Source organism: Oncorhynchus keta, chromosome 13 (assembly GCF_023373465.1).
Source record: "Oncorhynchus keta strain PuntledgeMale-10-30-2019 chromosome 13, Oket_V2, whole genome shotgun sequence".
NCBI classification, from domain to species: Eukaryota; Metazoa; Chordata; class Actinopteri; order Salmoniformes; family Salmonidae; genus Oncorhynchus; species Oncorhynchus keta.
This window is the reverse complement of record NC_068433.1, coordinates 33,933,395-34,077,573: the sequence shown is the minus strand read 5'-3', so window position 1 is coordinate 34,077,573 and position 144,179 is coordinate 33,933,395. Positions and strand designations below refer to the sequence as shown.

Genomic DNA, 144,179 nt, shown 5'->3' with positions numbered 1-144,179 from the left:
CACCTCCTCCTCCATGCTTCATGATGGGAACCACAAATGGCAGATCCATTCACCTACTCTGCGTCTCACAAAGACACGGCAGTTGGAACCAAAAATCTCAAATTTGCACTCATCAGACCAAAGGACAGAAATCCACTGGTCTAATATCCATTGCTTGTATTTCTTGAGCCAAGCCTTATCTTTTTTGTGTCCTTTAGTAGTGGTTTCTTTGCAGCAATTCGACCATTAATGCCTGATTCACGTGATCTCCTCTGAACAGTTGATGTTGACATGTTTCTGTTACTTGAACTCTGAAGCATTTATTTGGGCTGCAATCTGAGATGTAGTTAACTCTGGGTCTTCCTTTCCTGTGGCGGTCCTCATGAGAGCTAATTTCATCATAGCGCTTGATTTTTGCAGCTGCACTTGAATAAACTTTCAAAGTTCTTCAAATGTTCTGTATTGACTGGCCTTCATGTCTTAATGTAATGATGGGCGGTCGTTTCTCTTAGCTTTTTTTAGCTGTTCATGCCATATTATGCACTTGGTTAACTAAATCGGGCTCCACTACCACTACCTTGTCACAACACAACTGATTGTCTCAAACGCATTAAGAAGAAAATAAATTCCAACATATTAACTTTTAACAAGGCACACATGTTAATTGAAATGCATTCCAGGTGACTACCTCATGAAGCTGGTCAAGAGAATGCAAAGCTGTCAAGGCAAAGGGTGGCTACTTTGAAGATTTTCAAATATATTTTGATTTGTTGTACACTTTAGGTTACTACATGATTTCTTAGTTTTGATGTCTTCACTATTATTCTACAATTGTAGAAAATAGAACAAAGTTAAGAAAAACCCTGAAATGAGTAGGTGTGTCAAAACTTTTGACTCGTACTGTACATACATGCGTACAGAGACAAACACACACTGGAACATTATACGTACACAAAGGATCCCCATTATCTATTGCACATGCAGCCACTACCTGGGGTCCACATAAAACTGGAACACTATACACATACGTAAATGACAGTGGGGCTCAGGGCTAAATCCTCAGTTGAGAGTGAGAGAGACACACGCTTCTGATGGCAGCATATTTCATAGCTGTCATCCGACAAAATGACACACTGCTCAACTCTGCCATAGTAGACCGATGTAGCATCCAGTTACAACTTACAGGTGGACAACAATATATGGACACTTTTCATCCGAATAATTCACAACGAACATGGCCTTTCACAATGGATTTACAATTCTTCCAATGATCATGGCTATTCCATGCCACTAGTATGAAGTGAAGTAACTGGCTAGCTAACTGGCTAGCTAATCAAACGTGTGACTTTCAGATCACAGTCATCAGAAAAATAACACAACATCAAGGATACACTTAAGAGTCTAAGCCTGAAGCTTACTGCTATTAGCCCATACAAATGCATTGAATAACAGATTCATACATGGAAAAACAAGGACATCCCAGCCGGCCAAACGCTCCCATAACCCGGATTACGCTGGGCCAATTATGTGCTACCCTATGAGACTCCCAATCACATCCAGATATGATATTCAAACCAGGAACTGAGATGCAGTACCTTAGACCACTGCACCACTCAGCAGCCATGACCAATATGACCAATATATATTGTCCTGCTAATAGGCCATCCTAGAAATGTTTGCAGAATTCACAGCCTGCTAAAATTGTGAAAAACAGGGTTAATAACAACAATAATAATACTTTTAATAATACCCTTCCACAAATTAAAGGTTCCAATTGATAATGTTTTTTTTTTAAATCAATTAGTATATTTGAGTTTAACCACAATATTTGTTGTATTATTTGTTCTGTCTTTTCTGGTGGATTAAACTGAAATTGCAATCAATCACGGCCGGTTGTGATACAGCCAACCTAACTAAGAAATATATTGACGATAAATTCTCTCCCTGCCCTCCTTCTAGGCAAGTGGCTGTGAGTGTTTGAAAGAGTATATTCCAGTAAGCAACCATTTGTTTACCTTCATTAGCCTACTTTGTTCCAATATTTCTGTCATTCAGTGATATTTATTCCCATAGTAATTCTTTATGGATCCAGAACTAAATTAACGTCTGCATTTTGAAATAATATTTGTATCATTATTTTATTAACGAAAGCATAAAGATGCTGATGAAGAAATACAGTACTGTACAGTATATGCTTTATCTGACATTTTGATGTTGCAAGAGGTCGCCCACACACACTTTAAATATTTGGATAATAAAGCATTTAAAATATTTTGAAGATAGAAGCCGCCTGCATTTGTTCATTAGGCTACTGTGCAGTCTTGACAAGTAAACACAGCCTAGTTCCTCACATAAGTACCTAATTCCTTACATAACGGAGAGCAGGCCATGCCCAGACTTTCTCAGTGACCTCAAGTACTCATTAATTCTGTCTTTAATGCTTTTTCGGGTTGCATCAGTCATGGACAGAAACTTCTGAGACACAGTTTTAACAATGAGCACCCGGAGGTTCACTGCTAAGCCACATTTGCCTCGGGAACCATCCCAGTTGGTGTTCTGTGTCCACTAGAAGGTATCTCTCTTCTGTTACACATCCTTGGAATAGCAGAACAGCATAACGGTCTGGACGGCCCTTGCTGTGCCTGGTGAGCAGTTGGTCAAATTCTGTTGTCAGAAGAGGAATGTAAATATCAGGGTGAACCGACGCCCCGACGAACCCGCTGGTAGATTTCCAGAGCTTACAGGTGTGCCTGGCATGGATTGTGACTCCGTCTCATTCCTCGCCCTCCTCAACGCGTCATTCTCCACCTGACTCTCCGCCAATGCCGCCTGACTCTCTGCCAATGACAGTGACTCTCCGCCAATACCGCCTGGCTCTGGACCAATGCATCAGCTGTCGCCCGTATCTCTGCCCTCAGATAACGTTTCTCTTTCTGCTGGTCTGCCTTCAATGACTCGATCTCGGTCCTCAAAGTTTGAATCTGATCCATGTGCACCTTCATCAGATGAGCAGAATGGTACCACCCTGAGCCCCCATCGATTACAGTGGCTTATGATAAGAATGGTAGATCAAGTAAGAATTAAAGGTGACTCCAAAACACCAATGCTGCGTACACATTATAAGAATCTAGCAAACGAACTGCTTTCTTGGCAACCATTAGCTTTTTTGGTGCAGCCCGTTGTCCAGCCCCATGTCCACTGATCTCCATAATGGTTGTCAACATGGTTGTATGCTCTCAAAACACATTCACGTTTTAAGTCCACAATTATTTACATATTTTTTTATTTAACCTTTATTTAATTAGCGATTTTATTACACAGTATGCCTACACATTGATAGGCTATATCATTTTTTTAAAAGAAAATGCACTGAAACCAAAATACCTTTAGTTTTGGTGATCCTCTCAGCTCCAGCACATTTCAAGTCCTATTGAAAATCCTAACCCTGGAACAGGTAGCACCATAGAAAGAAGCTGGCTTGATGAAAACTATTTCCATTTCGTCTGTCGCAATGCCATCGAATACATTGCAAGTTGGGGGATGTTCACACCCATGGTAGTCGGGCTATAAAGAGTGGCTATAAAGAGTCTATTGTCCTGCTGATAGGGCTGCTGATAGGCCTGCTACAGTACACTTGTGAAAAACAAGTGCTTGAAAACCTGTTTTCAAAATGCCTCCAGCTGTCCATCACTACTGTAAATAAAAACACAGCATCTTGTTGACATCCTGTTTACATTCTTTATTTTAACCACAATGTCACAAATAATTTGTATCTACTTTCCAATTACTTTTAGAGTTTGGGATTTACAAATGTACGCTTTTCATGTCATTTTTCGTTAAATCCAGTTTGGATTTTAGTATAACTTTTCACTGACGTTTTTAGTGAGAGGTCTAATGCTCTAATATTTAATAATTTCTGCCCTCCGAATTCATATCTAAGGGGCATTTTTTGCACCATTATTAGTTTGAACATGCAGACAGGCACTAAGAACAGTGGGAATGTTTCCCTAGTCAGCTTCATTAGTAATGCAATGACCCTTAAAGTGTTCCTCTGTGCAACCCGGTGGGGTGGGGGTCCAACCCCCCTCCCTCTTCCTCCTCCTCCCATCCTCATGGGCGAGGTCCATCTTCTGTGCGCTGCTCTGCTGCCCGTCCCTTGCCTCCTGCCCTCATGCCTTGAACCTTGTGTGCCTACTGCTATCTCAGTTGAGAAAACTGGAGAAATGCAAGGCAATCCTATTGTGCTCCACCCGGGAGCCATAACCAATATGACCAATATATATTGTCCTACTGGAAATGGTTGTTAGCAGAATTCACAGCCTGCTACGCTTGTGAAAAACAGGTTTAATCATAAATCTGTGAGAATATCTAAGGGGATTTTCAATAATTATTAATTAATTATTAATAATAATGACAATGGCTTTGTTTTAAAAATAAAACATTTTTGGAGATGATTTAGTTTTCAAATGTGAGAGAAAAAGGCCATTCCTGAACATGGAGTGAGACATTGTTACTAATTTGTAAATAAAGCCAGTTTGTTATTTAGAATTATTTATTTCTGTTTTTAGAGGGAGATAAATCAAAAGCCTACCATCACCTCATGGGTCTCTCAGTCATGGCCTACACAGGTATTGAACCAGCATCTGTACTGTAGCAATGCAGTTTGCACTGCGATGCAGTTTCTTAGACCACTGCGCCACTCAGACGCTGTACAGCATGATTGGTCAGGAGTAGGCAGTACTACAGTAAAATCAAAATAATCCTAACAATTCCACACCCTAATTGTAGTCTAAGTTTCTCTTAGAATAAAAACCTTAGTGTAACAACAGTTTTAGTAAGTAATACTGACAAGTAGTGACAAAACAAATTCCAAGTGGCACTGCAGGACAGAGGAATAGCAATTCTTACATTTTTGTTCTAAATTCAATCACCTTCATCCTCATCATTCAGTTCATTGAAATTCAATTTTGAAGTCGTACACAATTATCAGTTTCTATTTGGTTTATGTTGCCCATTCATTGTCAGTTAGAGACACAGTAGCACCTTGGGACCCAAAAGCATAATCAGTGCTCTAACTCCCCCTTGCACTGGTCTGGAGCAATGGAGCAATGACGCAGGGTACCGTACTAAACCACAAATTACCTCTAAATCCTGCAGCATAATCTCAAATTTCAGTTGAGCAACCACTTTACCTATTTGTCTAAACTACCTCCAACACGTAGCAGATATTCATTTTTTCATTTTATTAAGTTTATTACGGCTCATAAAAAAAATAGGTAGTACTTTGAGTTGAAACTCCCTTGTTGGGTTACATGTAGTGGCTTTATATAGTGTTTTCCATATATTGATAAAAACATTTAAACATTTCAACGTTTTCCCCTTGATAAAGTAATTAAATCATTTCGTCAATAGAATTAATCGGCTAAGTCATTTTTTGTAACAATCATTTTTAAACAATGAAATGCCTTACTTGAAGGTACCTATAAAAATGTGCTTAGGATATAATGAATTCCTCCTGGATTTCTTTAAAAAATGAGCCTTTGAATAGTTGAGCCTCTACAAAGCCCTCTCTCTTCACATTCCCTAAATCCTTGGGACATACAGTGGGGCAAAAAAGTATTTAGTCAGCCACCAATTGTGCAAGTTCTCCCACTTAAAAAGATGAGAGAGGCCTGTAATTTTTTATCATAGGTACACTTCAATTATGACAGACAAAATGAGAAAAAAAATCCAGAAAATCACATTGTAGGATTTTTAATTAATTTATTTCCAAATTATAGTGGAAAATAAGTATTTGGTCAATAACAAAAGTTTATCTCAATACTTTGTTATATACCCTTTGTTGGCAATGACAGAGGTCAAACGTTTTCTGTAAGTCTTCACAAGATTTTCACACACTGTTGCTGGTATTTTGGCCCATTCCTCCATGCAGATCTCCTCTGGAACAGTGATGTTTTGGGGCTGTTGCTGGGCAACACAGACTTTCAACTACCTCCAAAGATTTTCTATGGGGTTGAGATCTGGAGACTGGCTAGGCCACTCCAGGAACTTGAAATGCTTCTCACGAAGCCACTCCTTAGTTGCCCGGGCGGTGTGTTTGGGATCATTGTCATGCTGAAAGACCCAGCACGTTTCATCTTCAATGCCTTTGCTGATGGAAGGAGGTTTTCACTCAAAATCTCACGATACATAGCCCAATTCATTCTTTCCTTTACACGGATAAGTCGTCCTGGTCCCTTTGCAGAAAAACAGCCCCAAAGCATGATGTTTCCACCCCCATGCTTCACAGTAGTTATGGTGATCTTCGGATGCAACTCAGCATTCTTTGTCCTCCAAACACGACGATTTGAGTTTTTTCCAAAAAGTTATATTTTTGTTTCATCTGACCATATGACATTCTCCCAATCTTCTTCTGGATCATCCAAATGCTCTCTAGTAAACTTCAGACGGGCCTGGATATGTACTGGCTTAATCTCTAGCGTCGCGCAATCCCGTATCCGGGAGCTTAATCATAGCCTCAAGCTCATTACCATAACGCAATGTTTCCTATTCATGAAAATCGCAAATGAAATGAAATAAATATATTGAAACACAAGCTTAGCCTTTTGTTAACAACACAGTCATCTCAGATGTTCAAAATATGCTTTAACCAAAGCTACACAAGCATTTGTGTAAGAGTATTGATAGCCTAGCATAGCATTAAGCCTAGCATTCAGCAGGCAACATTTTCACAAAAACAAGAAAAGCATTCAAATAAAATAATTTACCTTTGAAGAACTTCGGATGTTTTCAATGACGAGACTCTCAGTTAGATAGCAAATGTTCATTTTTTCAAAAAATATTATTTGTGTAAGAGAAATAGCTCTGTTTTGTTCATCACGTTTGGCTAAGAAAAAGACCGGAAAATGCAGTCACTTACAACGCCAAACTTTTTTCCAAATTAGCTCCATAATATCGACAGAAACATGGCAAACGTTGTTTAGAATCAATCCTCAAGGTGTTTTTCACATATCTATTTGATAATCTATCAGTGGTGGCAGCTGGCTTCTCATCAGAAGAAAACAGAAAAATACTGCAGCTGGAGATTACACAATAATTGTGACGGAGGACACCAAGCGGCCACCTGGTAAATGTAGTCTCTTATGGTCAATCTTCCAATGATATGCCTACAAATACGTCACAATGCTGCAGACACCTTGGGGAAAACGTGGTAAAGGTAAGCTGACTCCTAGCTCCTCCACAGCCATATAAGGAGTCATTGCCATGAGGCGGTTTAAAAAAATGCGGCACTTCCTGATTGTATTTTTATCTGGGTTTTACCTATATCGAAGAAGTTAAGCAGGGGGACACGTCTGGCACTGCAGGATTTGAGTCCCTAGCGGCGTAGTGTGTTACTGATGGTAGGCTTTGTTACTTTGGTCCCAGCTCTCTGCAGGTCATTCACTAGGTCCCCCCGTGTGGTTCTGGGATTTTTGCTCACTGTTCTTGTGATCATTTTGACCCCACGTGGTGAGATCTTGCGTGGAGCACCAAATCGAGGGAGATTATCAGTTGTCTTGTATGTCTTCCATTTCCTAATAATTGCTCCCACAGTTGATTTCTTCAAACCAAGCTGCTTACCTATTGCAGATTCAGTCTTCCCAGCCTGGTGCAGGTCTACAATTTTGTTTCTGGTGTCCTTTGACAGCTCTTTGGTCTTGGCCATAGTGGAGTTTGAAGTGTGACTGTTTGAGGTTGTGGACAGGTGTCTTTTATACTGATAACAAGTTCAAACACGTGCCATTAATACAGGTAACGAGTGGAAGACAGAGGAGCCTCTTAAAGAAGTTGTTGCAGGTCTGTGAGAGCCAGAAATCTTGCTTGTTTGTAGGTGACCAAATACTGATTTTCCACCATAATTTGCAAATAAATTAATTAAAAATCCTACAATGTGATGTTCTGGATTGTCTTTCCTCATTTTGTCTGTCATAGTTGAAGTGTACCTATGATGAAAATTACCGGCCACTCTTATCTTTTTAAGTGGGAGAACTTGCACAATTGGTGGCTGACAAAATACTTTTTTGCCCCACTGTAGTAGCAGCAAGAAAGGCTGAGTTGTGGAATATAGGTGAGTGTCTAGAAATATCATTACTCAGATTATTTTGGCTTTGAACCTCCCTCCATGTCTTTAATGTAAGAGTAACAATTGGGTTTTGTTTAGTCCTGTCCAGAGAAATAGGCTTTGATATAAAGAGAAGACAATGTAATGGCATATCACAATATTGACTCTCAATTTCAAGCCATCACAATTCCTTTGGTTGTTGAATCTATGATGCAATGTGATTACGTTGCGCTGCCCAGTAATATGATTTAAAACCCGCCAGCTGTATGTTATTCATGTCATTGTTCAGCCATGACTCGGTGAAACACAAGATATTACAGTTTTTAATGTCCCCTTTGTAGGATATACGTGATCGTAGTCTATTTTATTATCGATTAATTGTACATTGGCTAATAGGACTGATGGTAAAGGTAGATTACCCTCACTGTGATGGATCCTAACAAGGCACCCGGATCTTCGTCCACGATCCTCCTATGACTGACGGGGATGAGATCCTTCTTGAGTGTCTGACGTAAATCCTTCCAATCCGACTTATGGGGTGTGTAATCGCTGTAGTGATATCAAGAAGCTCTTTTCGGTCATAGGACAGACATAAAATATATGTACAAAATAACGTAAAAATAGCGCATAAAAACCATACACAATAGCACAATTGGTTACGGGATTGTTAGCGCACATTAGCAACAACCGTCCCGGTTTAGGGACACCCATCCCGTAAAGGTTCAATTTCGTGCACCAGGTGTTGTTTACAAATATACATAGACCGCCACCCCTTGTCTACAAGAGGCCGCTGTTCTATCCTGCAGAAAAAGCACCTGCAATCCCATTAACGGGATGATATGACAACAGCCAGTGAAAGTGCAAGGCGCCAAATTCAAAACAACAGAAATATCATAATTAAAATTCCTCAAACATACAATTATCTTATACCATTTTAAAAGTAGCCTTGTTGTTAATCCCACCACAGTGTCCGATTTCAAATATGCTTTTCAGCGAAAGCACCACAAACGACTATGTTAGGTCACCACCAAACCACAATAAAACACAGCCATTTTTCCAGCCAAAGACAGGAGTCACAAAAAGCAGAAATAGAGATAAAATAGAGATAAAATGAATCACTAAACATTCTGTTAAAAATCGTGCAACATTTCAGCGTCCTGCTACTCATGCCAGGAATATAGTATATGCATATGCTTAGTATGTGTGGATAGAAAACACTCTGACGTTTCTAAAACTGGTTAAATCACAGCTGTGACTATAACAGAGCGTGTGTTTCATTGAAAAGCGCAAGAAAAACTGATCACCGAAAACTGGGAAAAATATCCATGCGCCACTTGCATGTATTGTCTATGGGGAAGCAAATTACATGGGGCTGAGATTGCAAGTCAGCTTCCACACGATGTCGCCAGTCTTGTCAATTGCCTGGGCTTTGTTTCTTGGTCAAACGAGTAAGAGAGAGCCCATTCCTTCCGGTCTCCGACAGGATGTTTTGGAGGAGAAATTTCCGAACATGATTTGAAGACTGTGGAGCTATTCAATACACATCGCCCCGTGATCAATTTGATAGATTATTAACGTTTACTAATACTTAAAGTTGGATTACAAAAGTATTTCGAAGTGTTTTGTGAAAGTTTATCGTCGACTTTTTTAATTTAAAAAAATGACGTTGCGTTTTAAAACAATGTTTTTTCCTGGATCACACACTTTTCATAGATCGATATTTAGGGTATATATGGACCGATTTAATCGGAAAAAAAGACCCAATAGTGATGTTTATGGGACATCTAGGAGTGCCAACAAAGAAGCTCGTCAAAGGTAATGAATGTTTTATATTTTATTTCTGCGTTTTGTGTTGCGCCGGTTATGCTAATTATTTTCTTTACGTCCCATTCAGGTATTTCGGGGTGTTGCATGCTATCAGATAATAGCTTCTCATGCTTTTGCCGAAAAGCATTTTAAAAATCTGACTTGTTGGCTGGATTCACAACGAGTGGAGCTTTAATTCAGCACCCTGCATGTGTGTTTTAATGAACGTTTGAGTTTTAACGAGTGCTATTAGCATTTAGCATAGCGCATTTGCATTTCCAGATGGCTAGATGGAGCGCCTGCGTCTCGGGTGGGCTTAAGAGGTTAATGCAACCGCTGTATCAGATTTTTTTAAAACTTCACAGAAAAAGCAAACCATGCAATAATCTGAGACGGCGCTCAGAACAATAGTCAAATTAGCCGCTATTTTGGAGTCAAAATAAACCTCAAATTACATGATAAATATTCCCTTACCTTTGATGATCTTCATCAGAATGCACTCCCAGGAATCCCAGGTCCACAATAAATGCTTGATTTGTTCGATAATGTCTGCTATTTATGTCCAATCAGCTACTTTTGTAGCACGTACATTCTTCCTTACCACGCTGCTTGGTCCGTTTATTGTGGGAAGTTCTGTCATGGCCGTTAAAAGGAGAGGACCAAGGTGAAGCGTTGTGAGCGTACCTTTCCTTTTTATTAGAAAAGATGCCGCCAACAAAACAATAAACACTACAAAACAAACCGTGAAGCTACAGGCTATGTGCCAAACACAAAACACAGGTGGGAAAAAGGGCAGCCTAAGTATGGTTCTCAATCAGAGACAACGATAGACAGCTGGTCCTGATTGAGAACCCTACCCGGACAAAAAATATAAATACAATTAATAGAGTATAGAATAGCCACCCCAACTCACACCCTGACCAAACCAAAATCGAGACATAAACAGGACCACTAAGGTCAGGGCGTGACAATCTGTCTGTGGTGGTAAATAAACAGCCACGAAAAGTATAGCTGAGAACTCTCTAGGCAAGCAGTGTGGCCTGCAATTTATCATAATATACTCTACTTCAGGTGAGCAAAATCTAGACTTCCTTAGATTTCGTGCACCAGCTGATGTTTACAAATATGCACAGACCCCCCCCCCCCCTCGTCTTACCGGAGTGTGCTGTTCTATCCTGCCGGTGCAGCGTGTTTCCCGCTAGCTGAATATCCATGTCGTCATTCAGCCACGATTCCGTGAAACATAGGATATTAGAGTTTTTTATGTCCCGTTGGCAGGATATCCGTGATTGTACCTTGTCTAGTTTATTGTGCATTGATTGCACGTTGGCAAGTAATATTGACGGTAACGGCAGCTTTTCCAGTTGCCTTCTGCGAGTCCGGACGAGGCATCCGGCTCTTCTTCTCTGCGTCGCTTCCTTTTGCGAATAATTGGGATGTCTGCCCTGTGGGTTGTTTGGAGAATATCGTGTGAGTCCTGCTTGCTGCTGTTGTTGTTGTTGAAAAAAATCTTTGTCTAATCCGAGGTGAGTGATCGCTGTCCTGATATCTAGAAGATATTTTTTGCCATAAGATACGGTTGCAGAAACATTATGTACAAAATTATTTACAAATATCGCAAAAAAAACACATAATAGCACAATTGGTTAGGAGACAGCGGCCATCTCCTCCGGCGCCATTTTCCAAGAAAACTTTGTCCCTTTGTCTTGTTTGATTGCCTTGTGGAGGGAAAAACTATACTGTTCATATTCAGCCATATTCCCAGTCATCTTTCCATGGTTAAATGCAGTGGTTAGCTCTTTCAGTTTTGCACGAATGCTGCCATCTATCCACGGTTTCTGGTTAGGGTAGGCTTTAATAGTCACAGTGGGTACAACATCTCCAATGCACTTCCTTATAAACTCACTCACAGAGTCAGCGTATAAACTGATGTTATTCCCTGAGGCTGTCCAGAACATTTCACAGTCCACGAGATCGTCCATCAGACACCGGACATTGGCAAGTAATATACTTGAAAGTGGTGGGTGGTGTGCATGCCTTCGAAGTCTGACCAGGAGGTCGCTCCATCTACCTCGTCTGTGGCGATGTTGTTTTGGGTCGGCCTCTGGGATTAGATCCAATGTCCTGGGTGGTGGTCCGAACAAAGGATGCGCTTTGGGAAATTCCTGGTCGTAATGTTGGTAAGTGGACGTCACTCTTATATCCAATAGTTCTTCCCGGCTGTATGTAATAATAACACTTAAGATTTTCTGAGGTAACAATGTAAGAAATAATACATAAGAAAACAAAAAATTGCATAGTTTCCTTAGGATTCGAAGCAGGCAACCATCTCTGTCGGCGCTATCTTGTTTCCTTACACACTACATAGAGTAGTGCGTACGACCGAGTACATCACTGCGGCCAAGCTTCCCACAATCCAGGACCTCTGTGCCAGGCGGTGTCAGAGGAAGGCCCTAATAATTGTCAAAGATCCCAGTGACCCTAGTCATAGACTGTTCTCGCTGCTACCACACAGCAAGCAGTACTGGAGCGCCAAGTCTAGGTCCAAAAGGCTTCTTTACAGCTTCTACCCACAAGCCATAAGACTCCTGAACAGCTAATCAAAGGGCTACCCAGACACCTCTTTTACGTTGCTGCCACTCTGTTTATTATCTACAGTATGCATGGTCATTTTAAATCTACCTACATGTACATATTACCTCAATTACATTGACTAACCGGTGCCCCCGCACATTGACTCTGTACTGGTACCCCCTGTATATAGCCTCTGTGTTGTTATTTTACTGCTGCTGTTTAATTATCTGTTACTTTTAATGATCATGAGAACGGTGAGGAATCAGCCCAGAACTACACGGGAGGATCTTGTCAATGATCTCAAGGCAGCTGGGATCATAGTCACCAAGAAAACAATTGGTAACACACTACGCCGTGAAGGACTGAAATCCTGGTCCCCCTGCTCAAGAAAGCACATATACATGCCCGTTAGCCAATGAACATCTGAATGATTCAGAGGACAACTGGGTGAAAGTGTTGTGGTCAGATGAGACCAAAATGGAGCTCTTTGGCATCAACTCAACTCGCTGTGTTTGGAGGAGGAAGAATGCTGCCTAGGACCCCAAGAACACCATCCCCACCGTCAAACATGGAGGTGGAAACATTATGCTTTGGGGGTGGTTTTCTGCTAGGGGACAGGACAACTTCACCACATCAAAGGGACGATGGACGGGACTATGTACCTTCAAATCTTGGGTGAGAACCTCCTTCCCTCAGCCAGGGCATTGAAAATGGGTAGTGGATGGGTATTCCAGCATGACAATGACGCAAAACACACGGCCAAGGCAACAAAGGAGTGGCTCAACAAGAAGCACATTAAGGTCCTGGAGTGGCCTAGCCAGTCTTCAGACCGTAATCCCATAGAAAATCTGTGGAGGGAGCTGAAGGTTCGAGTGGCCAAACGTCAGCCTCGAAACCTTTATGACTTGGAGAAGATCTACATGCGATTAGCATGAGGTTGTAAGTAACAAGAACATTTCCCAAGACATAGACATATCTGATATTGGAAAGCTTAAATTCTTGTCCAATGTCCAATTTACAGTAGCTATTACAGTGAAATTAATACCATGCTATTGTTTGAAGTTATGAATTAAATTAGACATAAAACGTTTCACATACACTGCTGCCTTCTAGTAGCCAAAATCGAAATTGCACCTGGTCTGGAATAATACATTCTGGCCTTTATCTTGCATTCAAAGATGATGGTACAAAAACAATTCAAAAGAACGGTTGCTTTTTAATTTATCTTCTACCAGATCTACTGCGTTATATTCTCCTACATTTCTTTAACATTTCCACAAATTTTAAAGTTTTTCCTTTCAAATGGTACCAAGAATAAGCATATCCTTGCTTCAGGGCCTGAGCTACAGGGAGTTAGATTTGGGTATGACATTTTAGGCCAAAATTGGAAAAAGGGTGCGGGTTCTTAAGAGTCGAGCCTCACCACTGCCTTGTCTAGTAAAATAAAGGTAAAATAAAAAATATATTTAAAAAAAAAACAGCAGAGCACATTTACGTGACTGAATAAGGTAAGTCTGAATACCAAATTCTGAGAAGTGCTTAGGAAAAGCATGCATAGGAAAGGCATACGTCTGAATAGGCCCATTAGTGAATAAGATAAAGAGCTCTCTACACAGCTAAGCGGATAAGTATTTGTGAGCTTCAGGCTGTGAACAAAAAGTATGACTGTGTCTATCACTTGGGCTCCTGAGTGGCGCTGCAGTCTAAGGGACTGCTTCTCAGTGCAAGAGGCATCACTACAGTCCCTGGTTTGAACCCAGGCTGTATCACACCTGGCTGTGATTGGGAGTCCCTTAGGGTGGCGCAAAATTGGCACGGGGTAGGCCGTCACAGTAAATAAGAATTTGTTCTTAACTGACTTGCCAAGTTAAATAAAGGTTGAAAAAAATGTATATTATATTTTTTTTATTTGTATCTTATCTAAAACAAATCAAGTGTATTGGTCGCATACACAGCTCCTAACAATGCAGTGAAATGTCAAACAAGTACACAAATAATAAACAATAAAATAATCAAGAAATCAAGAAATGCCGGGAAATAACTAATCTAATGATGAATTTACACAAGAAACAGTGCGTTCAGAAAGTATTCATAATTCAAAATGGATAATAAAAAAATTCACCCATCTACACACAATACCCCATAATGACAAAGTGAATCCATGTTTATTTTATTTTTGGATAATTTATTACAAATGAAATACAGAAATCTAATATACATAAGGATTCACACACCTGAGTCAAAACATGTTAGAATCACCTTTGGCAGTGATTACAGAGTCTTTCTGAATAAGTCTCTAATAGCTTGGACTTGGATTGTAAAATATTTGCTTGTTATTCAATGGTGTCTTGGTAAGCAGCTCCAGTGTACATTTGGCCTTGTGTTTTAGGTTAATGTCCTGCTGAAAGTGAATTTGTCTCCTAGTGTCTATTGGAAAGCAGGTTATTGTGTGTAGGCCAGTGACACAAAATCTCAATTTAATCCATTTTAAATTCAGGCTATAACGCAAAAAGTCAATTGATGGGAATACTTTCTGAAGGCGCTGTATACTAAGATATGTATGTACAGTAGTTCAGTATATACACTACATGAAAAAAGTATGTGGACACCTGCTCGTCGAACATCTCATTCCAAAATCATGGGCATTAATATGGAGTTGGTCCCCCCTTTGCTGCTATAACAGTTTCTACTCTTCTGGGAAGGCTTTACCTTTTACTGCGGAGACTTGCTTCCATTCAGCCTCGAGCATTAGTGAGGATCGGGCACTGACGTTGGGCGGTTAGGCCTGGCTCGCAGTCGGCGTTCCAATTCATTGATGGGGTTAAGATCAGGGCTATGCGCAGGCCAGTCAAGTTATTCCACACCGATCTCAACAAACCAAGTCTGTTGTCATGCTGAAATAGGGAACTGCCTTCCCCAAACTGTTCCCACAAAGTTGGAAGAATAGAATTGTCTAGAATGTCATTGTATGCTGTAGTGTTGACTTCCGTTCCCTGGAATTATGGGGACTAGCCCAAACCATGAAAAACAGCCCCAGATCAATATTCCTCCTCCACCACACTTTACAGTTGGCACTATGCATTCAGGCAGGTAGTGTTCTCCTAGCGACTGACAAACCCAGATTCATCCGTTGGTCTGCCAGATGGTGAAACGTGATTCATCTCTCCTGAAAATGTGTTTCCACTCAGTCCAATGGAGGTGAGCTTTACACCACTCATGCTTACACTTGGCATGGTGATCTTACGTTTCTGTGCGGCTGCTCGGTCATGGAAACCCATTTCATGAAGCTCCTGGGGAACAGTTATTGTGCCGAGGTTGCTTCCAGAGGCATTTTAGAACTCTGTAGTGAGTTCTGAAACTGAGGACAGACGATCTGTGAGCTCTGTTCTGTGAGCTTGTGCATCCTACCACTTCGTGGCTGAGCCGTTGTTTCTCCTAAACATTTCCACTTCACAATAACAGCACTTACAGTTGACCGGGGCAGCTCTAGCAGTGCAGAAATTTGACAAACTACCTTGTTGGAAAGGTGCCATCCTATGATGGTGCCATGTTGAAAGTCACTGAGCTCTTCAGTAAAGCCATTCTACTGCTAATGTTTGTCTATGGGGATTGCATGGCTGTGTGCTTGATTTTGTTCACCTGTAAGCAACTGATGTGGCTGAAATAGCCAAATCGACTAATTTGAAGGGGTGTCCACATACTATTGTGTATATATAGTGTATTAGAGTGAGCTATGTCAAGAATCCAGTATTTAAATAAACATTCAGTGTGTATAAACAGTGTAACTAAAATGCAATGTAAAGTAATATAAGTATTAGATATGGTATAGTCTTGATGCTAATGACGCTAACTGGAGAGTGAGCGAGAAAAAGAGAGAGTGAGATAAGGAGAGCAAGGATGGATAGCAAAGAGTCAAAAATAGAGACAGAGCATGAGGGAGAGAGTGAGGGAGGAAGGGAACAAGTGTGGGCGCTGTGCCAACTGTACCTCATCGTGCAGCACTTAGCTGATATTAAATTCTACAGTGCCATGATATCATCTGAGGGTAGCTACCTTCTCACTGATTACATCATCCTCTCAGGGAGGGAGGGAGTGATGTCATCTTCAAGGTTTTCTAAGGACAGGCCAGTGGAATTGAAGGGAATATATTGACTAGATTATATAGAATGTTCAATAGATTCAAGAACGTTCATTAGATTCTAGAATGTTTATTTAATTCTAGAACATTCATTAGATTCTGAAACTTTATAATTTTGCACAGGCAAACTGGGAATTGGAGTTCAGGGTGCATGGTTTGTGTACAGGATGTTAAACTTCTGTGTATTTTAAGGATGTTTTTGTGAAACATTGAAATAAAACACAACCGATTGAGGTCCTTTTCTCAGAACTTGCCATGTTTTATATTAAGGTACATGTACATTTCAAGCTGTCTTTGTGCTCACAGTAAATACAGAATACACAATGCCTCTCATCCCTTCTGACCTAAATACACAAGCACAATGTCCTTTATGCAATCCAAGCTTCGTTTCTGTCACCTAATTTAGGCTTATCTCGCCCCTCTGGGATGCAATGATATGAAATACCACTTTTACTTACAAAACATACCCAGGAACTCACTCAGAAGAGTACAAAAACGAAAAAATAAATAAATATAACATTTGATAAATAAAAGATAGCATATTTATAAAATAAAGTTTTGATAATCCACATCTTTATACATCAGTAGTAATAATAAAATGTTTTTTTTGTCGTACAAAGGAGTAATGTTTATAGTAATAATAGTAGAAGTTAGCGACAGTTACTAGGACATTCTGCACTGCACAAGGTTGCCGTGACGATCAGATGATGTTGCCATGGAGATAGAGAGCTGCATTGCCGGGGGTCGTTGTGGTGACAGTCTATGGGATCATAGACGAATGATTGGGTTTCTCGGTCACCATAACCAAACAATTTCAATGATCGATAAATTGATTGAATAACTGATTTGATTGATTAATTACATCATTTAGAATGAACACCCCTCCCCCCTTTCACTTATCAATAGTTCCTTGGGTGTTGGTCACGTTAAAATCTACCTGTTGTTAGGCAATGCCCGTCGCTGTCGACACACCCCCTCCCCCAAATAACCGTAGCTCCGCTGTAACCTTGACGGCGAAGCCTCAACAAAAACCCTAGTCTTCGGACAGGATGTGCCACTTGGCAATCTGCCGGCGAGGGTGGTCGCAGATCTCCCTCCAGTGCTCCCCGGGGGTGCCGGCAGAAGCCGTACCCAGGATCAGGCGCCCCAAGATGGGATTGGGGGAATGGGAGGAGTCCCCCCGCCTGGTTGGTTGAGACTCAGAGTCCATGAGCAGGAGCTCTACGCTGGTCTCCTTCAGCCCCTCCTGAGAGGCCATGTCGAACACAAACAGCTCGTTGAACACAGGGTTGGGGGAACACTTTTTCACATGGGTCTTCTTTTTACTGACACGCTTCTTCCCATTGAAGAGGTTGACTTTCACATATGGGTCTGGAGGGAAGGAAGGAAGGAGGCATGTAGGAAGGGATGAGATGAAGGAGAGAGAGAGACAGAAAGAATAGAATTCATAGCACAGCTCTGAAAATGGCACAATGGATCAATACGGTGGTATACATGTACATGCGTGTGTGTGGCATTGACTGGCTCAGTTTGTTGGTAGTACTATCCGGACTATCCAAAGAAAGTGTGACCAAACACTGTGGTATGGCTAAGACTCTGTTTTAAAATATATATATATTTTTTATTAATAATGTTACTGTCCCCACTACAAAAACCAGTCAAGTACCAGTCAAAAGTTTGGACACATCTACTTATTGATCTACTTACTTAATTTTTTTACTATTTTCTACATTGTATAATAATAGTGAAGACATCAAAACTAGGAAAAAAAATAAAAAAATAAAATAAAAAAAAGCTTTGAACAACTTTGGCATTCTCTCAACCAGCTTCATGAGGTATTCACCTGAAATGCTTTTCAATTAACAGGTGTGCATTGTTAAAAGTTCATTTGTGGAATTTCTTGCCATCTTAATGTGTTTGAGAAAATCTGTTGTGTTGTGACAAGGTAGGGGTGGTATACAGAAGATAGCCCTATTTGGTAAAAGACCCAAGTCCATATTATGTCAAGAACAGCTCAAATAAGCAAAGAGAAATGAAGGTCTGTCAATCTGGAAAATTTCAAGAACTTTTAAAGCTTCTTTAAGTGCACTCTCAAAAACCATGGCTCTCATGAGAACCGCCACAGGAAAGGAAGATCCAGAGTTACCTCTGCTGCAAAGAATAAGTTGATTAGAGTTAACTACACCTCAGATTGCAGCCCAAATAAATGCTTCATAGAGTTCAAGTAACAGACACATCTCAACATCAACTTTTCAGAGGAGACTGCGTAAATCAGGCCTTCATGGTCGGATTGCTGCAAAGAAACCACTACTAAAGGACACAAATAAGAAGAAGAGTCTTGCTTGGACTAAGAAATACGAGCAATGGACAAAACATCAGTGGAAAATCTGTCCTTTGTTCTGATAAATCCAAATTTGAGATTTTTGGTTCCAACCGCCGTGTCTTTGTGTGATGCAGAGTCGGTGAACGGATGATCTCCGCATGTGTGGTTCCCACCATGAAGCTTGGAGGAGGAGGTGTGATGGTGTGGGGGTGCTTTGCTTGTGACACTGTCTGTGATTTATTTAGAATTCAAGGCACACATAATCAGTATGGCTACCACAACATTTTGCAGCGATATGCCATCCCATCTGGTTTGCACTTAGTGGGACGATCACTTGTTTTTCAAAAGGACAATGACCCAAAACACACCTCCAGACTGTGTAAAGGATATTTGACCAAGGAGGGTGATGAAGTGCTGCATCAGATGACTTGGCCTCCACAATCACCCGATCTCAACCCAATTGAAATGGTTTGGGATGAGTTGGACCGAAGAGTGAAGGAAAAGTAGCAAACAAGTCTTCAGCATATGTGGGAACTCCTTCAAGACTATTGGAAAAGCATTCCTCATGAAGCTGGTTGAGAGAATGCCAAGAGTGTGCAAAGCTGTCATCAAGGCAAAGTGTGGCTACTTTGAAGAATCTCAAATATAAAATATATTTTGATTTGTTTAACACTTTTTTGGCTTACAACAGGATTCCATATATGTTATTTCATAGTTTTGATGTCTTCACAATTGTTCTACAATGTAGAAAATAGTAAAAATAAAGAAATATCCTTGAATGAGTAGGTGTGCCCAAACTTTTAACTGGTACTGTATATACTGTAATACATGTATGATTTTGTCCTTGAAACATTTAATTAAAATACTGTTGATTCCATATTTCATAGAAATCAGACTTTGCTTTAGATTTTTTTTATCCAACATAATATTGTAAATAATAAAACAAATGAAAATGGCATGGACAAAAATTATGGGACTCTTAACTTAATATTTTCTTGCACAACCATTAGAGGCAATCACTGCAATCAAAAGTTTTCTGTAGTTCTCAATGAGACTTTTAGAGTTTCAGCTCTTTCCATAGATGTTCGATAGGATTCAGATCAGGACTCATAGAAGGCCACTTCAGAATAGTCCTATGTTTTGTTGATATCCATTCTTGGGTACTTTTAGCTGTGTGTTTTGGATCATTCTCCTGTTGGAGGACCCATGACCTGCGCCTGAGACCGAGCTTTCTGACACTGGGCAGTACGCTTCGCTCCAGAATGCCTTGATAGTCTTGAGATTTCATTGTGCCCAGCACAAATTCAATGCACCCTGTGCAAGGCGCAGCAAAATATACCCAAAACAGAACCGAGCCTCCTCCATGTTTCACTGTAGGTATGGTGTTCTTTTCTTTGAAAGCTTCATTTTTTCATCTGTGACCATAGAGCTGATGTGACTTGCCAAAAAGCTCCAGTTTTGGCTCATCTGTCCAAAGGACATTCTCCCAGAAGGATTGTGGCTTGTCAATATGCATTTTAGCAAATTCCAGTCTGGCTTTTTAAAATGTTTTTCTTTCAAAAGTGGAGTCCTCCTGGGTCTTCTTCCATGGAGCCCACTTTCACTCAGAAAAAGTGACGGATGTTGCAATCAGGAACTGACGTACCTTGGAGTTCAGCTTGTATCTATTTGGCAGTTATCCTTGGTTCTTTTTCTACCATTCCCTAAATCCTTCTTTTCAATCTGGGGTCGATTTTCCTCTTGCGGCCGTGCCCAGAGAGGTTGGGACCTAAACTTCTTAATACTATTTGGAACTGTTGTCACAGGAACATCAGGCTGCTTGGATATGGTCTTGTAGCCTTTACCTTTCCCATGCTTGTCTATTATTTTCTTTCTGATCTCCTCAGACAAATCTCTCCTTTGCTTTCTCTGGTCCATGTTCAGTGTGGCGCACACAATGATACCAAACAGCACAACGACTGCTTTTCTCCATTTAAATAGGCTGAATGACTGATTACAAGATTATAGACATGTGTGATACTGACTAAAGAAACAAATTAGTTTGAAATATCACTATAATCCAATTATTTATTATCTTTTCTAATGGGTACCAACAAATGTGTTGCGCCATTTAAGAATATCTTTGTAGAATAAGCAATAATTAATCTCTTTTCACAGCTTATTTGTTTTATTCTATGACATACCAAAGGCATGCAAGTATACATTTTTTAAATTTTACCTTTATTTAACCAGGCAAGTCAGTTAAGAACATATTCTTATTTATACATGGTAAAATAGCTTTTAATTTCAGCACTTTTCAGGAGGAATTAAGCATTATTTCAATGAGGACGTTTTTAAACATGATTTGTGTGTGCGCGTGCGTGTGTGTGCATGCTTGTGTACATACTTACATTTGCGTGTGTGTGTTTGTGTGGGGGAGGGGGGGTCTGTATGTACCTGAGGGCCTGTGGTTGTCGGTCTTCAGCAGGTGGCGAGCCTTCAGCACCACGACTGTTAGAGTACTGGTGGTAGACTGGTAACACAGAGACAACAGCAGCTCCCCTCGACCTGCACTCCTCTATAAACAGAGATGGAGAGAGGGAGGGGGAGAGAGAGAGGTGGAAGGAGGACAGATGGAGAGAGAAATTCCCCACCATAATATCAAAACTTCGAGACCCGAGCAAGGTACTGACAAGTGACGAGGAAGATTGCGTTTTCACTGACATTATGATGATGAACTGTGATATTTACACCAAGTTATAAAGTAGAGATATATGCAGTCAGTTCCAAAATTATTGGCACCCAATCACCCAAGATAAGTTAAAAAAACTATAATATATGGCAAAAAAGGGAAAATGATATTATTTTATACCAATACAATTTCTCAGAGAAATTAATTAATACAAGTAATACATTTTTCTAAAAAAGATAAGGGGTCAAAATTATTTGCACCCCTGTTTTCAATATGTTACCTAATGGCACTGAGCCTTGTTCAAAAATGTTTTATGAGAAGAAAACATTGGGAGGTATCTTAGACCACTCCTCTTTAGCAAATCTTTCCAGATCATTGATATCCTTCATCTGTGCTTCAATTCAAACCACAGATTTTCAAATTGGTTCAAGTCCGGAGACTGAGATGGCCATTTGCAAAATGTTGATTCATTTTTAAATATTTTTTTCAAAAGATACGTTGAACAAAATAGTCAAAACATAGTTTAAAATGCAGGTGAGGTGGTACAATACTTTTTGGCCATTTTCTGGTGTTTTGTTGTGAAAAACTGATCAGGTCATTTTAAAAAGGAATAAATATTTTGCAATGGCCATCTCAGTCTCCGGACTTTTTATTTATTTTATTCCAACTTTATTTAAACAGGTAGGCCAGTTGAGAACAAGTTCTCATTTACAACTGCGACCTGGCCAAGATAAAGCAAAGCAGTGCTACAAAAACAACAACACAGAGTTACACATAAACAAACGTACAGTCAATAACACATAGAAAAATCTATGTACAGTGTGTGCAAATGGAGAAGATTTGGAAGGTAAAGGCATTAAATAGGCCAAGAGGTGAAAAAATTCAATTTAGCATTAACACTGGAGTGATAGATGTGCAGATGATGATGTGCAAGTACAGGTACCGGGGTGCAAAAGAGAAAGAAGATAAATGACAATATGGGGATGAGTTGGATGTGCTATTTACAGATTGACTGTGTACAGGTACAGTTATCGGTAAGCTGCTCTGACAGCTGATGCTTAAAGTTAGAGAGGGAGACATAAGTCTCCAGCTTCAGTGATTTTGCAATTCGTTCCAGTCATTGGCAGCAGAGAACTGGAAGGAAACGCGGCCAAAGGAAGTGTTGGCTTTGGGGATGACCAGTGAATATACCTGCTGGAGCGTGGACTACGGGTGGGTGTTGCTATGGTGACCAGTGAGCTGAGGTAAGGCGGTGATTTACCAAGCAAAGACTTATAGATGACCTGGAGCCAGTGGGTTTGGCGACGAATATGTAGCGAGGGCCAGCCAACGAGAGGATACATGTTGCAGTGGTGGGTAGTATATGGGGCGTTGGTGACAAAATGGATGGCACTGTGATAGACTACATCCAGTTTGCTGAGTAGGGTGTTGGAGGCTATTTTATAAATGACATCGCCTAAGTCAAGGATCGATAGAATAGTCAGTTTTACGAGGGTGCGTTCGGCAGCATGAAGCGTGAAGGAGGCTTTGTTGCAAAATAGGTAGCCAATTTTAGATAGAATTTTGGATTGGAGTTGCTTAATGTGAGTCTGGAAGAAGAGTTTAACCAGACACCTAGGTATTTTTAGTTGTCCACATATTCTAAGTCAGAACCGTCCAGAGTAGTGATGCTCGTCGGATGGGCGGGCGTGGGCAGCAATCGGTTGAAGAGCATGCATTTAATTTTACTAGCATTTAAAAGCAGTTGGAGGCCACAGAAGGAGTGTTGTATGTCATTGAAGCTGGTTTGGAGGTTTGTTAAAACTTCTTATGGCCAGCTGGGATGCTACCAACATCCCGTGAAATTGCAGAGTGCCAATTTCAGAATACAGAAATACTCATAATAAACATTCATAAAATATACAAGTGTTATACATCGGTTTAAGGATGAATTTATTTGTTAATCCAGCCGCTGTGTCAGATTTTAAAAAGGCCACCACCATCACGAATTTGACATCCTCAAAAATACTGCAGAAATTTAAAATTGACTGGCTGGGAAGATATAGTGGTTCTTCTCCATCGCTCAATGGTGACATGAGAGAAGTGGAACTTTTTGAAAAACGTACAAATGACCAGGGGCACCCCCTATTGGATGGGCACGGGTGGGGGGTGCTGCAAACTGTTTGATGTAAACACCTTATTTTCACTGTTAAGGGTTAATGCCACACGGTCAAGGTTAGGCTTGCACAAATTGGGAGGACCTCAGGAACATTCCTAAAGTTGAATTGTACTTCTAACCCTAACGGTTCCCCCGCTGTCCCCCAAAAGCACCTGAAATTTAGGGCCATGCCTCATTTTGGGCCTACTTTTTTCTCACAGTCGTTATGCTTAGACTGAGCGAGCTATGGTCAAGCGGTGCATCTCGTTGAACTCGGCACGGCATTGAGATTATGGTAATGCCATTGCAAGCTCTGTGTGTCTTTAAGCCCCGCACTGTGTCACGCCATCATTTATTTTTTTATGATTATTTTTTCACCTTTATTTAACCAGATAGGCAAGTTGAGAAGTTCTCATTTACAATTGTGACCTGGCCAAGATTTATGTGTGTGTGTATGTGTGTGAGAGTTTTTTCTTTGACATCTGTTGGGAAAAATGACTGATTTACAGTTCATCATGAAGATGAATTAGTGGGCTGAACACGCTAATAACAAGTGGCTATTTGGACATAAATGATGGACTTTATGGAACAAATCAGTCATTTATTGTCAAACTGGGATTCCTGGGAGTGCCTTCGGATGATCATCAAAGGTAAGTGAATATTTATGGTGTTATTTCTAACTTCTGTTGACTCCAAAATGGTGGATATTTCTCTGGCTGTTTTGGGCTCTGAGCGCCGTTCTCAGATTATGCTTTTTCCGTAAAGTGTTAAAAAAATCTGACACAGCTGTTGCATTACGGAGAAGTCTATCTTTAATTCTGTGAATAACACTTGTATCTTTTATCAATGTTTAGTATGAGTATTTCAGCAAAATCACCGGATGTTTTGGAATCAAAACACTACTGCACATAAGGCGCCAATGTCAACTGAGAGTTTTGGATATAAATATGCACATTATCGAACAAAACATAGATGTATTGTGTAACATGATGTCCTTTGAGTGTCATCTGATGAAGATCATCAAAGGTTAGTGATTCATTGTATCTATATTTCTGCCTTTTGTAACTCCTATCTTTGGCTGGAAAAATGTCAGTGTTTTTTTTTTGACTTGGCTATGACCAAACATAATCATATGTTGTGCTTTCGCTGTAAAGCATTTTTTAAATCAGACACGATGGGTAGATTAAAACCTCTTAGGGATAGTGAGACGCTAGCGTCTCATAGGCCAATAGCCTCGGGAAATGCATAGCGCCAAATTCAAATAAAACGTGATAAAACTCAAATGTTCATTAAATCACACATGCAGGGTACTCATTTAAAGCTACACTCGTTGTGAATCCAGCCAATCAGATTTAAAAAATGCTTTTCGGCAAAAGCATGAGAAGCTATAATCTGATAGCATGCACCCCCCTGAACCACCTGAACGAGTTGTAAACAAAAGAATTAGCATAGCCGGCACTACACAAAACGTTGAAATAAAATATAAAACATGCATTACCTTTGACGAGCTTCTTTGTTGGCACTCCAATATGTCCCATAAACATCACAATTGGTCCTTTTTTTAATTAATTCCGTCCATGTATACCCAAAATGTCAATTTATAAAGCAGGTTTGATCCGGAAAAAAACAGCTTTCCAAAACACAACGTCACTACAAAACATTTCAAAAGTTGCCTATAAACTTTGCCAAAATATTTCAAACTACTTTTGTAATACAACTTTAGGTATTTTTAAACGTTAATAATCGATCAAATTGTAGACGGGGCAATCTGTATTCGATAGAGAAAGTAAACAAAACATGCACCATTTTCCCTCTTGCGTAACCATCATTTTCATTTTCAATTCATTTCACCAATGATTAACTTCAACCTAATTCCAAAGACTGGTGACATCCTGTGGAAGTCGTAGGAACTGTAAAATGGGCGCTATCTAATTTCCCTTGGCAAAGACAGGTAACTGTCTGAGGAACATTTTTTTGTAATTCTGAAAAGTTTTTCCTTGGGGTTTTGCCTGCTACATAAGTTCTGTTATAGTCACAGACATGATTGAACCAGTTTTAGAAACTTCAGAGTGTTTTCTATCCACACCTACTAATCATATGCATATATTATATTCCTGGCATGAGTAGCAGAAAGTTAAAATTGTGCACGCTATTTATCAAAAAGTGGAAATGCCCCCTATCTCTAAGAAGTTAACAAAATGTTTATCTTTCTTTTGCTGTATTGGACTTGTTAATGTGTGTAAGTTACATATTTCCCAAAAATATTTTGGAATTTCATGCACTGCCTTTTCAGTGGAATGTTGTCGAGGGGTTCCGCTAGCGGAACGCCTGCGCTAGAAACGTTAAACATCTTGCAAATGTACAAAAGTCAGTCAGCAAGTCAGCGTCCGTCAGTCAATTAGATACCATTCTGACACCAAACCCACTTTTTTCAACTCTTTTAGAAGCCAACTATCACATATTTCAGAGCAGGCCCATAATTTACAGCGCCTTTTGTTTAAACCATAATAAAAATGTAAAAAACGTAGTTACGTTCCAGCTGCGGGTCCAGTTCTGATATTTTGTGTAGGCCTATGTGAGGTGACCTCAAACCAAGAGTTTCGGCTCGGTAGGTCATTTGGTGAACGCACCCTTGTGGGGCCCCAGTGTTGAGGATCAGCGGAGTGTAGATGTTATTTCCTACCCTCACCACCTGGGGGCGGCCTACCGCCAATATCCAGCAACTTCGCACAGCCATTGAAGAGGAGTCGGACAACATTCCAACAGCCTGGTCAACTCTATGCTCTAAGGAAATGTGTCGCACTGCATGAGGCAAACGGTATCTGTTATCAACAGACATTTATTTCAATTCCTTTTCAACCCTTATTTGACCCTTAACTCATTAAAATCTGTGAAATTGCTGCATGTTGCATTCATATTTGTGTCTAACTATCTACAGTGGGGCAAAAAAAGTATTTAGTCAGCCACCAATTGTGCAAGTTCTCCCACTTAAAAAGATGAGAGAGGCCTGTAATTTTCATCACAGGTACACTTCAACTATGACAGACAAAATGAGAAAAGAACATCACATTGTAGGATTTTTAATACATTTATTTGCAAATTATGGTGGAAAATAAATATTTGGTCAATAACAAAAGTTTATCTCAATACTTTGTTATATACCCTTTGTTGTGAAATGTTTTCTGTAAGTCTTCCTTCGTTGCCCGGGGGGTGTGTTTGGGATCATTGTCATGCTGAAAGACCCAGCCACGTTTCATCTTCAATGCCCTTGCTGTTGGAATGAGGTTTTCACTCAAAATCTCACAATACATGGCCCCATTCATTATTTCCTTTACACGGATCAGTCGTCCTGATCCCTTTACAGAAAAACAGCCCCAAAGCATGATGTTTCCACCCCCATGCCTCACAGTAGGTATGGTGTTCTTTGAATACAACTCAGCATTCTTTGTCCTCCAAACACGACGAGTTGAGTTTTTACCAAAATGTTATATTTTGGTTTCATCTGACCATATGACATTCTCCCAATCTTTTTCTGGATCATCCAAATGCTCTCTAGCAAACTTTAGACGGGCCTGGACATGTACTGGTTTAAGCAGGGGGACACGTCTGGCACTGCAGGATTTGAGTCCCTGGCGGCGTAATGTGTTACTGATGGTAGGCTTTGTTACTTTGGTCCCAGCTCTCTGCAGGTCATTCACTAGGTCCCCCCGTGTGGTTCTGGGATTTTTGCTCACCGTTCTTGTGATAATTTTGACCCCACGGGGTGAGATCTTGCGCGGAGCCCCAGATTGAGGGAGATTATCAGTGGTCTTGTATGTCTTCCATTTCCTAATAATTGCTCCCACAGTTGATTTCTTCAAACCAAGCTGCTTACCTATTGCAGATTCAGTCTTTCAGCCTGGTACAGGTCTACAATTTTTTTTCTGGTGTCCTTTGACTGCTATTTGGTTTTGGCCATAGTGGAGTTTGGCGTGTGACAGTTTGAGGTTGTGGACAGGTGTCTTTTATACTGATAACAAGTTCAAACAGGTGCCATTAATACAGGTAACGAGTGGAGGACAGCGGAGCCTCTCAAATAAGAAGTTACAGGTCTGTGAGAGCCAGAAATCTTGCTTGTTTGTAGGTGAACAAATATTTATTTTCCCCATAATTTGCAAATAAATTCATAAAAAATCCTACAATGTGATTTTCTGGATTTTTTTTCTCAATTTGTCTTTCATAGTTGAAGTGTACCTATGATGAAAATTACAGGCTTCTCACATCTTTTTAAGTGGGAGAACATGCACAATTGGTGGCTGAGTAAATACTTTTTTGCCCCACTGTATATATCTATGTTTATTGTTTAAAACCTGTTACGGCTAGACATGTGTCATATTTCAAAAAGGCTTTACGGTGAAAGCACACCATGTGATTATCTGAGGACAGCGCTCCGCATACAAACCAATGAAAAACATTTTTCAACCAGGCAGGTGCGATACAAAAGTCAGAAATAGAGATATGATAAATTCCTTACCCTTGAAGATCATCTTCTTTTGGCACTCCAAAAGGTCCCAGTTACATCACAAATGGTCCTTTTGTTCGATAAAGTCCTTCTTTATATCCATAAAAACTCAGTTTAGCTGGTGCACTTCAGTCAATAATCCACCGGTTTCCCTCCATCAAAATGCATACAAAATGAATCCCAAATGTTACTTATAAACTTTTCCAAACAAGTGAAACATTTATAATCAAACCTCAGGTACCCTAATACATGAATAAACAATACAATTTAAGATGGAGAATCGTTATTGTCTTTACCGGAGATAAATAACAAACAACGCGCTTCTATCCACGAGTATGGAAACACTAGAGCCACCTAGAAAAACTACAATTTCTAACAAATTTTCCCAAAACCAGCCTGAAACTCTTTCTAAAGACTGTTGACATCTAGTGGAAGCCCTAGCAACTGCAATCCGAGAGGATTTTGCCTTATAATAAAAGTGACAGCCATTGAAAACAGTGGTAGGCCGAATTATTATTTTTTGGATGGTTTGTCCTTGGGGTTTCGCCTGCTAAATCAGTTCTGTTATACTCACAGACATTATGTTATTAGTTTTCGAAACGTAAGAGTGTTTTCTTTACAAATCTACTAATAATATGCATATCCTAGCTTCTGGACCTGAGTAACAGGTAGTTTACTTTGGGCCCACTTTTCATCCGGACGTCAAAATACTGCCTCCTAGCCCAAAGAGGTTATTAAAGAAGTTATGAATGAGATTGGTGTGTTTTTGCAGTCTCTAGTACTGGTATGGGGTTGTCCAATGACAGACGTATTTGTTTAAAATGTATCACTTTATTGTTACATTTCAGAGAGACAGATACGTATTTATTTTTACTAAATGCTATACAGTGACTTCGGAAAGTATTCAGAATCTTTGAGTTTTTCCAAATGTTGTTACATTACAGCCTTATTAAAAAAATGATTAAATTGTTTTTTTTTACCCTCATCAATCTAGGCACAATACCCTATATAATGACAAAGCAAAAACAGTTTTTTTGAAAATTTTGCAAACATATCTAAAAAAAGAAAAAAGGAAAGAAATATCACATTGACATGAGTATTCAGACCCTTTACTCAGCACTTTGTTGAAGCACCTTTTGCAGCGATTAAGGCATTGTGTCTTCTTGGGTAATAAGCTACAAGCTTGGCACACCTGTATTTGGAGAGTTCCTCCCATTCTTCCCTGCAGATCCTCTCAAGATTTGTCAGGTTGGATTGGGAGCGTTGCTGCACAGCTATTTTCAGGTCTCTCCAGAGATGTTTGATCGGGTTCAAGTCCGGGCTCTGGCTGGGCTACTCAAGGACATTTAGAGACTTGTCCCGAAGCCACTCCTGCGTTGTCTTGTCTGTGTGCTTAGGGTCATTGTCCTGTTGGAAGGTGAACCTTTGCCCCAGTCTGAGGTCCTGAGCGCTCTGGAGCATGTTTTCATCAAGGATCTCTCTGTACTTTGCCCTGTTCATCTTTGCCGCGATCCTGACTAGTCTCCCAGTAACCTGCCGCTGAAAAACATCCCCACAGCATGATGCTGCCACCACCATGCTTCACCGATGCCAGGTTTTCTCCAGACATGACGCATGGCATTCAGTCCAAAGAGTTCCATCTTGGTTTCATCAGACCAGAGAATCGTGTTTCTCATGGTCTGAGAGTCTTTAGGTGCCTTTCGGCAAACTCCAAGCAGGCTGTCATGTGCCTTTTACTGAGGAGTGGCTTCCCTCTACCATAAAGGTTTGATTGGTGGAGTGCTGCAGGGATTGTTGTCTTTCTGGAAGATTCTCCCATCTCCACAGAGGAACTCTAGAGCTCTGTCAGAGTGACTATTGGGTTCTTGGTCACCTCCCTGATCAAAGCCCTTCTCCACCGATTGCTCAGTTTGGCTGGGCGGCCAGCTCTAGGAAGAGTCTTGGTGGTTCCAAACTTCTCCATTTAACAATGGTGGAGTCCACAGTGTTCTTGGGGACCTTCAATGCAGCAGACATTTTTTGGTACCCTTAGGGACCTTATATAGACAGGTATGTACCTTTCCAAATCATGTTCAATCAATTGAATATCCTTGAAGAGGTGGGGTTTCAGGTGTCTCCGGAAGGTGGTGATTGACTCCGCTGTCCTGGCGTCGTGAGGGAGTTTGTTCCACCATTGGGGGCCAGAGCAGCGAACAGTTTTGACTGGGCTGAGCGGGAACTGTACTTCCTCAGTGGTAGGGAGGCGAGCAGGCCAGAGGTGGATGAACGCAGTGCCCTTGTTTGGGTGTAGGGCCTGATCAGAGCCTGGAGGTACTGAGGTGCCGTTCCCCTCACAGCTCCGTAGGCGAGCACCATGGTCTTGTAGCGGATGCGAGCTTCAACTGGAAGCCAGTGGAGAGAGCGGAGGAGCGGGGTGACGTGAGAGAACTTGGGAAGGTTGAACACCAGACGGGCTGCGGCGTTCTGGATGAGTTGTAGGGGTTTAATGGCACAGGCAGGGAGCCCAGCCAACAGCGAGTTGCAGTAATCAAGACGGGAGATGACAAGTGCCTGGATTAGGACCTGCGCCGCTTCCTGTGTGAGGCAGGGTCGTACTCTGCGGATGTTGTAGAGCATGAACCTACAGGAACGGGACACCGCCTTGATGTTAGTTGAGAACGCCAGGGTGTTGTCCAGGATCACGCCAAGGTTCTTAGCGCTCTGGGAGGAGGACACAATGGAGTTGTCAACCGTGATGGCGAGATCATGGAACGGGCAGTCCTTCCCCGGGAGGAAGAGGAGCTCCGTCTTGCTGAGGTTCAGCTTGAGGTGGTGATCCGTCATCCACACTGATATGTCTGCCAGACATGCAGAGATGCGATTCGCCACCTGGTCATCAGAAGGGGGAAAGGAGAAGATTAATTGTGTGTCGTCTGCATAGCAATGATAGGAGAGACCATGTGAGGTTATGACAGAGCCAAGTGACTTGGTGTATAGCGAGAATAAGAGAGGGCCTAGAACAGAGCCCTGGGGGACACCAGTGGTGAGAGCGCGTGGTGAGGAGACAGATTCTCGCCACGCCACCTGGTAGGAGCGACCTGTCAGGTAGGACGCAATCCAAGCGTGGGCCGCGCCGGAGATGCCCAACTCGGAGAGGGTGGAGAGGAGGATCTGATGGTTCACAGTATCGAAGGCAGCCGATAGGTCTAGAAGGATGAGAGCAGAGGAGAGAGAGTTAGCTTTAGCAGTGCGGAGCGCTCCGTGATACAGAGAAGAGCAGTCTCAGTTGAATGACTAGTCTTGAAACCTGACTGATTTGGATCAAGAAGGTCATTCTGAGAGAGATAGCGGTAGAGCTGGCCAAGGACGGCACGCTCAAGAGTTTTGGAGAGAAAAGAGAGAAGGGATACTGGTCTGTAGTTGTTGACATCGGAGGGATCGAGTGTAGGTTTTTTCAGAAGGGGTGCAACTCTCGCTCTCTTGAAGACGGGAGGGACGTAGCCAGCGGTCAGGGATGAGTTGATGAGCGAGGTGAGGTAAGGGAGAAGGTCTCCGGAAATGGTCTGGAGAAGAGAGGAGGGGATAGGGTCAAGCGGGCAGGTTGTTGGGCGGCCGGCCGTCACAAGACGCGAGATTTCATCTGGAGAGAGAGGGGAGAAAGAGGTCAGAGCATAGGGTAGGGCAGTGTGAGCAGAACCAGCGGTGTCGTTTGACTTAGCAAACGAGGATCGGATGTCATCGACCTTCTTTTCAAAATGGTTGACGAAGTCATCTGCAGAGAGGGAGGAGGGAGGGGGGGGAGGATTCAGGAGGGAGGAGAAGGTGGCAAAGAGCTTCCTAGGGTTAGAGGCAGATGCTTGGAATTTAGAATGGTAGAAAGTGGCTTTAGCAGCAGAGACAGAGGAGGAAAATGTAGAGAGGAGGGAGTGAAAGGATGCCAGGTCCGCAGGGAGGCGAGTTTTCCTCCATTTCCGCCGGCTGCCCGGAGCCCTGTTCTGTGAGCTCGCAATGAGTCGTCGAGCCACGGAGCGGGAGGGGAGGACCGAGCCGGCCTGGAGGATAGGGGACATAGGGAGTCAAAGGATGCAGTAAGGGAGGAGAGGAGGGTTGAGGAGGCAGAATCAGGAGATAGGTTGGAGAAAGTTTGAGCAGAGGGAAGAGAAGATAGGATGGAAGAGGAGAGAGTAGCGGGGGAGAGAGAGCGAAGGTTGGGACGGCGCGATACCATCCGAGTAGGGGCAGTGTGGGAAGTGTTGGATGAGAGCGAGAGGGAAAAGGATACAAGGTAGTGGTCGGAGACTTGGAGGGGAGTTGCAATGAGGTTAGTGGAAGAACAGCATCTAGTAAAGATGAGGTCAAGCGTATTGCCTGCCTTGTGAGTAGGGGGAAGGTGAGAGGGTGAGGTCAAAAGAGGAGAGGAGTGGAAAGAAGGAGGCAGAGAGGAATGAGTCAAAGGTAGACGTGGGGAGGTTAAAGTCGCCCAGAACTGTGAGAGGTGAGCCGTCCTCAGGAAAGGAGCTTATCAAGGCATCAAGCTCATTGATGAACTCTCCGAGGGAACCTGGAGGGCGATAAATGATAAGGATGTTAAGCTTGAAAGGGCTGGTAACTGTGACAGCATGGAATTCAAAGGAGGCAATAGACAGATGGGTAAGGGGAGAAAGAGAGAAAGACCACTTGGGAGAGATGAGGATCCCGGGTGCCACCACCCCTGCCTTGTTGGCCGCAGATTGGCAGTTCCAGAGGCTACCGGAGACCTGGAACTCCACGTGGGTCGTACGCGCTGGGACCACCAGGTTAGGGTGGTCGCGCCACGCGGTGTGGAGCGTTTGTATGGTCTGTGCAGAGAGGAGAGAACAGGGATAGACAGACACATAGTTGACAGGCTACAGAAAAGGCTACGCTAATGCAAGGAAATTGAATGACAAGCGGACTACACGTCTCGAATGTTCAGAAAGTTAGGCTTACGTAGCAAGAATCTTATTGACTAAAATGATTAAAATGATACAGTACTGCTAAAGTAGGCTAGCTGGCAGTAGCTGCGTTGTTGACACTACACTAATCAAGTCGTTCCGTTGAGTGTAATAACTACACACACTAAACTACACAATTATCTACCCCATTATGGGGTATTGTGTGTAGATTGCTGAGAAAAAGTACACAGTACCAATCAAATGTTTGGACACACCTACTCATTCAAGGTTTTTTTTTAATTGTCATTATTTTCTACATTGTTGAATAATAGTGAAGACATCAAAACAATGAAATAACACATATGGAATCATGTCGTAACGAAAAAAGTGTCAAAGAAATCTAAATATATTTTAGATTCTTCAAAGTATCCACCTTTTGCCTTGATGACAGCTTTGCACACTCTTGGCATTCTCTCAACCAGCTTCATGATGAATGTTTTTCGAACAGTCTTGAAAGAGTTCACACATATGCTGAGCACTTGTTGGCTGCTTTTCCTTCCCTCTGCGGTCCAACATATCCCAAACCATCTCAATTGGGTTGAGGTACTGTAGGGTGATTGTGGAGACCCGGTCATTTGATGCAGCACTCCATCACTCTCCTTGGTCAAATATCCCGTACACAGACTGGGGGTGTGTTTTGGGTTATTGTCCTGTTGAAAAACAAATGATAGTCCCATTCAGCACAAACCAGATGGGATGGCTTATCGCTGCAGGATGCTGTGGTAGCCATGCTGATTAAGTGTACCTTGAATTCTAAATAAATTACAGACAGTGTCATGCTTCATGGTGGGAACCACAAATGGCAGATTATCCATTCACCTACTCTGCGACTCACAAAGACACAGCGGTTGGAACCAAAATGTCAAATTTGGACATATCAGACCAAAGGACAGATTTCCACTGGTCTAATTGCCTTTGATTGGTGCAAGCAAGTCTCTTCTTATTATTGTTGTCCTTTAGTAGTGGTTTCTTTGCAGCAATTCGACCATGAAGGTCTGATTCACGCAGTCTACTCTGAACAGTTGATGTTGAGATGTGTCTGTTACTTGAGGTGCAATTTGAGGTGCAGTTAATTGCCAATTTCAGAGGCTGTTAACTCACCTCTGCAGCAGAGGTGACTCTGGGTCTTCGTTTCCTGTGGCGGTCCTCATCAGAGCCAGTTTGCCAGTATCAATCATAGCGCTTGATGATTTTTGCGACTGCACTTGAAGAAACTTTCAAAGATCTTACAATTTTCCAGATTCACTGACCTTCATGTCGTGAAGTAATGATGGGCTGTCGTTTCTCTTTGCTTATTTGAGCTGTTCTTGCCATAATATGGACTTGGTCTTTATCAAATAGGGCTATCTTCTGTATACCACTCCACCTTGTCACAACACAACTGATTGGCTCAAGCGCAATTAAGAAGGAAAGAAATTCCACTATTTAACTTTTAACAAGGCAAACCTGTTAATTAAAATGAAATAAAATGTTATTTGTCACATGCGCCAAATACAAGTTTTAGACATTACAGTGAATGCTTGAGTGTATAGATAAAAATAGATAAGTAAAAATAGAAAATAAAAGTAACAAATAATTAAACCGCAGCAGTACATGTAGGTAGAGTTAAAGTGACTATGCATAGATTATAAACAGAGCGTAGCAGCAGTGTAAAAAAGGGGTCTGGGTAGCCCTTTGATTAGCTGTTCAGGAGTGTTTTGGCTTGGGGGTGGAAGCTGTTAAGAAGCCTTTGGACCTCGATTTGCCCCTCCGGTACCTCTTGCCATGCGGTAGCAGAGAGAACACTCTATGACTCGGGTGGCTGGAGTCTTTGACAATTATTTGGGCCTTCTTGGCTCCAGTGATGTACTGTGTACACTACCCTGTGTAGTGCCTTGTGGTCGGAGGCCGAATAATTGCCATACCAGGCATTGATGCAACCAGTCAGGATGCTCTCGATGGTGCAGCTGTAGAAGCTTTAAAGGTTCTGAGGACCCATGCCAAATCTTTTCAGTCTCCTGAGGGGGAATAGGCTTTGTCGTGCCCTCTTCACAACTGTCTTAGTGTGTATGGACCATGGTAGTTTGTTGGTAATGTGGACACCAAGGAACTTGAATCTCTCAACCTGTTCCACTACAGCCCCGTCGATGAGAACAGGGGCGTGCTCGGTCCTCATTTTCCTGTAGTCCACAATCATCTCTTTTGTCTTGATCACGTTCAAGAAGAGGTTGTTGTCCTTGCACCACATGACCAGGTCTCTGACCTCCTCCCTATAGGCTGTCTCATCGTTGCCGTTGTTGGTAAGACAGCATTCTAGGTGACTACCTCATGAAGCTGGTTGAGTGAATGCCAAGAGATTGCAAATCTGTCATCAAGGCGAAGTGTGGCTACTTTGAAGAATCTCATATGTTTTGATTTGTTTAACACTTTTTTGGTTACTACATGATTCCATATGTGCTATTTCATAGCAATGTGGAAAAAATAAAATAAAATAAAGAAAAACCCTGGAATGAGTAGGTGTGTCCAAACTTGACTGGTACTGTATATTTTAATCAATTTTAGAATAAGCCTGTAAAGTAACAAAATGTAGAAAAAGTAAAGGGGTCTGAATACTTTCCGAAGTCACTGTAAAGCCTCACTTTCAGAGAAATTAGTAATACTAGGTTACACACAGTCAAATGTAACAAATAACTATACTTTTTATGTATTTTATTTTTTGGAAATTATACATTTGTGGCATCAATATGTTTGTTTTAAATATGTTTTAAATAAATCAATACAGTAACATGAGATTTGTAAGTAAAACATTTACATTTGGCATTTTAATTATTTAGCAGGTGCTCTTATCCAGAGCGGTGTCACGATGTTCGTAATAATAATGGTCGGACCAGTTCCACATATTTTAATGAAAGTGAAACTTTAAGCAAATACAAAACAAAATAAAGAATAAACGAACCGTGACGACAATGCAGTGCTAACCAGCAACTAAACATAAACAATATTCTATAACCCACAGGTGGAAAAAAATGCAACTTAAGTATGATCCCCAATTAGAGACAACGATTACCAGCTGCCTCTAATTGGGAATCATACACAAACACCAACATAGAAAAATAAACCTAGAACCCCACATGGAAATAATAAACTAGACTAAACCCCCCTAGTTACGCCCTGACCTACTCTACCATAGAAATTACAGGCTTTCTATGGTCAGGATGTGACAGTACTCCTCACCAAAAACAAAAAGGGAGGGTTAGGGGGGTGTCTAGTGTCGGTGGCGGCTCTGGTGCGGGGCGAAGTACCCACTCATCCTGCGGATCCAGCCATGGACCCAGGCTGAACACTTTGTCTGGACTGGGCATCGGCGCAGGGGAAGGCTCCAGCCATGGAGCGGGACTGGACGCTGTGCCTGGACTGGGCCCCAATGCCGAAGAAGACTCCAGCCTTGGAGCTGGACTGGACGCCGTGCTTAGATTGGGCATCGGCACAGGAGAAGGGCTCGGCCATGGAGCTGGAGGTTTTGAACCGTTGACCGTCACAGGAGGTTCCGGACCTTGGACCGGCGCAGGAGGTTTTTGATCTTGGACCGTCGCAGGAGTTTCCGAACCGTGGACCGTCGCAGGAGATTCCGGACCGTGGACTGTCGCAGGAGTTTCCGGACCGTGGACCGTCGCATTAGGTTCCGGACCGTGAAACGTCTCAGGAGGCTCCGGACCGTGAAACGTCTCAGGAGGCTCCGGACTGGGAACTGTTGCCGTAAGCTCTGGACTGGGGCTTGTCGCAGGCAGCCTGGTGCGTGGGGCTGGCACTGGTGGTACCGGGCTGGTGACACACACTACAGGGCGAGTGCAGGGAGGAGGCACAGGACGTACTGGACTGTGGAGGTGCACTGGAGGCCTGATGCGCGGGACTGGTACAGTTGGCATCGGGCTGATGACATGCATCTCAGAGCGAGTGCAGGGAGGAGGCACAGGAGGTACTGGACTGTGGAGGCGCACTGGAGGTCTAGAATGTAGAACTGACACAACTTGTCCTGGCTGGATGCTCACTTTATCCCGGCAAGTACGGGGCGCTGGCACAGGACGCACTGGGCTGTGAAGGCGCACTGGAAACACTGTGCGTAGAACCGGCGCAGGATATCATGGTCCGAGGAGGCGTACTGGAGACCAGGAGCGCTGAGCCGGCACAACCCGTCCTGGCTGGATGCTCACTTTCGCCCGGCAAGTGCGGGAGCTGGCACCGAGCGCACCGGGCTGTGAATGCGCACTGAAGACACATAACATGGTGCCTGAACGGTCACAAACTCCTTGAAGCAAGTGCGTGGAGTTGGCTCTGGTCTGAAACCTGGTTCTGCCAACCACACCTCTTGTGCTTGCGTCATGGTTGCGAACCCCGGAGTCGTCGTTGATCCTCCTTCGCTGCCTCGGCCTGCTTCCACGGCAGGCTCTTCTCTCCTGCCACTATGTCGTCCCAAGTCCAGGATGTTCTCTCCCTTATCTCGTCCAAAGACCAGGATGCCATTACCTAACGGGCACGCGGCTTGGTCCGTTGTTGATGGGATATTCTGTCACGATGTTCGTAATAATAGTGGTCGGACCAAGGTATGTTGAGTTCCACATATTTTAATGAAAGTGAAACTTGAAGCAAATACAAAACAAAATAAAGAATAAACGAACCGTGACGACAATGCAGTGCTAACCAGCAACTAAACATAAACAATATCCCATAACCCACAGGTGGAAAAAATGCAACTTAAGTATGATCCCCAATTAGAGACAATGATTACCAGCTGCCTCTAATTGGGAATCATACACAAACACCAACATAGAAAAATAAACCTAGAACACCACATAGAAATGATAAACTAGACTAAACACCCCTAGTCACACCCTGACCTACTCTACCATAGAAAATGCAGGCTATGGTCTATGGTCAGGACGTGACAAGCGGCTTACTGTGAGTGCATTCATCTTTAGATATAAATGTGAGAAAATCACATATCACAGTCAACTCTACAGGATACAAACATTCATTACAGCTAAACAATGTTAAATAGCATTTAGCAACAAAAAAAACATTTTCATACACATCTAAAATCTATTATAAAAAAAATCTGAGAACAGTAATATTTTACACAATCATGAAGGTACCCATAAACAAACAATTATGATGAAAAAAACACAAATGTGAAAAATTGGTGGACATAGCATTTTGGACATAAACTCTTCATGCATTTATAAACATTAGAAAATAGGGAGAACATAAAACCAAGAAACAACAATACAACCAAGCCCTTTTCCCAGTCCCTTTACTAAGCAGCAGAGCAGCAGCAGAGAGAGAAGTCAGGTTTACCAGCAGCGTAGAAGAGTCTAGAAGCTTGGCACACAACACTACACAAGACATATGCCTCACTCTCTCGCTCCCTCGCCAATGTACACAGTACACAGTACAATACAATTCAATAGATCCTACAACTCTCTACCTTCACCGTAGTACTACTCCTCACCTTTTATATGGAAAAGACAGCAACAGCCCAGCCCAGCACTGCATTGAGGATAGAATATCAGTATCAATTCTAGAATAATCTATTCTAGAATGATCTAGAGATTCTAAAGACACAATGGTACCTGCAATCTTATAACATTCATAAACTGTGTCTGCGTCCAAAATGGCACCCTATTCCCTATATAGTACACCACTTTTGACAAGAGCCATATAGGTCCTCTCAAAAGTAGTACACTATAGGGAATTAGGGTGCCATTTGGGACTCCCACTGTGTTATTCCATTAGTACCCTGCAACATTTAACTGCAGGAGGATATATTATCATATTACATATTACTGTAGATATAAACTCTCACTACAAAGAGGATTTAATTCATATTATGCTAAGGGTTATTATGCCAAGCAGAATTTCAATTAGACACTGATAGTGCACCGTCATTGTAATCATGATTCCCTCAGAGCTAGAATGGAGAGCGGTTGTTTTACTGTACTCTATAGTAGCAAAGGTGTAAAAGATGAGAATGATGAATATGATGATGGGGATGATGATGACTTACTATGATAATTACTATAATGATGATGACTATTATAATAATGATAATGATGAACCAAGTAACTATCTCTTACCCTGACATTCTTCTTGATGATCTCGCGGCTCATCAGGACACGCCCCTCCGTCAGGTCGATCCCGGCCAATGGGATGAGCATCTCGCCAATAACCTCATCACGGGAGAACCTATCGAAGCTGAGCACCATGAAGTGGAGCGACAGCTCCTGCACGCGGACCATTGGGATCCCATAGAAGCTGAAGGTCTCGTCGAACACTGGGTCCAGAGTCTTCCTCAGGACACGGGTCTTGACCCGGTGCTTCTTCTCAGGCAGCAGGGTCAGCTTGATGTAGGGGTCAGAAGTCAGGGACTGATCGTCGGTCGGAGTCAGCCCGTGGGCCTCCTTAATGTGAACCACGAAGGCCTTCTTCTCTGAGTTGTACTCCAGGGAGAAGTGGAGGGTCCCAAGGCCGACATTGGGGCCTCCGTCCTGGGGTTTGTTGTGGTCCGCATCCCCTTGGGTGTGGGTGGTGGCCTGGCTGGAGAGACTGCCACTGGTGGGGGTGACCAGGGCCAGGTCTCTAACCCCAGTTTGGGTGAACCCTGGGTGGGGCATGGGGAGGTCCAAGTCTGGGGAGCTGCGGACCTTGGTGTGGATCTGGACGTTGGGGTGTGGGGGTTTGGTGGTGTTGGTGAAGTTGTCGTTCAGGTCTTGTTGTTTTTCCAGGTCGAGGTGGAGGGCCGTTCTGCCCTCTGCTGGGCTGGAGGCCGCTTGTTGTTGTTGTTTACCATTGGTGCTGTTGACATTACAGTTTCCGTTGATGTCGATCTTGCTGTCTAACTTCTTGTCGCTGAGGCTCTCTGGGTAAATGTCGATGCCTTTGAGCATGTGCATGAACTTGTAGGGTGTTGTCCCTTGGGACTTGGTGTTCTTACGTTGGCAGCAGATCCAGGCGAAGATGGAGACGCAGGACACTAGGCCAAACACACTCACCACGGCAACACTCACCGGCACCTCTGCTATGGAGAAGGGGGGACAGAGAGAGTAGGGGAGAAGGAGGAGGGAGTGAGAGAAAGATAAATTAATAATTTTGTCATGTTTTTGTAACTGTCCCTCCCTCCTGTTGATCTATTGTCTGTCTGTTGAGTTTGTGTCTCTCTGTGTGTGTGTGAATGTGCGGAAGCTTCCTTTGTCTTACTAGGTCTGTAGATTAATGTAATGACAAGCTGCGTCAGAATCCCACTGCTTAATACTAATTACTAATAGACTGAATGACTGACTGGCTGACTGACTGATGCACTGTCTGAGTCAGAGACAGCATAACAACACAATCTCGGGTCGTGTCACAAATGGCACCTTATTCCATACGGACACTGGTCAAAAGTATTGCACTATATAGGGAATAGGGTGCCAGAGACATCACACTGTCATATAATAACAGTACAATCTGTGACTCCTCCAATACATGACTGACTAATCAAGGCCCATATAGAGTCATGACATGTACTGAATATGAATAGAGAAAATGCCTTTTTGACATAAACATTTAGATGTCATGGCGATTTGAAGACAACGTGATTCACTTGCTTGTTGATTTATCTAACTGATTAATGATGAATTAACTATCACTAATCTCAAATAGTAATCTAATCAGATGAGTGACAGGGGTGCTTGGTTAGTTAGCAACACAAATGGATATTCTTAGCTTAGTGTCAGAGCACAAACTGGGTAGGCAACCCCAGTGCATTAGGACATGACAGGATATTTTCAATATGATCTACTAAATAAATAAAGGATAAAAACATTTAATAAATAGTGAATAGGGTACCATTTGTGACACAACTGAATACCAACCAAAATAACAGACACAGGGGCTTCCCGAGTTCTCCCACCAACTATTGGCTGCTCCCACTCAAATAAGACCTTTTTCCCATCCCAGCTACTTACCAAACTGCATTTCTTTCGTCACCATTGGAGCCATGGTCCCGCTCGCTCGCGTGCTCTATCCAAGGTTCTGAAAACGCTCCCTCTTCGGCTTATTTCAGCGCTCGTGCTCTATAAACCTACCGTTAACCAACAACCCTGCTCACCAATAGCCAACCTCTCTCGGTAGCTTATATCTAGGTATATCTCCTTGACAGCAAATAGCGATTGTTTTTTATGATGTGACTCCTTCAATCATTTAATCTGTTTGTTTCCGTTTCATAAATCAAACCCAGCTCTTCCTTTCAGAGAGGCGAAGGTTGGTATTCTCCGTTCTCTTCCAAGTGCGAGACTCACCCTGCTTGTGTTGTTACTCTCTGCACTATGATATTCTCTGAGGAGGCACCACCCTCTCTCTATCTCTCTCTCTCTCTCTCCTCTCTCCTCCCTCCCTCCTTCCTTCCCTCCCTCCCTCCCTCCCACCCTCGCCTCCACCAACCATGCTGAGTTCACTGCCACTGACAGAATTGTGATAGCTTCAGAAATCACTGCCTCAATGAAAGCACAACAAGCAACAAGCTCATCAATATCCCTGACTGGTTTGCTGACTGAAGGTCTGAACGGTTAGCTGAATGCCTAGCCATGAAAGGAGTTTCCCAGACCCCAGAGGTGTGTGTGTGGTGTGCAGGGCGTTATGGGCGGGTCTTATGGGGCCTGGCCTGCCCTACCTTACCTCTTTGCCTGTTCGAAGAAAATATTGAAAGATTGTTAATTTGTTTGACCGAGACCGCACCTCTGTCTCAGTATGTGTAGACCATGTTTCTAATGGTGTATGGACCAAAAGATTATGGCTTGTCATACTATTTTTGTGCAGACAGCATCAGATACATGGGCTACATATAGTTGGCAGTAAATTGATTCGCCAAAAAGTATATAATTACTCCTGTCTAAATCAAATCATTCAAAATACTTCAACCGGTAGCATGATATAGCCACAGAGGATCATTAGCTTACTTAAAATATCTGTAGATTGGATAAAATCACAAGTATGTTTGGAAAGCCCGCAATTTGGGTAGTGTGCATGGCAATAGGTCTAGCGGATTGAGTTTCGGCTGTCAGTAAAAAGCTTCTAAAATACACAACATTACCAAAAGTACGTGGACACCTGCTCGTTGAACATCTAATTTCAAAATGATAGCCATTAATATTGAGTAGGTCTCCCCTTTGATGCCATAACAGTCTCCACTCTTCTGGGAAGGATTATGTATGCACACATGACTGTAAGTCGCTTTGGATAAAAGCGTCAGCTAAATGGCATATATTATTATTATTATTATTTCCACTAGATGTTGTAACATTGCTGCAGGGACTTGCTTCCATTCAGCCATAAGAGCAATACTGATGTTGGGCAATTAGGCCTGTCTCGCAGTCGGTGTTCCAATTAAACTTTTGGTGCCAGAGAGAATGGCATAAGAAAGTAGTCAAGACGACTAGCTTGATTAAGCCTCCGCCATGTATATCTCACTAGGTCAGTGTATTTAAGTCTCCATATATCCACTAATTCCAATATATCCATGACATTCATGATTTCCTTAAGTGCCTGAGGGTGATAGTTTGTAGTGTGATTTCCTTTCCGGTCCATAGAGGTATTTAAGACCATATTAAAATCTCCCACCATAATAATAGAGTCTAGTGTTGCTTGTTGATTTGATAAATTCTTATATATATTTTCAAATAAGCTTGGATCATCATTATTCGGACCGTATAGGTTAATAAGCCATATCTGTTTATTGTCCAATAACATATTTAAAATAATCCATCTACCTTGATGATCTGTTTGGACAATTTGCACATTTGGATAAAAATGATTGTTAATTAAAACCATCACCCCTTTTGAATTTCTTTGCCCATGGGAGAAATATATTTCGCCCCACCCCAGTTCTTTTTCCACAAAACGTAATCTGAAATTGTTGAATGGTTTCCCGTAAACAATAGATATTATATTCCTTCTCTTTTAGACAGGTAAATACTGATCGTCTTTTCTTATTATCTGCTAGTGTCACGTTCTGACCTTAGTTATTTTGTTATGTCTTTGTTTTAGTATGGTCAGGGCGTGAGTTGGGGTGGTTCTATGTTCCTTTTTCTATGTTATGGTTATGTGTTTGGCCTGGTATGCTTCTCAATCAGAGGCAGGTGTCGTTCGTTGTCTCTGATTTGAGAATCATACTTAGATAGCCTTTTCCCACCTGTGTTTTGTGGGTGATTATTTTTCCGCGTCAGTGTTTGTTCCACACGGGACTGTTTCGTTCGTTTAGTTTATTCACGTTGTTATTTTGTATTTCAGTGTTCAGGCAAATAAACATCATGAACACCTACCACGCTGCGCATTGGTCCGATATTTCCCACTCCTCCTCAGACAAGGAGGACGACGATCGTTACAGAATCACCCACCATCCAAGGACCAGGCAGCGTGGTATCGGGCAGCAGCGAGTTCTGGACTCCTGGACATGGGAGGAGATTTTGGACGGAGAGGGACCCTGGGCAGAGGCTGGGGAATATCGCCTCCCCAGGGAAGAGCTGGAGGCAGCCAAAGCAGAGCGACGGCATTTTGAGGAGTTGGCACGGCAGCGCAACAGGGACAAGAGCCAGCCCCAAAAATGTATTGGCGCGGGCACACGGGGAGTGTGGCTAAGTCAGGTAGGAGACCTGAGCCAACTCACGTGCTTACCGTGGAGAGAGGTGGACTGGGCAGGCACCGTGGTAGGCCGTGAGGCACACGGTGTCCCCAGTGCGCAGGCATAGCCGGGTGCAGTACATTGCAGCACCTCGTATCGGCCGGGCTGGAGTGGGCATTGAGCTAGGTGCAATGAAGCCGGCTCAGCGCATCTGGTCTCCAGTGCGTCTCCTCGGCCCGGGGTATATGGCACCAGCCCTATGCACGGTTTACCGGTTCGCCAGCACAGCCCAGTGCAGTCTGTTCCACTCCGCCGCACTGCCCGGGCTAAAGGGAGTATCCAGCCAGGAAAGGTTGTGCAGGCTCGGTGCTCGACCTCCAGTGCGCCTCCACGGTCCGGTCCATCAGGTGCCTCCTCGACGCACCAGGCCTCCTGTGGCAGCCCCACGCAACAGGCTGTCTCTCCGTCTCCTTCCTCCAGGTGCTCCCTCCTGTCCAGCGCTGCCAGAGTCTCCCTCCTGTCCAGCGCTGCCAGAGTCTCCCTCCTGTCCAGCGCTGCCAGAGTCTCCCTCCTGTCCAGCGCTGCCAGAGATGCCCGCCTGTCCTGAGCTGCCAGAGTCGCCCGCCTGTCCTGAGCTGAGCTGCCAGAGTCGCCCGCCTGTCCTGAGCTGAGCTGCCAGAGTCGCCCGCCTGTCCTGAGCTGAGCTGCCAGAGTCGCCCGTCAGTCAGGAGCTGCCAGAGTCGCCCGTCAGTCAGGAGCTGCCAGAGCCGCCCGTCAGTCAGGAGCTGCCAGAGCCGCCCGTCAGTCAGGAGCTGCCAAAGCTGCCCGTCAGTCAGGAGCTGCCAGAGCCGCCCTTCACTCCTGTGCTGCCAGAATCGCCCTTCACTCCGGCGCTGCCGGAGTCTCCCACCTGTCCGGTGCTGCCGGAATCTCCCGTCCATTCGGGGCCCGCTGCTAGGGTCCCCAGTCCGAGGTTGGCGGCGAGTGTCGCCGCTCTAAAGGCACCACGGAGGCGGGTAAAGAAGTGGGCAAAGGCTATGGTGGGGTTTTGCGGCCAGAGTCCGCATCTTTGCGGGTGGTACTGTCACGTTCTGACCTTAGTTTTTTTGTTATGTCTTTGTTTTAGTAGGGTCAGGGCGTGAGTTGGGGTGGGTCTATGTTCCTTTTTCTATGTTATGGTTATGTGTTTGGCCTGGTATGCTTCTCAATCAGAGGCAGGTGTCGTTCGTTGTCTCTGATTTGAGAATCATACTTAGATAGCCTTTTCCCACCTGTGTTTTGTGGGTGATTATTTTTCCGCATCAGTGTTTGTTCCACACGGGACTGTTTCGTTCGTTTAGTTTATTCACGTTGTTATTTTGTATTTCAGTGTTCAGGCAAATAAACATCATGAACACCTACCACACCGTGCATTGGTCCGATATTTCCTACTCCTCCTCAGATGAGGAGGACGACAATCGTTACAGCTAGGCCATTACAATTGTAACTGGCTATACTTATTTCACCATAATGAGACACAACTTTCAATTCTTGTTATCAAAATATATGTTTGTAAACGTTCCATTAAAAAGTAGCATGATGATTGACTGTCTATATAGCTGTACCATGATATTTGCATTGCTACTAACTAAACCTCCAATTGGTCCCTACTATTCCACCCGCTAAAAGCCCTCTTCATCCCAGTTGGGTTGTCATCCCAATGCCCGGCAGACCACCCTCGACCCCCTGTATCCCATAGCCCTGAAACGGCTAGGATCCATCCTTTGAAAAGAGCACACAGTGCCATTTACCGAATTGAAGTAGATCAACTGCCAAATGCATTTCAATCGCCTTCACCTCGATTTGTATTATATATAGCTATGGATCATCCTCTATTGTCCCTAACATATTTTACTCCTTCGCCACAGTTGTGGGATACACACATACACCCACACACACTCAACCCTTTCCCTAACACAACCATAAGCTCACATTCTCAACAATTGCACCATCCGAGAGCCCAACTCAAGAAAGGTCTTGATTTACAAATGCACTTACAGTTGCAGCTGCATGAGAAGGCCTACAAGACCGCTCAAAAAATGGGCAGAAATTGAGAGATTTTATTAACCATTGTCACATCCTAGATGATGGAGGTCAAATGTACACCTTTTCCTGTATTGACCATATTCCCAAGCATCTCCATGCAGTCAAACTTTGATTTTGTGCCACCAGGGTCACAATAATATACCCCCTCTCTGAATGTCCGAGTGTGACCCCCTCCCCATGGGTTACTGCAGCTAGTGTTGCTAGCACTGTCCCTGCCTGGGTGGGGGCACCGCACGGGAATCCCCACCGGCTAGGTACAAGGTCTTCAAGGTTCTCATTAGCAGCTTTGAGAATGCTCTCCCATTAGGGGGCTTTGGCTTTGCAGGACCAACCCTGCCAAGCAGGCTCAGAATCTTGAGGGGGCAGTGCTGCTTTTGGTCTCTGAACTCATTTTGGCTGCATACAGACCACTTACAGCAGGCACATAAAACAGTTAGGGACTCCTCCTTAGTATCTGGGTCATTCAGGTGGGTGTCTATGGTATAGGGTCGTGGACCGTATTAAAATAGGATCATAAATAAATAATTAGATATAATTTATTTTAAAACTGTAGTTCCCCATGACAGGACAATAAATAAATTAAATGTATCATTTATTTTAAAACTGTTCCACCATGATAGGACAATAAATAAATAAGACGTATAATTAATTATAAAAGTATATCCATCATCTGAACAACATTGAAAGCCCTCTCATACCCTGGCTCACAGCAATACATTGGTTCTGGGAAATGCAACCATTTCATTACTCACTCAACTTTCCCAAAGATAACAAATAAAATAAAACATTAACACACACCACATCATCCACACATACTGTGTCTTCTGTTTACTTAGTTTTTATCTTCACTCTTGTCACATTCTGACCTTAGTTCTTTTGTTATGTCTTTGTTTTAGTATGGTCAGGGCGTTAGTCGGGTGTGTTGTCTCTGTTAGTTTTTTTATGATTGGGTATTTCTGTGTTTGGCCTGGTATGGTTCTCAGAGGCAGCTGTCAATCGTTGTCCCTGATTGAGAACCATACTTAGGCAGCCTGTTTTCACTCTTGAGTTGCGGGTGATTATTTTCTGTTGCGTGTTTGTATTCTGCACCAGACAGAATGGTTTTGTTCGTTCACTTTGTTGTTTTTGTTCAGTGTTCAATTTATTTATTCAAAATATGGACACTTACCACGCTGCACATTGGTCCTCACCTTCTTCCACAAACAATGGCCGTTACAACTATGTTGAATTAGTGCTTGTGTGTTCAATGAGTTGTATGTGAAGAAAGAAAAGCAATATTTTTCATTGTATTTTTACAATCCACAACCGGGCTAGAATTGTGTTTATTTTCCTCATCTGTGAGAACTTTGTAATTTTTTAAATAACCATGGACTAGTCTTTGTGTCTCTGAACAACTGGTTATCAATATATAGTTTATCTACGAAGAGAGCTACTCGTTTCGCTTTTAATCTCATTTCTTTGAAAATTGGATAAGGAAATTTACGCCGTTCTGCAATTTCCTTCGGAAACTGATCAGTCATGCCAATTTTGGTCCCAGCAAGTCTTTTACCCAGACTTATTATTTAAAATATATATATATATTTTTAATTTTACCCCGTTATCTCCCAATTTCGTGGTATCCAATTGTTTAGTAGCTACTATCTTGTCTCATCGCTACAACTACCGTACAGGCTCGGGAGAGATGAAGGTTAAAAGTCATGCGTCCACCGATACACAACCCAACCAAGCCACGCTGCTTCTTAATACTGCGCGCATCCAACCCGGAAGCCAGCTGCACCAATGTGTCGGAGGAAACACCGTTCACCTGGCAACCTTGGTTAGCGCGCACTGCGCCCGGCCTGCCACAGGAGTCACTGGTGCGCAATGAGACAAGGATATCCCTACCGGCCTACCCCTCCCTAACCCAAGCGACGCTAGGCCAATTGTGCGTCGCCCCACGGACCTCCCGGTCGCGGCCGGTTACGACAGATTCTGGGCGCGAACCCAGAGTCTCTAGTGGCACAGCTGGCGCTGCAGTACAACGCCCTTGAACCACTGCGCCACCCGGGAGGCCTTACCCAGGCTTTTAACCATTATTTTATCTTTAAATTAAGCAAATTTGGCAACGATTGGGCTTTCATAGCTTTGTCCTCTCTGTCCGAAGCGGTGTACACGTTCAAGTTGGATTTTGTCGATAGCTTCGCGTGGGATCTGAAGCGCTGTAAGGAGGAACTCTCTAACTACAGATTCAGGAACTTCCCCTTCTTTCTCCTGGATACCTGTAAGTACCAGATTCTCTCTCATGGATTTAGTTTGTATGTCCAGTAAGGCTTCCCTCAGAACAGTGTTCTCCTTTTTAATTTCATTCACTTGAGTTTCAATCTTATTGACTGTCCCTTTTAGATTGTGTTTCCTTCTCCAATGTCGCAGCTTGCCTTCAACTCTTTTATATCCTTACTAACTAATTCAAGTATACACAGTTTGTCATTTCTTGATTTTAACAGATCGGTTTCGACCTTTACCATTCCCGGTGGTGAAAATATTAAATCGTCTGTGTCTGTAGAACAGTCATGTTTTCGTTTTGAAATCGGTTCCCCTGTCTTACTCTCCGTCATGTTTGGGTGTTGCTTGTTTTCGTAATACTTGTCGATAAATGTCTCTAGTCTTAAGATTTGTTTTGTGTTATTATCCAGATTGAAGGTTATCACCCACCAGATTATGTGGAACTAATATTTTAGTCTAACTTGCCGATATTGAATATTATGTTTTAATAATAATATCCAGTTGCTTTAACCAGCAGAATATCTTTTGTCAAAATGAATATATTGACAATGCTTCCCATTGTTCCCCCTTCTGGCCATTGGGATAAAATTCATAGTGGAGTTTCAAAATCTATATACAGAGGTAAACAATCCTGGATAAAATTAACAAACTTAGAAAAAGTGTAATTGAACACTGTTATGGCTGCAATCCCGTTAATGGGATAATTGTCATCAACAACTGCTGAATTGCATAGCGCCACATTCAAACAATATTACTAAAAATATTTATATTCATGAAATCATAAGTGCAATATAGGAAAACACAGCTTAGCCTTTTGTTAATCCACCTGTCGTGTCAGATTTTGAAAATATGCTTTACAGCGAAAGCAATCCAAGCGTTTTATTGATCGCTCGACAAAACATTATGTACACTTAGCATCGAGTAGCTTGGTCACAAATCAGAAAAGCAATCAAATTAATCGTTTACCTTTGATCTTCGGATTTTTTCACTCAGGTGACTCCCAATTACACAATAAATGTTCCTTTTGTTCCATAAAGATTATTTTTATATCCAAAATACCTCCGTTTGTTTGGCACGTGATGTTCAGAAATCCACAGGAAAGAGTTGCCACGCCAACGCAATACAAATTCCAAATAGTTTCCGTAATATCCACAGAAACATGTCAAACGTTTTTTATAATCAATCCTCAGGTTGTTTTTAAAATATATAATCGATAATATATCAACCGTAACTGTATTTTTCAGTAGGAGAGGGAAAGGCAACGGCTGCCCAAACTCTGTTGCGCGAGCAAAATTCATGCGAACACCTGACGCGATGTTATCTTTCTGGCTCATTTTTCAAAATAAAAGCCTGAAACTGTCTGAAGACTGACACCTTGAGGAAGCGATAGGAAAAGGAATCTGGTTGATATCCCTTTTAAATGGAGCAAAGGCAGGCTATGGAACATGGAGATTTCAAAATAGAAGCCACTTCCTGGTTTGATTTTCCTCAGGGTTTCGCCTGCAATATCAGTTCTGTTATACTCACAGACAATATTTTGACAGTTTTGGATACTTGAGTGTTTTCTGAGATACATTCAGCCTCTTGCAAATTGAAGGATAATTATTAAAACACAGAGACACAAAAGATAAATAATGTAATGTTTTTTTCTTGGTACATTTTGTGGGGAGGCCTGGCTTCCCTTGGCCTCCATGAATACATGCCACTGGTAAAACAGTTTGTAAATGTTTACCAGAGAAAGCATCTGAGTGAGCGAAACAGCGCCCCTCTGTATGTGTAGGCCATCTGAGGCAGACTGGTCATAAAGAATATGACGTTGTTGCTGCCTGTAGCATTGAATGCAAGTGAAGCCAGAAAGCATTTGGCATCCCTTGATAAAAAAAGTTATACAATAGTAGCCAATCAGGGTTGAGCTAAACTGAGTGAACTCAACTGTGAATGGTCCTGGCGCACCAAAAACGTGTCAAGGGAAGCCAGTTTTGAGTTGGCTTCACTCCTATCACAGAGATATTAATCATTGACAGAAACCACTTGAATTGTTGCATCACGTTGTGTTGTTCTCCGGTGGCTAGTAGCTAGCTAAAATTGTCCCTTTTCTAAATTAGCTATGGATGGAGATAGGGATTTGGACTTGTGGATTTACTTAATTCTCCGTACTGACCAATGATTATAACAGCAATTCTGACCCAACCATAAAATACATTGTGCCCCTGGACTGAGAGAATGAAAGTTCAATATGTAGCTAGATGTAGAAGGCTAATGTTAACTGGCTACTGAGCAGGCATTTTAGCCAGGTAGCCAAGGTAAACAAAAAATTAAAGTGTGTACTGTATGACAGTCATCGACCGTTTCATCAACATGAAAGAGGAGGATGGCATTGGAGTTTCTCTACAAGTAAGGTGAGTCAACATCTTTTTTCTACTTACACACACACACACATCATATTTAGCTTACGTTGATTAGACTAAATAGTTTTGGTATCTTTTAGTTGTAATAGACTAAGCATAGATGATTTCATGATGTTGAAGTTGAAATGGTGCTGGAATAGTGGAGGCAGCTCCTGTTTAACTTTGCAACTTGCAATAACTCGTGGTTCTAAATCAATCTTTGTTTAGTAGTCCGAAAAGGTCGGAAACATTGTTTTTTGACCATAATATAGGTCATGTAACTGTTTGTTAAATGCTACAGTATATGCTTTGTGGACTTCACCGGACAGAGGTTGCTCTCCGGTTATGTGATGAAACAAATGTATACTGGGTCTTACCTTAGGCATATCACGGTTACAAGGCATATGAACTAACAGGTTATAGTTCAAACAATGCAATTATCACAACGCATACAGTAGGTTGTAATATAGCTTATTTTCTGGCTTGGCTTCCCAAGTGATTTTACCCACGCACCATTACTGTGTTTTACACACGTCATACGTATATACTGTATTCTAGTTAAGGCTCATCCTATATAACTACAGCTGTACACACCTTTTCTATTCATATATATTGTCCATGCTGCCTATACACCCCATTATATACATGGTTGGAGATAGAAACATAAGCATTTCACTGCAGCTGGAGTGTTTACGGAAATATTCTCTCTGTCCCAGCCTTTCTGTCCCCACATGCTTCAAGATGGCCACCATTGTTCCTGTACCCAAGAACGCAAAGTAACTGAACTAAATGACTACCCCGTAGCACTCACTTCTGTCATCATGAAGTGCTTTGAGAGACGAGTCAGGGATCATATCACCTCTACCTGACCTGACACCCTAGACTCACTTCAATTTGCTTACCACAATAGATCCACAGACGATGCCATCGCCCTAACCCATCTGGTCATGAGGAACACCTATATAGTAATGCTGTTCATTGACTATAGCTCAGAAATCAATACCATGGTACCCTCCAAGCTCATCATTAAGCTCGAGGCCCTGGGTCTGACCCCCGCCCTGTGAAACTGGTTCCTGGACTTCCTGACGGGCAGGCCCCAGGTGGTCAATGCAGGAAACAACACCTCCACTTTGTTGATCCCCAACACTTGGGTGCGTTCTCAGCCCTCTCCTATACTCATTGTTCACCCATGACTGCAGGCCATGCATGCCTGCAAATCAATCAGGTTTACAGACCACACAACAGTAGTAGGCCTGATGACCAACAATGATGAGACAGCCTACAGGGAGGTGGTGAGCACTCGGAGTGTGGTGCCAGGAAAATAACCCCTCACTTAATGTCAAGCAAACAAAGGAGCTGACTGTGGACTTCAGGATACAGCAGAGCAAACACCCCCCTATCCACATCGACGGTACCGCAGTGGGGAAGGTGGAAAGCTTCAAGTTCCTCGGCATACACATCACTGACAAACTGAAATGGTCCACCCACACAGTGTGGTGAAGAAGGCGCAACAGCCAACAGCACCTTATCTTGGCACCTAAAACCCTCACAAACTTCTACAGATGCACAATTGAGAGCATCCTGTCAACTGCACCGCTCGCACCTGCAGGGCTCTCCAGAGGGTGGTGTGGTCTGCCCAACGCATTACCAGGGGGCAAACTACCTCCAGGACACCTACAGCACCCGATGTCACAGGAAGGCCATAAAGATCATCAAGGAAACAACCACCCGAGCCACTGCCTGTTCTATCATCCAGAAGGCGAGGTCAGAACAGGTGCCATCAGACTGTTAAATAGCCATCACTATCATATTAGAGGCTGCTGCCTATATACAGACTTGAAATCACTGGCCACTTTAATTATGTTTACATATTTTGCATTTCTCATGTCATATGTATATACCGTATTCTATTCTACTGTATCTTAGTCTATGCCGCTCTGATATTGCTTGTCCATATATTTCTATATTCTTAATTCCATTCCTTTACTTAGATGTGTGAGTGTGTGTGTGTGTTGTGAAATTGTTAGATATTACTGCACTGTTGGAGCTAGAACACAGCATTTTGCTACACTCGCACTCACATAAATACATCTATGTGACCAATAAAATTTGATTTGAACATCTGGAAAATGTGTATGCGACGAATGAAATTAGATTAAGATTTTATCTGTTTACCACTCATGCTAAATGGTGTAGTGTGTACTCTTTCCTCCCCCTGGGCGCTCTCATTGGACAATCCCAGTTTAAATTCTACCGTGACTATCTATGAATTTCAAACTAGTTTTGAAATTGGGGGACTGGGAAAACTTCTTCCAACTGCGTCAGATGTTTTGGTTTTGGAAGAATACTAACGTACCAGGCGTAAAAAGACGCCTGAGCAGAGTCCTCACAACTGTTTTTTTTCAGGGGAAACTGCTGTAGCCCTGAGAACCGGAAACATCCGTTTTCACCACCCCGCGGAGAGTGGAACACTAACGCTACTGCCTGAACTTTTTTTTAGCCCTCCCCCAATCTGTATATATCACTAATGTCTCTGTTCGATTTGTTGCTTTATTGCAATGGAATGGTAGGACCCATTGGCTACTAGTGATGGAGACCGAGTTCTAAAACAGGTAGAAAAGTGACTCCTTTCCACTCCGCTCGGTCGGTTACCGCGAGTATAATAACGTTAAAAGATATCTAGAATGGAGACTGTTGAGCAGCTCGTGTCGTTTAACCATATCCCAGTCCAGTTAAACGGAGGCACGCCTTGGGGGTTCACGCTGAAAGGAGGTCTCGAGCACGGAGAACCGCTCATCATCACTAAAGTGAGTCGTGATTTGTTTTCAGAACTCTCGCACGCGCTTTGTTGTCGTGGGATACGTTTAAGTTTAGTTTTTACTGTTAGACTGCCCGCCCACAAGGCCAATGCAATGTCCATTTGTTAGGCTACATAATTTGTGGTTTATGACTGTGTGAGAGTAACATGTCCAGTCAGTAGAACTGCATGGTTGGATATTTTGTTTCAACTTCTTTGCCTTTAATTCATCAATGCTCCATCAAAGTCCTTTGAAACTTAGATTATTCTTGTGACTATATAGAAATAAGAATACATAGTATAGACACTACTGGGCATTTCCATCTAAAAGGACCCATAAGCACCAACATGTGAAGTGCATAGGAGCATTTAAAATTAGCTGTCAAAGCTGAGTTTTATTTATTTTTACTAAGGTATATAGCTTTTTAAAGCCATTCCCCAAACTAAAAAATAGGAATAAGCAAAGTCATTGATTTCTGGTCAAAATCTACCAGAAACAGTCTTACACAGGATTATAAATACATCAAAACACAATCATGTTGTTGAAGTAAAGACCCCTGCCAACTAATATGAACACTTTTATATTTAGTTTTAGAGAAATTATTTGCCTTCTCTATTAAATTGAACAGACATTGCCGTGTAATTCCAATACCAAAAACCCAAATTTTTTAAAGATAATTTCTCTCCCTCATGGGGGATAACGAAAGTTCACATTCACCGAAGTAGCAAGTAAAGGTATTACCTACCAATTTAGTTATAGTGTTTTTACTGATATCAAGTTTGTTTATGAATGTATTAAGTGATTTAAAACCCCTAATTCTGTAACTAAATCAGAATTATTGCAATTGAATTACAATGGGAAATCATAGTAGTCATAAACCACAGTTGGGTCAACTGCTTTACTGCCCTCCCTTCCACTGGCATACTGTTTGTTATGTTCAGCTCAACAAAAAAAGTTTTTTTCTCTCTTTCTGTGGTCTGGTGGTCAAAGCCAAGACATAGTCAGTACTCCCTGCCTGGACCAAATCTGAACCAATCCTAGATGTCTATGTTTCGCAAGTTTGTACAGTACAGTAGACAACAGTACAGTAAAGAGTACTGTAGAGTTCAGTACAGTAGAGCACACTGGAGTAGAGTACAGTCGAGACATATCTACTTTACTGTACAATATGGAACTCTGCTGTGCTGTACTGTCCAAAGTTGTGAAACACAGACATCTATAATTGTTTCAGATTTGGTCTGGACCGGGCCAACCAAGTGTGGTCTTGTTTGGGGGCGGAGCTCATTACAATAATAGCCAGTGTTTACAATTATACCCAAATATGAAAAAGGATATTGCATATGCTACCTTTGTGTACCTATTCAGGATGCATGACCATGAATATAATGATATTCATATCCATAATTATGCATTTCTGTATAGTACAGATCAGTGACCCATGAATCATGTAGATGGTAGAATGTAGACTGATTAATCGGAATGGCCGATTAATTGGGGCCAATTTCAAGTTTTCATAACAATCAGAAATTGGTATTTTTGGGTGCCGATTTAGCTATTTTTTTATTTATTTTTTGAAATATTTTTTTATATACCTTTATTTAACTAGGCAAGTCAGTTAAGACACATTATTATTTTCAATGATGGCCTAGGAACGTTGGGTTAACTGCCTTGTTCAGAGGCAGAACGACAGATTTTCACCTTGTCAGCTCGGGGGATCAAATCTTGCAACCTTATAGTTAAATTGTCCAACGCTCTAACCACCTGCCTCTCATTGCACTCCACAAGGAGCCTGCCTGTTACGTGAATGCAGTAGAAGCCAAGGTAAGTTGCTAGCTAGGATTAAACTTATCTTATAAAAAAACAATCAATCAATCATAATCACTAGTTATAACGACACATGGTTGATGATATTACTCGTTTATCTAGCGTGTCCTGCGTTGCATATAATCGATGCAATGCTGGGGGATGATTTAACAAAAGCGCATTTGCGAAAAAAGCACAATCGTTGGACGACTGTACCTAACCATAAACACCAATGCCTTTCTTAAAATCAATACACAGAAGTATATATTTTTAAACCTGCATATTTAGCTAAAATAAATCCAGGTTAGCAGGCAATATTAACCAGGTGAAATTGTGTCATTTCTCTTGCGTTCATTGCACGCAATGTCAGGGTATAAGCAACAGTTTGGTCAGCCTGGCTCATTGCGAACTAATTTGCCAGAAAGTTACGTAATTATGACATAACATTGAAGGTTGTGCAATGTAACAAGAATATTTACACTTAGGGATGCCACCCATTAGATAAAATACCGAACGGTTCCGTATTTCACTGAAATAATAAACTTTTTGTTTTTGAAATTATAGTTTCCGGATTCGACCATATTAATGACCAAAGGCTTATATTTCTGTGTGTTATGTTATAATTAAGTCTATGATTTGATAGAGTAGCCTGACTGAGCAATGGTAGGAAGCAGCAGGCTCGTAAGCATTCATTCAAACAGCACTTTCGTGCATTTTGCCAGCAGCTCTTCGCAAGCAGAGCGCTGTTTATGATGTCAAGCCTATCAGCCTAATGGCTGGTGTAACCGATGTGAAATGGCTAGCTAGTTATCTGGGTGTGCGTTAATAGCGTTTCAAACGTCACTCGCTCTGAGACTTGGAGTAGTTATTCCCCTTGCTCTGCAAAGGCTGCAGCTTTTGTGGAGCGATGTGTAACGCTGCTTTGATGGTGGCTGTTGTCGATGTGTTCCTGGTTCGAGCCCAGGTAGTGGCGAGGAGAGGGACGGAAGCTATACTGTTACACTGGCAATACTATAGTGCCTATAAGAACATCCAATAGTCAAAGGTATATGAAATACAAATGGTATAGAGAGAAATAGTCCTATAAATACTATATTAACTACAACCTAAAACCTCTTACCTTGAATATTGTCTCATGTTAAAAGGAACCACCAACTTTCATATGTTTTGAGCAAGGAACTCAAATGTTAGCTTTTTTACATTGAACAAATTGCACTTTTACTTCTCCAACACTTTGTTTTTGCATTATTTAAACCAAATTGAATATGTTTCATTATTTATTTGACGCTAAATAGATTTTTATTGATGTATTATATTAAGTTAAAATAAGTGTTCATTCAGTATTGTTGTAATTGTCATTATTACGAATACATTTAATTTTTTTAAAATTCAGCCGATTAATCGGTATCGCCTTCTTTGGGCCTCCGATAATCGGTATTGGCGTTGAGAAAATCATAATCGGTCGACCTCTAGTAGATTGTTACCCATAAATACCGTAAATACGTTACCAGGTGTAAATCCACTTTACTTGCTGTATGTAGCCAACCTCTCTTTCATATTCCCAAAGATTGGAAGCTGCCGCGGTCATCCCCCTCTTGAAAGGGGGTGACACTCTAGACCCAAACTGCTACAAACCTATATCTATCCTACCCTGCCTTTCTAAGGTCTTCGAAAGCCAAGTTAACAAACAGATTACCGACCATTTAGAATCCCACCGTACCTTCTCCGCTATGCAATCTGGTTTCAGAGCTGGTCACGCTCTGACCTCATCCACGCTCAAGGTCCTAAACGACATCATAACTGCAATCGATAAACATTACTGCGCAGCCAAATTCATCGACCTGGCCAAGGCTTTCGAATCTGTCAATCACCACATTCTTATTGGCAGACTCGACAGCGTCGGTTTCTCAAATGATTGCCTCGGCTGGTTTACCAACTACTTCTCTGATAGAGTTCAGTGTGTCAAATCGGAGGGCCTGTAGTCCGGACCTCTGGCAGTCTCTATGGGGTTCCATACATGGGCTGACTCTCTTCTCTGTAAATGTCAATGATGTTGCTCTTGCTGCTGGTGATTCTCTGGTACACCTCTACGCAGACGACACCATTCTGTATACTTCTGGCCCCTCTTTGGACAATGTGTTAACTAACCTCCAGACGAGCTTCAATGCCATACAACTCTCCTTCCGTGGCCTCCAACTGCTCTTAAACGCAAGTAAAAACCAAATGCATGCTGTTCAACAGATCACTCCCCGCACCTACTCGCCCGTCAAGCATCACTACTCTGGATGGCTCTGACTTAGAATAAGTGGACAACTACAAATACCTGGGTGTTTGGTTAGACTGTAAACTCTCCTTCCAGACTCACATTGAGCATCTCTAATCTAGAATCGGCTTCCTATATCGCAACAAAGCATCCTTCACTCATGCTGCCAAACACCCTCGTAAAACTGACCTACCGATCCTCGACTTCGGTGATGTCATCTATAAAATAGCCTCCGACACTCTACTCAACAAACTGGATGCAGTCTATCACAGTGCCATCCGTTTTGTCACCAAAGCCCCATACACTACCCACCATTGCGACCTGTACGCTCTCATTGGTTGGCCCTCGCTTCATACGCGTCACCAAACCCACTGGCTACAGGTTATCTACAAGTCTCTGCTAGGTAAAGCCCTGCCTTAGCTCAGCTCACTGGACACCATAGCGCTCCAGCAGGTATATCTCACTGGTCACCCCCAAAGCCAATTCCTCCTTTGGTCATCTTTCCTTCCAGTTCTCTGCTGCCAAAGACTGGAACGAACTGCAAAAATCTCTGAAACTGGAAACACTTATCTCCCTCACTACCTTTAAGCACCAGCTGTCAGAGCAGCTCACAGATTACTCTACCTGTACATAGCCCATCTATAATTCAGCCCAAACAACTACCTCTTCCCCTACTGTATTTATTTATTTTGCTCCTTTGCACCCTATTATTTATATTTCTACTTTGCACATTCTTCCACTGCAAGTCTACCATCCCAGTGTTTTACTTGCTATATTGTATTTACCTTGCCACCATGGCCTTTTTTTGTCTTTACCTCCCTTATCTCAACTCATTTGCTCACATTGTATATAGACTTATTTTTCTACTGTATTATTGATTGTATGTTTTGTTTATTCCATGTGTAACTCTGTGTTGTTGTATGTATCGAAATAATCAATTAAATTGAAGACTGGATGATCTGTGTTCAATATAGGGAGAAAAAAAACTGACGCTACCTTTCTGGTCACGCGCCTCTAACAAACAGTACACTTGAAGTTACCCTCGTTTTGAACAGGGCTACTTCTTCATTACACAAAGGAAAAACCTCAACCAATTTCTAAACACTGGTGACATCCACTGGAAGCGGTAGGAACTACAATAAGGTCCCTTAGAAATCTGGATTCCCAATGAAAAATCATTGAAAAAAGAAAATCTGAATATTTTTTCCTCTGGTTTTCGCCTGCTACATAAGTTCTGTTATACTCCCAGACATGATTCAAACAGTTTTAGAAACTTCAGTATTTTCTATCCAAATCTACTATTAATATGCATTTCTTATCTTCTGGGGATGAGTAGCAGGCAGTTGAATTTGGTCATGCATTTCATCCGGACTTGAAAATACTGCCCCCTGTCACCAAGAAGTTAAGTAAGTAATCCAGGCATTTATATATAAATTCTAGTCGTACCTTATCGCCTTTTCAAAATCCGCTATGAGGACCAGGCCTGGTATCTTCAAGGTTTCATAGTGTTCAATTGTTTTAAGTAATTGTCATATTATCTCCAATATGTCGTCCATGTAAAAAAAAAAACGTTTCATCAGGATGATCATCCGGTAAACCTTTATTTTTTTTATTTATTCTATGTGCTATGCATTTCGCCAGGATTTTCGCATCACAACATTGAAGAGTAAGAGGCCTACTAGTTTTTTAAATGGACTTACCACCTGGGTCCTGTTTTAGTAGTAATGAAATCAGACCTACTTGTTGAGTACCTGGAAGTCTACCATTTGTATAAGAGTAATTAAAAACATGCTAATAATGGATCTTTGAGTACATCAAAAAAGGTCTGATATACCTCTACTGGTATACCAACATGCTCTGGTGTTTTTCCAGACTGAAAATATTTTATTGCCTCAAAGTTCCTCTTCTGTAAGTTGACCTTCACACAGGTCTTTCTGTAAATGTGTAAATTTGACATTATTGTTATTAGGAAATAAATCCTTACAGTTAACATCATTCAGTAGAACTGGTGGAGACTGAAAAGAAAACATATGTTTTTCTTTGCCCATGACAAAAATGTATTTCTGCCTCCCAGTCATTTTTGTATACGTGTAGAATTTGTTCCTTGTAAACAGTATATATTATGTTCTTTATCTTTTAGCCATGTAAAAATGTATTCTTTTTTTATGATCTGCTAAGCCATTACAAGTATAACTTGCTATACTCATTTCCCCACTTACCATAATGGTACCCACGTTTCAATTATACTTACCACAACCAATGTTTGTAAACTTACCATTTTAAAAAGCACCATGATGATTAAGTGTCCATGTAGCAGTACCATAGTAATTTGCACTGTTAAGCATACTGTAGCTGCAACTTTGTAAACCTCCCAATTGCCCTAATATTCCACCCACTAAAACCCCCCATATCTAGGTCTGTTGTCACTAAGGCCTACAGATCGTCTCCTTGACTCACGACGCACCTTTGCGTCCTAAGGCAAACCCTTGGTTTATCTTAAGTTGTTTAAGAGAACTAACCAAAACATGGAAAACAGTCAGAAAAAAGTAAATAGTAACAATAATAGATCATATTAATAGAAATGATAACAGCACAATCTTATAAATTAATGGTCATATTTGAAAGTCCTAGCAAGGCTATAAGCATGTCAGCCCAGCCTGCATAGTTCATTGGATTCAATGGTTTGACTTTTTTTTTTTAATTTTAGAAGGGCACTTCAGAAATATATCGCAAGACCAGACCTTTTTTAATGTCCATTACATGCAAGACATATTTCATGTAGTCCTCATTATATCCTGTTGTATTCCGACAAAAAAAGGAAGAAGGAAAAAGGAACATAGATTCTAATGACTGCAAGTAAAAATTATTCTTAGGCATCACATTCTTAGGCATCACATCCTGTTGTATCGTGCCATGGCTGTGCCAGAGCCGACTGCAAGCCAACCCCGGCCACTCCCTTATGGGAACGCATACCCAAGAATCAACTCACAATCGCCAAGGCACGACAGCCTAGATCCAGGGTTGTTGCTCTATCACTTCAGCTGTTTTACACCTAGGCCTATATCATTAGGATCAATAATATAAAGGGTAGCATAAATAGCTTAGAAATATATAATATACCTTTCTCTCGCTTAGAGAAGTGCTTCTGTAAGCCAATTATTGCATTAGTTCTACTGTTAACTTTAATCCTTTTATCCCAGTGTTAACCAGCATGCCACACACTAGAGACAACAACCCTGTTGACAATACCTAATCCATTAATTTGCCGGTGTGTATCGGAAGAATAATCATCCTTAACATTTTTTATATTTATTCTTCAAATGTAAAACGGTAATAAAACCAATTATTTTAGGATCATGTAGGCATATTCAGCTCCCTTTCATCCTCGCCGTCCCCTAAATCAAAACCTGATATTTGCCCAATATAGTCCAAAGTTCCATATTTCCTAAATAGAGAAATGATAAGTTCATCATACCCATTCTGCATTACCATAAGTCCAACCTTTGTTTTAAGTTCACGGTTCCATACTACATTTATAAAACAAATTAATCCATATTTTGACTGTGTAATACAGTGCAAATATGTATCTGGGGCTACTTCAGCAGGAGGTAACTACATGCCGTGTTGCATTATTCAAGTGTGTTAACTTCTGTGCTTCATGGGGCGCTAACACGATGCAGCCCAGACTCCAAGTGCAGGCTACAAATGAGTAATTGGAGCAGGCACGGTGCGTGCGCACAATAATAAGGGGTACGCTGCGCTGTTAGACGGGCTTGATCAGTGAGACACATTTGACAGAAGTACCAAAAGTAACACATTCTAGTACTGAATAGTTTTTAATTTTTCTAGTATTGAAAAGTACAGAGGTTTCAGTATACCGTGCAACACTAGTGTGTGTTGTGCATGTCTTCCAGATTCACCCCTCTCTGAGCAAGAGAGGGGGGGGGGGTTATAGAGGAGAATGAAAGGGATATCCCCCATTCTCTTAGAAAGGGTAGAGCCTCATGTTTTAGTATGAGCTGCATGGTATTTGACTGACCATGTGTCCTTCCTTACTGGTAACACTGTATAATCCTTCCTTCATCTCTTACCCTCCTGTGGTATCCTGAGAAAGAGGATTGTCTCTCTGTGTGTGTGTGTGTGTGTGTGTGTGTGTGTGTGTGTGTGTGTGTGTGTGTGTGTGTGTGTGTGTGTGTGTGTGTGTGTGTGTGTGTGTGTGTGTGTGTGTGCTAGCTAACTGGCTACACAAAACCCATATGGAGTGGCATCAGACATAGGAGCCACCAATGTGTGTTTATTATTATTAGGAATACAGAAAGTACATAATGTCTGTGGCTATGATTGTGGTGTACTGTTGTCATTTGTTAATGTCTGCTCCTGCTGCTTCTAAGAACTTGTAGTCATGACTGGAGATAGAGATGAAATGTTCCCATCTCTATCTTTCCATCTCTGAACCCCCTAAGCTGTTTCTACTAGGTCTGTAAGCTTGCCACATTAAAGCACTGTATAATAGAGAGGTTGGAAGGCCAGTTCTGGGGATACTGTTGTATTTGTTCTACTCTGGCTCCAAATGTAAGGATGTTTTATCTATTTAATCTATCTTATCTATATAGTCTTATTTAGCATCTTATGACTTTGCTTATTTGTGAAAAATCTAGGCTGATGCAGTGTTTCAAGTCTTTATTATTGGCCTAATAGACTAGAGAACCACATGGAACACTTTAGTTTGACGTTACCGTCGTAGATAACCCAGTGTTAATGGTCGTAACATTTGTACCGGTTGTAACATTGCGCTGCTTTATGCATTAACTCACTGAGAATCTCTTTACTAGTCGTCCCAAATCAATATTTTACAAGTTGCTATAAGAGGACAAGTGTCAAAGGGATACCTTTTTAATTTTGGCAATGATGCCCTTTATCTTCTTCCCCAGAGTCAGATTAGCTTGCGGATACCATTTTTATGTGTCTCTGTCCAGTATGAAGGAAGTTAGAGGTAGTTTCGCAGCTGAAAAATACACTGGTACAAAGAAACTGACAATAACTTCTTTGTGCTGTATATCATGCATTCTTTAATTCGCTCTGTCCGTTCCTTCACCCCTTTCCTGACTCGTCCTCGTGCTCTGGTGTTACTGGTACCACAGGACGCAATACACACACACACGGTGTTACTGGTACCTCCGGGTGAAATAGTCATACTTTTCCTTCCCTCCTCCTCTACTTTAAATGGAACAGTGGATCTAGTGAATAGGAACCAATGTTTTCAGGAACAGTTGGGAATTGGGGAATTTACAGTGGAGTGCACGCACAAACACACACACACATCCTGAAGTTTTGGCCAGTGTTTGAACGTGTCCATTAGAGAAACCACACCAAAGGACCTTATCTTCCCAAGGAGAGAGGGAGGGGAAAATAGGGGGAAGGGAAGGTTTTGGTGAAGTGGGCAAGGTCGTTTTAGCCTACAGGGAGGTGGAGGGAGCCCTGGCGGAATGGTGCCAGGAAAATAACCTCTCCCTCAACGTCAACAAAATGAAGGAGCAGGATCGTAGACTACAGGAGACAGCATAGAGAGCACGCCCCCATCCACATCGACGGGCCGCAGTGGTACGGGTCAAAAGCTTTAAGTTCCCCTGCGTGCACCTCACTGAGGACCTGATATGGTCCCTTCACGCCAAATAAATTTGGCCCCGAGACCCTCACAAACTTCTACAGATCAAATCAAACTTTATTTGTCACATGCATCGAATACAACAAGTGTAGACTTTACCGTGAAATGCTTACTTACGAGCCCTCAATCATCATTGCAGTTCAAGAATATATTTTTTACCAAGTAGGCTAAAATAAAAAGTAACACAATAAGAATAACAATAACGAGGCTATATACAGGGGCACCGGTACTGAGTCAGTGTGCAGGGGTACAGGCCAGTTGAGGTAATCTACAAATGTAGGTGGGGGCGAAGTGACTATGCATAGGTAATAAACAAACAGAGAGTATCAGCAGTGTACAAGGGGAGGGGGGTGTCAATGTAAATTGTCCGGTGTTGGTTTTTATGACTTGTTCAGCAGTCGAATGACTTGGGGGTAGAATCTGTTGAGGAGCATTTTGGTCCTAGACTTTGTGCTCTGTTACCCTTTGCCGTGCGGTAGCAGAGAAAAAAACGGTCTTTAACCTGGGTGACTGGAGTCTCTGACAATTGTATGGGCTTTCCTCTGACACTGCCTATTATATAGGTCCTGGGTGGCAGGAAGTTTGCACTACCCTCTGTAACACCGTATGGTCATATGCCGAGCAGTTGCCATACCAGGCGGTGATGCAACTGGTCAGAATGCTCTCGATGGTGCAGCTGTAGAACCTTTTGAGGATCTGGGGGCCCATGCCAAATCTTTTCAGTCTCCTGAGGGGGGAAAAGTTTTTGTCGTGCCCTCTTCACGACTATCTTGGTATGTTTGGACCGTAGTAGGTCGTTGGTGTTGTGGACACCAAGGAACTTGAAACTCTCGAACTGCTCCATTACAGCCCCGTCGATGTTAATGGGGCCTGTTCAGCCCGCCTTTTCCTGTAGGCCACGATCAGCTCCTTTGTATTGCTCACATCGAGGGAGAGGTTGTTGTCCTGGCACCACACTACCAGTTTTCTGCTCTCACACCATTGTCGCTGATCAGGCCTACCACCACTGTTGTGTCATCTGCAAACTTAAATGATGGTGTTTGAGTCGTGTTTGGCCACGCAGTCATGGGTGAACAGGGAATACAGGAGGGGACTAAGTACACACTCCTAAGGGGCCCCAGTGTTGAGGATCAGCATGGCAGACGTTTTGTTGCCTACTCTTGCCATCTGGGTGCAGCCCGTCAGGAAGTCCAGGATCCAGTTGCAGAGGTAGATGTTTAGTTCCAAGTTCCTTAGCTTATTGATGAGCTTTGAGGGCACTATGGTGTTGAATGCTGAGCTGTAGTCAATGAATAGCATTCTCACATAGATGTTCCTTTTGTCCAGGTGATAAACAGCGGTGTGGAGTGTGATTGAGATTGGTCATCTGTGGATCTGTTGGGGCGGTAAGCGAGTTGGAGTTGGTCTAGGGTGTCCGGGAGGATGCTTTTGATGTGAGCCATGACCAGCATTTCAAAGCACTTCATGGCTACCAATGTGAGTATCACGGGGCGGTAATAATTTAGGCAGGTTACCTTCACTTCCTTTGGGCACAGGGACTATGGTGGTCTGCTTGAAACATGTAGGTATTACAGACTCGGTCAGGGAGAGGTTGAAGAAGACGCTTGACAGTTGGTCTGCACATCCTTTGAGTACACGTCCTGGTAATCTGTCTGGCCCAGCGGCTTTGTGAATGTTGACCTGTTTAAAGGCTTTGTTCACATCGTCTACCAAGAGCGTTATCACACAGTCATCAAAAACAGCTGGTGCTCTCATGCATGCTTCAGTTTTGCTTGCCTCAAGCGAGTATAAAAGGCATTTAGCTCGTCTGGTAGGCTCACGTCACTGGGCAGCTCGCATCTGGGTTTCACTTTGTAGTCCATGATAGTTTTCAAGCCCTGCCTTATCCGACGAGCGCCAGAGCTGGTGTAGATTCAATATCAATCCTGTATTGACGTTTTGCTTGTTTGATGGTTTGTCTGAGGGCATAGCAGGATTTCTTATAAGCATCCGGATTAGTCTCCCGCTCCTTGAAAGCAGCAGCTCTAGCTTGATGTGGATGTTGCCTGAAATCCATGGCTTCTGGATATGTACGTACAGTCACTGTGGGGACAACGTAATCGACACACTTATTGATGAAGCCGATGACTGAGGTGGTGTATTCCTCAATGCCATTGGATGAATCCCGGAACATATTCCAGTCTGTGCTAGCAAAACAGAAGCGCTGCTTCTGGGTGAGCATTTTCTTCTTTACTTATGGCCTTATCGAGTTGGTTGAGAGCGGTCTTAGTGGCAGCTTCGCTTTGTGGTGGTAAATGGACGGCTACGAATAATACAGATGAGAACTCTCTTGGTAGATAGTGCGGTCGACAGCTTATCATAAGGTACTCTACCTCAGGCTAGCAATACCTCGAGACTTCACCAGCTGTTATTGCCAAAAAAACACACCCCCACCCTTCGTCTTACCAGAGGTAGTATCTCTGTTCTGCCGGTGCATGGAAAATCTGTTTCTTCATCAAATCAAATCAAATTATATTTGTCTCATACACATGGTTAGCAGATGTTAGTGCGAGTGTAGCGAATTGCTTGTACTTCTAGTTCCGACAATGCAGTAATAACCAACAAGTAATCTAACTAACAATTCCAAAACTACTGTCTTATACACAGTGTAAGGGGATAAAGAATATGTACATAAGGATATATGAATGAGTGATGGTACGGGGCAGCATACAGTAGATGGTATCGAGTACAGTATATACATATGAGATGAGTATGTAGACAAAGTAAACAAAGTGGCATAGTTAAAGTGGCTAGTGATACATGTATTACATAAGGATGCAGTCGATGATATAGAGTACAGTATATACGTATGCATATGAGATGAATAATGTAGGGTAAGTAACATTATATAAGGTAGCATTGTTTAAAGTGGCTAGTGATATATTTACATCATTTCCCATTAATTCCTATTATTAAAGTGGCTGGAGTTGGGTCAGTGTCAATGTCAGTGTGTTGGCAGCAGCCACTCAATGTTAGTGGTGGCTGTTTAACAGTCTGATGGCCTTGAGATAGAAGCTGTTTTTCAGTCTCTCAGTCCCAGCTTTGATGCACCTGTACTGACCTCGCCTTCTGGATGATAGCGGGGTGAACAGGCAGTGGCTCGGGTGGTTGATGTCCTTGATGATCTTTATGGCCTCCCTGTAACATCGGGTGGTGTAGGTGTCCTGGAGGGCAGGTAGTTTGCCCCCGGTGATACGTTGTGCAGACCTCACTACCCTCTGGAGAGCCTTACGGTTGAGGGCGGAGCAGTTGCCGTACCAGGTGGTGATACAGCCCGCCAGGATGCTTTCGATTGTGCATCTGTAGAAGTTTGTGAGTCCTTTTGGTGACAAAGCCTCCTGAGGTTGAAAATTTCTTCACGACGCTGTCTGTGTGAGTGGACCAATTCAGTTTGTCTGTGATGTGTACGAGGAACTAAAACCTCACCCCTCCACTACTGTTCCCTGATAGGGGGTGTTCCCTCTGCTGCCTGAAGTTCCACAATCATCTCCTTAGTTTTGTTGACGTTGAGTGTGAGGTTATTTTCCTGACACCACACTCCGAGGGCCCTCACCTCCTCCCTGTAGGCGTGCCACTGTTGTGTCGTCCGCAAACTTGATGATTGAGTTGGAGGCGTGCGTGGCCACGCAGTCGTGAGTGAACAGGGAGTACAGGAGAGGGCTCAGAACGCACCCTTGTGGGGCCCCCGTGTTGAGGATCAGCGGGGAGGAGATGTTGTTGCCTACCCTCACCACCTGGGGGCGGCCCGTCAGGAAGTCCAGTACCCAGTTGCACAGGGGGGTCGAGACCCAGGGTCTCGAGCTTGATGACGAGCTTGGAGTGTAATATGGTGTTGAATGCCGAGCTGTAGTCGATGAACAGCATTCTCACATAGGTATTCCTCTTGTCCAGATGGGTTAGGGCAGTGTGCAGTGTGGTTGAGATTGCATCGTCTGTGGACCTATTTGGGCAGTAAGCAAATTGGAGTGGGTCTAGGGTGTCAGGTAGGGTGGAGGTGATATGGTCCTTGACTAGTCTCTCAAAGCACTTCATGATGACGGAAGTGAGTGCTACGGGGCGGTAGTCGTTTAGCTCAGTTACCTTAGCTTTCTTGGGAACAGGAACAATGGTGGCCCTCTTGAAGCATGTGGGAACAGCAGACTGGTATAGGGATTGATTGAATATGTCCGTAAACACACCGGCCAGCTGGTCTGCGCATGCTCTGAGGGCGCGGCTGGGGATGCCGTCTGGGCCTGCATCCTTGCGAGGGTTAACACGTTTAAATGTCTTACTCACCTCGGCTGCAGTGAAGGAGAGACCGCATGTTTTCGTTTCAGGCCGTGTCAGTGGCACTGTATTGTCCTCAAAGCGTGAAAAAAAGTTATTTAGTCTGCCTGGGAGCAAGACATCCTGGTCCGTGACTGGGCTGGGTTTCTTCTTGTAGTCCGTGATTGACTGTAGACCCTGCCACATGCCTCTTGTGTCTGAGCCGTTGAATTGAGATTCTACTTTGTCTCTGTACTGACGCTTAGCTTGTTTGATAGCCTTGCGGAGGGAATAGCTGCACTGTTTGTATTCGGTCATGTTACCAGACACCTTGCCCTGATTAAAAGCAGTGGTTCGCGCTTTCAGTTTCACTCGAATGCTGCTATCAATCCACGGTTTCTGGTTAGGGAATGTTTTTATCGTTGCTATGGGAACGACATCTTCAACGCACGTTCTAATGAACTCGCACACCGAATCAGCGTATTCGTCAATATTGTTATCTGACGCAATACGAAACATGTCCCAGTCCACGTGATGGAAGCAGTCTTGGAGTGTGGAGTCAGCTTGGTCGGACCAGCGTTGGACAGACCTCAGCGTGGGAGCCTCTTGTTTAAGTTTCTGTCTGTAGGCAGGGATCAACAAAATAATATATGTAATAATATATATATATTATATATATATATAAAATGGAGTCGTGGTCAGCTTTTCCGAAAGTGGGGCGGGGCAGGGCCTTATATGCGTCGCGGAAGTTAGAGTAACAATGATCCAAGGTTTTACCACCCCTGGTTGCGCAATCGATATGCTGATAAAATTTAGGGAGTCTTGTTTTCAGATTAGCTTTGTTAAAATCCCCAGCTACAATGAATGCAGCCTCCAGATAAATGGTTTCCAGTTTGCAAAGAGTTAAATAAAGTTCGTTCAGAGCCATCGATGTGTCTGCTTGGGGGGGATATATACGGCTGTGATTATAATCGAAGAGAATTCTCTTGGTAGATAATGCGGTCTACATTTGATTGTGAGGAATTCTAAATCAGGTGAACAGAAGGATTTTGAGTTCCTGTATGTTTCTTTCATCACACCATGTCTCGTTAGTCATGAGGCATACGCCCCCGCCACTCTTCTTAGCAGAAAGATGTTTGTTTCTGTCGGCGCGATGCGTGGAGAAACCTGTTGGCTGCACCGCCCCGGATAGCGTCTCTCCAGTGAGCCATGTTTCCGTGAAGCAGAGAACGTTACAGTCTCTGATGTCCCTCTGGAATGCTACCCTTGCTCGGATTTCATCAACCTTGTTGTCAAGAGACTGGACATTGGCAAGAAGAATGCTAGGGAGTGGTGCACGATGTGCCCGTGTCCGGAGTCTGACCAGAAGACCGCTACGTTTCCCTCTTTTACGAAGTCGTTTTTTGGGGTCGCTGCATGGAACCAATTCCGTTGACCTGTTTGTAAGGCAGAACACAGGATCCGCGTCGCGGAAAACATATTCTTGGTCGTACTGATGGTGAGTTGACGCTGATCTTATATTCAGTAGTTCTTCTCGACTGTATGTAATGAAACCTAAGATGACCTGGGGTACTAATGTAAGAAATAACACGTAAAAAAACCAAAAAACTGCATAGTTTCCTAGGAACGCGAAGCGAGGCGGCCATCTCTGTCGGCGCCGGAAGTACATTCAGCCACGTCTCTGTAAAACATAAGATGTATTAGTTATTTATTTAATGTCCCGTTGGTAAGATAATCTTAAAATGACCTATTATTTTCGAACAATTTCACGCTCGCAAGGAGAATGGAAGGCATTGGGAGTTTACCTGCTCGCCTCCGGCTTCTCAGAAGGATCCCCGATCTGCGTCCCTTTTTCTGGCGTATTTTCTTCATGCAAAACGTGTGGATCTGTTAAAGGAAAATGTTTATTTTCTGATGTCCAGAAGTTATTTTTGGTCATAAGAGACTGCAGCAGCAACATTATGTACACAATAAGTAAAAAAAAAAAAAAGCACAATTGCTTGGGAAAATGTAAAACGTCAGCCATTATCTTCGACGCCCTTTAACATGCATCATCGAGAGCATTCTGTCGGGCTGTATCATCCCCTGGTACAGCAACTGCACCGCCTGCAACCGCAGGGCTCTCCAGAGGGTGATGCGGTCAGCACAACTGCCTGACCTCCATTAATTCTACAGCACCAGGGAGGGCCAAGAAGATCATCAAGGACTTCAGCCACCTGAGCCACGACCTGTTGCAGGTCTCAAAGCTGAGAGAAAAGATTTTTATCAGTCTCTCGATCTCCAGGTCATCAGACTGTTAAACCGTCCGTAGGGCAGTAGTCTCTATGTACATAGTCATTGAACACGGGTCACTTTTTATTTATTTATCTGTGCTCCAGTATTCTCTTAGGGAGTTCATCCCCATGAGAAGGACTGTCACCAGGAAGGTATACATTTCACTAATTGTGGTTGCCCCCCCCCCCACTCCTGGCTCTCTTCTGTAGCTCCAATGCATAGCTATTGGTTTCTACTATGTCTCCCACCAGCTCCTCTGTCGGAAACATCTTGAAGCACTCTGCCTCAGATGGAAATGGCAAGGAGCGTCCAGACTGGGACTCATCAAAGCAAACAGCAGGGCCAGGAGGGGTGAAATGGCTGGCAGTTTTCCAGCTACCACAGAACATTTTGCATTTGTGAGTTGTCTCATTTTGAAAGACATTGCTAATCCTACAGTTTAGCTCACCAGCTACATACAACAACACTGAATGGCTCAGAATGGAAGTGAGAGGTTACATGATTGACTGCCTGCATGCACCATTTGTATCAATAAATCACTATCAGAAAATATTTTGTGTGGTAATTATTGAAATATGTACTGTTTTATTCACGTTTTTCAAGCACCAGTGATAAATCATGCAGTCCTAATCATCGTCGGATTACTTTTGATTTCTAGAAAGTGTTTTACTCAATTATTTTGATCAATGGTGAGCTCACCCGTGCTGATTAATTCTAAATAATAATTGCTATTAGCTAATTCATATTGTAGTTTATGTCAGCCGAGAGTTATACAATAGGACCTAGGACCGCTTGTTTTGCGTCAATCTTTCCTGCTAGGACAAATGTAGCCTACATTTTTCCGGTTTGAATGATTGTGTTATGCTGTCTCTACTTCTGTGAATGTCTGAACATTGCATCCAAAAATAAACTGCTCATATTCTAGACATTACTTTGTAAGGACTGTTTGTGTAAATAGTTTCTGAAAAAAGTGTGGCCAGCTCAAATGCAGAATGTTGCGTCATTCGAAACTGGCCTTTCTAAATAAGCGTTCTAATCACACGTGTGATCGTATGCTTCAGGGAACACTCTAGAACGATCACACCCGTGTGATGGTACGTGTGAAATGGTTAATTTAATACATTTAAAATGCAGGTTTTAATAAAACAAAATGTGGAAAAGATCAAGGGGTGTGAATACTTTCGGATGTCACTGTATAAATGCTGATATCATAGATTGTCAATTCTTACATCCATAGCTCTGTCCTTGAATTTGAGAGTGGTTATATTTCTCCAGCCCAATCTTTCAGCTATATACTGAAACAGTGGTTGGGAAAAGGTGTTATTGTTTTAACTGCTGATTGCCATTTTAATGGACTGTCACATGTACTCACATAGAAACACTATTTGGACTTTCTCTTCTGTTAATGATTCTTTCTTTGCAGTAGATCATTCTGGGCTAAAGAACTAGAAAGCACAAACTCACTTTGCAGAAAAATTGCCCACCCCTTTGCTTGGTGCCATTACACCAGATTCAACTAAGCACTTTGATCAGGGGTCTCACTGCTGGGTTAGGAGAGAACCTTGTGGCTCTCAGTATACTGACGTAAGTCCTTGTTACCCGGCAGACAGGAAAAAGTCCAATATTGTCTTATGACCGTCATGGGAATTCCCTTTTGGCACAATGGTGGGCACACTGCCACCAGACACACACAGACAGATGGACCCGTTTATTAATAGAGCATTGATGGCTGACCTCAGGCCCTGTGGACTGACGGGGACAGTGTGTGTTCGGAGAAGGAGCATTCTTCTCTCCTCAGCCTGGCATGACCTCACCCTGCCTGGGCAAATATCACCATGGCACTGCCCTCTACACACATGCAGGAATGCACACACACATGCAGGCACTCACGCACTCACTCACTCCCACACATGCGCACATATACATACACACACACACAGTTAATGTCGTCGCACAAGGTATTGCGCTTGAATCACTCCAGTTTCAATGAATGATGTTAAACTGTACCAACTTAAGCAATGACATTGACACCTGGGGCGTGTACTTAACCTATAAAAAGAAACTTAAGAGCACACGTTTCAGAAACGTGAACAGTGTGATTCTTGATTATGCAGACCAATTTGGAATTCACAGTAATATTTCTTATAAGAACCAGAAGTGATGGAGTTAATCTTTCTTCTACTTTAAGCCAGGTGAGACTTGCATGCATCTTGTTGATATTAGCACTGTTTTAGTGGTGTGCGGGCCAGCTCTTTGTTCAGCAGCAAATGCATGCAATTGCTAATCACCCATCCGCCCGACTATGTATGAAAATCTGAGGCCAGCACCTGACTCTAACCCGCTAATATAGAAAACGCTTTGTAGGCTACAGTTAGAGACGGCAGGATTATTTTTTTTTTTTACAGGGTGTACAAGATTTTTTTGTTGTTGCCTGATTTTAGATATGTTTCCGTTTATAATTTCCTATGTTTTGGTAGGCTATTTGTTAGTCAACTTGTCTATAATTATATACATGCAGCTTCTCTCTGGTCATTAGGCTATACAATGCATTCAGAAAGTATTCGGACTCCTTGACTTTTTCCACATTTTGTTACGTTACAGCCTTATTCTAAAATTGATTAAATTTTTGTTTTTCCTCATCAATCTACACACAATACCCCACAATGACAAAGTGAAAACAGGGTTTTATAAATTTTAGCAAATGTATTAAAAATAAAAAGCATTTATTTACAAAAATATTCCGACCCTTCGCTATGAGACTCGAAATTGAGCTCAGGTGCATCCTGTTTCCATTGATCATTCTTGATGTTTCTACAACTTGATTGGAGTCCACCTGTGGTAAACTCAATTGACTGGACATGATTTGGAAAGGCACACACCTGGCTATATGGCCACCCGGCCAAACTGAGCAATTGGGGGAGAAGGGCCTTGGTGAGGGTGGTGACCAAGAACCCGATGGGTTCCTCTTTGGAGAAACTTCCAGAAGTACAACCATCTGTAGCACTCCACCAATCAGGCCTTTATGGTAGAGTGGCCAGATGGAAGCCACTGCTCAGTAAAAGTACATAACAGCCCAATTGTAGTTTGCCAAAAGGCACTAAATGACTCTCAGACCATGAGAAACAAGATACTCTGGTCTGATGAAATCAAGATTGAACTTTTGCCTGAATGCCAAGCGTCACGTCTGGAGGAAACCTGGCGCCAACCCTATGATGCTGTCATGGTGGTGGCAGCATCATGTCGTGGGGATGTTTTTCAGTGGCAGGGACTGGGCGACGAGCAAGGATCAAGGAAAAGATGTACAGAGAGATCCTTGACGAAAACCTGCTCCAGAGCACTCAGGACCTCAGACTGGGGTGAAGGTTCACCTTCCAAAAGGACAATGACCCTAAGCACACAGCCAAGACAATGCAGGAGTGGCTTCGGGACACGTCTCAATGTCCTTGAGTGATCCAGCCAGAGCCTGGACAAACATTTTTGGAGAGACCTGAAAATAGCTGTGCAGCGACGCTCCCCATCCAATTTGACAGAGCTTGAGAGGATCTGCAGCGAAGAATGGGATAAACTCGCCAAATAAACGTGTGCCAGGCTTCTAGTGACATGCCCAAGAAGACTTGAGGCAGTATTCACTGCCAAATGTGCTTCAACAAGGTACTGAGTAAAGAGTCTGAATACTTATGTAAATGTGATATATGTATATTTTTTATTATAAATTAAAGCAAAACATTTGTTTTGACATTATGGGTTATTGTGTGTAGATTGATGAGGAACATTTCTTTTTAATACATTTTAGTAACGTAACAAACTGTGGAAAAAGTCAAGTGGTCTGAATACTTTCCAAATCCATATATGTTGCCTTTGAAGACCAAATAAACCCTTGCTCACCGGAGTGTTGTAGTTGACATTGGTAAAGTTTTCTGTCATCTCTGCTTCTTTCGCTGAGCAAAGAAGTTTAAGGACTGGGGAGGAAATGTAATAACAAGAAAAAAACTGAAAATATTTTCAGTTTAAACAATTGTAAGGAAATAGAAAGCTGTGACAATGACCCAACATGTTTCATCTTATTTATTTTTATATCTAGTGTGTTATTGTTCTACTCTGTTATTTTTAGTATTACATTTTTAATGATTCATTGTTGGGCTTAGAGCTTGCAAGAAAGGCATTTCAATGTTCTTGTGCATGTTCTTGTGCACATTAAAACTTGAAACTTTTATAAGATTTCAAGTTCGGCTTGGATGCATATTTTAAATACTATCAGCTTTTATGATGCGTATAAAGATAGATACCGTCTGTAGAGGTGCTAACTGCACATTCACAATCTCTCAAGATGCAAAAATAAGTAATTCATATTTCTCCACTCCTGTTCCTGAGTAAAATGTTTCCCTACATTTGGTGTATCATTTTACTGCAAAAAATGCTTAATTCTGAAGACGTTAACATTAAGGCTATTTGAGAGGTTATTGACCTACAGTCAGTATCCAGATTTCCATTTAACCCTTCTGAACAGTAGATTACAATGCCCTGACATGACATTGGCGGTCTATTTGAAGTTCCTGTCTTGTGTCGAATTTGTATAGTGTGTCACAATCATCACACAACATAGCCCGGCACTGCTATCATCCTCTTTTACATCTTCACCAAATCTCTCAAAACTACTTTTTTTTCAACTCTCCATTTCACCGTTTTTCTCTTATTTAATTCAACTCTGACATTGTCCTTTTTGCCTCAGTGGGTCAACATACATTTTTCCTGCCCATTCCCAAAAGCATTTGGCGATTAGCGTGTAGGCTAATTTGTTTGGGTGAATGTGGTGTTAAGAAAGCAGAGCAGAAAGACCTCTATCTTTATAACCATGGAATCAATATGCCTTTACCGTGACGGTTTGCCATCTAATGTAACACAAATAAGTTTAACCTCTACTTGCCTAACAGCCTCGTCATTCATTACCAGATTCAGCTGAGGATTAGAATTTAGGGAATGATTTGTACCAAATACAATGCTTTTAGTTTTAGATATGTTTAAGACCAGCTTATTACTGGCCACCCATTCCAAAACAACTGTAACTCTTTGTTAAGGGTTTCAGTGACTTCATTAGCTGTGGTTGCAGTGCTGACGTGTATATGGTTGAATCATCAGCATACATGCACACACATGCTTTGTTTAAAGCCAGTGGCAGGTCGTTGGTAAAACTAGAAAAGAGTAGAGGGCCACACTTCACATGTTTGACAATAGAGAAGCTTCCATTTTTATTTAACCTTTATTTAACTAGGTAAGTCAGTTAAGAACACATTCTTATTTGCAATGATGGCCTACCCCGGCCCAAACCGGGCAACACTGGGCCAATTGTGCGCCACCCTATGGGTTTCCCAATCATGGCCGATGTGATGCAGGCTGGATTCGAACCAGGTATTGCAGTGACACCTCTTGCACTGAGATGCAGTGTCTTAGACTACTGCGTCACTCAGGCAAGGTCTGTGCATTGAAGAACGTTCTATTAGATACAGTGCATCCTGAAGATATTCAGACTTATTCACTTTTTCTAAATGTTTCCGTTACAGCCTTATTCTAAAATGTATTAAAAAGAAATGTTCCTCATCAATCTACACACAATACCTGTAATGATAAAGCTAAATCTGTTTTTTACACATTTTCAATTGATTGGATATTATTTGGAAAGACACACACCCCTGGCTATATAATGTCCTACAGTTGACAGTGCATGTCAGAGTAAAAACCAAGCCATGAGGTTGAAGGAATCATCCGTAGAGCGCAGAGACAGGATTGTGTCGAGGAACAGATCTGGGGAAGGGTACCAAACAATGTCTGCAGCATTGATGGTCAGCAATAACACAGTTGCCTCCATCATTCGTAAAAGTAAGAAGTTTGGATCCACTAGGACTTCACCTTCCAGCAGGATAAAGACCCTAAGCACACATCCAAGACAACGCAGGAAAATAAGGTGTAAGGTATACCGCCGAGCCCTAAAACACAAGTTTTTATTGTCACCTACACTGGATAGGTGCAGTGAAATGTGTTGTTTTACAGGGTCAACCATAGAAGTACAGTGCCCCTGGAGCAAATTAGGTTTAAGTCCCTTGCTCAAGTGCATGTCAGGCAGATTGTTCACAATGTCGGCTTGGGTGTTCAAACTAGCGACCTTTCGGTTACTGGCCCAATACTCTAACTGCTAGGCTACCTGCCACACACACCTCAACTGCCTCTCTCTCACTATGGCGGTAACGTAAGCATTAACGGTTAACCCAAGGAGTGTGTATGTGTGTTTGGCTGGGCAGGGTTAGGTTGGGTTGGGTTGACAGGGTTGGACTCCAGAGACGGACAAGAAAAATGAATGGTGTTGTGGTGTGGGTGTGATTGCAACCATAAAAAATCTACACACAATACCGCATAATGACAATTGTTTTGTAAATAACAATAAAATGAAAAACGGATACCTTATTTGCATAAGAATTTAGAACCTTTGCTATGAGACTCGAAATTGACCTCATGTGCATCCTGTTTCCATTGATCATCCTTGACATTTCTACAACTTGTTTCCACCTGTGGTAAATTCAATTGATTGGACATGATTTGGAAAGGCACACACCTGGCTATATGGAGATGAGAGAACCAGATGGACAATCATCTCTGCAGCACTTCACCAATCAGGCCTTTATGGCCAGACAGAAGCCACTCAGAAAAAGGCACATGACAGCCCCCTTGGAGTTTGCCAAAAGACACTTAAATGACTCTCCAAACCTGAGAAACAAGATTCTCTGATCTGATGAAACCAAGATTGATCTATTTGGCCTGAATGCCATGCGTCATCTCTGGAGGAAACCTGGCACCATCCCTACGGTGAAGCATGGTGGTGGCAGCATCATGCTGTGGGGATGTTTTTCAGCAGCAGAGACTGGGAGACTAGTCAGGATCGATGCAAAGATGAATGGACCAAAGTAACAAATCCTACCATCAGTAACACACTACGCCGCCAGGGACTCAAATCCTGCAGTGCCAGACATGTCCCCCTGCTTAAGCCAGTACATGTCCAGGCCCATCTGAAGTTTGCTAGAGAGCATTTGGATGATCCAGAAGAAGATTGGGAGAATGTCAGATGAAACCAAAATATAACTTTTTGGTAAAAACTAAACTTGTCGTGTTTGGAAGACAAAGAATGCAGAGTTTCATCCAAAGAACACCATACCTACTGTGAAGCATGGGGGTGGAAACATCATGCTATGGGGCTGTTTTTCTGCCAGGACCAGGACGACTGATCCGTGTAAAGGAAAGAATGAATGGGGCCATGTATCGTGAGATTTTGAGTGAAAACCTTCTTCCATCAGCAAGGGCATTGAAGATGAAACGTGGCTGGGTCTTTCAGCATGACAATGATCCCAAACACACCAACCCGGGCAACGAAGGAGTGGCTTCGTAAGAAGTATGTCAAGGTCCTGGAGTGGCTTAGCCAGTCTCCAGATCTCAACCCCATAGAAAATCTTTGGAGGGAGTTGAGTCAGTGTTGCCCAGCAACAGCCCCAAAACATCACTGCTCTAGAGGAGATCTGCATGGAGGAATGGGCCAAAATACCAGCAACAGTGTGTGTAAACCTCAAATCAAATCAAATTGTATTTGTCACATACGCAGATGTTAATGCGAGTGTAGCGAAATGCTTGTGCTTCTAGTTCCGACAATGCAGTGATAACCAACAAGTAATCTAACTAACAATTCCAAAACTACTGTCTTATACACAGTGTAAGGGGATAAAGAATATGTACATAAGGATATATGAATGAGTGATGGTACAGAGCAGCATACAGTAGATGGTATCGAGTACAGTATATACATATGAGATGAGTATGTAGACAAAGTAAACAAAGTGGCATAGTTAAAGTGGCTAGTGATACATGTATTACATAAGGATGCAGTCGATGATATAGAGTACAGTATATACGTATGCATATGAGATGAATAATGTAGGGTAAGTAACATTATATAAGGTAGCATTGTTTAAAGTGGCTAGTGATATATTTACATAATTTCCCATCAATTCCCATTATTAAAGTGGCTGGAGTTGGGTCAGTGTCAATGACAGTGTGTTGGCAGCAGCCACTCAATGTTAGTGGTGGCTGTTTAACAGTCTGATGGCCTTGAGATAGAAGCTGTTTTTCAGTCTCTCGGTCCCAGCTTTGATGCACCTGTACTGACCTCGCCTTCTGGATGATAGCGGGGTGAACAGGCAGTGGTTCGGTGGTTGATGTCCTTGATGATCTTTATGGCCTTCCTGTAACATCGGGTGGTGTAGGTGTCCTGGAGGGCAGGTAGTTTGCCCCCGGTGATGCGTTGTGCAGACCTCACTACCCTCTGGAGAGCCTTACGGTTGTGCCGTAACAGGCAGTGATACAGCCCGCCAGGATGCTCTCGGTTGTGCATCTGTAGAAGTTGCTTTTGTGCTTTTGGTGACAAGCCGAATTTCTTCAGCCTCCTGAGGTTGAAGAGGCGCTGCTGCGCCTTCTTCACGACGCTGTCAGTGTGAGTGGACCAATTCAGTTTGTCTGTGATGTGTATGCCGAGGAACTTAACTTGCTACCCTCTCCACTACTGTTCCATCGATGTGGATAGGGGGGTGTTCCCTCTGCTGTTTCCTGAAGTCCACAATCATCTCCTTAGTTTTGTTGACGTTGAGTGTGAGGTTATTTTCCTGACACCACACTCCGAGGGCCCTCACCTCCTCCCTGTAGGCCGTCTCGTCGTTGTTGGTAATCAAGCCTAACTCTGTTGTGTCGTCCGCAAACTTGATGATTGAAGGCGTGCGTGACCACGCAGTCGTGGGTGAACAGGGAGTACAGGAGAGGGCTCAGAACGCACCCTTGTGGGGCCCCCGTGTTGAGGATCAGCGGGGAGGAGATGTTGTTGCCTACCCTCACCACCTGGGGCGGCCCGTCAGGAAGTCCAGTACCCAGTTGCACAGGGCGGGGTCGAGACCCAGGGTCTCGAGCTTGATGACGAGCTTGGAGGGTACTATGGTGTTGAATGCCGAGCTGTAGTCGATGAACAGCATTCTCACATAGGTATTCCTCTTGTCCAGGTGGGTTAGGGCAGTGTGCAGTGTGGTTGAGATTGCATCGTCTGTGGACCTATTTGGGCGGTAAGCAAATTGGAGTGGGTCTAGGGTGTCAGGTAGGGTGGAGGTGATATGGTCCTTGACTAGTCTCTCAAAGCACTTCATGATGACGGAAGTGAGTGCTATAGTCATTCAGTTACCTTAGCTTTCTTGGGAACAGGAACAATGGTGGCCCTCTTGAAGCATGTGGGAACAGCAGACTGGTATAGGGATTGATTGTATATGTCCGTAAACACACCGGCCAGCTGGTCTGCGCATGCTCTGAGGGCGCGGCTGGGGATGCCGTCTGGGCCTGCAGCCTTGCGAGGGTTAACACGTTTAAATGTCTTACTCACCTCGGCTGCAGTGAAGGAGAGACCGCATGTTTTCGTTTCAGGCCGTGTCAGTGGCACTGTATTGTCCTCAAAGCGGGCAAAAAGTTATTTAGTCTGCCTGGGAGCAAGACATCCTGGTCCGTGACTGGGCTGGGTTTCTTCTTGTAGTCCGTGATTGACTGTAGACCCTGCCACATGCCTCTTGTGTCTGAGCCATTGAATTGAGATTCCACTTTGTCTCTGTACTGACGCTTAGCTTGTTTAATAGCCTTGCGGAGGGAATAGCTGCATTGTTTATATTCGGACATGTTACCAGACACCTTGCCCTGATTAAAAGCAGTGGTTCGCGCTTTCAGTTTCACGCGAATGCTGCCATCAATCCACGGTTTCTGGTTAGGGAATGTTTTTATCGTTGCTATGGGAACGACATCTTCGACGCACGTTCTAATGAACTCGCACACCGAATCAGCGTATTCGTCAATATTTTTATCTGACGCAATACGAAAGATGTCCCAGTACACGTGATGGAAGCAGTCTTGGAGTGTGGAGTCAGCTTGGTCTGACCAGCGTTGGACAGACCTCAGCGTGGGAGCCTCTTGTTTTAGTTTCTGCCTGTAGGCAGGGATCAGCAAAATGGAGTCGTGGTCAGCTTTTCCGAAAGGGGGGCGGGGCAGGGCCTTATATGCGTCGCGGAAGTTAGAATAACAATGATCCAAGGTTTTTCCACCCCTGGTTGCGCAATCCATATGCTGATAAAATTTAGGGAGTCTTGTTTTCAGATTAGCTTTGTTAAAATCCCCAGCTACAATGAATGCAGCCTCCGGATAAATGGTTTCCAGTTTGCAGAGTTAAATAAAGTTCGTTCAGAGCCATCGACGTGTCTGCTTGGGGGGGGGATATATACGGCTGTGATTATAATCGAAGAGAATTCTCTTGGAAGATAATGCGGTCTACATTTGATTGTGAGGAATTCTAAATCAGGTGAACAGAAGGATTTGAGTTCCTGTATGTTTCCTTCATCACACCATGTCTCGTTAGTCATGAGGCATACGCCCCCGCTACTCTTCTTACCAGAAAGATGTTTGTTTCTGTCGGCGCGATGCGTGGAGAAACCCGTTGGCTGCACCGCATCGGATAGCGTGAAGACTAACAGAAAACGTTTGACCTCTGTCATTGCCAACAAAGGGTATGTAACAAAGTATTGAGATAAACTTTTGTTATTGGCCAAATACTTATTTTCCTCCATAATTTGCAAATAAATTAATTAATAATCCTACAATGTGATTTTCTGGATTTTTTTTTTCTCATTTTGTCTGTCATAGTTGAAGTGTACCTATGATGAAAATTACAGGCCTCATCTTTTTAAGTGGTAGAACTTGCACAATTGGTGGCAGTCCCTTTATCAGAGATTACAGCCAAGTCTTCTTGGGTATGAAGCTACAAGCTTGGCACACCTGTATTTGGGGAGTTTCTCCCATTCTATTCTAGTGTGTCTATTTAGATATTCCATAAAAATCTGCCGTTTCCAGCTACAATAGTCATTTACAACATTAACAATGTCTACACTGTATTTCTGATCAATTGATGAAAAATTTCTTTCAGAAACAAGGATATTTCTAAGTGACCCCAAACGTTTGACCGGTAGTGTACTTACTGCTAACCAGAGAAGAAACTCTCAATGACCACAGAATGAGAAAGCGGAATGTAGCAATGAATGTTTGTCACTTGGCTGTTTGTTCCAAAATGTTTTGTGCCGAGCATAGTTTCCATAGGGACAGTGACCTACTTAGAATGGAGGACTGGGCCTATATCCGAATGGTACCCATATGGGCCTGGTCAAAAGTAGTTCACTATAGGGATTAGGGTGCTATTTTAGACGTAGCCTGAATGGACACAGTGTGTGTGTGCAATGCATGTTTTTTAACCCCCACCTCTCTCTCCCTACAGATTGAAGAAGGTGGTAAGGCAGAACAATGTAAGAAGCTGAGAGTGGGTGATGAACTGGTCAATATAAACGGATCAGCCCTCTACGGTTCAAGACAGGAAGCTCTTATACTCATCAAGGGTTCCTACCGGATACTAAAGATCACCGTATGCAGGTAGGAATTGACAGACCATATGTATGTGTGACAGTGTATTGTCTGGAGATTGTGTGTGTGTGTGTGTGTGTGTGTGTGTGTGTGTGTGTGTGTGTGTGTGTGTGTGTGTGTGTGTGTGTGTGAACAGATGAGGGAAATGTAAGAGGTGAGAGATGCACCCATATTGTGATTTTTGTGGTTCAACCAGATTGTGATTTTGTGGTGTGTCCCATCCTATCTTCAAATGCTTGTAAAATACCTCAGACTTGGTGATTGAGTGTCTACAAAATTACTAACAAGTCAAATAAGATTTTTATTTTTAACTTAGTTTATTTTGGAATTAACAGAGCTCTACCAGGCGGTTGAGAAGTCATCAAGAGGGTCATACCAGCAAATTGCATAGCATTTTTATTAATCTCAACAATATTACAAACATTACTTTTGGTCTGCTTCAATGGTTTTTATAGAGAGGTAAGCATTCTTAAATGAGGACTTATGTCAAATTTTAATATTTTATGGTCATTTTGTATTATATTTTAAATTAATACCTTTTCAGGCAGGGCGTGGTGCAATGTCCCTCAAAGGTTTTCTTACATTTCAAATGATCCAGGTTCTTCCACCATGTTTCCCACATGTTCAGACTACATTGAGAGACAGTTGACAAAGTGCAGTTTTGTATTACTATTGTAGGCATTATTTTATAGTTGACATGAAGTCTGAATATTGAATAATTGACCCCCATGGCTCATGAAATGTGGTTTGACCAATTTATGTTGTATAATATAGTTTGTTGTCAGCAATTTAATCATCTTTTTCACCAAAATAAGTATTTTTAATCTATTAATATACCCTATGTTTTTACACAGGACATCACAAAAACTAAAAGAAAACGTTCACTATACAAAACATTAGTTTTTTTGGGGGGGGGGTAGATCCGTTTTAATATTTCAGATAGATTGTGGCTTCTATTAATGTAAGTGTCTGCATTTCCAATCCCCCATTTATTTGTTTTGTAAATACAATGCATTCGGGAGGTATTCAGATCCCTTGACCTTTCCTCATTTTGTTACGCTGGGATTTTTTCCTCAATCTACACACAATACCTCGTAATGAAAAAGCAAAACAGGTTTTTAGACATTTTTGTAAACGTTGAAATACCTTATTTACATAACTATTCAGACTGCAGGATAATAACTAAAACATTAGGCCAAGTATACACTCTACCATAAAGGCCTGATTGGTGGAGTGCTGCAGAGATGGTTGTCCTTCTGGAAGGTTATCCCATCTCCGCAGAGGAACTCTGGAGCTCTGTCAGAATGACCACTGAGTTCTTGGTCACCTCCCTGAACAAGACCCCCCCCAATTGCTCAGTGTGGTCAGGTGGTCAGCTCTAGGAAGAGTCTTGCTGGTTCCAACCTTCTACCATTTAAGAATTATGGAGGCCAGGTCTTGGGGACCTTAGTTATCTTTTGTTTGTTTTTAGTCCCAGCTACACTCAACCCCTCGCATCCAGTTTTGCCGTATATTTTTCCACTGTGCTGTGATGTTTCACAAAAGTTATAAGCCTTTCTTTTCTCAGTTTCTACAGATTTTAAATGAAAGGTAAACACTGTGTTATTATATTATTGATTGATTTGACTATGACTTTACAAACCCAGCAGTGCTATTTGCAGAGTTAGTTTCAAGTAAATATTTTTCAGCCATTCCTGAACCTGTGACCAAAAACAAGTTACGTATATGCAGTGCCAAAACAAGTGATCTAATGATTCTGTCTTATCGCAGTAAAATTAGCAGAGCTAGGATGGCTGTATCATATAAATATATACACACACACTACCGTTCAAAAGTTTGGGGTCACTTAGAAATGTCATTGTTTCTGAAAGAAATGCAAAAGAAAATTGTCCATTAAAATGACATAATTGATCAGAAATACAGTGTAGTCATTGTTAATGTTGTAAATGACTATTGTAGCTGGAAACGGCTGACTTTAATGGAATATCTACATTGGCGTACAGAGGCCCATAACCAGCAACCATCACTCCTATGTTCCGATTGGCACGTTGTGTTAGCTAATCTTACTTACTGACTTTTTATTGTCCCTATAGGGAAATGTTGTTGCAGTGTCATGTACACAATCCAAGTTTATAATTTTAAAATGCTTAATTGATGATTAGAAAACCCTTTTGCAATTATGTTAGCACATAACTGGGACGTATACATTTGTAGAGTTAGTTATTTAGTTATACCATCCTTAACCTTTTTTTTTTGAAAGGGGGCAGCATTTTCACTTTTGGATGAATAGCGTGCCCAGAGTGAACTGCCTCCTACTCTGTCCCAGATGCTAATGTATGCATATTATTAGTATTGGATAGACAACACTCTGAAGTTTCTAAAACTGTTAGAATGATTCCTGTGAGTATAACAGAACTCATATGGCAGGCGAAAACCTGAGAAAGGGGGTTTGTAGTTTTTCAAAGCTTGGCCTACCGAATACACATTGAGATATGGATGAGGTTGCACTTCCTAGGGCTTCCACTAGATGTCAACCGTCTTTAGAAACTGGTTTGAGGGTTCTACTATAAAGGAAGGGCTCATAAGACCTCTGAGTCAGTGGTCTGGCAGAGAGCCTCGGTCTCATGATGCGCGCTCCCGAGAGAGTTACCTCTCGTTCCACTGCTTTTCTGAAGACAAAGGAATTCTCCAGTTGGAACATATTGATGTTTTATGTTAAAAACATCCGATTGATTCCATACATCGTTTGACATGTTTCTGAAGGACTGTAAACGGAACCTTTTGAGTTTTTGTCTGGATGAAGTGCCTGCGCCTCATGAAGATGGATTACTGGGCTGAACACGCTAACAACAAGTCTCTATTTGGACATAAATTACGGACTTTATGGAACTTTATGGAACAAATTAGTCATTTATTGTCGACCTGGGAGTGCCTTCTGATGACGATCATCAAAGGTAAGTGAATATTTATGGTGTTAGAAATAACTTCTGTTGACTCCAAAATGGCGGATATTTCTCTGGCTGTTTTGGGCTCTGAGCGCCGTTCTCAGATTATGCTTTTTCCGTAAAGTTTTTGTTGAAATCTGACACAGCTGTTGCATTACGGAGAAGTCTATCTTTAATTCTGTGAATAACACTTGTATCTTTTATCAATGTTTATTATGAGTATTTCTGCAAAATCACCGGATATTTTGGAATCAAAACATTACTGCATGTAAGACGCCAATGTAAACAGATTTTTGGATATAAATATGCACATTATTGAACAAAACATACATGTATTGTGTAACATGATGTCCTATGATCTGATGAAGATCATAAAAGGTTAGTAATTCATTTGATCTATATTTCTGCTTTTTGTGACTCCTATCTTTGGCTGGAAAAATGGCTGTGTCCTTTTGACTTGGCTATGACCTAACATAATCATATGTTGTGCTTTTGCTGTAAAGCATTTTTGAAATCTGACATGATGGGTACATTAACAACATGTTTATCTTTCATTTGCTGTATTGGATTTGTTAATGTGAATTTCGTGCTCTGTCTTTTCAGCGGAATGTTGTCAAGGGGTTCCGCTAGCGGAAAGGTTAAAAATGTCTTAAGGATCCACCCTTTTTTTCAATTTTCACCTAAAATTACATACCCAAATCTAACTGCCTGTAACTCAGGACCTGAAGCAAGGATATGTATATTCTTGATACCATTTGAAAGGAAACATTGAAGTGGAAATGTGAAATGATTGTAGGAGAATATAACACATTAGGTCTGGTAAAAGATAATCCAAAGAAAAATCATGCATTTTTTGTACCATCATCTTTGAAGTGCAAGACGAAGGCCATAATGAATTATTCTAGCCCAGATGCAATTTAGACTCTGGCCACTCGATGACAACAGTGTATGTGCAAAGTTTTAGACTGATCCAATGAACTACTGCATATGGCACAGCCAGAAGAGGACTGGCCACCCCACATAGCCCGGTTCCTCTCTAGGTTTCTTCCTAGGTTTTGGCCTTTCTAGGGAGTTTTTCCTAGCCACCGTGCTTTTACACCTGCATTGTTTGCTGTTTGGGGTTTTAGGCTGGGTTTCTGTACAGCACTTTGAGATATCAGCTGATGTACGAAGGGCTATATAAATAAATGTGATTTGATTTGATTTGATTTTGCATATCTATTCAAAATGTTGTATCAAGCCAGCCCAAACGTGCCTAATTGGTTTGTTCATATTTGTGCACTCTCCTTTAACAATAGCATGGTATTCTTTCACTGTAATAGCTACTGTAAAATGGTTGCGGACATTGGGCCTCTGCAGATATTCCATAAAAAATCAGCTGTTTCTAGCTACAATAGTCATTTACAACATGAACAATTGCTACACTTTATTTCTGACAAATAATAGATTAATAGACAAATGTGCTTATCTTTAAAAAAAAAGGACATTTCTAATTGACCCCAAACCTTTGAACGGTAGTGTGTGTAAACATTCTATTGGTTGCAAGAATTGTGTATAATAATTTAAATTGTAAAACTCTACATTTTTAAATCCAGTGTCGTTTCGTGTATCAGTTCATAGACTATGTGCCATGGAATTGGTACATCGAAAATCTCCTCCCAACTATTTTGCAACCTGTATGGCGCAGTGGTAACATTATTTTGGTCCTGAAATGAAACCGGTATAGTTTTTTATTTGTCACAATTTTCTATCTTCTCTTCACGTCCAAAGCATGTCCAAAGTAAACTACCTACTACTCCGGCCCAGAAGCTAAGATATGCATATTATTAGTAGGTTTAGTTAGAAAACACTCTGAAGTGTCTAAAACCATTTGAATCATGTCTGTGAGTATAACAGAACTTCTTTGGCAGGCGAAACCCCGAGGACAAACCATTCAGAATTGTTTTTTTGAGGTTACTCTCTTTGCAATGGGTGATCATTGGGAATCCAGATTTCTAAGGGACCTTCTTGCAATTCCTATCGCTTGACCAGTTTGTAGAAATTGGTTGAGGTTTTTCCTTTGTATAATGAAGAAGTACCATAGCTCAGAACGACAGTCACTTCATGGGTACCTTTTGATAGAGGCGCGTAACCAGAAAAGTAGCATCAGTTTGTTTTGCTCCAGTGTTGAACACAGATCATCCCGTCTTCAATTTGATCGATTTATATACGTTTAGAAATCCCTAAAGTTGTATTCCAGAAGTAGTTTGAAATGTTTTGGGAAAGTTTACAGGTAACTTTTAAGATATTTTGTGGCGACGTTGCGTAAGTTGGAAGCGGTGTATTTCTGGATCAAACGCGCCAAATAAATTGGCATTTTGGATATACAGTGGGGCAAAAAAGTAGTTAGTCAGTCACCAATTGTGCATGTTCTCCCACTTAAAAAGATGAGAGGCCTGTAATTTTCATCATATGTACACTTCAACTATGACAGACAAAATGAGAAAAAAAAATCCAGAAAATCACATTGTAGGATTTTTAATGAATGTATTTGCAAATGATAGTGGAAAATAGTGGTCAATTACAAAAGTTTATCTCAATACTTTGTTACATACCCTTTGTTGGCAATGCCAGAGGTCAAACGTTTTCTGTAAGTCTTCACAAGGTTTTCACACACTGTTGCTGAAATTTTGGCCCATTCCTCCATGCAGATCTCCTCTAGAGCAGTGATGTTTTGGGGCTGTTGCTGGGCAACACGGACTTTCAACTCCCTCCAAAGATTTTCTATGAGGTTGAGATCTGGAGACTGGCTAGGCCACTCCAGGACCTTGAAATGCTTCTTACAGAGCCACTCCTTCGTTGCCCGGGCGGTGTGTTTGGGATCATTGTCATGCTGAAGGACCCAGCCACGTTTCATCTTTAATGCCCATGCTGATGGAAGGAGGTTTTCACTCAAAATCTCACGATACATGGCCCCATTCATTCTTTCCTTTACACGGATCAGTTGTCCTGGTCCCTTTGCAGAAAAACAGCCCCAGAGCATGATGTTTCCACCCCCATGCTTCACAGTAGATATGGATGCAACGCAGCATTCTTTGTCCTCCAAACACGACAAGTTGAGTTTTTACCAAAAAGTTATATTTTGGTTTCATCTGACCATATGACATTCTCCCAATCTTCTTCTGGATCATCCAAATGCTCTCTAGCAAACTTCAGACGGGCCTGGACATGTACTGGCTTAAGCAGGGGGACACATCTGGCACTGCAGGATTTGAGTCCCTGGCGGCTTAGTGTGTTACTGATGGTAGTATTTGTTACTTTGGTCCCAGCTCTCTCTGCAGGTCATTCACTAGGTCCCCCCATGTGGTTCTGGGATTTTTTTTTCATTTTGACCCCACGGGGTGAGATCTTGCATGGAGCCCCAGATCGAGGGAGATTATCAGTGGTCTTGTATGTCTTCCATTTCCTAATAATTGCTCCCACAGTTGATTTCTTCAAACCAAGCTGCTTACCTATTGCAGATTCAGTCTTCCCAACCTGGTGCAGGTCTACAATTTTGTTTCTGGTGTCCTTTGACAGCTCTTTGGTCTTGGCCATAGTGGAGTTTGGATTGTGATGGTTTGAGGTTGTGGACAGGTATCTTTTATACTGATAACAAGTTCAAACAGGTGCCATTAATACAGGTAACAAGTGGAGGATAGAGGGGCCTCTTAAAGAAGAAGTTACAGGTCTGTGAGACCCAGAAATCTTGCTTGTTTGTAGGTGACCAAATACTTAAGCATCCTACAATGTGATTTTCTGGATTTTTTTTCTTCTCATTTTGTCTGTCATAGTTGAAGTGTACCTATGATGAAAATTACAGGCCTCTCATCTTTTTAAGTGGGAGAACTTGTACAATTGGTGGCTGACTAAATACTTTTTTGCCCCACTGTATATCGATGGAATTAACCGAACAAAAGGACCATTTGTGATGTTTATGGGACATATAGTAATGCCAACAAAAGAAGCTCGTCAAAGGTAAGGCATGAATGATATTTTTATTTCTGCGTTTTGTCATGCCTGCGGAGTTGAAATATGCTACTCTCTCATTGTTTACTGTTTTGCTATCATCAGATAATAGCATTTTATGCTTTTGCCAAAAAGCCTTTTTTAAATATGACATGTCGGCTGGATTGACAACGAGTGTAGCTTTAATTTGCTATCTTGCATGTGTAATTTAATGAAAGTTAGATTTTTATAGAAATGTATTTGAATTTGGCGCTCTGCATTTTCCCCGGCTATTAGCCATGTGGGACGCATGTGTCCTGCCTACCCCAGAGAGGTTAACCCAACCCCTCCTTAGAGCTAGGGATCCCGCTAGCGGAACAACTTCCGGTGAAACTGGAGGGCGCGCAATTCAAATAAATATAGATTTTTCATTTATGTGCAAATAAGTCTCTCATATAGGCTGAACTTAAATTCTTGTTAATCTAACTGCACTGTCTGATTAACAGTAGCTATTATAGCGAAAACATGCCATGCGATTGTTTGAGGACAGCGCCCCACATCAAAATATTTTTCCACCAGCACAGGTATCATACATTCACAAATAACGATTTAAATATTCACTGAGTTTTTGAAAATCTAACTCTATTTTGTCATCCAAAGAAACCCAGCTATAACATGTAGTGTTGTTTTGTAAGATAAAATCCTTCTTTACATCCCAAAAAGTCAGTTTAGTTTGCACCATCGATTTGAGTAATCCACTCATTCAACATGCAGAGAAAGGAATCCGAAAATCTACCCCTTAACTTTGTTTCAACAAGTCAAAAAATGTTTCTATTTACTCCTCAGATACCCTAAAATGTAATCAAACTATAATATTTCTTACGGAAATAAGTATGTTCAATAGGAAACCGATTTTAGCAGGTGCGTAATTTCTTCAGGGCGCGCACAAACACGAATTTCCAAGACTGTGTCCTTCTGCTAAGACTGATATTTCTTATTAATTTTTTAAGTTACAAGCCTGAAACCTTGAACATAGGCTGCTGACACCATGTGGAAGCCATATGAATTGCATCCAGGGATCTAATTCTCAATATGACTTTTCTCTTGCATATCTAATAGGGTCTCTCAAAAAAAAATCCTACATTCTCCTACATTATCTTAACATTTCTACAAACTTCAAAGTTTTCTTTCCAGTGGTACCAATTATATGCATATCATGGCTTCTGGGCCTGAGCTACAGGCAGATTACTTTGGGCACATCATTCAGACAGGAAGTGGAGAAAAAAGTGGCCTAGCCCTAAGTTAATTGACATCCACGTCTTCGTCGCCTTGTAATCACTGGTCACATTAATAAATGGAACACTCGTCACTTTAATAATGTTTACATATCTTGCATTACTCATCTCATTTGCATATAACGTATTCTATACTATAAATTGCATCTTAGCCTATGCCGCTCTGACATTGCTTATCCATATGTTTTATATATTCTTATTCCATTTCGTACTTAGATCGTACTTATGCATTTGTTGTGGAACTGTTAGATATTACTTGTTAGATATTGCTGCACTGGCGGAACTAGAGGCACAAGCATTTCGCTACACTTGCAATAACATTAACAACCATGTGTATGTAACTAATACATTTTGATTTGATGAGGTAATCACCTGGAAGGCATTTCAATTAACAGGTATACCTTGTTAAAAGGGAATTTGTGGAATTTCTTTCCTTCTTAATGCATTAGAGCCAAACAGTTGTGTTTTGACAAGGTAGAGGTGGTATACAGAAGATAGCACTATTTGGTGAAAGACCAAGTCCAGATTATGGCAAGAACAGCTCAAATAAGCAAACAGAAACGACAGTCCATCGTTACTTCAAGGTCAGAGCAAAGGACATTAGACCGGTGAAAATCTGTGCCTTGGTCTGATGTGTCCAAATGCACGATTTTTGGTTCCAACTGCAGTGTCTTTGTGAGACGTAATGTAGGTGAACAGATGATCTGTTCTTCCCACCGTGAAGCATGGAGTAGAAGGTGTGGGGGTGCTTTGCTGGTGACAATGTTGTGATTTATTTTGAATTCAAGGCTCACTTAACTAGCATGGCTACCGCAGCATTCGGCAGCGATACGCCATCCCATCTGGTTTGCGCTTAGTGGGAATATAATTTTTTAAATTTCAACCGGACAATGACTCAACACACCTCCAGGATGTGTAAGGGCTATTTTACCAAGAAGGAGAGTGATGGAGTGCTGCATCAAATGACCTGGCCTCCACAATCACCCGAACTCAACTCAATTGGGATGGTTTGGATGAGTTGTACTGCAGAGTGAACGAAAAGAAGCCAACAAGTGCTCAGTGCCCCTGTTTGCTGGGGCGGCAGGGTAGCCTAGTAGCCTAATGGTTAGAGCGTTGGACAAGAATTTGTTCTTAACTGACTCGCCTAGTAAAAATAAAGGTAAAATAAAAAAATAAAAATAAAAGGATATGTGGGAACTCCTTCAAGACTGTTGGAAAAGCATTCCATGTAAAGCTGGTTGAGAGTACCAAGAGTGTGCAAAGCTGTCATCAAGGCAAAGGTTGTACACTTTGAAGAATCTCTCATATAAAATATTTTTTGATTTAACACTTATGGTTACTACATGATTCCATATGTTATTTCATAGTTTTGATGTCTTCACTATTATTCTACAATGTAGAAAATAGTAAAAATAAAGAACTTTGAATGAGTAATTGTTTCCAAACTTTTGACTGGTACTGCATGTCAATCTAGCAATCCAGGCAACTAAAAGCAACTTTCTAAACAATGTTTTGGTTTGTTTCTCGGTTGTTAGCTAGCTATCTAATGTTATGTTAGCTGGCTAACCAGTTCAAATAATGGCCATATCATATAGCTGACAACATCTTCACAATTGCTCATTTGTCTTCATTTTTACAGGAAAATAAACTCACAACAAGATCATTATTTACAAGTTAATGGCGAGCCAATTACAGAAAATATCTTACCGTTGTGAGTGTTACGAAATAAAAGCAGGGAAATTTACCAGAGTATTTTAGAATTTGGACACTGTCTCATATCTTAATTTCACTTTGGTGCAGGTCCTGTTCTTCACATTACCGTCTCTGTTTAACTTTGAAATTATTTGATGCAAATGGCTCTGTGATATGAATAATAATACTACATATACAAGTAACGTTACCTAGCAAACCAGCCAGCTAATGTTAGTTAGCTAACAGTACGCTTTAACTTGAATTGAAAACAACTTTCTCAAAAAATTCAGAACATAAATCTGAAAATGTATCAAGCTAGACTTTCTTACCCGTGTGCTTGGATGAACCCTTCCCCCGTCTGTCACTGATGCCATGGTTTCCCTTAGTTTGAAGTTGTAATCTGGATACAGATGTTTTGTACAGCAGTGTTCTCTTTTCGACTCCCTCTGCATGTTTGCAATCAAACACCAGAAGTTTCTCTATCTCCTTAGCTATCATACATATTCCACCGGGCGTTCCACGGATTTCAAAACTTGGTCCTCCAGAAAGTGGAGAGCAACACTTTTGCAGTTCCACTATGTTATATCTTTCAAAAAAGACACATTAGGATTACCTATACGTACTGACAAGCTAATGTTATAGGCAGAAACATCCTACATGGCAGAGCAATCCAAACTCATCTCGAGGCATGCCCAGCCCATCCATTATCTCAGCCAATCATATCTAGCAGGAAGGTTTCTGATTTTTTTCCCCTGGCTAAACCAACTTGTAATTTAACAATGTTATTTGTATTTACAGATGGTGTTCAAGATTGTTATCAAGGAACATGAAAGTTCACATGTTCTAGAAGGCATTTCCACCAAAAAACACATTTTGATAAATGTTTACATCCAAATGCCTCTCCTGTGAAGTAGTGATGCGTGACATATGCCTAGTTTCCTGAAACGAATCACGTTACCACAATCACAACATGAGTAGTTAATCATGAAACATACACCTCCGCCTTTCTTCTTCCTGGAGAGTTCTTTATTCCTGTCTGCACGATGTACTGAGACCCCAGCTGGCTGTATGGACATTGACAGGATATCCTGACAGAGCCATGATTCTGTGAAACAGAGTTTTCCAGTCCCTGATATCTCTCTGGAAGGAGAACCTCGCCTTGAGCTCGTCTACTTTTATTGTCCATGGACTGAACGTTAGCGAGCAATAAGCTTGGAAGGGGTTAGACAGTTTGCCGCCTCCTGAGTCGGACTAAAAGTCCACTCTGATTAACTCTTCTCCGCTGGCGCCGTCTTGGAGCAGCCTCTGGGTTAAGTGGAATTGCCTTGGAAGGTACGAACAAAGGATCCAATTCAGGAATGTCGTATTTTTGGTCAAACTGCTGGTGAGTAGCCGCTGTTCTAATATCCAGAAGTTCTTTTCGGCTGTATGTAATAATGCCAAAAACATTCTGAGCTAATAATGTTCGAAATAACAACAAAAAAGAAGAGTGTAAAGTTGCTTAGTAGCCAGGAACCAGGCGACCATGTCTATCGGCGTCATCTTGTCTTATTCATGGTTCACCTTATCCCTCGTAATGTTGGTGTACATGCGTGTGTGGCTTGTACGCTGAGTGTACAAAACATTAGGAGCACCTTAACTTCTTGACGCACCCCATCCCGTTAGCGGGATCATTTTCATCAACACACGCTGAATTTCTGCCAAATTCAAATAAAATTACTAAACATATTTAATATTCATGAAATCACAAGTGCAATATAGCAAAACACAGCTTAGCTTGTTGTTAATCCACCTGTCGTGTCAGATTTTGAAAATATGCTTTACAGCGAAAGCAATCCAATCGTTTGTGTTTATCGATTACTAGACAAAACATTATGAACACCTAGCATCAAAGTAGCTTGGTCACGAAAATCAGAAAAGCAATAAAATGAATCGCTTACCTTTGATCTTCGGATGTTTTCACTCACGGGACTCCCAGTTACACAATAAATGTTCCTTTTGTTCCATAAAGATGATTTTATATCCAAAATACCTCCATTTGTTTGGCGCGTTATGTTCTGAAATCCACAGGCTCGAGCGGTTACGACATCGCAGAAGAAAATTCCAAATAGTATCTGTAATGTCCACAAACATGTCAAACGTTTTTTATAATAAATCCTCAGGTGGTTTTTAAAATATATAATCGGTAAAATATCAACCGGGCCTATCGTTTTTTCAATAGGAGATGGAGAGACAATGGCTGCCCAGCTATCCACTGATGCAATGTTATTTTTCTAAATAAAAGCCTGAAACTATCTCTAAAGACTGACACCTTCAGGAAGCGAAAGGAAAAGGAATCTGGTTGATATCCTTTTAAATGGCGCGAAGGCAGGCTATGGAACATAGAGCTTTCAAAATTGAAGCCACTTCCTGGTTTGATTTTCCTCAGGTTATCACAGACAATATTTTGACAGTTTTGGAAGCTTTTGAGTTTTCTATCCTAATCTGACAATTATATGCATATTCTAGTTTATGGGCCTGAGAAATAGACAGTTTCAAATGGGTACGTTTTTCATCCAAAAAAATCTACATTACTGCCCCCTACACCCAACAGGTTAAGAGCAGCGTTGCCGTTTTTGACACACTCAAAAATGGTGCGCCTGGTACCTTCTACCATACCCCTTTCAAAGGAACTAATATTTTTCTTGCCCATTTCTCCTCTCAATGACACACTTACACAATCCATGTCTCAATTGTCTCTAGACTTAAATCCCTTTTGAACCCGTCTCCTCCCCTTCATCTACACTGATTTGAAATGGATTTAACAGGTGACATGGATCATCGCATTCACCTGCTCAGTCATGGAAAGTGCAGGTGGTCTTAATGTTTTGTACACGCAGTGTGTGTGTAACGTGTCATGGAAAGTGTCCTTTGACCTTTTAGGGTTCGACAGTAATCTTTGAAGCTGGGAGGACAGGGTTGCATCTGCTCTCTCCCATCCTGGAGTGTCTGGGTGTGCGTGCGTGTTCGTGTGATCCTGTGACAATGTCAGTCTTTATCTAAGCTGTGTGTTTTGGCTGATCGGAGGTCTGCTTACGTCAGACTAACGTTGGCAACGGAATGCTAGATCACCCTTGACACCTCTCGCTCTTTTCAGTGCCTCACCCTGGCTGTGCCTGTCCTAGTTAGCAGAACTAATGGTAGTACAGTGTTTCCACCCAGCAGCAAGTTTCTTTCTGACTCATCCAGGGTTTGCATGGCGAGAGGGACTTTCCCCATGGTCTGGTTCTCACATTGACGTTCTGTCCATGTCACATTGCCTCCGTGTGGCCAGGGTGGGAACTACATCAAATAAATTACAATTTACAAATTACAAGCAACTGAACAAAAATATAAACGCAACATGCAACAATTTCAAAGATTTTACTGAGTAAATTTCATTTAGGGAAATCAGTCAATATAAATAAATTCATTTAGGCCCTTATCTATGGATTTCACATGTCTGGGCAGGGGCGCAGGCCTGGGAGGACATAGGCCCACGCACTGGGGAGCCAGGCCCAGTCAGATTGAGTTATTTCCCAAAAAAGGGCTATATTACAGACAGAAATACTCATCAGTTTCATCATCTGTACGGGTGGCTGGTCTCAGACGATCCCACAGGTGAAGAAGACCGATGTGGTGGTTTTAGGCTGGCATGGTTCACGTGGTCTGTGGTTGTGAGGCCAGTTGGTCAAACTGCCAATTTCTCTAAAATTACGTTTGAGGCAGCTTTTGGTAGAAGTTAACATTCAAATCTCTGCATGCCAGTTGCATACCCCCTTCAAAACTTGAGACATCTGTGGCATTGTGTTGTGTGACAAAACTGCTCATTTTAGTGGCCTTTTTTGTCCCCAGCACAAGGTGTACCTGTGTAATGATCATGCTGTTTAATCAGCTTCTTGATATGCCACACCTGTCAGGTGGATGGATTATCTTGGCAAAGGAGAAATGCTCACTAACAGGTATGTAAACAAAATTGTGCACAAAATGTGAGAAATACGTTTTTTTGTCCATATGGAACATTTCTGGGGCCTTTTTAATTTAGCTCATGAAACATGGGACCAACACTTTACATGTTGCGTTTATATTTTTGTTCAGGGCTTATACCCAGGGCTCAAAAGTGCGACCAGTACCGAGTCGATTTTCAGGGGTACGAGGTAACTGAGGTAGCTGTACATATTGGTAGGGGTAAAGTGACTAGCAGTGGTGTGTGTGTGTGTGTTGGGGTGTCGGTGTAAGTATGTAGTGTGTGTGGGTAGAGATCAGTGAGTTTGCATAGAGTCAGTGCAAATAATGGTCAATGCAGGTAATAATGTTAGAAAATAACAACAAAAAAGAAGAGTGCTTAGTAGCCAGGAACCAGGCGACCAAGTCTATCGGCGTCATCTTGTCTTAGTCCGGATAGCCATTTGATTAGCTATTTAGCAGTCTTGTGTCATCGCTCCTGGGTGAGGATCAAAATTACCCCCCCCCCTCTCCCACCAGAGAGGAAGAGGGGGAGTGAGGGCTGGTTCTATGACTTTAATGACTGGTCGTAAACCTTCTCTCTTGTGCACTGCAGTATGGAGAGGTCAAAATTCCTTTTGTCTAGAGAGAGAGAAAACATCGGGTATTGGAACATTAGTTTTCAAATCCAAACATGGAATTTTTATTTTTATACCTTTATTTAACCAGGCAAGTCAGTTAAGAACACGTTCTTATTTTCAATGATGGCCTGGGAACAGTGGGTTAACTGCCTGTTCAGGGGCAGAACGACAGATTTGTACCTTGTCAGCTCGGGGGTTTGAACTTGCAACCTTCCGGTTACTAGTCCAACGCTCTAACCACTAGGCTACCCGGCCGCCACGAGGAATCTAAGATAGAATGAGGCCTTCATGTGCATTCAGCCTATATGGAATTAAATTATACACCCAGATTTCAGTATACACCATTAGGGCTGTAGGTAGGAATTGTTGAGGTGTGTGTGTTGCCATTTGAAAAAGATCTGGAGGTTGCCTCTGTGTTGTTTCTCTGACATAGTCCGTGGGTAGGGTTAGTTATCAAATGTATTGTGCTAGGGCACGATCCAGCCAATTATAGAAATTTGAGAAATAGATAATATTAATATTATATAATATTATTATTAATAAAAATAATATTATTTTACCAGGTAAGTTGACTGACAACACATTCTCATTTACAGCCACGACCTGGGGAATAGTTGCAGGGGAGAGGAGGGGGATGAATGAGCCAATTGTAAGCTGTGGATGATTGGGTGACCATGATGGTATGAGGGCCAGCTTGGGAGTTTAGCCAGGACAACGGTGTTAACACCCCTACTCTTATGATAAATGCCATGGGATCTTTAGTAACCACAGAGTCAAGACAACAGTTTTACGTCCCATCCGAAAGACGGCACCTTCCACAAGGCAACCTCAGGTGCCTCCTACTGGCCATCCAGGGACCAACCCTGCTTATCTTCAGAAGCAAGCCAGCAGTGGGATGGCATATGGCACCTCTATTCTCCTCTTGGCCCTTTCTTTGGCCTACTCACTGAAACAGGAATGGAAGCGCTGTTACCATTCAAACAAATTTTTATGTTGAACATGTATCCCACTTTCATTACCTACTTGGGCCCTACAGCCCATGTTGGCTTGCCCTTTTCTTACAACTCAGAGAGCTTTGCTTGCAAGCACAGCTTTTGAGGCATCAACAGCATGCAACGCTAAGAGCCCTGACATCTCGGTTTTGTAGTTTGACCAGGAGAACTCACTCCAGTTAGAGGGTGCATTGTCAGGTATTTGTCAGATTACGCACAACGGTTTCTACCACGAAAGCACAATACCAATATCCACCGCGGAAATAACTGTAAAGTTATCGAAACGACTACAGCTACAATCGACCTGATCGCTACGTTCCTGCACCCAACCCACACAAAGTGTCGGAGCACAAGGTTAACAAAGGGTTCAAGGATGATCGAAACGTAGACCAATGTTCTCTAGAAGTTCTACTACATGGAGAATTAAAGCGAGAAAATGGAAAAAGATAATTCACTAGGATGAGACGTGGAATTGCCAGACAACAGGTCTGCCGGAATTAACACTCTTAACAAGGACGTTAACAATCAAATGACTCCCGCTCTCACTCGAGACCCTATCCAGGGCCCGATCGATCAAGAAACAAGCCCACAGGCTTTGTCTATAGACTCTGATACAAAGGTTGTGAAGAAAAAGGTCAAAAGCTTCGCAAAAGCCAAGTCCACACAAAACGCGATAAGTCGATCTGCTTTCACCATGAACAGAAATGACACATCACGTCGTTGCGAACAACCACTCCACTTTGTGGGGAATATATCCACTACACGCAACTCAGAGGCCATACCTGGAGGACTGCTTAACCTATCATGCGCTAATTGATTTGGGCTCGACAATATCGCTCATCTGTCAAATGTTGTTCAATGATCTCAAAAGGGCTTTGAAGCCAACTAAACATTGGATAAAAAGGGAACGATGCGACACTGCACTTTGAGGTTTCACTCAGACTACCTAACCTATCACATTGAGACTCATGCTGAAACTACACTTCCAGGATATATTCGCTTGTTCACCCTGTGTATGTTACCAGCCTCGAAACTGAACATCTGCTGCTCGGAGCAGACTTGATGAACTGTTTACTCCCACTGATGGATTACTCCAGTAACCACACGGTCTCCTCCTAACGCTAGCTGCAACGCAGTCATCCACGAGGGGTATCTGTTGACAGCACCCCTTGAGAAAAATACTTTCGAAACCTCTTGGTACAGAATCCAACCCAAGAAGATATTATGCTATCTCGACACATTCCATCAGCAAACTGATTGACCATTATTTTCATGATTTATAGAGCAGAGCCGGCAGTCTCTGTGAATGAGCAACTCCTCCTTGGAGTTGTGCAATACTGTAGTTGAGATGAACTTCTCTTGTCCTTTGGACACTTTGCAAGCACATGCGGCCGTCTTGGCAGTAAAAGCATCAATGTGCAGAGTGTACTCTGCTTCCAATGATACATCCTCCACTTTAAGGGGGCCTGAAACCCCTTACAATGACACTAATGCTGTCAGTCCCGCAACTGACCCGATGATTCCCACTGGTGAAACACTGTGCGATATCACAGACATATATCTCGTCTCAGTTTGCAGGTACTGGAATGGTTGCCACATGTGGACACTGTGGTGACTGACGGGCCTCGACAGCCACTGAGCATTTTGAAGGACAAACACTAGGAGATTTGGTTGAAAGGTTGTTTGAAACCAATCTAATAACAACGCAGCTGCTGACAACCCGTACAGGGATAACCTTAGAACACATCTAAGATATCACTGAGGTGTACCACATTGGTCAGAAAAGAAGTCCTATGGACTTTCCACCTCCAATTCAAATGGTATCAATAATCATTAATAGTTTCAACTACAATGCAACTAGTAAAATGCTCTAAACATGTGTTACAGTAGGATAACATTTAAGAATAAGTCGGTAGAATAACTGGTCCCCTTGAGTACCAGTACCATTGCCAGCAGAGTCAGTCCAGCCACAATCAGTAAGAAGGTTAGAGACCTATCAATCGCAAGTTGACTTGTTAAAAGTGACAGAGGAGTTAGTAGTCACTCCGATTGCAACACTTGTAAGGGAATCTCCAGAACACTCTTCTCATGGTTAACTCACGTGCCACTAAAAAATAGAACCTTCCATTCAGGAGGAAAGTTATTAGAAGTCATGAACCATGATCACGCCACATATGACTGGTTCAGTGCATATAGAGTACTTCCGTTTTGAGGTTAGCTCCTCCGTAGATAACATAGCTATGAAATAGACTCCGTCATACCTATCGCCACTACAATGGCATAAGACAAGGCATAAGACAAACTTATAGTAAAACTACTACACGCCCCCCTTAACATATGTCTTGAGATTGACATCAATTCTTACTGACCTCTAGGCATTGATATGAAAGTTATCTGATGAAGTCAGACTCAATCGGAACAGGTTGCAACCTACCAGGATACTTGGTTTTCTTTCCTTTGACATGTGTGCTTATGTAAGCATAAACACACACGTACAACAAAACATTTAACTTCTTTGGTGTAGGGGGCAGTATTTTCACTTCCGGATGAAAAGCGTGCTCAGAGTAAACTGCTACTCAGGCCCAGAGGCTAGGATATGCATATTATTACTAGATTTGGATAGAGAACACTAGTTTCTAACAGTTTCTAAAACTGTTTGAATGCTGTCTGGCAGGTGACAACCTGAGAGAAATCCAACCAGGAAGTGGGAAATCTGAGGTTTGTAGTTTTTCAAGTGATTACCTAGCCATACTGTGTCTATGGGGTCAGATTGCGCGTTCTAAGGCGTCCACTAGATGTCAACAGTCTTTAGAATGTTGTTTCATTTAATTTCTAATGACAAAATAATTGTCCGGTTGGAATATTATTGAGAATTTATGGTTAAAAACACCGTAAAGATTGATTCTATACATCGTTTGACATGTTTCTACAAACTGTAATGGAACTTTTTTGATTTTTCATCTGGACTTCATCAGTCCGCCCTTTGTGCATTTGGATTACTGTACTAAGCGTGCAAACAAAAACGAGGTATTTGGCCATAAAGATGAACTTTATCGAACAAAACGAACATTTGTTGTCTAACATGGAGACCTTTATCTTTTACCAGATCTAATGTGTTATATTCTCCTACATTCATTTCACATTTCCACTTCAGTGTTTCCTTTCAAATGGTATCCAGAATATACATATCCTTGCTTCAGGTCCTGAGCTACAGGCAGTTAGATTTGGGTGTCACTTTCGGCGAAAATTTAAAAAAAAGGGTGGATCCTTAAGACGTTTTAAGGATGCTATAACTAAATAACTGTAACTCTACAAATGTATACGTCCCAGTTATCAGATTTACATATACAAATTGTAAACCTTATATGATTAAATATGAAACTATTTGTGTGAAGATGAAATGTGATTTTAGCCTTCTAAATGTCAATTTCTTTCATATAAACATTTACCAAGTCAGTAACCACGCCACATGCACACAGACATTGAGGCAACGTGATGGAACTGCCCTCCAAGGCCCAAGGCAAGTGCATAAAAAGGACTGCTAATGCAATTTAAATACAGACCAGTACATTGCTAAATGATGAGAACATCCTCAAAATTATGAGAACTCACCGTTCAAAGCACACAGCAGCGATGTATACTTCTCCTGCTGGTCATCTGCTATTGAACAGACTGGTAGTGTTGGAAGGTGGGTGAGATTGTTGGATTCTACTTGGCGGGTCAGGAGGAGTAATTTTCACTTGAAGGCTTTGACAAGGCTGTACTTCTGATGTGAAAAAAGGCCCTTCCCTTGTAGTTTGGAATTCATTTCATTCATGAGGGCCATGATGTCCACGGTGAACGCAAAATCAGCCAACCATTTATCTTGCAGTTGAGGGGAAATCCACATATTTGCAAAAATTCAGCATCTCCAACTTCAGGTCCCACACCCTTTTAAGCACCTTCCCCAAATTATGCCATCTCACTTTTGTGTGCTAGGGGAGATCTGCATGACCCGACTCTGACTCTTCCAAAAGTGAGACGAACCGCCTGTGGTTTAAAGATTTTGCCCTTATGAAGTTTACCACTTTAGTATGACTGTGTCCACAACACGGCTCATTTTCAGAACACATTTACAGAGCACCTCCTGATGACTAGTGCAATGCAGGAAAATCATTTTCTGATCTGGGTTCAGCTTAGCTCAGCTACTTGATATTGTATCCTTTTCAAAAGGTCAAAAAAAATTCCATTCACGTTATGGCACCATCAGTGGTCACGCTGCATAACTTTTCAAAACCCAGTCCCAGCTTTGCCACACAATAAATCTTTCCCTGTGGTTGTGCTCTTCATTGACTGCACTGAAGCAAGCTGCTCTGTAATTTCAAAGTCTGGGGTTCTGCTTCGTAAGAATATCAACAACTGCGTTGTGTCACATGCATCACTGCTCTCATCCAGGGCCAAGGAGAAATAGGTGAAATCCTTTACCTTGTCTTTCAACTGTTCCATATTCTCTCTGTGTCACTGTTCGTCTTGACAGGGAAACATTTCAAACAGCTATTTCTTGTCATGGCAAAATATTGCTGCAGAATCGATTAAACATTCTTTAATGAATTCACTCTCAGCGAATGGCTTGCTATGTTTAGCAATTTTGTTGGTCAGTACATAGCTAGCTCTCGCAATTCTGTTTGCTGAATGCAGTTTTGTGAAAAGTCGTAGCTGCTTTTGCAACTGAGAAAGCAACTCTTTCAATGCACTTGCCCTCTGCTCAGAAGACATATTCCTATATTTCTCTGCATGCTCTGTCTGGAAGTGTCGGGACAAGTTGTAGTCTTTCAAGACAGCAATGTTCTCTTTGCACACTAAGAACACAGCTTTCCCTGATACCTCAATAAATACATATTTCGATGTCCACTCTTGCTGGAACACCCTACATTCAGTGTCGCCTTTCCTTTTCTTTTAAATATTTGAAAAACTAATTTTTGCGCAATTTCTTGCTAGCTACTTTTTGTAACTGTGATGTGTGTCAACCTGTCAGTCGCTGTCTGTCCTCATTCAGTTGTTATTTATACGTGTCTTCAAAATAGATGTCCCACAAGCGGTGGGAGTTAAATCATTACACAAAGGCGAGTATTCATTGGGCATTTTAATTTGAATAACAAATTCCTTTAACTTTACTATTGCGAATTCTTTGATCTGAGCATGATTCCGCGGGCCATATTGAATCAGGTCGCGGGCCACATATGCCCCCGGGCCGGCCTTTTCCCAGGCCTGGTCTAGGGTGTCCGGGATGAAGATCGTATTGATGTGAGCCATGACCAGCCTTTCAAAGCACGTCACTGCTACCAACTTGAGTGCTATGGGGCGGTAGTAAATTTGGCAGGCTCCCTTCGCTTTCTTGGTCACAGGGACTATAGTGGTCTGCTTGAAACATGTAGGTATTACAGACTCAGGCAGGGAGAGGTTGAAAATATAGTGAAAACACTTGCCAGTTGGTCCGCACATGCTCTGAGTACACTTCCTGGTAATCCGTCTGGCCCTGCAGCCTTGTGAATGTTGACCTGTTTAAAGGTCTTGCTCACATCAGTTCCAGCGAGCATGATCACACAGTTGTTGGGGACCACTGGTGCTCTCATTTATGCTTCAGTGTTGCTTGCCCCGAAGCAAGCATAAGAGGCATTTAGCTCATCTGCTAGGCTCACGTTACTGGGCAGTTAGCGGCTGGGTTTCCCGTTGTAGTCCGTAATAGTTTGTGAGTTCTGCTACATCCGACGAGCATCAGAGCCAGTGTAGTGAGATCCAATCTTAGTCATGTATTGATGCTTTGCCTGTTTGATGGTTCGTCTGAGGGCATATTTCACAAATCTTATAATTGTCAGGATTAGTGTCCTGCTCCATGAAAGCTTAGTGCGGATGTTGCCCATGGCTTCTGGTTGGGATATGTATGTATGGTCACTGTGGGGAAGACGTCGTCGATGCACTTATTGATGAGGCCAATGACTGAGGTGGTATACTCCTCATTACCATTGGATGAATCCCGGAGCATATTCCAGTCTGTGCTAGAAAAACAGTCCTGTAGTGTAACATTCGCGTCATCTGACCACTTCCGTATTGAGTGAGTCAAGTACGTCCTGCTTTAGTTTTTGCTTGGAATCAGGAGGATAGACTTATGGTCAGATTGGCCAAATGTAGGGCGAGGGAGAGCTTTGTATGCATCTCTGTGTGTGAAGTAAAAGTGGTCTAAAGTTTAGTTTTTTTGTTCTTCTGGTTGCACATGTGACATGCTGGTAGAAATGAGGTAAAACTGATTTAAGGTTGCCTGTATTAAAGTCCCCGGCCAATAGGAGCGCTGCTTCTGGTAGACTATTTTCTTGTTTGCGTATGGCCTTATGGCTCATGGCCTTATGGCTTATGGCCTCGTTGAGTGCGTTCTTAGTACCAGCATCGGTTTGTGGAAGTAAAAGACGGCTATGAAAAATATAAATAAACTCTTGGTAGATAGTGTGATCTACAGCGTATCATGAGGTACCACCCTGCATCCCACTGCAGGGTGGTCCTGTTTGGTCCCTGGATGGGAGACCAGATGCTGCTGGAAGTGGTGTTGGAGGGCCCCCTTTCCACTGGTCTAAAAAAAATATCCCAATGCCCCAGGGCAGTGATTGGGGTCATTGCCCTGTGTAGGGGGCCGTCTTTCAGATGGGACGTTAAACGGGTGTCCTGACTCTCTGTGGTCACTAAAGATCAGATGGCACTTATCGTAAGAGTAGGGGTGTTAACCCCGGTGTCTTGGCTAAACTCCCAATCTGGCCTCCATACCATCATGGTCACCATTTCATCCCCAGCTTACAACTGGCTCTTCATCCCCCTCTCCCCTGTAACTATTCCCCAGGTCATTGCTGTAAATGAGAATGTGTCCTCAGTCAACTTACAATATAAAAAAGTACTCTTCCTCAGGCGAGAAATACCTTGAGACTTCCTTAATATTAGACATCGTGCTCCAGCTGTTATTGACAAATAGACACACACCCCCACCCAGTCTTACCAGACATAGCTGTTCTGTCTGGAAGACCCAGCCAACTGTATATTATCCGTGCTTCGTTCAGCCTTGAATCGGTGAAATATAAGATATTACAGTTTTTAATATCCTGTTGGATGTATTCGTGATCTCATTCGCAGAAGGGAGGTTGGGTGAAGGCCTTGTGGCCATCCTGGAAGGGGGAGTAACAATGGTTGAGTTTTTGATGCGTGGGCACTACAGGTAATGTGTTGATAGAACTTCGGTAGCATTTTCCTCAGATGTGCTTTGTTAAAATCCCCAGCTACATTAAATGCAGCCTCGGGATATGTTTCCAGTTTGCATAAAGTCCAGTGTAGTTCCTTGAGGGCCGTCGTGGTATCAGCTTGAGGGGGAATATACACGGCTGTGACTATAACCGATGAGAATTCTCTTGGAGGTAATACGGTCGGCATTTCATTGAGGTGTTCTAGGTCGGGTGAACAAAAGGACTTGAGTTTTTGTACGTTATCACAATCTCACCATGAGTTGTTTATCATGAAACATACACCACTGCATTTCTTCTTCCCAGAGAGTTCTTTATTCCTGTCTGCGCGATGTACTGAAAACCCAGCTGGCTGTATGGACTGGGACATTATATCGAGTGAGAGCAATGATTCCCTGAAACAGAGTATGTTACAGTCACTGTTTCTCTGGAAAGAGATCCTCGCCTTGAGCTCATCTACTTTATTGTCCACGGACTGAACATTAGCGATTAATATACTCAGAAGCAGTGGCTGGTGTTCACACCCCCTGAGTCGGACTAGAAGTTCACTCCGAATAACTCTGGGTTAAGTTCAATTGCCCTGGGGGGTATGAACAAAGTGTCCAATTCGGGAAAGTCGTTTTTTGGTCATAATGCTAGTAAGTTATTTCCATCTGTATGTAATAACACACAAAAACGTTCTAGGCTAATGTAAGAAATAACACATAAAAAAACTAAATACTGCAAAGTTGCTGAGGAGCTAGAAGCAGACCTACCATGTCTGTCACCGCCATCTTCACACCATTTCCTTCAAAAGTATCTCAATCAATCACAATATGTCTGCTCCTCTGAAATTTCATATGGTGCTCCAATCTTTTTTAAATTAAGCGGATACCATAGATTTACAGTTATTGCGCTAACTAAGGTCAGGACGTGGCATAGATAAAGGGCCTCATTGCCAAAATCCTGAAGTATCCCTTTAAGATCCATTATCATGTTTGACAGTGTCTGATACCTTTGAACTTTTCTCAAGAAAAAGTTATAAGTGTGTGTGTGTGTGTGTGTGTGTGTGTGTGTGTGTGTGTGTGTGTGTGTGTGTGTGTGTGTGTGTGTGTGTGTGTGTGTGTGTGTGTGTGTGTGTGTGTGTGTGTACTGAGGAGACTGGTTAAACATCTGAAGGAGACTGACATTCATACACTCACATACATAAAACACACATGTATATTGATACCACACGCACACCCAACAAAGGAGTTTGTTTGTGGTGGACTGCCCTCTCACCGCCAAAGGCTAAGAAGGAGGCTAGTCTGGGAAGCAGTTAATCAACAGTATCAAACAGGGGTGTGTGTGAGTGGTGTAAGTGCGTGCGCTTCAGTGCATGTGTGCGTCACATTGTGTCTATGTGTGTGTTACTCAGAGGGAGTTTCTCACCAGTGTGAGGGGATTATTTGTGTTGCTATGACAGTGTTGTGATGGTGTGTTTGTCACTCATGAGAGTTTCACCTGTAATTTAGACTGATACATGCTTCCCAGTCATCATCAACATCTTTTCTGCTATCATGTTTGTTTTCTTATCCCCCCAACTTCTCCTCTCCTACATTGTGTGTGTGTGTGGAATCACACACATCAGTGAATCCCAAGCCTACTGTATATCCAGGGGTGTAAGTAGAACTAATTTCTTCCCTGTACGGGACCTCCTATCGTGTGCACCATTATTCTCTGGCTACGGAGAGCGTGATCACAACAGCTGGTGCTCTCATGCATGCTCCAGTGGTGTTTTCCTCGAAGCGAGCATATAAGGCATTTAGCTCGTCTGGTAGGCTTGCGTCACTGGGTAGCTCCCGGCTGGGTTTCCAGCCGTTTGTAGTATTTCTCAAGTCCTGACACATCTGACGAGTATCAGAGCTGGTGTGGTAGGATTCAATCTTTTTTTTTTTTTACCTTTATTTAAGTCAGTTAAGAACAAATTCTTATTTTCAATGACGGCCTAGGAACAGTGGGTTAACTGCCTGTTCAGGGGCAGAACGACAGATTTGTACCTTGTCAGTTCTGGGATTTGAACTTACAACCTTTTGGGTATTAGTCCAACACTCTAACCACTAGGCTACCCTGCCGCCCCACGAGGCTACCCTGCCGCCCCAATCTCAGTCCTGTATTATCGCTTTGCCATTTTTGATGGTTCGTCTGAGGGCATAGCGGGATTTTGATTAGTGTCCTGCTCCTTGAAAATGGCAGCTCTAGCCTTTAGCTCGGTGCGGATGTTGCCTATAATCCATGGTTCTGGTTGGGAAATGTATGTATGGTCACTTTGAGGAAGATGTCGTCGATGCACTTATTGATGAAGCCGGTGACTGATGTGGTGACTCCTCAATGCCATTGGATGAATCCCAGATCATATTCCAGTGTGTGTGTGTGTGTGTAAGCGCAAAGGAAATTAACCTCCCTGCGCACGGAACCCGCTAGCGGGCTGAAATTCCACAACATACGGTGATCTCTACATACAGTGCCTTGTGAAAGTATTCGGCCCCCTTGAACTTTGCGACCTTTTGCCACATTTCAGGCTTCAAACATAAAGATATAAAACTGCATTTTTTTTTGTGAAGAATCAACAACAAGTGGGACACAATCATGAAGTGGAACGACATTTATTGGATATTTCAAACTTTTTAACAAATCAAAAACTGAAAAATTGGGCGTGCAAAATTATTCAGCCCCTTTACTTTCAGTGCAGCAAACTCTCTCCAGAAGTTCAGTGAGGATCTCTGAATGATCCAATGTTGACCTAAATGACTAATGACGATAAATACAATCCACCTGTGTGTAATCAAGTCTCCGTATAAATGCACCTGCACTGTGATAGTCTCAGAGGTCCGTTAAAAGTGCAGAGAGCATCATGAAGAACAAGGAACACACCAGGCAGGTCCGAGATACTGTTGTGAAGAAGTTTAAAGCCGGATTTGGATACAAAAATATTTCCCAAGCTTTAAACATCCCAAGGAGCACTGTGCAAGCGATAATATTGAAATGGAAGGAGTATCAGACCACTGCAAATCTACCAAGACCTGGCCGTCCCTCTAAACTTTCAGCTCATACAAGGAGAAGACTGATCAGAGATGCAGCCAAGAGGCCCATGATCAAAACATTTTTTTTGGGGGGGGGGGGTGTTAGAATACCATTTTGGTATTTTTTTTTTTTGTATATAGTTATTTGTTTGAAAATGTATACCTTCACCAATTTGGCCACTTGGGTACATTTGGGCTACTTGCGTGGGACACCTGGGTGACTTCATGATAAATGTCATGTTGCACAATCATTTTGGAAGTTATCATTCTGAAACTTTGCACAAGTACTGTTGCCCTTTTATATTTTTCACTGAAATTGTCCCCATCATCCTATCTGAATGTTTGTTTTGTCTTGTTCATTTTAAAGATAATAACAAAAATAAAATTAAAAATGTATGTTTTTTTCATTGTTTTATCTAAACCAGATCTATTGTATGTTATTCTCGTACATTCAATTCACATTTATACAAACTTCAGAGTGTTTTCTTTCAAATGGTACCAGGAATATGCATATCCTTGGTTCAGGCTGTTAGATTTGGGTAGGTCTTCAGGTGGAAATTGCACAAAGTGTGGGGGGGGGGTTAAACTTTAGGCTGCATCCCAAATGGAACCCTATTAATGCACTACGTTTAACCAATTCTAGTGAAAGGTAGTACACTGTGTAGGTAATAGGGTGTCGTTTGGGATGTAGATGGATTCTTCTTCCTGTTATGACAAAGCCTTTGTATAGGCCAGCTGTAATACATATTGGCGTGAGTCTTGTTTGTGTGTCAAAAAGAAAACATGTCTGTTGTACTAGTTTTTGGAATCCTATACTTTCAGGCTTCATCCTATCAGCCATAAGTTAATTCCAATCAGACAATTCCATTCTAACGACTCTGGGTTGAATTAGTGCAGGGAACCTCTTGCTTTGGTATGGTTCTGTGCAGGGATCGTCTCTCTGGCCTGTGTGGTCCTTTTATCATAAGGTGGGCAGTAGGGGTCATGTTTGGGACATTGCAGCAGATACTGTGTGGGTGGATTGGTGTGTCATCCTACAGTAGGTCTGTCTAAGGAACAGGAAGTCATGAAGGGAAACATTGGGAGTTACAGGAAGTGATGCGATGGGTAAAGAATGTCCCTCCACTGCTGCTCACTGTGAGCAACTGACCACACACACACTACCATGGGACCATGTGAAGACAAAACAATGTATTTACAGCTAGTGACCATTGGCAAAGCCGGAAGACTCTAAAAAGTCACCAACACACCCTTACCGATTGTGTGCGAGCGCCAACCCCCTGCTTCACAGTGTTTTTGCTGGTGACCAACCTTTGCTGTGTTTTGGACACTGGTAGCCAGCCTTCGCTATGTTTTTTTTCTGGTGACCAACATTTGCTATGTTTTTAATACTGGTTATTATTAGCATCAAGTCACATTATAATGGCTTGCTAAATTCAGCCAGAGTGGGGATATCCAACAACTGGAACTTTACACTGGAAAAACCAAATTCAGTAACGGGTGCAAGAAGTCCAACCAACAGATTATATTAGTTTAGAATTTGTATTTATCTTTGAATAGCATTATATTAATGAATCAATCATTGTACATGTAAAACCACAAACAAAAAAGATATTGAAACAAACAGTTCTTAAGAATCAACTACAATAGAGCATGCTGGGAAATATAAAAATGATGGGCTTGGTCAGACCAGCTTGACCAGCTAGAACATGCTGGTCAACCAGCATAACCTGCTAGACCATGCTGAACAGACCAGCGAGACCATGCTGAACAGACCAGCTAGACCATGCTGAACAGACCAGCTAGACCATGCTGAACAGACCAGCTAGACCAGTCTATGCTATTTTTTTTTTTTTTTTTTTTTTGACAAACGTGACCGACCACCTCGATTTGGTCTTATGTAGCAAAGTTTGAAATGGTGTTTATTACATTGGATAAAAGCAGAGACACAGAGCTACAAAATGGTATATCATACACTGAGGAACAATAGGAAAGGAATTCTGCTTTGAAAGTAAGCCCCATCATATCTTTAAGGGTTCTGATGTGAGGCCAGTGAGGTCATGTGCTAAACAGAGTGATTAATGTAGAGCAGTAAACAACCAAAGCTAGAAGTGGTGAAAGTAGTAAAGTAGTAGCCTATAATAAGGAAGTTAAGGGGTCTGAATTCTTAACGAATGCACTGTACTGTATATCCTAATATGACTTTGGTGCAGGTCATGTTGTTCCTCACGTTACAGTCTCTGGTAAACACACACTATATCAAATACAATCAAAATGTATTCATCACATGTACAGGATACAGAAGGTGTAAACGGTACAGTGAAATGGTTACTTGCATAGTAGCAATGTCAAAAATGGAAAGTGTCCCGATCAAAATATTTTATAATTGGATGATGCTTACCCAGACACAGTTGTCTGAATTGATGGGTCATGTGAAATAAATGCTATATTTACCAACCAGCCACATCGAGCTAAGTGGATGGGTCACTATTGTCTAGACATGTTCACATGTTCATGAAATACAATTGATGGCCATAAACACCTTGATGGTGTTTATCACCTCATGCAATCATCTGGCGGAGTGGAGTCTTTTGTTTAGACATGTAGCTGGCTTGCTAAACAATGAACCATAATGCTACAAACGTACCATACAGTACAAACGGATTGTCATAGCTAGCCACCATGTATGCTGTAGTATGAATCTGCAGCTAGCTAAAGCTAACCAACTATGTTCAACATTGGGCTATAACTAGCAATGCAAATGGTTTCTGAGATACGATTGGCTAAGGAGATGATTGTGGACTACAGGAAAAGGAGGACCGAGCACGGCCTCATTCTCATCGACAGGGCTGTAGTGGAGCAGGTTGAGAGCTTCAAGTTCCTTGGTGTCCACATCACCAACAAACTAGAATGGTCCAAACACACCAAGACAGTTGTGAAGAGGGCACGACAAAGCCTATTCCCCCTCAGGAAACTAAAAAGATTTGGCATGGGTCTTGAGATCCTCAAAAGGTTCTACAGCTGCAGCATTGAGACATACTGGTTGCATCACTGCCTGGTATTGCTCGGCCTCCGACCACAAGGCACCATAGAGGGTACTGCGTACGGCCCAGTACATCACTGGGGCTAAGCTGCCTGCCATCCAGGACCTCTACACCAGGTGGTGTCAGAGGAAGGCCCTAAAAATTGTCAAAGACCCCAGTCATAGACTGTTCTCTCTACTACCGCATGGCATGCGGTACCGGACAAAGGACAAAAAGGCTTCTCAACAGTTTTTACCCCCAACCCATAAGACTCCTGAACAGGTAATCAAATGGCTACCTGGATGATTTGCATTGTGTGCCCCCCCACCCCTCTTTTACGCTGCTGCTACTCTCTGTTTCTCATATATGCATAGTCACTTTAACTATACATTCATGTACATACAACCTCAATTGGGCCGACCAACCAGTGCACATTGGCCCACACATTGGCTAACCGGGCTATCTGCATTGTGTCCCACCACCCGCCAATCTCTTTTACGCTACTACTACTCTGTTCATCATATATACATAGTCACTTTAAGCATATCTACATGTACATACTACCTCAGTCAGCCCGACTAACCGGTGTCTGTATGTAGCCTTGCTACTGTATATAGCCTCGCTACTGTTATTTTTCACTGTCTTTTTACTGTTGATGTTATTTATTTACTTACCTATTGTTCACCTAATCCCTTTTCTGCACTATTGGTTAGAGCCTGAAAGTAAGAATTTACCTGTTGTATTCGGCGCACATGACAAATACACTTTGATTTGACATTACGACACAGATCATGCACTTAATGTTAGCTAGCGAGCCAGCAAGCTAACATTCGCTAGCTAGCTAACAGTACACTAACTTGCAATGAAAAGGACTTTCTGAAAATGTGTCTCCAGGCTCTTCCCTGTATACATGGATAAACGCTTCATGGCAGACTGGAACCACTTTTACTAACTAAGTAAGACATCCGACTGTGTCGTTTCCGTTTTGTTTGTAGCTACAGCTTGTTTGGCCCATTGTGTCAAGTCACTCCAGTTCACACTGACCATGTGCAGAAAGTAGTCAATCACAACATTTTCCCAGTGATCTTCGTTGATAGTGTCTGCACAATTCAGGGCAGCAAAGTTGTTGAGTGCAGTAGTAACACTTCTGCAGTCTCCATGGCTAGTGTTATATACTGCTCAAAAAAATAAAGGGAACACTAAAATAACACATCCTAGATCTGAATGAATGAAATATTCTTATTAAATACTTTTTTCTTTACATAGTTGAATGTGCTGACAACAAAATCACACAAAAATGATCAATGGAAATCAAATTGATCAACCCATGGAGGTCTGGATTTGGAGTGACACTCAAAGTGGAAACACTACAGGCTGATCCAACCTTGATGTAATGTCCTTAAAACAGGTCAAAATGAGGCTCAGTAGTGTGTGTGGCCTCCACGTGCCTGTATGACCTCCCTACAATGCCTGGGCATGCTCCTGATGAGGTGGCGGATGGTCTCCTGAGGGATCTCCTCCCAGACCTGGACTAAAGCATCCGCCAACTCCTGGACAGTCTGTGGTACAACATGGCATTGGTGGATGGAGCGAGACATGATGTCCCAGATGTGCTCAATTGGATTCAGGTCTGGGGAACGGGCGGGCCAGTCCATAGCATCAATGCCTTCCTCTTGCAGGAACTGCTGACACACTCCAGCCACATGAGGTCTAGCATTGTCTTGCATTAGGAGGAACCCAGGGCCAACCCCACCAGCATATGGTCTCACAAGGGTTCTGAGGATCTCATCTCAGTACCGAATGGCAGTCAGGCTACCTCTGGCGAGCACATGGAGGGCTGTGCGCCCCCCCAAAGAAATGCCACCCCACACCATGGCTGACCCACCGCTAAACCGGTCATGCTGGAGGATGTTGCAGGCAGCAGAACCTTCTCCACGGCGTCTCCAGACTCTGTCACGTCTGTCACATGTGCTCAGTGTGAACCTGCTTTCATCTGTGAAGAGCACAGGGCGCCAGTGGCGAATTTGCCAATCTTGGTGTTCTCAGGCAAATGCCAAACGTCCTGCACGGTGTTGGGCTGTAAGCACAACCCCCACCTGTGGACGTCGGGCCCTCATACCACCCTCATGGAGTCTGTTTCTGACCGTTTGAGCAGACACATGCACAGTTGTGGCCTGCTGGAGGTAATTTTGCAGGGCTCTGGCTGTGCTACTCCTTGCACAAAGGCGGAGGTAGCGGTCCTGCTGCTGGGTTGTTGCCCTCCTACGGCCTCCTCCACGTCTCCTGATGTACTGGCCTGTCTCCTGGTAGCTCGTCCATGCTCTGGACACTACGCTGACAGACACAGCTAACATTCTTGCCACAGCGCACATTGATGTGCCATACTGGATGAGCTGCACTACCTGAGCCACTTGTGTGGGTTGTAGACTCCGTCTCATGCTACCACTAGAGTGAAAGCACCGCCAGCATTCAAAAGTGACCAAAAAATCAGCCAGGAAGCATAGGAACTGAGAAGTGGTCTGTGGTTACCACTTTATTTGGGGTGTCTTGCTAATTGCCTATAATTTCCACCTGTTGTCTATTCCATTTGCACAACAGCATGTGAAATTTATTGTCAATCAGTGTTGCTTCCTAAGTGGACAGTTTGATTTCACAGAAGTGTGATTGACTTGGGAGTTACATTGTGTTGTTTACATGTTCCCTTTATTTTTTGAGCAGTGTATCTTTCAAAAAAGCTGCAGTATCCAGGATTATCTACACATACTGAGCAGCTCATGTCATAGACAGAAGCATGCTACATGGCAGACCAATCCGAAGTCATCTCTTGGCATGTCCAGCCCATCCATTATCTCAGTCAATCACGGATAGCGAGAATGCTCATTTATTTTTTTCTGTGGCTAAACCAACTTGGCTCGTCTTTTCTTTTTTTTTTTTGTATTTACAGATGGCATACACGTTTAAGACAAATGAAAGTTCACATGTTCCAGAAGACATTTCATCCCCAAAACACATTTTGATTAAACATTTTTTTGTTTTGGCTCTGTACTCCAGCACTTTGGATTTGAAATGATACAATGAGTATGAGTTTAAAGTGCAGACTGTCTGTTTTAATTTGAGGGTATTATCAACCATATTGGATGAACCGTTTGTACAAAAAGTTTATATATATATATATATATATATATATATATATATATATAAAATAAAAAAAATTAGAGTCCCCCCATGTTATGGGACAAAAATGATTGGGACAAATTCATTTATGTCTATTAAATAAGTCAAACGTGTTGTATTTGGTTCCATATTCCTAGCACGCAATGATTCAATCAAGCTTGTGACTCGTCATAGTTGTTGGAATCACTTTTATTGTACATAAGAATATAATGTTTCTAAACACTTTCACACTTCAGTGAGAACAAATCTACCATACCGATGCCTACCCCCATGTACCCTGCTAAGCTTTAGAACAAATAGAGCACTGACAACTGTCCATGTAGCTGTTCAGCCTGTACATTTAATGATCTGTCTGTACTGGATCTGAAGTTCAAATGTATGCAGATGATACAGTGATATATGTGCATGCAAACAACAAGCTGCACAAGAACTCACTACTGTAATGGTCCAGGTTACAAAGTGGCTCAGTGACTTGTGTTTGCATCTCAATGTGAAAAAAACTGTGTGCATGTTCTTCACAAAGAGGGAAACAGATGCTACTGAGCCAGTTGTCTATGTGTCAGGGGAGAAGCTCCAGGTGGTATCTGATTTTAAGTACCTTGGCATCACACTTGATTCCAACCTCTCTTTTAAAAAGCATGTGGACAATTGTGAAAATCACACTTTTAAGAAACATCAAACCAAATATTTTGAGTTGATTTCACACGCACCCCCTCCCCAAAGGCTATTGGCAAGACCTCCCCTGCTGTGCCAAGGACCTTCCTCCTTCTCCTGACAAAACAATGGGCATTCCTGCCATTCCTAATGCCTCTTCCTCTCTCTCTAAATCAACCCATCTCATCCCCCGTTCTTTCTTCCTCTCTCTGAATGTGTCTTAAATGGCACCATATTCCCTATAAAGTGCACTACTTTTGTCCAGAGTCTTATGGGCTCTGGTCAAAAGTAGTGCACTATAAAGGTAATAGGGTGCCATTTGGGACACAGGCCCTAACTCAACACATCAACTCCTCTCTTCTTTAGTCTATTTCACAGAGGAGGACAAACCACAACTTTCTCTACCACGAATCAGACCCAGGGTGTGTGTGTGTGTTTTAAATGTAGGATTCTGCCACAGTTGAAATGTGCCCTGTCAGCGCTCAGCAGAGCAGACAGAAATCGTCTTTGTGTATGAGTGTGTCAGTATTAGTGTTTCTGTGTTTGTTAGTGTCTCTGAGTGTTTCGTCTCTATGCCTTTGTCTGTGTCTTTGTGTGTGTGTGTTGTCTCTACGTGTGGCCTGCTATAGTGATTACTGCAGCTGAGTCCTCATGGCTTCTATTAGCTGTCCCATTAAACAAGGATTCCAATGATACATGACCTCCACACACACACACTCACACACACACACACACACACACACACACACATGCACTCACACACACATACACTACGACACATGCCTACAAGATGTGTGTGTCTCGTGGGAAGAGATATGATCTTGTCAAATCAACTGCATGTGAGAATGTGAGACATGGCGATGGACATAATAGCACCGGTGTGTGTGTGTGTGTGTGTGTGTGTGTGTGTGTGTGTGTGTGTGTGTGTGTGTGTGTGTGTGTGTGTGTGTGTGTGTGTGTGTGTGTGTGTGTGTGTGTGTGTGTGTGTGTGTGTGTGTGATCACTGTCTGTGGCTGGTAAAAGGTCCTCCATGTTTTTTAAATATACACTGAACAAAAATATAAAACCCAACATGAAACAATTTCTAAGATTGGTGACATGTCTGAGTATGCAGGCCATACTCGACTCGGATTATGGTATAGAAATAAACATGTCTGGTGGACATTCCTGTAGTCAGCATGCCAATTGCACGCTCCCTCAATTTGAGACATCTGTGGCATTGTGGTGTTTGACAAAACTGCACATTTTAGAGCAGCCTTTTATTGTCCGCAGCACAAGGTGCAGCTGTGGAATGATCATTTTTAATCAGCTTCTTGAAATGCCACACCAGTTAGGTGGATGGATTATCTTGGCAAAGGAGAAATGCTGACTAACAGGGATGTAAGCCAATTTGAGAGAAATCTGCTTTTTGTATGTATGGACAATTTCAGGGATCTTTTTATTTCCCATGAAACATGGGACCAACACTCTGCATGTTGCATTTATATTTTTGTTAAGTATATATTTTTCTTGTGTGTGTTGGATAGACATGGGGAGGACACACAAGAAAGTAAGGAAGAGAGATGGTAGAAAAGTGTGGGCGTGATTCGAACCCGTGCCAGCACTGGAACACTGGAATGTGCTATGAAGGCAGCGGCTAGACGACTCGTATGTTTTATTCTCTGGAGTGACAATGGTGATATAAAGGCAGGAAACACCAACATAAAGTGTCTTAATAGGGCCTCCACGGCCTCCAGAACACTGTCGTGTCTTTGGCATCATTAAAGTGAATACTGTTATTTTATCAAATCAATTCTCTGTAATTATTATTATGTGATTAATCTAATCATGTAAATGTAATTAACTAGGAACTTGGGGCACCAAAGGAAAATCTTCAGATTACAAAGTTATAATTTTCCTAATATAACTTCAGATATTTTAATATCTAATCAATTAGTCTTCTAATTAAGGAATTATTATTTACCTCACGTTAGTCTCATTCCAAATGTCGTAAATTGTTGGTTATCTGCACAAACCCAGACTTTACTATGAATCAACCATACACCAATTGTCTTAATCATTTATTTACTAACTAACTAAGTAATCACAGAAATGCATAAACAAACAAACAGTAGATATGGTTACGAGGAAATGATAGGGAGCTTCCCTAGTGGGCTAAGCCGGTAAGACGGCTTGGTGGACAAATGGAAGTGGGTGTGGACTGAGAAGGGCGGGAATTACAAAAGAGTTACTACACAGTTGATAATTATATTAATTGAAATGCTAATCCTTTGCACATGAACGATCACTCATTCGGGAATAATTGCAATCAATTTATTTTTACACCCAGTGTGTCATCGTGATCTCTGTTGGAATCGTCAGTCCTTCTGTTGGAAAGTTCATCCGAGTGTCTCTCTGCTTCCCTGAAGTCTCATGGTTAGAATGGATACTTCAAAGTACCATTCAGAAATGTTCTTATAGAAAAGATGTTTCGGCGGTTGTCGGTCTAATCATCCCATGGCACATAATTTCTAGCTGCAGACTAGTAATTAGTATCTAAGATTTGCTCTTATTCTGTCGGGATCTCACATTAACGGTTTAAAATCACATTACATAATTTCACAAATAGTTTAATCTTTACTCATTCATTTCAAACAATAATTAGGCGTAAACCTCATAATGGAGGCTGCTGTATAAAAAGAGTTATGGTAATGTGGCTGTATTGTCTTTCATGAGGTCACAAACATGAAACAAAATGGACCGGGTCGTAGCTGGCTTCTCCACCGACCGTTTACACATTCTCCAAAACATGGATATTGTTCAGTTCTCAAGTTCTGTGATGTAGAATAAGTTCCTATGTTCTCTCTATGTGTCTCTTTCTGCATGGCCAGGAGGAGAGTCTCCTCCAAGATTTTACGACCTGAGATAACAAAACCTGGATGTAGAAGGGAGAGAGGGGGAAGACACTCACTATACACAAAGAAAGCTAGGTCATGACAGCAGCTTCAATGTGCCTTGGCATATATTCTACAAGTGTCTGGAACTCCATTGGAGGTATGTGACACCATTCTTCCACGATAAATGTTCTAATTTGGTGTTTTGGTGATGGTAGTGAAAACGCAGTCTCAGTCACTGCTCCAGAATCTCCCAGTGTCCAATTGGGTTGAGACATTTTAGTAAAAATTCCAACTTTGGAAGTGTGCATGGGGTCATTGTCCATTTGGAAGACCCATTTGCGACCAAGTTTTAACTTCCTGACTGTCTTTAAATGTTGCTTCAATATATCCACATATTTTCCTCCCTCATGATGCCATTTTGTGTAGTGCACCAATCCCTCCTGCAGCAAAGCACCCCCACAACATGATGCTGCCACCCCCATGCTTCACGGTTGGGATGGTGTTCTTTGGCTTGCAAGCCTCCACATTTCTTCCTGCAAACATGTCGATACTTTTGTACCTGTTTCCTCCAGCATCTTCACAAGGTCCTTTGCTGTTGGGATTGGTTTTCACTTTTCACACCAAAGTATGTATGTTCATCCCTAGGAGACGGAACACGTTTCCTTCCTGAGCGGTGTGACCGCTGTGTGGTCCCATGGTGTTTATACTTGCGTACTATTGTTTGTACAGATGAAAGTGGTACCTTCAGGCGTTTGGAAATTTCTCCCAAGGATGAACCAGACTTGTGGAGGTCAACTGTTATTTTTCTGAGGTCTTGGCTGATTTGTTTTGATTTTCCCATGATGTCAAGCAAAAAGAGGCACTGAGTTTGAAGGTCGGCCTTGAAATACATCCACAGGTACACCTCCAATTTACTCAAATTATGTCAATTAGCCTATCAGAAGCTTCTAAAGCCATGACATAATTTTCTGTAATTTTCCAAGCTGTTTAAAGGCACAGTCAACATAGTGTATGTAAACCTCTGACCCACTGGAATTGTGATACAGTGAATTATAAGTGAAATAATCTGTCTGTAAACAATTGTATGAAAAATTCCTTGTGTCATGCACAAAGTAGATGTCCTAACCGGCTTGCCTAAACTATAGTTTGTTAACAAGATATTTGTGGAGTGGTTGAAAAGCAAGTTTTAATGACTCCAACCTAAGTGTATGTAAACTTCCGACTTCAACTGTACATACACACACCCACACACACAGTCTCAGTAACAAACAGGGTATTGTCCTTCTGTGGACTTCACCCTTCCTGATAGATCCTCCTGGAATGGACCTTCGTCTCCCTGCACTGATTAACTGGTGTGTGTGTGATGGGGGACCACAAAGTAAACTAACTGCCTGATTGCAGTCTGGTACATAGAGAAACCCACACATACTGAGAACCCGTAAAGCAAACAAATGTTTGATGATTGCAGTCTGAACACAAAGGTAGAGGGGGGAGAGAGTGAGAGGGGCTAGAAGGGGTGAGAGCAGGGAGAGGGGGAGGAGGGTTGAGACTATAGTTAACCCTCTGCCTTCTGAAGAAAGCACATTATGTAAGAAATCTAAACACACACACAGACACGCATGAAGATTGCAGCGACGGTGGCCTCTGGAAATCCTCGTCAACCCCAGGTTCAGACGTGTGTGTGTGTGTGTGTGTGTGTGTGTGTGTGTGTGTGTGTGAGAGTTCTCGGTCGGAGTCTGTCTTCTCCCACTGTTCTGGATGTTGTTAAAGTGAATTTTCAGCAGGAGTTCTTGATCTTTTATCCCCTTTGTCTCCACAATTTCGTGGTTATCCAATTGGTAGTTACAGTCTTGTCCCATCGCTGCAACTCCTGTACAGACTCGGGAGAGGCGAAGGTCGAGAGCCATGCGTCCTCCAAAACACAATCCTGCCAAGCCGCACTGCTTGCTTTACCCGGAAGCCAGCCGCACCAATGTGTCGGAGTAAACACTGTACATCTGGCGAACGACGTCAGCGTGCAGGCGTCCGGCCCGCCACAAGGAGTCACTAGAGCGCGATGGGACAAGGAAATCCCGGCCGGCCAAACCCTCCCCTAACCCAGAAGACGCTGGCCCAATTGTGTGCTGCCTCATGGGTCTCCCGGTCATGGCCGGCTGTGACACAGTCTGGGATCGAATCCTGGGCTGTAGTGATGCCTCAAGCCCCGCAATGTAGTGCCTTAGAGCGCTGCGCCACTCGGGAGGCCTCACAAGGAGTTCTATAGATTAGTTTTGAATCTACAGACTGCCTACTTCTCCCACTGCTCTCTGCTTACTTTCTCTCCCCCTCCTCCTCTTTCCCCCTCTCTCCTATACATACCCTGCTGAGGTCTTCTCATCTCTGTGTTGTACTATTGCTACTCAGCAAAGGGCAAGAAAACACCAGTCTGGCTGGATGCCACAATAACACTCATCTCTTCTTCTCTTCCTTCTCTCTTTTTACCCCTCTATTTCTCCCTTTCCATCACTCTCTCCATTTGAGCCCCTCTGAAATGTTCTCTCTTGTTGCTTCCTGCAGTTCCAAAACTGGTGTCTTCCTTTTTCTCTCCCTGCCAATCCTGCCCTCTTCCCCCCTCCCTCCCCCTCCCTTCCTCACTCTTCTTCCCTCTCTCTCTACCTCTCCCTCCCACTCCCTCCCCCCTCTTTCTCTCTACTAGACAGGAAGTACCTCTGCGTATTTCCCTGTGTGGAACAATAACACTGTGGAACTCTGGGTATTATTTTAACAGCGTCCGTCTTTATCTGCTCCGAACATAGCTTCCTCCTCTGCCTCTCTTTCTGTTCCTCTCTCTCTCTCTTCCTCTCCCCCTGAGTCACTCACAGTATTCTGCCTAGAGAGAGAGAGGGATTGAGAGGGAGGGAGGATGGTGGAAACAAAGGCAGAGGGAGAGCTATGTTTGGTCTAAGTGACTGAAGCGAGGGACGGTGAGAGGGAGGGAGAGAGAGGGACAAGGGGGTAGATTAGGTTTGTCGGTTGTTTTTTTTGGAGTCTAGGTCAGTTGAGATGGACCACAGAGAGAGAGAAGACTTTGAACGCAGTCTTGTTCTGTTACTAGAGGACTAGAGGACTATAGGGCTGCTCTGAAGGATATAACTACTCCTAGAAACAGAACCTACCTCTCTTAATATGGCTAGGACTGTTGGACTACTCCTAGAGACAGAACCAAAGCCACCTAGCAAGGCCAGAGAACTGGATTAATTAAGGAGGGAAGGAGACAAGAGCATTGAGAATTTAAGGGAACTTCTTATCCCAAGAGTTTTTATTGCTTCTTTTGAACACCGCAGTGGAAATGTTATGTTGAAGACTTGATAAACAGTAGTAAGTAGCCGGACCACCTTCTTTGGGCTAAGTCCATTGTCGTCTGTGTTGGATTGAAGATATTTGGGCATGTTTATAAGGACTGCTCTCAGACCAGTTTATGGTTGAACTAACATTGGGCCTGACCCTAACTGTGACCCAGTAGACACGGTTCTAGGATCAGGTGTGACTAGGGCCTCTTCTGTGTGGATCCACTCTGGTATGTTATAGACTGACTCGGGAACAGTTAGAAAGTATTGTTTCCTCTTATCATCTCCTTTAGTTCCTCTCCTTTTCTCTGTTGATCCCCAACCTTCCATTCATCTTCTCCCCTCTGTGCAGTGTGTACTGTTCTACCTTCACTCTTCTTTGTGTCTTTGAACTTGTAGGCGTCTTCAAGGTGTGACTGGGTGTGTGTCTTATCTCTGTTTTTGTGTGTCTTAATGTGTATATCATTTCATTACTCAGTGTCATTATGACTCTAGAGTAAATGACCTTCAATCTAGTCTTCTTCGACTTTATTCTAGTTTAGGAGTCCGTATCAGTCAGCTGTTCTAGTTTCTTCTACCACATATGGTATTATCACTTGTTTCTGTATCAGTGTTTCACGCAGTCATACATTCACAATGTTTTATGGGTCAAAGTAACATAAATAATGTCTACACATAAACCATGGAACATGGTTTATCTTGCTATCCATCCATCAGTCAGAGTAAAGCATTCGGCTACTGTTCTGTAGACTATGTTTATAAATAGAGCTAAGGACGGTCTTGTCTTGTGAAGTTTATTTGATTTCCTGAATGTCTGACAGTGTCTGACCGACACTGATTGGCTCCGGTCGCTAACTGGCTAATCAGGTTAACTGTGGCTTGGTATGTCGAGGGCGATTAACTGTTCCTTTGTATCTGGCTGCTTGACAAATGTAACACTAGGACTAGGTCAGTGGAACACATTCTGTCTGAGTACAGTAGAACTACATTATATCTCACATTCTTTTTCTTCCATTTCAATATATTTTTTAATAACTCTGTTTCATCACGTCATGTTTCACAAAGATGTCTGAGTACCGTAGATTATCTCACTGCAGAAGACAAAAATGAGATATTTGGATATCAAATATCTCACATTTTTGTCTTCGGCTGTATACTTCTAAATAACTTTTCTTCGTGTATATCTTAGTGTAGTTCAATGGATCAGATTCTAAGTACAGTATATCTCTAAATACTGATTGGGCTGGTTTTTCCAGACACAATTTAGTTTTCCTTTCTATATTCGCTTCTTGTTTTTGTTTTTTTAGCTTGGTTTTCATAGTCATCAATCATTCCAGGCCCAATCCGGGCTCCATTATTAACAGTCCTGGGACAAAACTAATCTTAGGTCAATTCAAAGGCCTGGAATAAATGATAATAGTGTTTGTTCAATCCCACTTGGGAACTTCCAAAATCTCTCTCCCTATATAACTATACCAAGAGGAACATTTTCAGGGAATAGACAATCATTCTGACAAGTGCACACATGGACACACACACAATCGTCCTGAGAGAAATCCAAAATTAGCCATTTTAGGACCTATTCTGTTTACTTTAATGAATGGCCATAAATCATAAACAGAAATATTTTCAAAGTGTTCTGACTTCCGACTGTGCCAGATCCTCATTCTTATTCCATCAGGGTTCTTCCTCCTCAAAATTCCCGGAATTGTTTTCAGAGTTATTGTTTTAGAGTTATTCCCGATGCGTTATTCCGAAGTTATTAATAGCTTCAGAATAATGGGCCATTCATGAGCAGGAGTCTCCTGGGATCTCACCAAAGTTTGTTCTAGGCTCCTACCTGGCATATATACACTGCTTATGGTACTTCCTTTTGGGTCTACACAGACTTCCTTTTGGGTCTACACAGACTTCCTTTTGGGTCTACACAGACTTCCTTTTGGGTCTACACAGACTTCCTTTTGGGTGTACCGACAAATCATGTTACCCCTACTGTAGTTACATTATCCCTTTTTTTTCTTTAACCTTTATTTAACTAGGCAAGTCAGTTAAGAACACATTTTTATTTACAATGACGGCCTACACCGGCCAAACCCGGACGACGCTGGGCCAATTGTGCGCCGCCCTATGGGACTCCCAATCACGGCCGGTTGTGATACAGCCTGGATTCGAACCAGGGTGTCTGTAGTGACACCTCAAACACTGAGAGGTAGTGCCTTAGACTGCCGCGCCACTCGGGAGCCAATCCCTCACCTGTATGTGTGTGTGTTCTCGCTCTCTCTCCAGACGCAGTGTACCTGTGATCAGGCCTCACTCGTGGCACCTGGCCAAGCTTTCATCAACGGAATCCCCCCACAGTTCTACCTCTGTCCCCCCTCCTCCTTCCCCGTCCCCCCCATCTGCCATGCAGCTCCATCCTGGGCTCTACACACTACCCTGGCACTCTACAGCAGACAACAGGTAACATACACACAGATGCATATATACAGACACATACACACAAACACACTGGGCCCTATACACTACCCTGGAACAGCAGACAGCAGGTAATGGTCATTTATATTGGGAAGATACGGGACGGCTAAGTACCCTGGCTTATATGTGAATTAGAGTTTAGAGCAGTCTGTCCCATTCTATCCGATTCCCCCGGAGAATCTTGTCTCCCAACCTTTTATCAAGCTATGTTTGCACACGCCACGTTTGTGTGTGTCATAATCATAATACTGATAATCATAATACTGAATGAATCGTGAATAATGATGAGTTAGAAAGTTACAGAGGGTCAAACATCATACCCCCAAGAAATGCTAACCTCTCCTTTTATTGGTAATGGTGAGAGGTTAGCATGTCTTGGGAGTATGATCTTTGACCCGATGTAACTTTCTCACTCATCATTATTCACGATTCATTCAAGATTATCCGTAATCATGGTAGAATCCACATTAATGTAGAATTGCTTAGAAACATATTATAGTCTTATTTACAATAAAAGTTACTCTAAATTCACACAATACATTATTTACCATTCATTTCTATTGGTCACAAAATAATCTGAAACACAACCAAAACGAACTGCAAATGCATCCAACAAGTTTGCAGTCACACAGTTGATTATAGTCATTGCATGCTAGGAATATGGGACCAAATACTAAACTTTTGACTACTTTATTTATAAGAATCATTAGGGATATCAATAATTTTGCCCTCTACCGTTTTCAGAAAAATTATTATTACTTGTTAAACAAAATATCTTTCTTTGAGCAATTGTGTTAGTATAAAATAATATAATTTCCCCAAATAATTTCCAACCCCTGTGTCTGTGTGTGTGTGTGCGCTCACACGTGTGTACGTATCTGAGCTGTGTGTGTGTGTGCATATCTGAGCTGTGTGTGTTTGAGGCTGGGTACACAGTCTTGTGGGAGTGCATTGTTGGGCAGACCAGACCAGGGGAATTTTGTTCCTGTGACGTGTTTCTGAAGACTAGCACACACACACACACACACACACACACACACACACACACACACACACACACACACACACACACACACACACACACACACACACACACACACACACACACACACACACACACACACACACACACACACAGAGCAGACTAAGGGTATTTTGACCTGTGACCTGTTTCCAAAGACTAACAATCATCAGGAAGCTTAGTGACCTCATCGTGTTCTAAAGTCAATAGCATCACGGCGGATAACAGGGGTATTTTCAGACAGGAATCGATTCACACATTCCTCACTGGCTGATCACTCAATGGTAGGACCCCCAAACTATGAAAATTGCTTTTCACACTACTGATACACTACTGAATTAGTTGAGAGAAAATAGTTTTTAGGAGATTTTAGTTGATTAAAGTCAACACTAATAAGTACATTGAAACGTTTCTGAAGCTTATACATACTATATACTGAACAAAAATATAAAGCAACATGTAAAGTGTTGGTCCCATGTTTCATGAGCTGAAATAAAAGATCCCAGAAATGTTTCATACTCCCAAAAAGCTTCTTTCTCTCAAATGTTGTGCACACATATCTTTACATCCCTGTTGGTGAGCATTTCTCATTTGTAAAGATAATCAATCTACCTGAGAGGTGTGGCATATCAAGAAGCTGATTTAAACAGCATGATCATTACACAGGTGCACCTTGTGCTGGGGGTAATACAAGGTCACTCAAAAATGAGCAGTTCTGTAACAACACAATTCCACAGTTTTTAGGGAGCGTGTAATTGGTATGCTGACTGCAGGAATGTCCTCCAGAGCTGTTGCCAGAGATTTGAATGCTAATTTCTCTACCATAAGCCACCTCCAACGACATTTTAGAGAATTTGGCAGTACATCCCACTGACCTCACAACTGTAGATGTCGTGTGACCATGCCAGACAGACCAGGATCTTCACATCTGGCTTCTCCACCTGCGGGATTGTCTGAGACCAGCCACCTGGACAGCTGATGAAACTGAGGAGTATATCTGTCTGTAATTAAAGCCCTTTTGTGGGGAAAAACTATGGCCCTCCCAGGCCCACGAATGGCTGCAAAATCCATAGATTAGAGCCTAATTAATTTATTTCAATTGAATGATTTCCTGAAATGAACTATAACTCAGTAAAATCTTAGACATTTTCCCATGTTGCGTTTATATTTTTGTTCAGGATAGTAATATAACTATGCTTTATGTGTGTGTGCGTACCTATGTGCATTACTGACTCTAGTCAGTAACAACAAGAAATAGATTGCCTGATATGTTCAGTACATCAGAATGTCCTCAGTTAGTTGTGTAGCGTATACACACAGAAACACACACATATGCACGCAGTGGTTCCCCTTTGATAACAATTAATGATACAATTCACTACAATTACCCCTAATAGTTTTAACGGGCTTAGATTGTCCAGTATTTATGTATCACACACAATAATGGTTTTGAATGGCGTAGATAGGCTTGAGTTTACGTAAAGCTGTAATCTCTTTGTGCTGCAATTCTCACAATTATGCAGTCCTTGCCTTTATTGCCACAGACACAAAACACACAAAACACACACACACACACACACACACACACAAAACACACACACACACACACACACACACACACACACACACACACACACACACACACACACACACACACACACACACACAATGCAATGTCTGATGAGACATATTCTCTCTGCATAACAGGACAATGGCATGTAACTCCCAGAACATGTGGACAAAGATGGGAAGACAGTTAATAAACAGAACGTCTGTCCGTCTGTCCGTCCGTCTGTCTGTCTCTCTGTCTGTCTGTGAGTGACTTCCTTTGGGATGTACCATCAGAAGTTCCATATATGTTAAACAACCCCTTAAATAGCTAATCAAGACCTCAAACAAAGGCTGACAGTCTGACTCGAGTCCAACTTGATGACTACGATTGTGTGTGTGCCTGCCTGCAGTACGGCTGTATTTGTGTGTGTGCATATGTGTGTAGTGCATGTGTGTCCACTCTAATTCACCATAGAGTTGTTATTCCTGTCACGTTCTTTATCGTCCCCTGATGGAACGTTCGGGAGGGAGGGGCTGTCATTTCCTCTGGTTACCACATAATTTCCCGTCGCCCTCTCTACCCATGATGCAGCAGTAATCCCTGACTGCTTAAAGAAGCGACCGTTCAATCTGCTCCTTTTTCTTTTCTTCCTTACAAATCCGTCAGAAACACATGGCAGAGGCTGATCTATGAATAGGAATACAGTAAAGCAGATGAAATCAAGTAGTATATCCTATGCTTCTCTTACTTTACCACTTAGACTAGTGCAAATATAGAAGAGATTCAGCTTCAGTAGGCCTACTTCTGAAGATGTAAATAATGTAGCATCTGGTATACGTCGGGTAAAGGACCAAAATATGACTTGTATTGATGCTAATACTATTTACTTAAGTAATCATTAATTTCTGTCTCCCTTGCTCTCCAACCTCCTCTCCCCCTCTACCTACCTTTCCCCCACCCTCTCTCCACCTCTTTACAGTGATCTGTCTATCCAGTGGAACAAGCTCTCCAGACACTACTCTACAGATAGAAGCAGTTCCCTAAGTAGCATGGACAGCCTTGACCCTACTAGCAGCCAAGTGTACTACGATTCCCATAATTCCCCAGTGGACCCGGCCATCTTCAACAATAAGAGAGACTATGAATACCACAATTCACCAGTGGACCCTGCTATATTCAACAATATAAGAGACTCTGCCTATAGCTCTTTCTCAGCTAGTTCTAATATGTCAGACTATACTGTCTCATTAAGGCCCGGTGAGGCCTGTTCTATGGAGAATATCGTCCGAAGCCTTGGGCCAGGGGGACCCGCCTGCCGGGTTAATACATGTGGCAATGCACCATCCCTGGGGAGGGAGTCAGGCGAGGCCCAGGATGAGACTGATACCTCAACCCTACTACTAAAGTCGAGGTCACTGACCAGGCCAAGAGTGAGGCAGCCGGAAGCGAAGGAGAGACCATCTTCGTACTGTTTTGAAGAAGAGAGGAGAGAAGGGAGTGGGGAGAGGGGTGGAGGAGGAGGGAAGAGGGGGGCTTCAATTCCACCCCTTCCCCCAACCAGGAAGGACAGTTTTAGGGCCACGAGGGGTCGCTTGGGGATTACAGATGTCAAAGATCAACGATGCATCTCTGCCCCCGTCGGAATTCCCAGCCTCTCCAGTTGCCATGTCGAGGACGATGACGACGATCCTCAGAATGTTCCTGGTGTTCCGGTTATTCCTAGCTGGAACGGCTATCCCGCTCCCTGCAAGGCGTCAAAGGCAGAGGGAGACATGGGAAATGGGAAAAAGAATGGGGTTGGGAATTTTAAAGGAGATTCTTTGGAGCAATACTACACCCTCATCTCCAAAAAAAAAGATTCCCTTGTGAATAAGAACTTAGAGATCCAGGAGATCCACCCAGACTCCCTCCACCTTCCTGCCCTAGAGATAAGCTCCTCTTCCTCCATCTCCGGCTCCAGCTCCCTACCTCCAGACAGCTCCATAGATCCAGAACCCCCAGGTGAAGCCAACCACCTCCTCCCCCAGAACAAGCACTGCTCATCAGGTCTCTACAGACAAAGCGTCCCTGAGAAACTCTTATCGCAGCTACGTCATCTAGAGTTTTCCAGTGACTCTTCGGACCATAGCTCCGTCTCCCCCTCCAGCTCCCAGTGGTCTCGCTCCCCCCTTAACCCCCCCAGGGAGGACCTAGGAGGGGATATAGGGAGTCACGACACCTCCCTCCTCCTCCTCCAGCAGAACACTGGGGAGTGGGAACAAAGGAGTCAATGCTCTACCCCAGGATTGGTGGACACTGATGGGATTGGGGAGGCAGGAGAGGTGAGTGTGGTGGTTTGGAAGAGTAGGGAGGTGGTAGCGGCTGCTGGTAATTGCCTCTCGCCCATCCAGGTCCAACACCCCTGGGGTAGGTCGGTGAGTGTTCCAGGGTCAGGGGAGCCCTCTGGAGATTGTACACAGGGAGAGGTGAGCCCGGAGCGGATTTGGGAGACCGACTTTGGGCCTCTCAGTGCTGCAGCCAGTGTAGACAGCCTACTAGAGGGAAGTCATAGAGGAGGAGGAAGAAGGGATGATAATGAAGGAAAGGTGCTGATGAAGAAACCCAGGAGTCACCGTTCGTCCCGGTCACGCCGTCGCAGCGAACGCTTCGCCACAAACCTCCGTAACGAGATCCAGCACAAGAAGGCCCAGCTGTCCAAGAGTAAAGGCCCAGGAGGGTTGCTCTACAGCGGGGAGACAGTTGAGGAAGAAGGTCCAGACCTGGAAATCCAGGACCTCGTGAGGAAAGAGGCTGAGGACGTTGATCCGCCTGCCAAGGAGAGCAGCTCCCAAGGCGTGTACACCTGTTCCGACATCAGCCTCTCAGCTCCAGCTCCTGGAGGTCTGAACAGACTATCCTCTTCTTCCACCCTCCAGCTCCACCAGCCGTCCCTAGCCCCAGTTTCAGCTCTACAACCCCCCAGGGATGAAGAACCTGAACCACCAGGGAAGCAAGACCAAGCTACATACTCTTCCAGGACACCCCAAAGGTCAGTCCCAACCTTGCCTAGCTGGGGTATGGGTATCCAGGTCGTGGAGGAGCTAGCTCCAGCTGGTAAGTCCCGCCGATGGAGATGGACACCCGAACATAAACTCCAACCAGAAGTTGACACTGACCGACGGGGGGAGAGGGTCGGAGTGGCCTTGGGGGTGTCAGGACGAGGGAGGGCATCCTCTGCCTCCTCTTCTTCTTCTACCACTTGTTCTTCCCACACTGAGGAGTCTGATATTCTACCTTTCGCGGACCGCTGTAAGTTCTTTGAGGAGACAAGCAGGAGTATATTGGTGTCAAATTTGCCAGGTCTGACGAGACGACGGCAGAGGCCAGATAGACATGAGGGGCAGCCTCATCTGTCGATGCTGGAGAACCAAAGAGGAGGCTATGGACAGGGACAAGCCCAGAGGAGGTACTCTTACCAGGGTGGATTCGAGCGAGAAAGTCCCCTTTTGATTAATACCATGGAGGCCCGGAGACAATCGGTTAGTGGGAATAGGGAGAGAGAGAAGGAGAGGGAAAAAGAGAGGGAGATGGAAAGGGAGGTAAGAGCAAGAGAGAGGGAAAGGGAAAGGGAGGAAAGAGCAAGAGAGAGGGAAAGGGAAAGGGAGGAGAGGGCGACAGAGAGGGAGAGGTTGTTGGAGAGGGAGGAAATGGTAAGGGAGAGGGAAAGAGAAGAGAGGGCCAGAGAGAGGGAGATGGCTCTTGAGGGGGAAAGGGAGGAAGAGAGACAAAGAGAGGAAAGGGCTAGACTGAGAGAGCTGGAGATGGAGAGAGAAAGGGGGATAGAGAGGGAACAAGATAGTGAGATGGAGAAAGAGAGACAAAGTGAGAGAGAGAGGAAAAGAGAGAGGGAGAGAAAGTCACTCAGTTCAGCTCAGGATCTTTTTGCCAGTCAATCCCAACCCCATGCCTACCCCCAGAACCACTCCCATCCCCAAATCCAGATGGAGGCTCCTCGTTCAGCCTTCCACCCGGTCAACACCGCTCTTCTCCAGGATAACCAGGCTCTTCACCAGGGGTATCCACCACAGAGCTACACACCAACAGAGGCAAGTATAGGTTACTGTTACACAATACCTAGACACACTCACACACACAAACGCACAGGTTGATTTCAGATTAAGGCCTTTGGTTCAACGCCAAGGTTTTATACAGTATCTGGAGATGTTGAACAGTGTTTAATGGGTCCAGATCTGAATGAGGATGTCATATCTTGAAGCTTGCTTGGCCTTGCCTAAAGCACCCTAAGGGAGGAGGATGGTTGGCCAATACAAGAGGATATAAAGACACACACACACACTAGAGGGGTTTTATCAACCGATTCCAGCCGTTGAGATGGGAACAGAATAGTGCATTTTATTATTCATCTCTTGTCACTCAGATGTCTGTCCTCCAAGTTGAGTTTTGAAAAAAGGTTTCTTATTTTACACATTCAAAGGGTTCCATTGTTCTAATAGTTCCTCCTCTTTGTTCCAGAAGCTTAAATTTCCCACATTATCATTACTTATATAACTTTTTAAAATAGGTACTGAGTGTTGGTGTCAACGAGTATTATTCTTTAAAGCGGATCCTTGGGCGAGCAAGCGACATTCCTGCTTCTCTCCCTGTCCTCCTGTGAATAACTTGGCCGATGTGTTCCACAGGCGTATCCTGCTGCGTCTCGACCGTTACCGTGGGAACAGACACAGATCAACAGGAAGTTCAGCCTGACCGAGAGGTATGCCATTTCCTGTCCACCTCCTGTCTCCGTGTGTCCCCCAAATGACAACCTATTCTCTGTGGGCTCTGGTCAAAAGTAGTGCACTATGTAAAATATAGTGTACCATTTGGGATGCAGCATCTGTCTCTACACTCCGCTTTAAGAGAAATAAACAAAAATAGACAATGAAATAAATAATGGGTCCCAGTAGACTTATTCTTTGGCCTGATTGTTCTCTTTCTTGCCTTCTCTCTCCATCTCTCAGGGACTACCCCCGGTACAGACGTGATTCATCCACCGGGCCACCAAATTGTACTATAACAGTAACACCTGACTACCACCACCACCAGCAAGTCTCCCAAAGTGGGGGTTGTTGGAATGGCTTGCTGTCTGCCTGTAGTGTGGACGAGGAGGACCATCACCAGACGTCTATGGTGGTTAACCCCACATCATATTCATCTTCATCACTACTACGAAGCAGGGCCATGTCCGAGAACGATCTACACTTTGGCTCCACCCACCGCCGTACTTCACCCTCGGTTGCTATGGCGACACCACTGTCTGAGCTGGAGGAGGGAGGCGGGATCGAAGGGGGAAGAGTGGGAGTGGGAGGAATTAGGGGAGCGGCTAACAAAAATAAGACTCTACCCCCTCCGAGGCCACCTCCCCCCAAATGGGAGCAGTTCCACCGCAGGAGAGCCTCCCACCACACCCTCTTGTCCTCTCCTCTCTTCTCCACCTCTGTTTCTTCATCCATCCATCCATTGGTAAACCCCACCCCCCCTCCTCTCCCTCTCATACCACCAGAGGGTCCCACCTCTCACCCTTCATCTCACCCCTGTCACCCTGAAAAGAGTGAAATGACGCGGCAGCGCTCCTACAGCCTCCCGCCCCAGAGGGAGGAGCTAGAGGGGTGCCAGCGCTGCATCAGAAGCCAAGTCCAGGAATGGCGCTTTCCCCAGTCTTCGCCTAGTCCAGGGTTCACACACACGGCCTTCCGGCCGGTGGCCCCGCCCCAAAGAGATAAAGACACTCCCCCTCGCTACAACAACACACTGCCGCCATCAGAAAGCTGTGTCAGGTGAGATGGAGACTTAGAGGCTCCGACACACAAATGTGTCAGCACTTATACTACTCACTACTCTACGGAGTGTCTATATGTGAGTTTCTGCATGTGAAACACTACACTAGTCAGAGCCATTTATACATCTTATTATATTATTATTAATAAAGCGGAGCCAGTTCAGAAGGGAAACCCGAGTCTGGTGGCGTCAGCTGATTGCATCAGCGGATATCGCACCAATTTGATTCACACTACTTTACACGCGGTCTATTTAAGTGGACCAGTTCTACACATGCTTCCTCAATGCCGGATGTCATGTGCTGGTGTCTCTTGCTGCCGTTGGTGCTTGTAACTAGCTGTTAGTCGCTATGCTTGCTGTTTCTGATATCCCACCACCACCACCAGCATCCACCTGTCTGGGTTCTGTGTTTCTTCCATCAGGGGATTTGACATTGCATATTGTGCTCACTGCCTATAGATATATTATCATCTTCGCTACCCTGAAGGAGCAGAAACAAGACTATGCCTTATCTTGTCTTGGTGTTTCCTTTCTGAATGATTATTATAGTTATATCACCTCTTCTTAGCATGACGTAACACACACCTGTTTCACTGTATATTATATGTCCCTCTGCAGGTTGTACAACATGGTTGACCAAGATTGTCCTGCTGTATTGAAGCCTATCTCTCATAGACAGCAGAGGGCCAGGGCTGAGTGGGAGAGAACTCCGTCTCCCAGAGTGCATAGCTTCTCAGGTCAACTCACCATAGAGAATGGCGTTATCTCACCAGAGTCCTACTTCGCTATGACCTATGAACAACAACAACAGTTACAGCAGAATAGAAGATTGCGGAATCACCCCCACAACAACAACGACAGTAAGTAACGCCATACAATTCTGTAAAGCACTTTGTGACAACTGCTGTAAAAATTTGTTTTGTAAAATATGATTCAGTGATTGATTCCCATTCCAGAGCCGGAATTGGAACATGAATTATTGGAACTGGAACCGGAATCCGATTTCGGCCCGAGCCCCGCCCAGAGCTTGGAACAGGAAGTGGACATCCCCATGGAAACGGACATCGACGACTCCCAGGAGGAGGGGCTTCCAGAGGATGAAGAGCCAATCAGGACAGAGCTACAAGGTTTCGCCCTGCCGGTCACGGTGTGTAACATGCCTCACTGTGCTGCTAGCTAGGGTGTAGGCTGAAGTTGCCCATAAGGTCAGGATATGGGGAGGGAAAATTAATGCTAGATCTGTACCTAGGGGAACCTTCACCCCACAGCTTGATGCTAACGTATATAACTATACTGGACTCAAACTAGTGAACCTCTGCCTTGCACCACCCGCTTGACAACTTACTGGCCTGTTGCATCACCAGAAAGCTAGCAATTCGGCGACGCGAGTTGAGACATTTCATGGCATTTAAGCTGTGGAGTGAGCTTACCGTTACAATCTTACCTCCGTTGCAGGTGCTGGAGACGGACATCGACACGCTCCCTAATCAGGAGGCCTTGCCAGCGGGTAGGATGACAGTGGAGAATGGGTCTCTGGATGGAGAAATGGAGGACCAGGGGATGAGGACCAGAGAGGAACTCATGGAGGAGCTGTTTCCCCAGAGCATTGAGGGCGAGGCAGGCACAGAGAGCTGGAGAGGGGCCTACCGTAGCCCCAACCTGGAGCACAATACAGACAGTCTGGATAGGTGAGTGCGTGTGTGGGTTATGTTTATTTCATGTTTATATGGTATACACATATCATAAAATTCACAATGAACTGCATTTACGTAGCGCATTTACCCCCCCCCCTGCCATCTCTCCTCTCCTCCTCCTTTATCCAGGCGTTCTGGTGCCAGCTCCAGTTGTTCGTCCTACTACTCTACCTCAGCAGCCAAAGCTCAGCTCCTCACTCAGATGAAAGACTACTGCTCAGACACTAGAGACACTGATGATGATGATGAGGACCTGTCTTACAAGGTACACACACACAACCCACGTGCACACTCTTTTATCATAAATCCTAGCATGTATACTGAACACACACACACAAGATTGGAGATGACTGTAACTGACTTTGCTCTCTGTAACACTCTCTACCTACCCTTCCTTTACTCCCCCCCCTATCTCCCCCTCCCCCCTTTACAGAGACAGTTGATGGAGAGTCTACGTAAGAAGCTAGGAATTCTGAGAGAGGCACAGAGAGGTCTACAGGAGGATATACGGGCTAACGCACAGCTGGGAGAGGAGGTGTGTATAGTACACACACACATATACAGTGCATTCGGGAAGGTAATCAGACCCCTTGACCTTTTCCACATTTTGTTACATTACAGCCTTATTCTAATTCTAATTCAATTGTTTTTTTGGCTCATCAATATACACATTACCCCATAATGACAAAGCAAAAACTATTTTTTTATATATATATTTTTGCAAATTTATTCAAAATAAAATACTAAAATATCACATTTACTTAAGTATTCAGACCCTTTACTCAGTACCTTGTTGAAGCACATTTGGCAGCGATTACAGCCTCAACTCTTGGGGTTGACGCTACAAGCTTGGCACACCTATATTTGTGGAGTTTCTCCCATTCTTCTCTGCAGATCCTCTCAGGCTCTGTCAGGTTGGATGGGGTGCATCCCTGCACAGCTATTTTCAGGTTTCTCCAGATATGTTCGAACGGGTTCAAGTCCGGGCTCTGGCTGGGCCACTCAATACATTCAGAGACTTGTCCGGAAGCCTCTCCTACCTCTCCTGTCTCTCCTCTCCTCCCCCAGTCCCTGACACCTAAAGATCCCCACAGTATGATGCCACCATAATACTTCACCGTAGGGTTGGTTTCAGGTTTCCTCCAAACATGACACTTGGCATTCAGGCCAAGGAGTTCAGTCTTTGTTTCATCAGACCAGAGAATCTTGTTTCTTGTTTCTCATGGTCTGAGAGTTCTTCAGGTAACCTTTAGGTAACTACAAGTGGGATGTGATGTGCCTTTTACTGAGGAGTGGCTTCTGTCTGGACACTACCATAGAGTGCTGCAGAGATGGTTGTCCTTCCGGAAGGTTCTCCCATCGCACCAGAGAAACTCTGGAGCTCTGTCAGAGTGACAATCGGGTTCCTAGTCACCTCCCAGACCAAGGCCATAAGATCTAACTCTCCTCCTCCTCTCCCCTCTAGGTTGAAAGCCTGGTGCTAGCGTTCTGTAAGCCCAATGAGGTGGATAAGTTCAGGATGTTTATCGGGGATATGGATAAGGTGGTCAGTCTGCTTCTGTCTCTCTCCGGACGGCTACTTAGGGTTGAGAGCTCACTGGACAACCTGGAGGCCGAGACTGGACACTATGAGAGGGTGAGGAAAGAAAGAAATAAATAATAAGAAAAAGTACAACCTTAAAACAAACTCTGTTCTCACTCTCACCCCTCCCTCCCTCCACAGCTCCCCCTCCTGGAGAAGAAGCGTCAGCTCCTGGTGCAGCTGTCAGAGGCCCAGGACCTCAAAGAACATGTAGACCGACGGGAGCAGGTTGTGGGAAGGGTGCTAAGACGATGCCTCTCCCAAGAACAGGTACACACACACACACACACACTGTCTTCGCACTGCTCCAACCATTCCAACTTCCAACCTCTGTGTGTGGTGTGTTTGTCTTTCTGAAGGTTTGGGATAAAGCAGAAGTAAAATGCACCTTGGACCATGTGTACAATTGGGTCATCTTTATCTTCTTGATCCACAGCACCGTGACTACAGTCATTACGTCAAGATGAAGGCAGCATTGCTGGTGGAACAGAGGCAGCTGGAGGACAAGATCAGGCTGGGAGAAGAGCAGCTAAGGGGGCTACGGGAGAGCCTAGGGATGGGATTAGGGATGTCCATGGGATATGGGCACTACTAAACCCCAACCAAGAGACCTGAAAGCTGGGCAGATGGATGGGGTATCAACACTATTGAGAGAAAGTAATCAAGGACAGTTAGAGCAGTTAAGAACCTTAAGGGAGAGTCTGTGTTGGGGATGTCCATGTTGATGGGGTATGGACACTATTGAGAGAACTAACACTTAACTTAAAGGTGAATTTTGCTTTTTTTTTTATAAACAACTCTCTATTCCAGACACTTTTTTTGCGATTTCACTTGTTTTTGAGAAACTTACCCCAACCAGTGATTCACTTCCTCATTGTTGTTGTGCAGTACGGCGGCTCTGAAAAAAACGGGGGTTCTGAACAAACATGAACAAATGTTCCAAAAACACCCAAATACGTCCTTTTAGAAATGAAAACACACTGAGTTTAGTGATGCAGGTCTTTAGATGTTGTACATGTGAAATTGTGTCATTTCAAACTTTATCCACAACGTTATATTCCATTTTGTGTGGAAATACATTTCTGGTTGGGGAAAGTTTCTCAAAATCAAGTGAAATTGCAATAAAAGTGTATTGACTCTTCTATGACATGCCATTTACATCGAAATAATATTTTATTGTAAAAAAACACATTTCTCCTTCAAGGAAACTTTAGAGACGAGTTGATGGTGTTAGGGATGGGCTGGGGGATGTATGTAGGATTAATTCATTATTGAGTGAAAACCACCCTACCCAGGGAGACCCTAGAGTGGGGCAGATGGGCTTCGGAATGGGGTTAGGGATGGGGAGAGCCATGGAATGTCTATGGGGTATGGGCACTATGGGGAGACAGGCAACCTATACAAGTAGACCCTAGAGTGGGGTACATTAGCATGGGGGGTGGGGTATGGACACTAATTGAGAGAGAACCAACCCAACCTAAGGAGAGCCTGGAGAGCTATGGTAGAGTTTAGGGTTAGGGGTAGAGCTGAGGGATGTCCATGAAGTATGGGAACTGTAGGGAGACAGCCAACCCACACATGGGTGCCCTAGAGTTGGGTAAATTAGGGATGGGGTTAAAGTTGGGTGATGGGACATGGGCACTACTTCCTAAAACACAATACTTTTCCTGACACCAACACCTACACTGTGTTAAACAGAGGTGGCCATTAAAACCCCACAAGAGAATGCATTAAGGCTGCACTTGGCAGTATTTGTCCGTTAAGAAATACAAACCTACTCGTTGGTGTTAGACACACTGGTACACCCAAGAGTAACAACTATCTTTCACTTACCAACTGTAACCTCACAATCGCATACTCCATGCACAACAAAACGAGGCCAAAGAATACGTTGTTGTTTAGTGTGTGTGTTACTGAACAAGACTGGAGAAAGTATGTATTTATTATTTATATCTCTGTTGAGCAATACGGACAGGGAGGATTTGGGGTGCTAGACGAGAGCATTTTCATGAAACTGTTGGGGAGTGCATTGAATACATAGAAATGGATAGAAGGTGCATGTGCCAAAAAGCTGCCCATGCTATCACATCAAACATTATTGCAAAGAAAAGCCCTCTATCCAATTCTATGATTGCATATAATCCTATTACAGTTAGTTATATGTCCAGAAATGGAGAGAGACAGCCGCTTCTCTCCACTCTCATATAACACTATACTAGCCTGAGTGCCAGTCTGTTTGTGCTATCATGTGCTATCATGCTAACTCCTTAACGGTTATGGCTTGACATGTTTGGCTTGACACTGACGGCGATGGAGTTTGCCAAGAGCGCAAACAGATTTGGGGCCTGGTAAACCCTATACTCCATAACGGCATCACATCACTCCTTAACTCTACACTACCACACCACGCCTTAGATTGTGTATATTGGTGTAGGGTGAAGTTTCCCCTAGACACTGATCCTGGGTCGGTTTAGCATTTTCCCCACTAATGGTTAAGGTTAAAATAGGGGGAGGAGAAGCTGATCCTAGGAAATTTCACCTCGTAGCCCTAAAATTACCACACCATGTCTTGTGTGTCTATGCATTCATCATTATTGTGTGTATTAAATGTTGTGTATAGAAGTGATATTCATGTGTTATAACTGGAATCCATCATTGTAGTGTAAATATGTCATGAGAAGCTATGTCATTTATATATATATACACGTCATATGGCATATAATCGTCATATGGCAAAGTTCATCCTAATACAATTACGTGCCATTCAAAAATATTTCGTTTTTATTACATTTTGGGGGATTTTTTTGGGGCACGTATTGTATTAGGATGAACTTTGCCATATGACGTATATATATAATATGACGTGTATATATATAAATGACATAACTTCTTATTTATATATATATATTATTGGCTGTTTGACCAAAAACATGCATGCAGACCATATCTTTTTATTTTATTTTTTATTTTTAACCTAACCTTAACCCCTAATCCTAACCCCTAATCCTAAAATATCCTTTTTACAAATGAGAACTGGCAAAAGATCCTCACTTCCTTGAATTCTAGTTGGTTTACTATTCTTGTGAGGACTTCTGGAACTCACAAGTATAGCAAAACGTGTGCTCACACAGATACACACACAGTGCTTTCGGAATATATTCAGACCCCTTGACTTTTTCCACTTTTTGTTACATTACAGCCTTATTCTAAAATTGATTAAATAAGAAAAAATCCTCAGCAATCTACATACAATACCCCATAATGACATTTATCAAAATTAAAAACAGAAATATGTTATTTATGTAAGTATTCAGACCCTTTGCTATGAGACTCGAAGTTGAGTCTTGTTTCCATTGATTAGCCTTGAGATAATAATATAATATATGCCATTTAGCAGATGCTTTTATCCAAAGCGACTTATGTTTCTACAACTTGATTGGAGTTCGCCTGTGGTAAATTCAATTGATTTGACATGATTTGGAAAGGCACACTCCTGTCTATATAAGGTCCCATAGTTGACAGTGCATGTCACACCAAAAACCAAGCCATGAGGTCGAAGGAATGGTCCGTAGAGCTCCGAGACAGGATTGTGTCGAGGCACAGATCTGGGGAAGGGTACGAAAAAATGTCTGCAGCATTGAAGGTCCCCAAGAACACAGTGGCCTCCATCATTATTAAATGGAAGAAGTTTGAAACCAACAAGACTCTTCCTAGGGCTAAACTGAGGTTCTGGGGGATAAGGGCCTTGGTCAGGGGGGTGACCAAGATCTGATTGGTCACTCTGACAGACCTCTAGTTCCTCTGTGGAAAGGAACTCCATCCCTGCAACACTCCACCAATCAGACAGAAGCTTTTCCTCAGTGAAAGGCACATGACAGCCCACTTGGAGTTTACCGAAGGGCACCTAAAGACTCTCAGACCATGAGAAACAAGATTCTCTGGTCTGATGAAACCAAGATTGAACTCTTTGTGCTGAATGCCAAGTGTGATTTCTGGAGGAAACCTGGCGTCATCCCTGGTCATGCATCATGCTGTGGGGATGTTTTTCGGCAGGAGGGAATGGGAAACTAGTCAAGATTGAGGGAAATATGAACAACGCAAATTACAGAGAGATCCTTGATGAAAACCTGCTCTAGAGCACTCAGGACTTCAGACTGGGGGCGAAGGTTCACCTTCCAAAAGGACAATGACCGTAAGCACACAGCCAAGACAACGGAGCAGTGGCTTCGGGACAGATCTCAGCCAAAGCCCGGACTTGAATCCAATCGAACATCTCTGGAGAGATGTTCAATAGCTGTGCAGCGATGCTCCCCATACAACCTGACAGAGCTTGAGAGGATTTTTTTAGAGAAGAATGGGAGGAACTCCCCAAATACAGGTGTGCCAAGCTTGTAGCGTCATAACCAAGAAGACTCAAGGGTGTAATTGCTGCCAAAGTTGCTTCAACTATGTATTGAGTAAAGGGTCTGAATACTTATGTAAATGTGATATTTCATTTATTTATTGCAAAAATTTCACACAAAAAAACAGTTTTTTGCTTTGTCATTTTGAAGTATTTTGGGTAGATTGAGGGGAAAAAAACTATTGAATCCATTTTAGAATAAGGCTGCACTGTAACAATGTGGAAAAAGGTCAAGGAGTCTGAATACTTTTGGAATGGACTGTATATGTGTTTGTATTAATTTCTTTTTTACATTTTTGTTTACTGTATTCCCTTCATAGTGCACTACTGTAAACGATGGGTTGGGACCAAATAAGGGGTCCCAAGCTTCCACACAAGTAATCTAAACTTCCACAAGTAAAAAAATATCCACTTAGTCATGCATTGATGTCAATGGGAAATTTAAGTGAAAATTATACTCTTAGGTGGAGGTTAGGATTCACTCCTAATGCTAGACTTATACTGCTGTGTATTTTCTGATATGTATTTTTTATTAGATTTATTGCAAAAATATTTTAGTAAAAAACAAGTGAGACGAGTACCATAATTAATAATACTATTTTAAACTACCGTGTGTTTGAGTTTGGGATTTGTGTAGTGTCTGTGTGTGTTCATGGGTTGTGATTTATTTTATGACCTGTTAGGTAAAGCTTTGTTTATGTTTCATTTAGCGTAACATTTCATTCACTTTGGAGTAACAGTTAGGTAAACAGAGCTGAAATGAAGAATAGCAGGAGAAAGAGGGAATGAGAAACTGTGTGAGTGTGTGTGCGTGTGTAATAGTTAGGTAAACAGTGCATACAGCAAATGGAGGGTAACATATGAGCTGCCAGGTGGACCATTTAGACAACAAACAAAAAAATGATCTTAAAGGATTTGAGCTGTAAGCTCTGGGTGAAGAGTATCACTGTTGTAAAAGTGAAGGATAGCAGGAGAGAAAGAAAGAGCCAGACAGTTTTGTGTGTGTGGGGGGCATGAATGAGAAGAATCACCATTAGAGTAGCAGGGTGTGCATTCCAGAGGTCAACCCAATTCTGCTCTTCTTGGCTAAAGAGAGGGAGAGAGACAAATACATAAAAGGAGGGATAAAAGAAAGCATCCCCCCTGGACAAGTTTGGCCCTTTATGGGAGGCAAGGTGGATAAATATTTATATTTTCTCAAATGTGGGCAGGCGATGGAGTGGAGCAAGAGGAAAGAGATCAAATGAGATGAATGAAGGAGAACGAAAAAGCTGATTATACATCCATGGACACAGACATGAACCAGGCCTCGTGCATGCTTGGACACACACACGGTCTCTCGCTACCTCTCTTTTTCTTCTACTCCTCTCCTATCTTAAGAAAAAGAAAGAAAGAAACACTAAACAGACCAAAGAAGACTCCTATGCAGGGACCACCAGACCATGGGAGAAGCTCAGTTGCATTTCCTTGACTCCTCGAGTCCTCTCTCCAGCCTCCTTCTCAAAACCCATTGAATGAGAAAGTCTTAATTCCCCAAAGGGTTTTGACAAGTAGGCAAGGAGAGAGGATGTGCGGAGTCAAGAAAATGCAATTGAGATTCTCCTCATGACCATAGAAGAAGAAGCCTACCATTCCCACAAGGTGTCGCTATGTGGCTTCTCTTACATTAAGAATGTGAATCAACAGCTATATTGGTACTAAGGGTACATATAAGTACAGGTTTACAGTTTCCTTGAAGAAAAGTTGCCATGTTATCATGTTCTCTGAGGTCATATTTAATACAGTCAAATAGATTATTAAATGCAAATCAATAAATAATACAATAATAATAACACAGGCTAGATGTGCCATTGACAATAGCATAATCAAGTGTTATCTATAACAAGCATTTGCCAACAATTGTTTGCATGTTTGTTGTAAACCAGATACCGTGAAGAACTAACCTAATGTACTGACAAGATCCCTTTAGTAGACCTGACTAGACTAGAGGATCACAGATAACCCAATCTGTTCCACTAACCCAATTCCTGCAGTTTAGCTCTGACATTGACTGTCTTTTCTGGCTGCTTGGAAACTGTCACAAAGACATCGTTGTCATGTTCATTAGGAACAGTGCCTTGGGAAAGTATTCGGCCCCCTTGAACTTTGCGACCTTTTGCCACATTTCAGGCTTCAAACATAAAGATTTAAAACTGTATTTTTATGTGAAGAATCAACAACAAGTGGGACACAATCATGAAGTGGAACGACATTTATTGGATATTTCAAACTTTTTTAACAAATCAAAAACTGAAAAATTGGGCGTGCAAAATTATTCAGCCCCTTTACTTTCAGTGCAGCAAACTCTCTCCAGAAGTTCAGTGAGGATCTCTGAATGATCCAATGTTGACCTAAATGACTAATGATGATAAATACAATCCACCTGTGTGTAATCAAGTCTCCGTATAAATGCACCTGCACTGTGATAGCTCATGCCATTTTGGGGCAGATTCCCCTTCAGGTAGTATCAATCAATCAATAAAATGTATTTATAAAGCCCTTCTTACATCAGCTGATGTCACAAAGTGCTGTACAGGAACCCAGCCTAATATCCCAAACAGCAAGCAATGCAGGTGTAGAAACACGGTGGCTAGTAAAAACTCCATAGAAAGGCCAGAACCTAGGAAGAAACCTAGAGAGGAACCAGGCTATGAGGGGTGCCCAGTCCTCTTCTGGCTGTGCTGGGTGGAGATTATAACAGAACATGGCCAAAAGGTTCAAATGTTCATTGATGACCAGCAGGGTCAAATAATAATAATCACAGTGGTTTTTGAGGGTGCAACAGGTTAGCGCCTCAGGAGTAAATGTCAGTTGGCTTTTCATATCCGATCATTCAGAGTATCTACTGTTCCGGCTGTCTCTAGAGAGTTGAAAACAGCAGGCCTGGGACAGGTAGCACATCCGGTGAACAGGTCAGGGTTCCATAGCTGCTAGCAGAACAGATGAAACTGGAGCAGCAGCACGGCCAGGTGGACTGGATACAGCAAGGAGTCATCAGGCCAGGTAGTCTTGAGGCATGGTCCTTGGGCTCAGGTCCTCAGAAAGAGAGAGAGAGAAGAGAGAGAGATGCCATCTACATACTGTCTAAACCTGCAAAATATGGTATCAAGATCTGGGCTGCCTGTGATGCTGCTTCATCATATGCATGGAACTTGTGTATACGGGGAAGCCTTGTCTTTTTTTTTGTCGTCAAATCCCTGCCAAAAGTCAGGTGACCTAAGCCCTTCCAAATATGTAGTTGCAGGTCTGCCATATCTGTCATGTTTGCATATCTCTCCTATGTACACATCTTTATGGCAGTCATTTTACTTAAGTGGAATTAATTTTAATTACGTAAAAATCATACAATGTGATTTTCTGGATTTTTGTTTTAGATTCTGTCTCTCACAGTTGAAGTGTACCTATGATAAAAAAATGACAGACCTCTACATGCTTTGTAAGTAGGAAAACCTGCAAAATCGGCAGTGTATCAAATACTTGTTCTCCCCACTGTACGTGTCAAATATCAGTTTGTAAATAATGTTTCATAATCATTGAGTTAATAAAGCCACATACAAACTTGGTCTCTTTTTTGATTTCTTGAGTAAGGCAGCTTCAAAAGGCAGATGTTTCAGCCTAGCTTAGTTCTTTCTGTGGTATTGGGGCAGCCAGCAGAAAATGCGGAGTGTAGGGCTTGGTAATGTTCTCTAGTTGCACCGTGATTTGCTGAAAGTTCTGTCACTTATGGGGACACTACGTCATTGCCAAATCTAGGGGTAGAGCTTGACAATTCATGCCCCTCGGGTGTATCAGCACCATTTCTTGCATAAATATTTTTAACCACACAAAAAGATCCCACCGTGTCGAAACAAACACTGTCTATAGGCATTTATAGAATTGCACTGGCATTTCATGTTTCCATCAGTTCGGTTGTGACATTTTTTCATGCGTCAGGTAATTCATCCGCATGAAATGGTTGGATGGAAACGTGGTTGGTGTTGTGTAACTGAACATTTAGGCATCAAACTTTCAGTTTCTTTTTATATGAACTTGTGCCTGCTTTTTGCTTACACTACGGTATGTGGCTCGTTTGCCTTTAGTTAAATAACTGAAGCGCGTTTTAGTACACTTTCATTATATCACAACAACTTATTTTAAATAGAAAATTTAATATTTTGGGGATTGTGTACAGTGCTTTACGAGTGAAACACAGTTATTTCTTAAATAATGACAGTCATCAGTCCATGTCCTTAGTAGAGTGACCTTCAAAAATGTCATATTTTACACTTGTTCTCTGTCTAACAGTGTTTCAACTCGACCCAAATGTAAAATATTACTGTATGGCAAAACAGCATGATGTGTGTGTGCTGTCACCTAAGGTATCTGAAGTGTGTCAGTGAATGTCAATCTCTATTGATTAGCTCTGACACTGTCTGATAGACAGATCTGTGTTAATACCACTTAAAACAGACAGTGTCACATGCATGTTTGTTTTTCTCAGATTGCAATCTAAGTGTGCTCATCAAGTTCAGCCTGAGGCTTTAGTCTGATGTTTGGAGTGTTAAATAATATACAGTATGTACATTTTAATAATCATTCCTATCTTATGAAGTCTTATCTTGTGAAATAACACGTACTTAGATAAAAAAAAGGGCTTTGTTTCAATGTGCAATTTTTTTTAAAGTATATATTCTGGTACATTGTGGACAAGTCTTTGACGTGCTGATATGTACTGTATGTTCTGAAATGGAGGCAATGCAAACACATTATTTGAAATTCTTGATTGATTGTTTCAAATTCTTGAAAGCAAATATATGCACACAAAATTGAAATTAGGATGACACTGAAAATAACCCAAGGATTATATTAAACATTACTCAGTTGCTGGGTCAATCCTCCAAACCAATGTGCTGGGTTTATGTCACAACCCAACACACTGGTTTGTTTTAACCCAGCCATATAGTCTAATTTACCCAGCAGTTGGATCATGTGCTCAACGCAAGTGGTGGGTTGGAAAAGCAAACCAAACCCACTGAGTTGAATTAACCCAATGCTATTTTTGTCCAATATTGACCCAGCGCTGGGATGTCAAATTACCCATATCGGGTTAGCAATATTTAAGTAGCAATAATTCATTTTTGAAAAATAATATGAATTGCCATATTAGGCATAACAAAATATCTACCTATTAAGATGTTTTCAGTATCCTAATTTTGTTTGTTTTGTTTTCTGATTGTTTCAGTGCAGGCATTCAACTGGTTTTGGTTGAAGGATTTCCAATGGGCCACCATCTCCAAAGTTCACTCAAAATGGCAATAGTTCTGAACTGGGTTCGATTTAGTTGTTGTTGTTGTAATTATTTATATGTTGCTAATTATCTTTTAAACTTCCATTGGTTTAAATCTATTGCTCAGTTTTCACTTGGCTCATATAACTAATTATGTAGTTGTACTTTTAAACATCCTATGGTCAACATCCCCAGTGTTCACATTTCTCTCATGTAAATGTTGTAGCGACATAAAAATATTAAACATTTTATTTGGGAAATATCCAGTCTTTGCTAATGATTTCAAGTTGTATTGAATTTACTTTGATCTGTTAAGACATTGAATACATGT

At 42.6% G+C, this 144,179-nt stretch overlaps 2 protein-coding genes across 6 annotated transcripts; one reads left to right on the top strand and one right to left on the bottom strand.

Annotated features, from left to right (window-relative positions):
• Positions 1 to 16,672: 16,672 nt before the first annotated feature.
• Positions 16,673 to 41,505, bottom strand: syt4 (synaptotagmin IV). The gene is made up of 4 exons (XM_052460036.1): positions 41,162 to 41,505; positions 39,293 to 40,230; positions 21,358 to 21,478; positions 16,673 to 17,969 (listed from the first exon to the last, which is right to left on the bottom strand). The coding sequence occupies exons 1-4, from the start codon at positions 41,193 to 41,195 to the stop codon at positions 17,632 to 17,634; spliced, it is 1,431 nt and encodes a 476-aa protein (XP_052315996.1). The 5' UTR covers positions 41,196 to 41,505; the 3' UTR covers positions 16,673 to 17,631.
• Positions 41,506 to 52,888: 11,383 nt separating this feature from the next.
• On the top strand, positions 52,889 to 139,152 carry shroom4 (shroom family member 4). 5 transcript variants are annotated; one of them, XM_052460031.1, is made up of 15 exons: positions 52,889 to 53,353; positions 55,130 to 55,165; positions 81,014 to 81,165; positions 122,287 to 122,460; positions 126,028 to 129,133; positions 129,728 to 129,801; positions 130,049 to 130,864; positions 131,484 to 131,725; positions 131,822 to 132,012; positions 132,321 to 132,553; positions 132,689 to 132,824; positions 132,993 to 133,094; positions 134,025 to 134,195; positions 134,283 to 134,411; positions 134,578 to 139,152. In XM_052460031.1, exons 1-15 carry the CDS (start codon positions 53,231 to 53,233, stop codon positions 134,734 to 134,736), a joined length of 5,844 nt encoding a protein of 1,947 aa, XP_052315991.1. In that variant the 5' UTR covers positions 52,889 to 53,230; the 3' UTR covers positions 134,737 to 139,152. The 5 variants fall into 5 exon arrangements, with proteins under 5 accessions (XP_052315991.1, XP_052315992.1, XP_052315993.1 ...); XM_052460032.1 differs by lacking the exon at positions 55,130 to 55,165 and having other exon boundaries at positions 52,890 to 53,353; XM_052460033.1 differs by lacking the exons at positions 52,889 to 53,353; positions 55,130 to 55,165 and adding an exon at positions 71,668 to 71,825.
• Positions 139,153 to 144,179: the final 5,027 nt, after the last annotated feature.

Bases quoted from the DNA above. Each gene is read 5' to 3' on its own strand.
- syt4 (XM_052460036.1), bottom strand. From the start codon at position 41,195: ATGGCTCCAATGGTGACGAAAGAAATGCAGTTTG. The intron at 40,231-41,161 runs GTAAGTAGCTGG...TCTCCATAGCAG, and splicing joins GACGAAAGAAATGCAGTTTG to AGGTGCCGGTGAGTGTTGCC. The intron at 17,970-21,357 runs GTACATACAGAC...CCTTCCCTCCAG, and splicing joins CGACAACCACAGGCCCTCAG to ACCCATATGTGAAAGTCAAC.
- shroom4 (XM_052460031.1), top strand. From the start codon at position 53,231: ATGGAGACTGTTGAGCAGCTCGTGTCGTTTAACCATATCCCAGTCCAG. The intron at 130,865-131,483 runs GTGAGATGGAGA...GTCCCTCTGCAG, and splicing joins CCATCAGAAAGCTGTGTCAG to GTTGTACAACATGGTTGACC. The intron at 132,825-132,992 runs GTACACACACAC...CCCCCTTTACAG, and splicing joins ATGAGGACCTGTCTTACAAG to AGACAGTTGATGGAGAGTCT.